General features: G+C 40.8%; 2 protein-coding genes across 2 annotated transcripts; one reads left to right on the forward strand and one right to left on the reverse strand.

The window, feature by feature from the left end:
- Nucleotides 1-4,113: 4,113 nt before the first annotated feature.
- IL12A (interleukin 12A) lies at nt 4,114-11,047 on the forward strand. The gene is made up of 6 exons (XM_074192720.1): nt 4,114-4,144; nt 5,452-5,597; nt 8,698-8,811; nt 8,911-8,952; nt 9,042-9,185; nt 10,892-11,047. Exons 1-6 carry the CDS (start codon nt 4,114-4,116, stop codon nt 11,045-11,047), a joined length of 633 nt encoding a protein of 210 aa, XP_074048821.1.
- Nucleotides 11,048-19,247: 8,200 nt separating this feature from the next.
- On the reverse strand, nt 19,248-81,364 carry LOC141490685 (uncharacterized). The gene is made up of 16 exons (XM_074190837.1): nt 81,291-81,364; nt 66,539-66,570; nt 63,695-63,751; nt 58,455-58,493; nt 50,373-50,420; nt 48,364-48,408; nt 48,232-48,278; nt 48,087-48,136; nt 45,806-46,023; nt 45,458-45,708; nt 39,907-40,041; nt 36,522-36,660; nt 31,636-31,689; nt 31,286-31,366; nt 24,300-24,566; nt 19,248-20,669 (listed from the first exon to the last, which is right to left on the reverse strand). The coding sequence occupies exons 1-16, from the start codon at nt 81,350-81,352 to the stop codon at nt 20,650-20,652; spliced, it is 1,545 nt and encodes a 514-aa protein (XP_074046938.1). The 5' UTR covers nt 81,353-81,364; the 3' UTR covers nt 19,248-20,649.
- Between the last annotated feature and the right edge of the window lie 62,815 nt (nt 81,365-144,179).

Genomic DNA, 144,179 nt, shown 5'->3' on the forward strand with positions numbered 1-144,179 from the left:
TAACAAGAAATAAAAAAAAAAAGAAAAATGACAAAAGATTAGCCAAACTAACCAATAAACAAGAATAAACTAACCTGTCTGACAGTGTGATCAGGTTTTTTCTCATCCTTTCATCCTCACTGGGGACGTGATAGGTCCATAATGCTGATTCAAAGCAATAATTATGCCCCATTCACCCTTCTATAGTCTGCTGAGTATCTGGCATGTTTTTTCACACATAGGAGACACTAAGTAAGTGTGAGTGTGTGTGTGTGTGTGTGTGTATTAAAATTTGATATGAACTTGATACAATTTGGTAAATTCTTTGTACCTTGAAGTGACATGGTGTCATGGATAAAGGGGTAACCATTAATCCATACTTGCTGTGTTACCTTATGTAAAGACTATAACCTCTCTGTTCTCTGGTATTCTAAATGCTTTGTTGCTTCAAGACTTTAAGTGGCAAAAAAAGGATGTCAATCTGCATTGGTAGAGGGATTTTCCTCATGTGGGAGTTTCCTATACCAATGAGATCTCCAATCCAGTCACTGTTGCACTACAATAACACAAAAACCCAAGATCATAGAAACTGTTCCAGGTGTCTTAGAACTCATCCCACCTTTTCTTTAACAGTTGAGAAGAAGGAGGTGTCTTGTTGTCACTATACCATTCTCGGTATTTGTCCAAAGAGCCTAAATGATTCCACCAGAGACCTTTCACTCTAAACCAACACCCCATCTTAGCCGTCTTTTGTTTTCTATAACCTGACCCCCAAACCCTAATCTCTCTCTCTCTCTCTCTCTCTCTCTCTCTCTATCTCTTTCTCTCAATCTCTCTCAATCTCTCTCTTTTTTGTCTCATTCTCTCTGTGTGTGTCTCTCTCTCTCTGCCTCTGTGATTTTCTCTCTTTCTACCTCTTCTCTCTCTGCTTCCTCTCTCCTTCCTTTTTCTCACTCTCTTTCTCTTCCTTTTCCTCTCTGCCCCCCCTTTCTCTCACTGTACCCACAAATGTATATTTGTTAATTTTTATATTTATCCTGTAGATTTTTATATGGACTTGTCCTACCCTCCATTAGACTGTAAACACTCAGAGAAGAGGGTAGGTTGCCTAGTATAGTGGAGATGCTCTTCCAGTCCTCCCTTTGCCACACGTTCCCTCTATGAGCACTGGGACTGGAGCTCCTGGAACAGTCACCTTGCTGTCCCTCAGACTCTACAGCTCACAAACTGGCATAATTACCCCAGTCAGGGTCTATCATCATGAGTCCTCCATGAGAGGTTCTCTCTGCCCAGTCAGTGTAAGCCCTCCACCTCCCAAAACAACTCAGCTTAGTGGGAAGTTATTCCCAGTAACAAATCTTGATTGGCCTTTTCCTAATTTCCACATACTAAGACTGGATCTGCCTTCTGGACTCGGAGTTAACAAATCAAAGCCCTTGTGCTCCTGTCAGAGAGATACACAAGTGGGCCGCCATGCCCAACTTTTAGTTGCTTTTCCTAGGACACAGCCCCTTAACCAACTATGCTGACCGTCTGCAAATACCTTGATATTCTCTTTATGCTTCAGCAACCAGAAGAAAGCGAGATACTATAGGTTTACTGTGACCAGGTCAGAGTGCTCAGGAACCATCACTTCCTTATTTCTGAAGGCCTAGCCTCTCCAACCACTCTCCAAGACCTTCAGTGGTGTTGGGAATTTCCTCATCTAGGACATCTTCAGACACTTGACACGTACTAGCTGTATGACCTTGGGCAAGTCATTCAACCCTGATTGTCTTCCATCCAGAGCCATCTCCAGTCTCCCTGATCCATCTATGGCTACCACACCAGATGACTCTAGAGGATGAAGAGAGGCTGGTGACTTTACACAGCCCCCCCACCCCCCCCCACTCAAATCCAATTTGCATGCTTATCATGGCATCAGCTCCCTGATATGTTCTTCAGAATGAAGGAGAAACACCATTATCATCCCAATGGATGAAATCCCAAAGATATCACAGTCCCAGGCCTTCCCTAACTCTGGCTGCTATTCATGCAGCCCCAGATGGCTTTATTTTGACACATCACATATCAATTTATTTTGACACACCCTTCCAGAGTTCAAATCTGGCCCCAGGGACTTCCTAGCTGAGTAATCCCAGGTAAATCACTTAACCTGTTTGCCTCAGTTTCCTCACCTGTCAAATGAGTCAGAGAAAGGAATGCAGGATCTTTGCTAAGAAAACCCCAAAGGAAGTCATGAAGAGTGAAGATTGAAAAACAAATTCACACCAATGAATCATATTGAGCTTAGTCTACGGACTCCCTATTGTTGATGCTGTATCAGACAAATTATTTTCAAAGCACGCCTCCCCTTCTCAGATTTATGTCATTGATTTTTTTCAGTAGGTATTAATGCCCATTGAAATGCCCAGTCCAAAGCTGAGGAGCTCTTTGGGACCTGTTTTACAGTACAAGCACGTTACAACTGGAAATCACAAATTCAGTCCCTAACCCTTCAATGACAACATAGGGATTTGACTGCCTCCCTCCCCCTTGTTCATAGTTAAGCCAGAAGATCAGTGATTTAGAACTGATACACTGGTTAAAAAAAAAATGTGTTAGTCCAATGTCTAAAATCTACTCTTTGTTTTGTTTTTAGGTTTTTGCAAGGCAAATGGGGTGAAGTGGCTTGCCCAAGGCCACACAGCTAGGTCATTATTAAGTGTCTGAGGCCGGATTTGAACCCAGGGACTCCTGACTCCAAGGCCGGTGCTCTATTCACTGCCACCTAGCTGCCCCTAAAATCTCCTCTTAACATTGTCATGGACTCCTCTTGGCATTTTGGGTCTGCCTCTCAGGGTTTCAAAGGTAACCAGTTACACTGAAATGCATATTTGATATTTGATATTTGATCAATGATGTTTGATTGAAAAAACAAGTTCATACGGGTCCCCATATTCCCAAGGTTGAAATAATTAAAGCAATGGGCACAATGGTGAGGGCTGTAGTTCATATGGTGGCCGCCTCCAAGATGGGGGGGGGGGGGGATAAGAACTAACAAGGAAAAATGAGAAGGTTACCTGATAATATGATAATAGGTGTAAAAGGAACAGTTTGACCATTTCGTACGCAATCATCTTTTTTTCTATTCTGTTATGAAAATGTGTATTTCTTAAATTCAAAGTAAAAGAATTTAATTTAAAATCAAAAAAGAAAATTCACTGACGTTCTCCCCCACATACACACACATACTGAAGGAGTTGATGAAATTCAGTTCGAGATTCACATGGGATCTTGGATTTAAAGCAGGAAAGGATCTCAGAGGGGACCAAATCCCTCAAACCTGAGGCTGAGAAAGGCTCATGTGCTGGTCTCCCCCAGAGTCCCACAGAGATAGGGAGAGATTTGGACGCCGTCTTCTCTTTAGAAGGAGCATCAAGTTGTACCTGCTAGTTTTGCAGCTTCCTGTACAATCCTCTTTTTCCTATTCTAAGTCAGGAAAATGCTTGTTTGGTTTATTAAATTCGGAATAAAAGAATTTCATTTAAAATTTTAAAAAAAGAGAAAGAAAGGTCATTGCCACACACCCCCCCCCCATTCGAGATTCGCATGGGATCTTGGATTTAAAGCAGGAAAGGATCTCAGAGGGGACCAAACCCCCGGAACTGGGGGGCTGATGGTCGCCCCAAAGTCCCACAGAGATAGGGAGAGCCTTGGCCGCAGGACTTCTGGCTCCACGAGGCGAAGCCCCACGGGCAGCCTCGCAAGCCGGGCTCCAGTCCGGCCTCAGTTTCCCCGGGGGCGTGCTTTCGGTTTTGCCCGGGGGCGGCGGTGGATCCCGGGGGGCCGGCCGGGGCGGGGCGGGGCGGGGAGCGGGCCGGCCCGGCCGGGGCTCGGTCTCGGGATGAGTGAGATGGGCGGCCCGGGAAGCTAATCCGAAAGAGAGCCGGGCTCCGGCGGGCTCCGCGTGAGACCGAGAGGCTGATGTAGAGAAAGGCCGGCTTGGGAGAGAAAGAAGCGGGGCGAGGGGGAGGGGGGAAGAAGAGTCCGCGGCCCCAGGGGCCCCCGGAAAGTCCCGCCTGTCGCTCGCTATAAGAGGCCGCCCCCCGGCCACCTTCCACCAGACTCCCACCTGCACCGCCGCCTCCCGGCATGGCCCCGAGACCGGACACCAGCCTCGGACGTGAGTAGCCGGCGCCCCTCCGCCTCCCCTGCAGCCCCCGCCCAGGGCTAGGCAAAGGGGGCAGGGAGGGCCGGCGAGGGGGGCTGGGGGTGCGCTCTGGGAGAAGAGGGGCGCCCCGAGTCGGAGTGGCACAATTTCACCCTCACGCGACCTGGGGGTCTCGTTGCCCGGTTTTCTCATCTGTTCATGGAAAGGGAGTGGACGAACAGGACAGTGGGAAATGCTGCCCAGGAGAGAGGCAGCCGGGGCCCGGTCCTTAACTCGGCCGGGTCTCTCAATGTCTCTGGGCCTCAGTTTATCCAAGGGCAAAAAGGGGGCGCTGGACTCAGTGAGGTCCTCTGTGACCTTAGGATCAGGGGAAGACCGCTAGAGCCGGGCTCTGAAGCTCTGAGTTCAAATTTCCGTTCTCCTCCCTGCTTGCACCGGTCTGGGCGATGACGCCGCTCTGCTCCTTTTCAGAATCGGGTTGGGTGGAAAGTGGATGCCCATGAGGAGCTTTTCCCAGGCCAGGACTGAGGGGCCCCCGGTGACTAGATGACAAGGTTTGGCCTTCATTTTCGAAGAAGACCACGACTTCAGGGAGGGGGTGCCATGGCAAGCATGGGCTTTGAGTTTTGAGTGCAGGGAGGCTGTGCTAAGTCCCCAGCCTCACTTTGTCCTCCACAGCCATCTGGGTCCGGACGACTGGAGATGGCCCTGGATGCCAGGCAGTCAGGGTTAAGTGACTTGCCTAAGGTCACACAGCTAGTCGAGTGTTTGAGGGCAGATTCGAACTCCCGTCCTCCTGATTCCAAGGCCAGCGTTCTACCCACTGGGCCACTTAGCTGCCCATGTGTGACTAGATAGGGACCTTGCAAATCACAATCCTTTGGGTGGAGAGCCCAAGGAAGAAGAAAGACAGAACAAGAATGAAGTGACCTCACTCCAACTCCTGACTTGCCCTATGGTATAATACCCACAGGGATGGTACCCTCTGCTTGCGGCAAAGAATCTTTCTTTTTTTGGAGAAAACAAATTTAAAGACTAAGTTAGGGCTTGGAAGACCAGGATCGGGCTAGGAGAGAGAATAGAAAGGAGGCGAGAAATAGAAGGGGTGGCATGCTGGGTGGGTTGGGAGAACTGGAGGCCATGGCAAAGGAGATGACAGGAGTCAGGACAGGGATCTTCCGGGAGAGGGGGAGCAGTAAGGAAGGCATGAGAGAAACTTGGATCTTGGAGAAGGAAAGAAGATACGCTGCAGGTCCAAATCCCTCGTGGCTCCTAGAGAAGAGCAAAGAACAGCTTAAGGGGAACCTCCTTTCTTCCAGATATCGTCTCCATTGCCATACTTCTTGGCCTCACCCAAGTCAACTGGACCAAGAGCCTTCCTGTGACCCAGCCTGAACCAAATATGCACCAGTGTCTCCAAGGTTCCAAGAATCTGTTGGAGGCTGTAAGAGACACTCTTCAAAAGGTAAAACAAAGATTCTTTTCCTCTGTAACATTTTAAAGACTTGTTCATTCTTTTGAATTGTCAATTGCTAAAGGGGACAAAGTAATTTTTAGGTTTTTTTTTCAATTAAAATATTTATTTTTCTATTCTTTCCTGCCCTCACTGGGAAAAAAGGAAAACGAAAACTTTATAAGTAATAGACATAGTTAAGCAAAATACACTCCCACATTGACCATGGCCAGAAACGTCTTGTTTTGTTCCATGAGTCTGTCATCTCTCTGTGAGAATGTGGACAGCTTGCTTCCTCTTTGGTCCTAGAGAATGATTTTAGAGAATCATGGTTGGTCTTGCCTCTGATCAGAGTTCTTAAGTCTTGCAAAGTTGTATTTCTTTTAAGTTGCATGTAGCTGTTAGCTGGCATTTCATACACACACACACACACACACACACACACACACACACACTTAAAAAATTCTTTATTTTTTCCAATTATGTGTAAAAATAGTTTTTTTTGCAACATTCATTTTTGTAAGATTTTGAGTTCCACATTTTTCTCCCTTGCTCTTCTCCCTGCCAGAGAGAAATCTGATATGTCATCCATATACACCTACGTTAAACCTATTTCCACATTAGTCATGTTATGAAAGAAAAATCATAATAAGGGGGGGAATATGAGAGGGAAAAACACATAAAAATTGAAAAAATTAAAAATCGCATACTTTGGTCTGTGTTCAGACTCCATAGTTTAAAAAAAATAATCAAGTGATCATCATTAAAGGAGGGATTAGTGAATAGCAATAATGGATTAATTGCTTGATTAAATTGGCCAATAGGGATGCAGCTCGGTGGTGCAGTGGATAGAGCACTGACCCGGGAGTCAGGAGAACCTGAGTTCAAATCCGACCTCAGATCCTTAATAAGTACCTAGCTGTGTGATCTTGGACAAGTCATTTTGCCTTGCAAAAACCAATAAATAAATAAACTGGCCAAGAGGAGGGTGATCCTGAATTTCTATTAGTATTAGAAAGAGTGACAGGGTGTTAGCAATGTCTTGTGGTCAGTGACAGCATGGATAGGTAATTCAGAGCAGAAATTCTATTTTGCCCAGTTAACTTTTACATGGTCCTTCCCCTGCTGGCTTAGATTACAGCCTTAAACTAGGAGATCTCGAAAATGAAGTCAGTTTTGTTTTCCTCAAGTTCAGATATATCTGAGAAGGATCAGGGCATAGTGAAATGAGGGTAAACCTAAAAGAAAGGAAGCCCAAGGCCCAAATCTTACAGCCTGGGGCAACTCTCTCAAGAGGGTCTTAGAGACTCTCCAACTTTCAATTTGCAGCCTCCAGCTCCAGAGGGAATTTCCATAAAATTAAATTCCAAACCCTACCTCTTCCCCCACCTAGCCACTCACAAACTTCTAACCTTATATTCTGCTATTGACAACAGCTGGATTTCTCATTCTAAAGTACAAAAACAAATATCTTTTGGGGAGATACTGTTTACCCAAGATGCAGAAGAGTTGACAAGTCCATATGTGTCACAAATATTTTATTAAAACTTTCCTTGTCGCTTATTACATAAATACATTTCCATTTCACTCCCATGCCCCTTTAAACCTAGGCTTTCTCCTTTAATATTTTCTTGTGCATCACCAAGAGAAGCTGTCACTGAATCTAATCTGGACTGAAAATAATAACAGATATTTCTTCAGCACTGATGCGCCAAGCACTTTATGATTATTATCTCATTTCATCCTCACAACAATTCTGAGAGGTAGATGCTATCATTATTCCTATTTTATTGATGGGGAAACTAAAGAAGCAGAGCCTAAGAGACCTTCCCAGGATCATACAGTTAGGAAGTATCTGAGGTTTATTTGAACAGAATGGGACGTTTCTGGATATGGTCCATGTGGGAGTGTATGTTGCTTAACTGTGCCTATTATTTATAAAGTTTTTAGTTTTCCTTTCTTCCCCAGGGAGGGCAGGAAAGAATAGAAAATAAGTGTATTTTAATTAAAAAAAAAAACAAAAAATTACTTTGTCCCCTTTAGCAAGTGACATAATCCAATGCTTTATCCACTGTGCCTACTAGTGATGCTAACCAAGCTGAGAAACGTCATTTAAGAAGAGAAAATATTCTGATGGAATATATTATATATGCTTTGGTTTTCTCAAATTCAGGACAAGCCATTTTGTTTCCAGTTGTGAGGAAAATATGTTCTATGTGAAAGAGTTGTTGGTTCACACCACATAACAGTAATTGAGTTGAAAAGGCCCTAGTGTTTAGTCTCAGGTTGGTCATAGTCTTCACCTTATCAAAATCACCGGAACAAAATGCCAGAGTGGCTCACGGCTACCTGTGTAGCAAGGAGCAACAAACAGTGTATCTTTGAAAAGGAAGAAGTTGCTATCTGCCTCTTGGGTGTAAAACCCCTAGACAGTGTGATTTTGTTTGTTTGTTTGTTTATGGCAAAGTAATGGAGTTAAATGAATTGCCCAAGGTCACACAGATAGGTAATTATTAAGGTCTGAGGCCTGTGCTCTACCCACTGCACCACCTAGCTGCCCCAACAATGTGATCTTTAAGGTTCTTCCCGACTCTAAATGTATGATTGTACTCCAATCCCATAAAGTTACAAATGAATTGCCAATATGCTTCATTGGAGGGAATTTCCATAGCTGAAGTTCCCTACACACATGAGATCATAGGTCACCACAACAACAAAAAAAGTTAAAACAACCTTCACGTTTCCTTCTCTGAAAATTACACTTGCAAAAAAAAAATTGCCTGGAGTGGGGAAAGTTATTTGCCACAGGCAAGGATCCCAGAAGGGTGGGTTCCAAAGTGTGGTTTGTTAAAATGATTTCTGTGTCTATATAATGGAAAATATGACACTGAAAGAACAGTATCCAAAATGGTAGGAGCAAAGGGAAGTAGATATGATTGAAATGGGCTATTTCCTATCTTCTTGTGGCTGAACACGATTTTGAGGATGGAAGTCAGGGCAGCCAGATCTACCCGAGCTGGCCCCCCCATGACCTAGTTCCCTGACAGGCCCATGAAATTCTCCGGATGGGTCCTTTGAGAGGTTGGTCTACCTGCTACCTTTATTTCTATAGGCAAGACAAAAACTTGAACTCTACTCTTGTTCCTCGGAAGAAGTGGATCATGAAGACATCACTGAAGCCAGAACCAGCACAGTGAGGGCCTGCTTACCTTCAGAATTAACCAAGGTAGAAATTTGTCTTCTGTTTTCTTCTTCAAAAGAGTTTCATTTCTTACCCAGTGGAGCAAAGTTTGATCTCTCTACCATCTGCCTTCTCTGATTCTAGAATGAAAGTTGCCTGGTTTCCCCAGAGACACTTTTCATTAAGGTAAAACAGGAAACTCTCCTCTGTTGTGACCTTTTTTTAAAGTTCTTGGTGAATTTCTATTTCCTTAAACCTTATGTTCTGTTCTACAGAAATTGTGCCTTAATAGCATCTATGAGGATCTGCAGACCTATAAGGCTGAGTTTAATATGATCAAGGAAACTCTTGCAAAGGACCCTACAAGGCAGATTTCTCTGAACCAAAACATGTTGACTGCTATTGATGAGATGATGCAGGTAAAAAAAATCGCATTGCTTTTTTATCTACTTATATTACATGTCAGTCATTCAAAAAAGCATTTATTAAGCATGAATAGAAATTAAATTAAACTACTATTTTCCAAGCATTGTGTTAAACTCTGGGTTTACAAAGAAAAGTAGAGTTCCTTGCTCTCCAGAAACTTACAGCTGACCAGAGAACAGGGATCCTTGATTTATCAGTATCCACAAGCATTTATTGAATGATACCTAGCTATTTCCAGAATAATAGCAGATAGGAAGAAAATACTTCAAATGTTCTATCTTCATAAAATTCAATCCACCCAATGATCTTGTTCAGTTCTGTCAGTTTCCTTAACAAACATCCAAGCAGTGGTTTGCCATTTCCTTCTCCAGCTCATTTTGCAGATGAGGAAATTGAGGCAAAGAGAGTTAAGTGACTAGTAAGTGTTGAAGGTCAGATTTGAATCCAGGAAGAGGAGTCTTCCTGACTCCAGAACCAGGACTATCCACTGCCCCACCTATCTTCACTGGAGGAAGTACAACTTGTAAACAGATAAGATATCAGTGTGGTACTAAGGAAAGTCTGTGGAGTCAGAGGACCTGGGTTAGAATCTGATCTCTGAAACAACCTGTGCAACCACAGGCAAGTCTTCTGGCCATGGGCAAGTCACTCAAACACAGACCCGACATTCATTGTCTTCTCTCTGAGGAGACAAAGACTTCAAAGCGCTTGCAGTCGACTAGGAGGGAATACAACTTGTATGCCAACTCTCCCATTCGCTAGGGTCATCACCTCTCAAATTACCTTCCAAGGAAATGAAAGTAGCCTAGTTATGGGCATAGGCTTTCTTCCCCTTGGAGTGAGAGCTTAAAGAAGGTTGCCTTTATCTGCATCATGGCATAGGGTGGACACCTCATACGTGCTTTTCACTTGACTCAGGAAAACACAAAGTGCATCTATGAAGCCATTGCAAGTGGGAGAAAGAGTTAACCCTGGGGAAGAGCTGATTGGAGAAACCTCAGTCATAGAAGGTTATTAAAATAGACAGTTTTGATCAGTTACAGAATTAGATTTCGGTTATAAAGTCAGCACAATGGGAATGTATATATATATATATAAATGTATTGAGAATATATATAATATAGTATACATAAAATATAATAATATATAATATAATATATAATATGATATAAAAATAATTGAGAATTGCAGCAGATGCCATCGTCATTGGATTGTTCCTTTGTATCATCTAACTTCCAAGTGATGGTTTGCAAATGTGTTTCTAGAGAGTTTTCAAAGTTCTCTGATGCTCCTTGTCCCTGGGTAATATCTTCTCTTCTGTCTGACCCTCTGGTTGGAAGTCTGTTAGGGGACCAAGCTTGGGATTTGGTAAATCAATGAGGAGGTAGCATGGTGTGGGGGAAAGGGCAATGACTTAGAAGTCAAGGGAGTTAGCTTGAATGCTTGGTTCTGCCTTGTCTTATTATAGATATGCCTTGAGCCAGTCAATTCCTTTTTCTTGAATATATATATATATATATATATATATATACATATATATGAAATGAAGAGAGTTGGACTCAATGGCCTCATAGATTGCCTCCAGCTCTCCATCTCTGAGAAGTTAGAGGACCTCAATTGAGCAGCAGCTTTTCCCATTTCTCCTGATGACTGTTTTCATTTTAGAACATTCTATGGCATTCTCTCCTTACTCTCCTAGGCCCTGAATTTCAACAGTGCAAACATGCCTCTGACCTCTTTATCCAAAGAACCTGACTTTTACAAGACCAAAGTCAAGCTTTGTATCCTCCTTCATGCTTTTAAAGTCCGGGCTGTGACCATCAATAGAATGATGAGCTACTTGGCTGCTTCCTAAAGCGTTCATCACTGAGTGGCTTCAGGTCTTTAGGATAAGAGCAAAGCATAGATTCTGAAGATCATCATCATCATGGAAATTTCGTGATCTATTGACCAAAAGCAATTTTTATTGGAAATGGATCTGGGGAACTAGGGAAGAGATAGGATTGGTTAGAACCTATTTCATCTTAAGCTATTCTATTTATATTGCCTTTGTTTACATTCTCCATAGCACAGTCCATAAAGGACAAGGTCCTTCTCAATATAAACCATTCATTTAATCAGTGTACTTCACTAAGTTTATAATGGATGGAATCATCTTGGCTTTTTTGACCAAAATTACCAATGACTATGAATGTTCTGACTAAATATCATCCTCTTTCTCTTACTTTTATAGAAAAAAGCAAGTATTTATAAGCTATTTCTGTATCTAAATGTTGTCTGAAATGTGGAACACTTGAATGTATTCAGAAATATTTATTCAGAAATATTTATTTATGCCTTTTTAATTTCTGTGGAAGTATGTTGAAAATAATTTATATTTATTTATATTTATTCATGTATTTATTATCAAATAAATCTGAGATACTTTCTTATGAATTTTGTTCTTATAAAGTTTTGATAATACTAAGACTACATGTCTCATGTTTTGAAGTCATAGAATATCATGGAAGGATATTTTCTTTTTGTGGGATTTGGGCTTGTGATTTTAAAGATGAGGAGACAATCTCCCTTTGTGAACATTCCCTCCATCTCTGCAGGTCAGGAATTCACCTATATCCATAGGCTTTGAAGGTTAACTGGGGCCACCTATAATGCCTTGAACACAGACCTTCCTCATTCCATTCTCTATGTCACCTCTCAGTTAGAATACTTTTTAATTCTTTTGGGGGGAACCAAACTTGTGATTTCATTGGTATAAGGAATTCCCTGGGAGGAAACTCCCTCCACCAATGCTAGTCAGTGCCTACTCTGCAACTCATCTAGCTTTCAAGAGTTGCCTGTTTGTAGTAGAGATGCAGTGATTTACAACCACCACAGTTGGTGTCAGAAGTGGGATTCTGGCTCTCTTTCCATGAGTCCATGCCGTCTCTCTCACTAGAAAGGTATTAGGATACCAAAAGAATATCAGCATGAAAAGTCATACTTTGCTTTGTTCTTGAGAGAAGTTTGGGTTAACTGGATGCTCGTCCTTTTCCGGGTGCTATTCAGTTTGCCTTCACCTTCCCATTCAGTGCTAGACTCATTGTCCATCTGCCAAACTAGACTAGAACCTCTATATGCAAGTGATAAAAGAGCAAATTTAAGTTAGAAAAACCTAAATAACCAGGGCTATCCAGAGTGCATCCTCCAGATAGGACTCATGGAGATGTAGGTTCCTAAGCACTGATGGTTTCCCATCCAAAGAGCTGTTCAAGCTGAATAGCTCAAGTTTAGAATGGCTTCTTGGGGCAGCTAGGTGGTGCAGTGGATAAAGCACTGGCCCTGGAGTCAGGAGTACCTGGGTTCAAATCCAGTCTCAGACACTTAATAATGACCTAGCTGTGTGGCCTTGGGCAAGCCACTTAACCCCATTTGCCTTGCAAAAACCTAAAAAAAGAAATAGAATGGCTTCTTAATTTAGATGTGGGTTGGACTAGATGTTGGCAAAGGCCACTTCCAAACCAAAGGTTCTTTTTGTATGGTCAGTGATCTTCCCTTTGCCCTGCCATTACCCATAAGTGCTCCACTTCCAAGTTCATGAACTCTGAAGTTACAATAAGAATCTGATCTGATATCATTCCATCTCTTCCTGGCCCATGAAACCTCAAACCTTTTTCTTCATTCTTACTGTGGCCTCTAATGCCATGATCCCACTCTGTTCTTTCCCAAGTTACCCCCATTGCATTAGCTACCCTCTGCTCCCTTCCTTGATCCCTTGATGAGTCAGTTAAAATGCTACGCTGTCCTCTTCTCTCTAGTCCCTTGCCCCTTGTTCTATCAAAGATCTTGCCTTGTTAAGCCTCAGCCTCGGGTGACTCCCACAGTCCCCTATTTTCATTCCTATAGGTGCTGCTGAATGAAACTGGAGAAAACCAAAGAAACTATCCCATCTAGGTTCAATATAAATTTGTTCCATAATCTCAACTGGGCCCTGATTGCTGCAAGACAGTCCATTTATACCTCCCTAATTAACTCACATTAGTTAATTAACTAGATAGAAGAGTGGATAGAGTTCCAAAAGTGGATAGAGTTAAGAAGACCTGAGTTCAAATGCATCCTCAGACACTTACTAGCTGTGTAACCCTGGGTGAGTCACTCAGCCTTGATTACTTCAATTTCCTGGTATGTAAAGAAAGGAAATGATAAAAGGAGAAGGAAATGGTAAATCATTTTCCAATATTGGATCACAAAGAGTGAATACAACTGAAAAGGGATATATATAAAAATAATTAACTCACTCTTCTACTACGTTTTCATCCCTCCTCAAAACTCTCATGATCCCCATCCTCTCAGATGAATAACTTCTCACAATTTCACTGAAAAAAAAGTTGCGACTATTCATCTAGTTTCTCTTCCCCTCCTTGCTCCTCCTCACAAATCACCTACATACCTTCTGCCTCTGTCTCCCCCTCCATCCCTATCTCACTCACATGTAGAATTGGTCCTTCTCCTTGCCAAAACCAACCTCTCTACCCAGAGAAGTGAGCCAATTCCAGTCTTTCTCTGGCAGATGGTCCCCTTATCATTACCACTCTTATCTTCATTCTTGCCATATCTACTGGCTGCTTCCCTACTTACTGCCTATATACATATTCATGTTTGCCTTGTCTTCAGAAAATCCTCACATGTTCTGTTCATCCTTAATGCTCTTTGAGATCACTACTTCCTTTTCCTAGTTCCTAACAACTTATCCCTTTAATAGAATATTCTGGGATTTTATCAGAAAGTCAAGGTTAAGGGGGTGGCTAGGTGGCGCAGTGGATAAAGCACCAGCCCTGGAGTCAGGAGTACCTGGGTTCAAATCCCATCTCAGACACTTAATAATTACCTAGCTGTGTGGCCTAGGGCAAGCCACTTAATCCCATTTGCCTTGCAAAAACCTAAAAAAAAAGTCAATGGTAAGTTCATTGACATATTTTTATGCTCCACTGTCATCTATTCTTAAATTTTAATTTTTTCTTAAATACAAATTTTTAAACATTTGATTCTTTAAATTTTGAATTCTAAATTCTCTCCCTCCCTTCTTCTCTTGAGATGGTAAGCAATTTTATACAGATTATAATGTCCAGTAATGCAAAATATTTCCCAAACCGTCAGTCATGCAGTATTTTCCCCATGAACTACTTGTTATGTGATTGACTTCTCCAGATCTCTCAGAGATGGCCAGCAGCATCATATTTACCACTTCTTCCAAACCCCAAAGTTGGAGTGCTTCTATGCCAGATGATCTGAACTCATCAAGAACAGCTAGATGTTCTTTTGGTATCCTCTCTATTTTGAGTAGCAACTCCCTATCAACCATTTTTGTTCTGTCCTTCCCAGCTCAAAGGTCACTTTTCTTGTCAGAGTAAAGAAGCAAAATACAAATTCACAACTATTCTGTCTCTGGTATTAATTATCATCCTGTCTATCCCAAGAAATATTGCTATCTTTTTGATTTAAAAAAAATTTCCCCAATTAGATTTTGCATAAAACCATCCTTTTGAGGGGTTCTTGATTTTTCTCACTACTCTTAGCTGTAACTCTCCTAAACGCAACTCTTACAGGATAGTAAAATGATCCTTTCTTCAGCCTTACTTGCCAAACGTTGCTTCCACTTTGTGTGTATGTCTTTAAAGAGAAAACAAAAGACGTTTGTTGGTATGTTCTATTTCTCCACATCAATGTGTTTAAACAATGACCAACATTCCCTCCTCACCAAGGAATTTTTCTTTGTATTTTCAGAATTTCATTGTTGAGAGCTTCCATCTCTCCTGAACTGGTTTCCACTCTAGAATTTTAGTACTTAAGATCCTACCTAGCTTTCCCCTGAACCCTCTGAAATCTGTTTTCTCAAAATCAAAGGGGCATGAGTGGATTTCCTATCATTCTCTATCACACTCTTTTCTTTTTTTATTCTTTTTTTGTACAAATAATGCTTTTTTTTATTCTCTATCACACTCTTAAAGGCTCCCTTCTCAAAATTCCCTCCTTTCCACGCCATCAGCCAGTTCCACCATGTTGGCTGGGAGTAGGTCAAGACCATTCCTCTTGTTGGCGTCTCCATCTTTCAAAGGAAGAAATTAGCATGGAAACACCCGAGCCTTTATTAGCTGCTCTGCAATGGGAAGACTGACCACAGTGGTCTGGATAACTGAAGTCCCTTAACACTCTATTTCCCAGTTTGGTGTTTGTCTCCCACACTCCTCATTCTTTCTCTATGTGCAAATGGTTTGCAAAAATTGCCAATGACAGTTACTCTGTTTTGTTTCTGCCTTCATGCTTTACTCCTAGATTTCGTCATAAGTAAATTTTATCTCTTCTCCCTCCCGGCCATATTGTATTTCTTCTGAATGAGTAACGTCCTTCCAGAGCCATGTCCCAGTCACAAGTCCATCAACACTACTGGTCTAGCTCTTCCATCATTACATAAGTTGGGGTTTAGGGTGTGGAACACTGATTGATGAGGAAACTGAAGTACAAAAAGAGAAAGTAATTTGTATGAAATTACCCAGCTATTAAATGGTACCCAAAAAATTTTTTAAATAAAACAAAAAAATAGTACCACTGAGAGTTGAATTCAGGTCCTATTTTTTCACATCCTGAGAATACACAAGGAGAAAGACGTCTAAGTTAATTACATAATATATTTCCAATGCTCACTTGGGCAAAGTGAACCAATGTTTGAAGGAAAAACTTCCCACATAGTTAAATATTTTAAAGAAAGTGATTCCTTAATGTTCTGAAGAAAAAGATTTCCCACTTGGAATTAAAATGGTTAAAATTTCAAAAGCATATGTTTGATTTCAAAGTAATTATTTAAGGGGTTTTTTTGGTTGAAGAAAAGATCCAGAATGCATGATCTTATTCTTTTGGTTAAATAAAAGAATATAAATATTATTTGGGTAACTGTTTTCCTTCAAATATAAGATGACACCACTACCCCTATCTCCCGTAATTAGAGATGATTCCTTTCCCGATAATTTGAATAAATTTTAGAACTGAAGGAAACTTAAAAGTTAAAATGCTTTTGTAAGTGAAGTTGTATAAGCAAAATAACTAGTTATTTTGAAGCAACAGGACAGAAGGAACTTGTTATGTTGGATCATAAAATCACAGATGTAGAGTTGGAAGAGACCGTAGCGGAAGCCTCGTCCAATCCCCTTATTTTACAGATGAGAAAACTAAGGCCCTTAATGGTAAAATGACTTACCCAAGATTGCATGGTTAGTAAAGGCCTGAGTCACATTTGAATCCAAGTCCCTTATCTCCAAAACCCATAATCTTTCCAGAATTAGACTTAGCCAATTTATAGGGATTGCTTCAGGGAAATACAGGTAACAAAATCACTTTCATCAAGCTAACACAGCATTAGAAGAGCATCTGAACCTAGGTCTTCTGACTGTAAAAATAATTCTCTTTCCACTTTGCCAACCCTGGAAGAAGTCACTTACATAATGACTTAAATTTCTTCAAGTCTTCAAAGACCTAGGATTCCATTGGTGTGTTCTCCAACCAATAGAGATGTCAATCCTTTCATGCCTCAGCTTAGTAGATCTTCAGACACTGATATCACTGAAAATGCCATTGCCCTTTGTCCAACTTCATAATGAACCTGTCTGACAAGAGGTCTGTCATAGGATGTCCAACTCAGTGATAAAGTATGACCAACAGACATTTCCCTCTCCCCTAGTCAAACTTCAACTACTGAGTCACATCCACTCTAGGAAGATTTTGGTCTAATTTAAGCTGATTTTATTTAGTTGAAATCCACCCTGCTTTAAGGACTATAAGATTATAGTAATTGGTAATGACAGACGTGTAAATTGGATGACTTTGGACAAGTCCCTTCCCATCCCTGTTCCTACAGATTATATAGCTATAAAATCAGAGGACTAGACTCAAGATCTTTTCACAGCTCTGACATCTTAAGTCATCCCAGAAATCCAACAGGATAAGTATTTAGTCCTACCAGAAGTGGGACCACTTCATATCTGGAGCTACTGCTTAAGGGATGGGAATGGGAGCCCTCCTTTGAATGGAATGCCTATGATTACATTAGTAAATCCCTCAATATCTCACCAGGACGAGCCCTGTTAGCAAATGGTTTGACATATTTAAAAGGGAATTTAGCCCCAAAGAGAGATTTCCATCTATGGTGAACATAAACTATACCAACTGTTGAAAACTGAGCTCTCCCTTGGGGACACTTCATTTTATTTTATTATGATTATTCTTTTAAATCAGCATACCCTGTGGTCTCCTAATGAGAAAATGGACTGAAAACTTACAACCTCATGAAAAAGTAAGGAGGAGGCATTTTTGTTTCCCATTGAAGACAACAAGCAAATTTACTGAGCACACTCCCTACTGCCACGGGGAGAGAGACCAATCAGCAAGACATACTTGGGAGGACTAGCTATCCATCAGCCTGTTTATAATTAGTAACACATGCTCTGTGCTAGGAGAATTTCTAGGTTGGACCTGCATTTTGGCTAGGTTAGAACTTTTGGAGGCCTGCTTACATTAATAACCTGAGCTGGAGAAAAATCATGCATTTTATCAAATAAATCCCAGGATATGAGAAGTAGAAATGACCTGGGAGGTTACCTAACACAAGGGATTCTGGCCTATTTGGTGGCCAATCTGGCAAAGCCTTTGGCATTCTCAAACTAACATTTTTAAATGCATATATTACCACATAAGAAACTAGTTATATTTATAGTTATCAAAATACATTTTTAAAAACATTCATGGACCCCAGATTAAGAAAGCCTAAATCTATACTAATTTACCACCTAAATCTTTACTAATTTATCACCCCCATTCATTTTTAGGTGGTTTTTTTTGCAAGGCAAAAGGGGTTAAGTGACTTGCCCAAGGCCACACAGCTAGGTAATTATTAAGTGTCTGAGGCCACATTTGAACTCAGGTCCTCTTGACTCCAGGGTCGGTGCTCTATCCACTGCGCCACCTAGCAGCCCCAACCCCCATTCATTTTACAAAAAAAAAAAAATCAGGACCAGAAAGGGAAGAAAAATGAATAAATTTTAAACAGTCATTCATTTCTGATTTTTATCTATAATTTTAGGGACTACAAAAAACTCATTCCCTATATCTTCTTATTTGATTCTCACAGATAATGGGGAAGTGGGATTACTAAGTATCAGTCCCATTTTACAGTAGAGAAAATATAATCACAGAATGGCAGACTTGGAAGAAGCATAGATTTTGGGGACCAGGTCATGCCAACCTGAGAATCAGTCCAACCTAATCACTTTTACCTTCTACATATGGTTTACTTCATCTGCAGACTTCCAGCAAAGGGGATTCCACTGCTTCCAAAGATAGCACATTCCACTTCTGAACAGTTCTAATTATTAAGAAAAAGTTCCTTCTATTAAGTCAATATCCTGCCATGCTCTTTGGCCATTATTCCTACTTCTGACCTCAGAGGCCAAGAAATTTACAATAAAGTTGGTCCTTGGTGTTTTGGGGTTTTTAATGATCATGTTTTTAAATGTTAATGAGAAAATATAAGAAGCAACATGATCTAGCAGACTGAGTCTCAAGACTGAGATGTAAGGGAGGGGCAGCTTAGGTGGCACAGTGGATAGAGCACCGGCCCTGGAGTCAGGAGTCCCTGAGTTCAAATCTGGTCTCAGACACTTAATAATTACCTATCAGTGTGGCCTTGGGCAAGCCCCTTAACCCCATTGCCTTGCAAAAAAAAAAAAACCTAAAAAAAAAGAGTGAGATGTGAGTTCAAACACTGTGAATACATGCATAACTTATCTCTTATTGCTATCTGTCTCAGGAATGGAGAAAGAGATAGCATTTGAAACTCAAAACAATTTTAACACGTAATTATAGAAAAAATTGTATCAAAATATTATATAAAACAAAAAAATGGCCCTGACACTTGTTGCCTATGTGCTCTTGGTTAAGTCATTCAACCTCATTATCCCCCAGCAATTCTTTAAGAAAAGATAGAGAATCAATTGAAGTAGTTTCCTCATCAAGGGGGTCCAAGAGCCAATGAAATCACAGATCTCAATAAGGCTTATTATCTGAGGGTCAGGAAAGTTAAGTGACTTTGTTCACTATCATTAAACTGTTCTCTCTGGACTCCAAATCTGTCTCCCTCTGAAGTGTACCTCATTAATAACAGGAGAAAAATACAAGAGAATAACACCAAAACACCAATGTCGCCCACCAGCATAAAAGTAGATGGAAAGAAGACAAAAACCTCTGTACCTAAGCAGATTTATTTTTTTCCCTCTCCATGCATTGACAAAAAATTTGGTGGAAATTACATTATTTCATTCTGCAAAGGGTCATTGAAATGAACATTTCTATTTAATATACTTGTAAAAAAATTCAAAATAAAAAATAAGCCCATTGATGTAGTTTAAAAAAATCTGCCCCCACCCCCACCTATATCACATATAAAAAAGAAACTCATAGAGATTCCATATGGATTCCTGAATATTAAAAATAATTTTGGCCCATGAGGAAGAATTGTTTTTTGAACAAACAAGAGTGTTAGCTTTCATATAGTGTATTATACCCATAATCCAAGGCTGTATTTCATTTCTGTTGAGGTCCTTTTGACACCGGTCTTCACTTTTCTCAGTTCTATACAGATCAAGGACCTCCTAATCATTCCTCATCTCATAACTGTTTTGAGTCTTTGTTCATCACTTGCATGGGCATGAAGGTAGAAAAGAATCCATTCTTTTCCATTCCCTCTGAGTCACTCAACAACTTAAAGATAGTGGTTGTCTGTCATCCAATCAAGCCCATGGCACAGGTGAAGACGGAAGTTCCATAGTAATATACACTTATCCAGGGATAGAAGGAATCCCAGGACAAATGAAAGACTGCACAGATGCTTATGTGCATGAGTATGGGTGCATCAGTCAGATTCAGTATCAAATAACAGAAGGAAGGTGCATCTGTTGTTGATGCCAATAGAAAAGTTAAGTGAGATTAACACAAAGAACAGGACACCCACTCTCAGTTTGATAGGCTTCAAATCCCTGACCAGGTATCTTGGTTCACAGTTTCCCTAAGAAAAGTGATCATGTTTTACCTGAAGCTAAAAGGTCAACATTGTCCAAGCACCATGGAAAAGGTAAGCAAATGCTACATTGATTTGGGGAAAGAAGGGTGCCAGAGGAAGAGAGGAAGAATATTTTTAATATTCCAGGCTCTTCCCTCCTTCCCTGCTCTCTTCAAGTTTTCTGTTCCAGCTTATCTTCCATTTTTTCCTCAGCTTTATTTGACCAGGAAACTGGGAATATCCATGAAACTCCATGACCGCTTCATCACTGGCTTCTGGTCTCAAAGTTGCATCAACTAATGGACACTTGGAATGGCCTGAACTCTTTAGAAAGCTTCCTGAGGTTTCCATTATGAAGGTGCTCTTCCAAGGCGTCACATCTGCTCCAAGAAACCTGCAAGAAAAGAAAGACATGTGCATGTCAATGCAAGGAAATATAGCTTTGCCAACTGATCGTGAGCTCTTTGAGGGCAGGGACTGTTTTTGTCTCTTCTGATATCCAAAGCACATAGTTGATTCTTAATAAATGTTGATTGACTGATCGACTGAAGAATTTGATAAAATACTAGAAAACTTTGTGAACATGTTTTTGTTGTTCCAACATTTCATACACGTCCAACTCTTGGAGTGGTTTGACAAAACTGGAGTGGTTTGTCATTTCCTTCTCCAGTTCATTTGACAGATGAGGAAACTGAGGCAAATGGGGTTAAGTGACTTGCCCAGGATACAGGATGAAATAAATAGAACAAGGTGAAAAATATGTGTTTGTATAAATATGTGAAAACAACAATATTATAAATGAAAAGAACAGCAATGGGAAATCAAATCCTAAGTGACTGTAAAGAGGCCAATCCGGGTCTCTTTCCCATGTCCTTCCCTCCTTCAACATGTCTCCTTTCTCTCTGCAGAGAGGTATGAGCATATGGGAATACCCCAGGACACACACCAGGAGAAATGGTCCCAGGATTGGCTCATTTTGCCCAGTGATTTTTTATTAGCTACAAGGGAAGGTTTGAGGCTACTGGGGATATATCTGGGAATGAATGTGACTGAAATGCCTGATCATCTGTGGGAGTTCACCATGAAGGACTTCCTCTATTAATGAGTACACAGCAGCCCCTTCTCTGCAATGGGAAGTTGTCTGTTATTTTCTGAGAAAGAAGAAGCTCACCAAGACAGTCCTCTATCTGGCTCTTCCCAGAATGTCCTCTTTTACCTTTTCAGTCATCTTGCAATCTCCTCCTCCTCCTCCACACTTTTAATAACCCATTGCTACCATTCTTCGCTAATAATACGATCCAAAGCTAACGCTTCATCTTCTATCTCCTATTTGCCCCTGCTGTTCCCAATTCTGAAAGGCTCTCCTTCCTGGTCTCTTTCTCTTGACATCTCTGGGTTCTTAGAAGACTCATTGTAAAGGCTTTTTCTCCAGGAAGCTTCCCTCCCTCCCTCCTCTAATATAACCTCCCATCAATTCTGTATCATTCTTTATTTACATATTTCTCCCATTAGCATGGAAGTTCCCTGAAGATAGAGATTGTTTTGGTGGTTTTTGCCTGTTTGCATATCTTCAGTATCTTCAGGCTAGGGCTAAGCCTTTAGATACTTGCTGATTGATTAATGGAGGTACCTTCTAAAGCAAGTTTGAGATGTGGATCCCTTGTAGTCAGTTCACTGAAGTATATGGACCTCTTCTAAAAATCATGCTTTTAAATGCATAAAATAAAATATGAAAGACTCTAAAGGAAAATGATTGCATTGAAATGCAATATTACCAAGATTTTTTTTAAAGTTCGTGGTGCCTCCCCAACCCCAAAAGCCTATTTGTAACCCAAGACAAGGATCAACCCATTGGTGTTCCAGACTAGTTACTAACTTGCAGAAGAGATAGCGCTAAGTCTCTCTATTAGAATATGACCTTTTGCTGAAGAACTCACAGGGAGAAAGAAAAAAAGAAAAAATGAGATACTATACATATCTGTACACACATACCTAATTCAGAATGGATGTTTTGGGAGGAAAAGAAAGGGAAATTATTTAAAATTTCAAATCCCAAACCCATCCCCTTGGGTTATGAAATTAGAACTATATGGTTCATCATTTTCTTATTTCATCCTTGGGCATCAAACATCAGAATAATCTGGTGGTGATGGAATTTGGGGAACACGGAACTTTATCCAACGCAACAAAGATGAAAGAAATTACAGAAGGAGCCACCTAGTGTCCACTACACAATCCTGAAACATGTTTTTTGGTTTCCTAATGTAACTCAAAAAATACTAAGCGAGGGGAGCAGTGCTTTTTGGTATAGCTGGATGTCACAAAGTAATAATCTAAACGTTTTATTCTGCGACTCAGGGAGAAGATGATGAATGCATAATGGGGAGACAACAATACAAGACCTTTTTTGTTATCCTGGACTATTTTGGCAGTCTGTCTGGGGAAACATGTGGACATTTTCTCAGATTAATATGCTTAAATATTTAAAACACAGAAAACCATGACACTGAATTAAAATGTTTACGTATGGTTACATGTGTACATGTGTGTCTATGTTCTCTTTTGTAAAGCCCTGGTGTCAAAACCCCTAATGAAGAAGTCTTGTTCAAGGGTCATAGGACTGACCCATACGTTCCTGCTGGCACCCTGCCTCATTATACTACTTTTCCCCCATTATCTCCTTTCTTTCTATGGTCATAAAATCATTGGGCAAAGAAAATACATTTACAAAACAAAAGTCATGCTTCCAAAGTTTTACAACTATCTACCCAGCAAATGAAACAGAAGAGTTCACTGACCATCTAGGCAACAGCTTCTATAGCAACAATTATCACATTATTTTTGTGTGTCTAGAATTGACAAAGAGATTATTTTTCAGGGACAAATATGATGAGGTATTCTGCTCTGGCTGTTAAAAAGCCTGTAGATTGATCTCCCTTATAAGCTGAAACGGAATCAGCAGGATCCATGACACCAACATTAGTTTTGAAATACTCTGTGTCATAACTTATTCTTCTCATTAATATTAATATAGTTCTACTCAATGTTATTAATATGGTTATTATCTTTATAGACAGAAAACATGAAAAGTATAAAGGATTTTATCAATAAATATTGACATTTATAGTTTGAAGTTTGTTATAGTAGTATTTAGTAGAATAAATGATGAGCGAATAGACAGAATATTTATTAAGCATTTACTTTTGGTCAGCTGTGATACATGCTGAGGTTACCAAAATAAGCAAAAAAGGCAATCTATAACCTCAAGGAGTTTTACATTCTAATGGGAGAAGACAACACTGAAAAAGATAAGGCTGGTAGAAAAGGCCTGAGTGTGAAGGGTATTCCCAAGAATGAAGTGAGAGCACAGTCTGGGAGCCTCATGAAATGATGGTCCAGACCAGGGACAATCAGCAGAGAGGACCACAGCCAGTGGGCAGTGAGGTAGAGAAATCCAGAAAGTGAGGAAAGTAGATATTTTTAATGAAAAGAAAGGGCGGGGCATGAGAATTTTTCTATGAAAAGGGGATTAGGATGGAACTTCATAAGGTTTAGAAACCAACTTTGTAATCTATAGACCAGGAGAATTAGTGTAAACAATACTAATATGGGTGTGTGTGTGTGTGTGTGTGTGTGTGTGTATAACCTGGGAATAAAGGACAATTGTACAGTGTTTAGTTGGATCAAAGTACAATGATGGGGAAGATTTGCCTTCCACGTCACTCTTTCCCCATCTCAGTTTCAATATATGGCAGATGAGTATAAGAAATTAAATGGGAATTTGGGGGGGAATTTTGAGGAAGCCACGGGTGATGCGTAAATTTAGAAACTCAGAAATGCATAAAATGTATGATATATAATATTGTTATATCTTATCTTTTTATACTATAATAATTCAGACTTCTCTGGTATAAAGGGAAGGCCAAAAAATTTTATGTGAATTTTCCAGATCCGAGGGGCACCGTGCCCCTCACCCTCACTATGATGCAGGAATAACTATAATTCCTGAATCTTTCTCACATACCTTTCAGGATCTCATGGACCTCCACAGAAGCATCACTTTCCAAGCAGTTGTACAGATTCTTGGCTGTCGCATTATTCCGTTCCCTCTCTTGCCATTTCTTCAGCATTCTGAACTTGCAAACTGTAATGTCTTCATACTTTTCCTGAATAGCATCAATGTCAGCAATTTCTAATCCCAAGTTGGCAATGCCAAGTTGGATCCACTCCTTCCCAAATTTCTTAGCCAGAGTCATCAATTGCTTATCTGATAACACCTCCTTGATGGGTTCTAAAAACAGAGGAGACTGTTAGCAACTGGTTCTGACTCCAGTTTGATCACTTATAACTATTTATGTAATGAACACAGACTCCCCCAAAAAGTCAATAAACATTTACTAAGTGCCTACTATGAGCCAGGCACTGTGCCAAGTGCTGAGGATAGAAGGAAAGTGAAAAGTCTGTCCTTGCCCTGCTTACCATCTAATCAAGGAGACAAAAACAAATGAATATAGACAAAGCAAGTTAATGTAAGATTAATAGCAACAATTAACAGAGGAAAACCCCTGGAATTGAGAGAAGTTGAAGAAGGCTGCAGAAGATGAAATTTTAATTGGAACTTAAAGGAAGCCAGGGAGGTTGGGGCAGAGCAGGGGAGGGGGAGAGTTCAGGGAATGCCTAGAACTGAAAGATGGAGCTCCTTGTTTGTGGAACAGAGTAGAAGTCAATCAGTGTCACTGGATTAAACAGCGTAGAGGGAAGAGCAAGTGATAAGACCCAGAAGGTCAAAGGAGGTTTGGAGGGGTGGCTAGGTGGCAAAGGGGTGGCTAGGTGGCATAGTGGATAAAGGACCAGCCCTGGAGTCAGGAGTACCTGGGTTCAAATCTGGTCTCAGACACTTAATAATGACCTAGCTGTGTGGCCTTGGGCAAGCCGCTTAACCCCGTTTGCTTTGCAAAAAAAAAAAACTAAACTAAAAAAAAAACAAAGGGGGCTTGGAATGTCAAGCAGAGCATCTTGGAGTTGATCCAACAGGCAACAGAGAGCCATTGGAGTTTATGAGTAGGTGAGGGAGTGATCACTTTAGTGACTGGATGGAGGATGGGCTGAAAGGGGGAAGAGACTGAAGCAGGCAGATCCCCCCCCCAGGAGTGGTTGCAATAGTCTAGGTAAGGAGAGTCTTTACCAGAGTGGGGGCAATATCAGAGGAGAGAAGGCGACATATTGGGGAGATGCTGCACAGGTGACAACCACCAGAGATGGTGCAGAAGTAAAATCAACAGACCTTGGCAACTGCTTGGAAATGAGGAGTCCAGGATGACTGGGAGCCTGAGGGACTGCAAAGATGAGACTGCCCTCTACAGTAAAAGGGAAGGTGGGGAGACAAGGAGGAAAGTTACTAAGTTCCCTTTGGACAGGCTGAGTTGAAGATGTCTACTGGACATCCAGTTTGAGACGTCTGAGGAGCAGCAGAGAGACTGGAATGGGAAAGGTGGACTTTAAAATCATCAGCACAGAGATGGTAATTACATCTATAGGTGTCAATGAGATCGTGAAGTAAAACAGTGTAGAAGGAGAAGAGAAGAAGGCTCAGGCCAGGGGCACCTGTCATAGAAGGCGTGATCTGGAGGAGCGTCTACCAAAGGGGGCAGATAAAGAAGGACAGGAAGGATTGGGGAAGGAGAAGGAGAAAGTGGAGGGGGAGGGGGGGATGTTCCATAAACGCAGAGAAAAGAAAGTATCCGGGGGGAAAAAAGGACTGACAGTGTCAAAGGCAGTCAAGAGGTCAAGGGGAAAGAGAATGGAGAAAAAGCAGCAGATCAGGGATGTACTGCAACACATTCTCATGACACTGTGCCTGTCCAGTAACATCATGATGAAAAAAGAACCCCAGATTCTCCAGGGATGATGACAGTCACTAAAATCATTCTTTCCATTTGGATTAGATTCCTTGATTTGAAAAAATAAGAGTGAGCTACAAAGAAAAGTCTTCTCTATGCCCTTTTCTCCCTAAGCAAGTCCAGCTTCCTCTTTCTAGGTACACCACTCTTCTACGGAGGCATTAGCCCCGCTGAGTCCTTGTCTCCCCCAGACCATTGGCAAAACGTATTTCCATAATAAAAGAAGATCTACCTTTGGAAGAAGGTGAGAATTCACAGGAAAATAATCATGGCATCCTTTATATTCCTAAAAATAGTATTACCACCTTAGAAGACTATAGAAATTTCCTAGAGATCTTGAAAGAATGATCAAATGAAATGAAACTCCAGAGACAGTACGTGCTAGTGAAAAGTATTCTAGAATCAGAGGACTTAGGTTCAAATGCTTCCTCTGATGATTACTGTCACTGGTAAAGTCATTTAACTCCCATGAATCTCAGTTTTCCCATTTGCAAAATGAGGGAATTGACCTGAATGGCCACCTGAAGCCTCTTCCAGTTTCAGATTTAGGATCCAATAAAATTGAGATACTATGGCATGGTGGTCTATACAGTGAGGAGGAGATTAGGGAAAATCATTCAGAGCAATAGCTCATTTTATATTGGTAAAACCCAATATAGTGCTTTACACGGATCACATGCTGTATTATCTATCTTACATTGTGCTGCACATCACACATGCAACACAGGAGTTCAATCTTGTATTATATGTATATCATATGTTACATGGGTATTATATCATACCTTTACCTTGCGTAATAAATACATATAATAGATATTCCATTTGATTATCATAATAACCCTGTGAAGTGGGTACTATTAGTATCATCCATTTTTTAAATTTTTTAAATTGTATTTTTTAAATTAATGAACAGTCTCAAGGAAGATGAATGACTTGTCCAAGGCCCAGAAATAGAAAGAAGCTAAGGTAGAATTTGAACTGGGTCTTCCCGGCTTTGGCAGCTAGGTGGCGCCTGGAGTCAAGAAGACCCCTCTGAGGTCAGATCTAGCCTAATTGTCTGACTCTGAGCAAGTCATTTAAAGCTATCTCCTTTTGCCTCAGTTTCCTCATCTGCAAAATCAGCTGGAGAAGGAAATGGCAAACCACCCCAGTTTCTCTGCCAAGAGACAAATGGGGTCATGAAGAGTTGGCTATGACTGAAAGGGCTGAACCACAAAAACACAACATGAGCAATTTCTTGGATACTCATGGAAACCACAAAGCAAGATGTGACCAAAATAAACTCACTCTACAAGTCCAGAGTAGGTCAGCCAGCCAACCAGCCTGCTGAGAAGTCACCCACTCCATCTAATTAGAGGGGCGCATTAACAGGCCTACACTGGAGTCCTAAAGCTCATTTTTTTAATATTTCAATAACTATAGTATCATTTTATAACTCTCCATATTTTATTCTACACATTACTCCAAGAAGGGACCCATAGCCTTGAGCGCTCTCTGCTGCCAAAGGGATCCACAACACCAAAAAGAATAAGACTTGATTTGGAGAGAGCCATCGTTCTATGAAGGAGGGAAACATCATCATTGCTGTCAGATACTCATTTTTTATTAATATTCCCAGAATTTACCCCAGTGCCCAGCAAAGAGTACCTACTAGGTGACTTAGTAGCCCAAGGATATTTGGAACGTCACCTTCCAAAACCTCGATTTGTAACCAGGGGATTCCTTGGGGGTGCAGCATAAAGAGAAACAAGACCAGATCCTCCCTGTCACTGATCTCTTGCAGAAAACTATCCCGATGGGAACTGAAGCTGGGAAGGAAAATGGGCATCTGCCTGCCCCCAAGCTGCCTCTTGGTCAAAGCTTTGAAAAGATGAGCTATAACAGATGACACAGTGCCCTCTAGCGGCTCCTTAATTCCCACCAAGAGAACTCATTTTCAATCTGGGACATTTTCAAGAATGATCAAAACAAACAAACAAAAAAGAATGTTCCAAGCAACATTAGTCCATAAGATCAAGGAGGTCCTCAAAGAAGGGGAATGAAAATCTGCCTCCTGTCTAAGCCTTTGCAGAAGTAAGGACTATTGCTGAGAACATCAGGGTGGGGTTGGGGGAAGATTTGGGATTTGGGAGTTTTTTCCTTTCCCTCTCCCTTTATAAGGGCTGGCTCTCTCGATTATAGGCTATAACAAATCAAAATCTATTAAAAAATTTGATTCTAATACTACTAGTGAAAAATCACTTTCACTTATATGTATACTATATATAATCTCTCTCTCTCTCTCTCTCTCTCTCTCTCTCTCTCTCTCTCTCTCTCCTTGCCCTCCAACATTAGTAGAAAGAGATTCATTCATTCTGTGACAGCTACCTCAATCACTAAAATCATAATTTTGTATATATATAGGGATATACCTGCACATAAATATACCTATCCCCAGACATAGACACCTGTGAACATATATACCTATCGAGAGTATGCCAAAACTGTTAATGCAATCTTAACCTTTAATTACTTAAAATTGCACTGAAGCTTTTTAGAACAATATCTGTATGTGTGTCTGTGTCTGTATGTAAGATCAGTGACTTTCCTATTGGAGGTCTCCCAGAAGAACCCTTTCTAACACTGTAGCTAATACTAACTCTATAGTTTTTAAAAGAGGATCACCAGCCAGTAAGTGATTTGCCCAGGGGCATCAGCCAATATATGGCAAAGATGGCATTTTAAGCCAATCTTTTATGATCTGAAGGCTTTCTCTACATGTACTGTGCCCCATGCTTCCTGGCCATGGAATCAGAGCCCAAATCTCTGATGTAAAGCTGGGAGCCCACCTAGCCCAAACCACCTCTCACTTTACAGATAACAATAATGAAGCCTGGAGAGGTCACCCTGAGGCACCAAAGCCGGAATTTGAACCCAGTTACACCCAACCAGGATTGTTCTCACTGAACCACAAAGCCCTGGGTTCAAGACCCAGATCCTCCACTTTTCATCTACGTGACCTTATGAAAGTCTCATCACCTCTATACATCAGTTTTCTGACCCTCTAAATGGGAAGAACATGAGCTGTTTCCTCCCCTGTTGAATGCCAGAGTTGGAATGGATAGGTTCCAGGCTCCCTTCTGGTTCTAAAACACTGATGTGCCAAACTGAGAAAGTAACTACAAAACTGAAAATAATTCACATATCTATACTAATAATTTTAAAACCTTATTTCATTATTAATATTAATTTAAATTAATAAAATAAAATGTTAATATTAAATATTATATTTATACCTATTGGGGGGTAATTTCTAACTTCCAAAATCCCCCAAAGGGGGGAGAGGAGGGAAAATGACTTTTGCTTGAGTGACGTTTTACCAATAAATTTAGATAGAAATTAGAAAGAAATTAACCAGGCTTTAGTTGCCTGGTTAACAATTGATTTTGTTAATCCATTTTTAGACTTTTTTGAGATACTTTAGGTATTAAGAACATTAATTCAAATAAACAGATATTCAGAAAGTTAGAGAAAAGTCCTCAGATGTATAAGTCAAGCGTTCTGAATTCACAGACACATTTTTTCAAAGGAGTAGACAATGGTTTCTTGAACTGTGCTGTGCTGTCCCAGAAAGGCAAGTCACCTGACTGATGAATTGTTTTGAAAATATTATTCATATTTTGATTAGTAAATAAAACCATCTTCCTCCTAAAAATTTATATAAGGATGCAAAGTTGGACAGAAGCTCCTTGAAGACAAGCATGAGTTCATTTTAAGCTTTCTAATTCCAGGGTCCAGATTAGGCTCTGCAAGAATGAGCATTTACACCTCAGATATCAGTAGTTGCTACTAATCAGGGCTTGATTTGGGTTTTTTATTGTCTATATTTAAGAAATTGTTAGAAAAACGTAAATGGAGGGGCAGCTAGGTGGCACAGTGAATAGAACACTGGCCCTGGAGTCAGGAGGACCTGAGTTCAAATCTGATCTCAGATACTTCATAATGACCTAGCTGTGTGGCCTTGGGCAAGCCACTTAACCCCATTTGCCTTGCAAAAATCAAAAAGAAAAAGAAAAAGGAAAGAAAAATGTAAATAATGCAGATAAACTTTTAAATAAGTTAAGTACATATTTGGAGGGATGGGGGAGAGCCAATGGTTAAATATTTCTCAGCACATCACTCCCTAGACCTGCATCTCATACATCTTGAATTATTTGTTAAAATGATAAAAAAAAAAAAAAAGTCCCTTTTACACAAGAGACTCAAGAGTCTACTCAGGAAAAGATGTATCTAAGGAACTATGACACATAAAAACATTTGGTCAGGTGCGCCACTAGGTGGCACCATAATACACAAAGTGCCAGACCTGGAGTCAGGAAGATTTAGCTTCCTGTGTTCAAATCTACCCTCAATTATTAGCTGTTACACCCTAGGCAAGTCACTTAACCCTGTGTACCTCAGTTTCCTCAACTATAAAATGAGCTAAAGAGAGAAATGGCAAACCACTCCCATGTCTTTGCCAAGAAAATCCCAAATGGGATCATGAAGCTTTTGACATGACTAAAAAATTACTGAACAAGAGAGATCCTAAGAAAAAAAGCTTGGGGACCTCAAAGTGGGGAGTTTGGAGTAGGTGGTGGGAGAGGGAGAGACATATACTGAGAGAGAGTAAGAAAAAGAAAAAGTAAGAGAGAGAGACAGAGAGAGAGACAGAGAGAGAGATACATACTTTGGAGATTGGGGAAGATTGGAGAATGAAAGGTTTCCTGAAACAGGTGCCATTTGAGATGGGCAGACACAGAAGCAGGAGAAGGGAGTGGTCAAGGGCCTCTCTTTGGCAAGAAGGCCAGGCTTGGGGATGCCAGGCAAACTGGGGCCATCTTGTGGAGGGCCTAGAATCACAAGTGAAGAGTTCAGACTTTCTTCAGAGCCAGGAAATAGGATGGCTGTGGGAGGCGCTGATGGGTTTTGTCCAGAGGGAGAACACAATCAGCTCAGTGTTTTAGGAAGGTTACTGAGGCAGAAGCAGGAAGGGCAGCCAGAGAGGGAGAGAGAAATGCCAGGCAGGGAGAAGGGTTAAATCACTGGTGTGAACACAATTAGTGAAACCAAACAAAAGTGTTTCCCATACCTGAAGGATCGACTTGCTTTATTCTTTTCGTGTAAATCTCCTTTTCAGGTAAACTGTCACTTATTTTCCTTCTTCTGTTAACTAAAGAAGGGAGAAAACAAATGACCTTAACTTCCTTGTTTTATCTTCAGCCCTTCCTTCCAAAATGCAAAACACTTTCTGTTTTAGTCCTGTAATTTGTTCCCCTCTCCCATCCCCTCCCAGCACCAACTCAATAGATCTTTCAAATGCCTTAAAATTAGGGCAGTAGATAAAAAAAAGTTGTGTAAGATGGCAGAATGGGTATAAATCTATGGATCTGGGTTTGTTTAGCATGCCATGCCCCATAAATGCCAATCCTGGTAACTTACGGTTTGTGCTGTTTTTCTGAATATTCTGGTTCTGATCATGTTGGATCCAGTCATCTGTTAAAACATTCAAAGATAAATATCTTTGGAAGGGAAATAAAAGGTATTTAGGAGAGGAGCTGGGGAAGTGGGGGAATGGAAGTAATTATATTCTCCCAAGAGAAGAAGAATCTGGGCTTGATTTGCTTGTACTGGTTTGTAGGCAGGATATCCAGGAAACCCACTACTAGCTTTCTATTAAGGGGTTTATCTCACCCACAGCTGGCCTTGGACTGATTCTCTACAGGAAGCAGCAAGCTATGACAGTGTTCTGTCCTTCCTCAGTGGCTATTGAATGAAACTGAGTTATTGTAAGCATCCTATTCATCCCTTGTGCCATTTTCCTCATCTAGTTCTCTATGGACTTCTCTTTGATTTTGGACCTGTCACCCTCAAATCTTTTTTTTTAATTTTATTTATTTAAGGCCATAGGGTTAAGTGACCTGCCCAAGGTCACATAGCTAAGCAATTATTAACTATGTGAGGCTGCATTTGAACTCAGGTCCTCCTGACTCCAGAGCTGGTACTCTATCCACTGTGCCAGCAAACTGCCCTTACCCACAAATCTTAGACCACACTTTCCAGCCTGGTCTCTGGAACTGATACTTCATGTAGTTCTTTTTTTTGTTTTTTGTTGTTGTTGCTTTGTTTTGTTTTTGCAAGGCAAATGGGGTTAAGTGGCTTGCCCAAGGCCACACAGCTAGGTCATTATGAAGTGTCTGAGGCCGGATTTGAACCCAGGTCCTCCTGACTCCAAGGCCGGTGCTCTATCCACTACGCCACCTAGCCGCCCCTTCATGTAGTTCTTAAACGGTGTGCTTTACTTGAAATAAGCTGCTCTTATTTTCCAGAAGCTTATCAATTGCTTCTCAGCAGTCAGTCACCCAGTACCCACTGGCACAATTCCCACTCCTAATCTGCTTCCCTGATGAGGCCCCTTCCTACAGGGCAAGGACACAATATGGTAGCTTAGTTCGGGATCTGGAACTAAGATGGGGAACAGCTTTTGGAACAACTCTTCTAAGACTGTTTTCCTTCCTCAAAACTTCCCTGAAAACCAACTCCCTTATTCCATGGAAAGCCATAATCCCAAAATCGTTTTTGCCTCTCAACATGGAACTGGACAGACAATTTGATTTCAATCCAAGCTTAAACTTATACCCTTTTCTCTGGGTCCATTGTTACCGATTGGCCACGCCCTTTGAACAGCTTGACTTTGGACAAAAAGAATGGGATGGCGACTGTTCTCACCATTAAGAAATTTTCTTCTCCGAGGTCCCTCTATGTCTATCTCCCCAAAACTTAAAAGCCTTTAGCGATTGAATGAGGAATGACATTTCATCATTCTTCCTCAGATAATTGGTGCTATTTTTCTACAGGTCCATGCATGTAATCTCCATAGGCATGACATTGCATGATAAATGGTCATGTATTCTATGACCTATTTACTCATGCAAACCCTAGGCTAACAGGAAAACAATACATTTCTCTGGTCTATTTAGGATTGGAAAGATCCACCTCTCAGACTGAGAAGGCCGTACTGAGGAATGGGCTTCTTCCTTCATTTCCAGTTTCAAGAATCCGGAGACAGGCTGGCGGCCCTTCCTCCTGACTTCACCTTCATCAAAGTCTCCGGAGGAAATAAAACTGAAGATCCGCAGCCATGCCCCGCCCCCCCATCCAGTTTCTCATCGATGTAAACAAACGACAACTGGGAAAGTGAAGGGCTGAGGAGCGTCCCGACAGTTAAAATAACCTTTTCTATAAGCAAAATAATGTAGGGGTGCGTTGGTCATCCGCAATATTCAAAAAGAAAGAAATCACACAAGGACTTAAAAGAAGATGTAGTGTCTCCCCATGTAAGTATTTGTGCAGATATGGGCATGGACATGTATATGGTGTCCATTATATGCACACACACACACACACACACACACACACACACACCACACTCTGTTCCAAAAGTCTTAGTTCCATTTTTTTTGAGGCTGGTAACAAACTTTATTGCTGACAAATACCTTTTCTAAATGGTACAATTCGGCTTACCATTTCAATTTATACAACTGGGAACAGAAAAAAGACCTCATTCAGATACTGAAATCCCTGAAATGCCTTGGAAAGACGAGAATTCAAAAGGCTGGACCATCAAGGAACAAGGTCTACTTGTCCGTCATTTCAAACAGAAATTTTCAGTAGAAGGGACTTGGCACTTTAATCCCTTTCCAGGATGACCAAAAGGATTCACGTAGGTATTGCCTATCTTCAAATTCAAGCACGGACAGCTAACATCTCTTCAAGGGATAGATTGGTGGGGAGGACTTAGGTCACCACATGAAGTGGAGGCAGCCCTATCACTGGCTATTTGGAAGCCAGGATCACGCAGTAGTAGCTATTTCCAGATACATCTTTTTTTCATCTCCAGATATTTTTGAGGAAGACACTCAGGACTGTCACTTCTCTTACTTAGTGCCATTTTTAAAAAAAGCAAACTGCACTAAGACTTTTGAAACTGCCTGGATATCATGTGTATAATTAGTCAAATGAGTTGTTTGCAAAAATAGAAGAGAATCCCTCATGACTAATATCACTAACCTATAGAATAGAAAAGCCCCAAATTATAAACTGACTGACTCTAGTGTCAGAGGACCTGACTCTGAATTCAATTTCTGAAACTACCTGTATGACCTCGGGCAAGTCTTCACTTCCCTTCGACTCAGCTTGGACTAATGATGAACTCCATGGCCTCTCTAGCTCTAAATTCTGATGAGATTTGACTCTATACTTGAGTCTGATGTTTGGAAAATAGACTTAAAATGACAATATTTCCAATGTGCTGCATGACCATACTAGTCTGTTTTTGTTGAGTTGTTTCAATCCTGTCCAATTCTTCAGGCTCCCATTTGGAGTGAACTTTTTTTTTACATTTTTGCAAGGCAAATGGGGTTAAGTGGTTTGCCCAAGGCCACACAGCTAGGTAATTATCAAGTGTCTGAGATGGGATTTGAACCCAGGTACTCCTGACTCCAGGGCCAGTGCTTTATCTACTAAGCCACTAAGCCACCCCTGGAGTGAGCTTTCTTGAAAACGATTCTGGAATGATTTGCCAGTTTCTTCTCCAGCTCATTTTTACAAATAAGAAATTGAGGCAAATAGGGTTAAGTGATTTGTTCAAGATCATACAAGTAATTTAAATAGTTGAAGCTGGTTTTGAAATCATATATATGAATCATCCTGATTCCAAGCCCAGTGCCCATATCCAATAGGCCACCCAGCTGCCTCCAAATATGCACATATATCCAATTATTTGCCTTCTGGAGGAGAAGATTGCGGGGAGAAGAACAGAACGTGGAATTCAAATTTTAAAAAATGTAAAAAATTGGGGCAGCTGGGTACCACAGTGGATAGAGCATCAGCCCTGGAGTCAGGAGGACCTGAGTTCAAACACATCTGACCTCAGACACTTAATACTCCTCTGTGTGACTTTGAGCAAGTCACACCCCATTTTACCCCATTGCCTTGCAAAAACAAAACAAAAAATGTTTAAAATTCTTGTTTACATATAATTGAAAGAAAAAACAATAGAAAACTCATATTTCCATATTGAAGACACAATTCCATGATCTTCAGAAAGGATCAGCTGTCAATACTTCCTATATGTGCTATCTACCAGTCCCTCTCCCACTCTGGTTGCTTGAAAATAGTAAGATGAAGCAAGTAAACTCACAATTCCAAAACTGACTCATATATAGGTAAAGTGGCTGCGGAAATGAATGCCTTGGTAGGAGGAAGAGCAACAGTGCCCACTTTAACTTCTTCAGGGCAAAGCAGCATGGCCTGCAAAGCCCAAGGATCTCTTGGACAATCTTCCCCTGAATGTCTATGTTTGGATTCTCCTGTGTGAAGTGTGTTCCTGGGAAAATCCAGGTCATGAGACTGTACTACAAGCTCCCCGAGATTTTAGGCACAGAGAACCAACAATCAAAGGGCTGACAACGATAGCTTAAGGGGGAGGGGGCCTGGGGGCTTCACTATAAAATTCATTTAAACAGATTAGGTGAGATCACTAAATATTCAGTGGATTAGCTCATCAAGTATGTCAATGAAAACAAAAGAAGCACAAATTCAGAGCCTCCTGCTTATAATTAAGGAGAGATTCCATATCATTGTAATCACTTGCTAGATGAATGAAGATGTGATGGCTGAGTAGTGTGGAAAACTAAGCTATTTGCTAGGGCAAGAAAAGCAGTGAGTTTGTTAACTCATCACTTAACGTTCTTTGTACCATAGAAGGATTTAATCCTGTACACACGGATTTGAGAAAAAAATTGGATGCTTTCTCAAAATTGCATTTATAGAGAATTATAAGGGACTTCAGGGATCGACAAATGCAATCTGTAGATGACCAAGAATCAGCTAGCCAACCTGACCAGTGCCCAATACCAGCAAGAAGTTCCTGACTTTCTCACAGTCCTTTTCTCAACAGATCGACTCATCTTCAAGGCAAACACCTATTTCTGGCCTCAGGGACTAAGCTCTTTGAACTGAGCCAAATTGAATGATCTGAATTCCAAATATTATAAGGAGAGATCAGTAAGAGGGACAGAGCCTGTAACTTCACTGGAATAAGGAATTCCCAGTTGAGGAAATTGCCTCTACCAGTGCAGGTCAGCAGATTTTCTACAACTTATAACTTTTGGAAGCCACTAGAACACTACGAACTTAAGTGACTTGCCCAGAATCACATGGCCAGTTTGTGTTAGGGAAGGCCAGGTCTTGAGCTCAGGTTAACACAAGCACTAATTCACTTGAGAATATGAAAGCAAACCTTATCCAACACCAGAAGCACTCACATTCTCGGAGCTTTGCTTTCCATACGATTTCCTCAGAATCCAGTTCAACCAAAGACAACTTAAACTCCAAAGGTTGTTCCAAAAAGACTTCTATGTAACTTTTCAGCTTTAGAAGGGAACCGTCAACAAATTCAATTTCCTTTAAGAGAAAAGAATTTTTTTTAAAAAAATCAAGTTATTCACAGTCAATGTCAAGAAAGAGAAATCGGTAAACCTGGAGCTACAAATACTTGTTGGGCAAGGTGAATTTTACCAAAGCTAATAAAAGATGCTTAAGATCAAAGCTGGAAGGGCTAATGGAAGAGAGACCCATGGGTAGAGCTAAGCATTGCTGCTTCCACCAGGAAAACAATTTGCCATCATGAGAGAAAATTGATTCAATTGTCATATTCCTTTTCAAATGTCACTTTCCCAATAGGGTTCTTCATTTTATATCATGGACCTCACTTTGGGAGTTTGGGAAACCCTAGGGATCTTTTATCAAAGTCATTTAAAATGCATAAAATAAAATATATGGGATTCCAAACAATAAACTTACAAGAGAACTAAAACCCACTGTGTGACATTGTTACTGAAATATATCTATATTTTTTCAAAGCTAGATCATAGATACCATATTAACAATTCCTGTGGCCTAAACTCAGGGTTACCATCATGGGGCCTCTTTAGAAGCTCAAATTTCCAAAGAGTTATGACTGTAGATCTCCAGGCCTCCAGTCAAAGAAACAAAAGGTTCCATTAGTGTAGACAAAAATATTCTGAGTAGCACTTTTTTGTTGAGTAAAACCCTGGAAACCAAGTAGGGGAACATGGAGTAGGGAATGGCCAAACTGTAGTGTAGTAATAAATGGAACAAAAAGCTCTTTAGGAAATAAAAAAAAACAAAACATTTTTTTAGATTTTTTTTGCAAGGCAAATGGGGTTAAGTGGCTTGCCCAAGGCCACAGAGCTAGGTCATTATTAAGTGTCTGAGGCCAGATTTGAAACTGGCTGACTCCAGGGCCGGTGCTCAATCCACTGCACCACCTAGCCACCCACAGGAAATAAAAAAAAATAAAAACACTTATAGAAATAAAGAAATCTGAGGATTGGAGAGGGAGGAAGGGAAAGAGAGAAGCAAACAACCTAAGAGAGCACTTCCCAAGTAATTCTTTGTCAAATGGCACAGTCAATAGAAGATACAAACTACTTTTTCTCCTTCCTTCCTCAGACCCTCCTGACTTTACCATAGAACCCACATTTAAAGCTACTTGTCATTTTGTAACTGGAGCAACTGAGGCTCAAAAAAGTTAAATGACTTACTGAAGGTTCTACGGATACTAAGCAGAAAGACAGAGTCCCAAACCCAGGTTCTCCTGATATCGGCAATGGAGGCACCACGCCATGGCCCCAATGTTTATTCATTTGAAGATAAGTCAATTTTTAAATGGTCAAAGGACATGCAAAGGCAATTTACAGATGAGGAGATCAAAGCAATCCATAGTCATATGAAAAAATGCTCTAAATAATTATTAGAGAAATGAAAATTAAAGCTTCTCTGAGGTACCAACTCACACCTCTCAGACTGGCCAATATGACCAGAAAGGATAATGATCATTGTTGGAAGGGTTGTGGGAAATCTGTTGGTGGAGCTGTGAATTCATCCAACCTTTCTGGAGAGAAATTTGGAACTACACCCAAAGGGCAACAAAATTGAGCATACCCTTTGACCCAGCAATACCACTACCGGGTCTATACCCTGAAGAGATCATGAAAAAGTGTAAAAACATCACTTGTACAAAAATATTTATAGCAGCCCTGTTTGTGGTGGCAAAGAATTGGAAATCAAGTAAATGTCCTTCAGTTGGGGAATGGCTTAGCAAACTGTGGTATATGTATGTCATGGAACACTAGTGTTCTATTAGAAACCAGAAGGGATGGGAATTCAGGGAAGCCTGGAGGGATTTGATTGAACTGATGCTGACCAAGATGAGCAGAACCAGAAGAACACTGTACACCCTAACAGCAATATGGGAGTGATGATCAACCTTGAACGATTTGCTCATTCCATCAGGGCAACAATCAGGAACAATTTTGGGCAGTCTGCAAAGGAGAATGCCATCTGTATCCAGATAAAGAGCAGTGGAGTTTGAACAAAGTTCAAGGACCATTCCCTTTAATTTAGGGAAAAAACAGATATCTTATTGCCGGATCTTGTTATTTCTTAGACTTTTTGTCTCTTCCTTAAGGATATGATTTCTCTCTCATCACACCCAATTTGGATCAATGTACAACATGGAAACAAAGTAAAGACTGACAGAGTGCTTTCAGTGGGGGGTGGGAGGAGGGAAGTAAGATTGGGGGAAATTGTAAAACTCAAATAATATCTTTAATAAAAATAAATTAAAAAAATAAAAAATAAAAGAAGATAAGTCAATTTTAAATGACCTTAATTAAATCAAATCCTAACAATATAGGGAAGGGAGAAGGGGAGGGGAGAGATACAAACTTGTAGGCTGATTTTTACAAAAGCCACAAAAAAGCAAATTAAATCTAAAATTCACTTTCTACATTTTAAACGTTACTTCAAAATAATTAGGGATAGTGATGGTGTTTGTCCTTCATTCTCAAAGAGACCATGATGTCAGGGAGGTGATGCCATGAGAAGCACATGAATTGGATTTGAGTGGGAGGGACTGTGCTAAGTCACCAGCCTCACTTTCTCCTCTGGAGCCAGTTGGTCCAGTGACCAGATAGGAATCAGGACGACTGGAGACTGGCACTGGATGTGAGGCAATCAGGGTTAAGTGACTTGCCCAAGATCACACAGCTAGTAAGTGTCAAGTACCTGAGGTTGGACTCCAGCTCCCACCCTTCTGACTGCAAGGCCAGTGCTCTACCCACTGCTCCATCTTGCTGTCCTAGTAGCAACAACAACAATAGGGCTTTACGAATTACTAAGTATGCAGTACACATGTTATCTCATTTGATCCTCAGAAAAATTCCAGGAGACGGGATCGATTACCCCATTTTACAGTTGAGAAAACTGAAGCAAACAGGCTAAGTAAGTACCTTGGTCAGAGTCATACTAACTAGTAAGTATCTAATACTAGATCTGAGGGGCAGCTAGGTGGCTCAGTGGAGCACTGGCCCTGGACTCAGGAGTACCTGGGTTCAAATCTGGCCTCAGACACTTAATAATGACCTAGCTGTGTGGTCTTGGGCAAGTCACTTAACCCCATTTGCCTTGCAAAAACCTAAAAAATAAAATAAAATAAAACTAGATTTGAACTGAGATCTTCCTGATTCTAAGAGTTGGCTATTTGCAAAGTCCAGTCATATATAGTTGTGACCTATCCAGATTGCTCATTTCAGATGCCTTATGGAACACAAAAGTACCACCAACCTCTGGGGTGATCTCAGCTTCTGGTTCACTGACCAGGCGATAGCGCTTTCCATTCTCCAACAGTTTCAGGCACCCGGGAGGCTTGTCAATCTTCATGAACTTCTTGGAAGAGTGTTTGACAGCTTTGGCGATATCCTAAAGGTGAAAACAGGAATTTAGCTGGAATTCAGAGACTGGAGTAAAGTCAAAGGGCTCGTATTCCCACCAGTCTGATTCTTGTCAGGAAATCAGAAAAAGAAGCAGGATCTCTCTGGGGATATCCTACCCAGATGAAGATCCTTGAACCCTCAAGCAGAGACACTAGTCACTGGTAGCTGTCCATGTGTGAGAAGGAAAGAATTCTGTTACCAAGATCTACAAAATGACATTTCTATAATGAGATAAAAGTTTTGGAGTGAAAACTCATCTTTAGTTTGCTCCAAGTATCTTTGGGAGAGCTCTGTAGCAGACAGGACAGGAGGGAAGGATCAGTCTTTTATCTCAAGATTTGTGCCCTCCATTCCCCTCACGGCTTAGATTTCTTTCCCTAGGTCTATGTATTTTGAAAGTTTTTGTTCCCTAGAGTATGGAGTGAATGAGCATTGGGTATGGTCATTCTGATTGATCTAGACCTGTGATTTAACCCTTCCCCTTCAATGCAAAGCAATACTTTCTTTGCAATTTATTATCTTAAGAGGTACTGCCTAGGGGGTGGCTAGGTGATACAGTGGATAGAGCACCGGCACTGGATGAGTTCAAATCTGGCCTCAGACACTTAACAATTACCTAGCTGTGTGGCCTTGGGCAAGTCACTTAACCCCATTGCCTTGCAAAAAACTAAAAAAAAAAAGAGGTACTGCTTAGAACCCTGATAGAATTGTGGGGCTTACTGGCCCAGGATCCAACAGGCAGGATGGATCAGAGGCAAGATTTCCATTCAGCCCTTGCAGACTGCCTGGCTACCTGTATCTCCAAAGTCATACTGCTCCTGGGTCTAATTAGTATTTATTTATTGCATTCTCTCAGGATAGCAGGTGCCAGACAAAATGTTTCTAGAGTCTGTCTCCTGTTATTTCAGGAATTGATCTCTCATTGTGTTTTCCAGTCATTCCTAACAGAAGGACCGAAGGGTTTCGGGATGGCCATTGTTGAGTACTTTTAGTCATGCCTGACTCTCCATGTTTTTCTCTGTGTTTTCTTGGTCAAGATACTATTTGTCATTTCCTTCTCCAGCTTACTTTATAGATGAGGAAACTGAGGAAAACAGAATTCAGTGACTAAGGTCACATTTGAACTCAGACCTTCCTGATTTCAGGGTGGAAACTCTATTCACTATGTCACCTACCTATGTATGTGGAGGTAGGGAAAATGGATAAGAGGATTATTCCAAGATTACAAATGAGGAAGTGGTTCAAGGTCACAGTGGGGCAGCTTTGGAGCCAGAGTTAGCGCCCAGCCACTTCCTGAGTGCAGAGGTTAGGGTTACCTCTCCTTCTTTGTCAAACAGGAAAAGTCACCCCAGGAAGAATAGGGCCCAAAACCCACAAAACCCAAAAATAACACTTCCTTCCTCAATGTATTTTCTTCCTTTGAAAAAACCAGGCCTTTCATAGGGCCTCTTCTCCTTACCTCAACTTCATCAAAACTTTCTTTGGTTGGTTTTAAAAAAACTCATTTCCTTTAGTTTCCTTGGTTAATAATTAGGAAAACATCTTCTTCATTCAAAAGTAACGAATTCAGACTTCTACCTGGGAAGGATCGCAGTATACAACTATATTATCAGAAAAGGAAGATTCCCTGAGTAAATCACTATGAAGATAATTAGGCAGAGTTTGCTAAGCTGCTTGAAAGGGGAAAGAAAAGTTTATTAACATCTCTAGCATGGTAATCCTTTATATGGTAATGGACAGCCCTAATGCCAAAGGGTGAGTTGGGTAGCCTAGCTTTTTTTACTAAGGATCTAGGCATTCTAAGGAAATTTAATATTAAGAGACGTAAAACAACAAAAAGGGGGGGCCTCCCTCCAGTTATATGTGTTCAGAAGGGGACATAAGGTATAAATAAGAGAGCCATAAAAGATAAGAGTAGGAGGGGGGTAATCTGAGAGGGCTATTACCTGGTCAGCAAAGAAACACTAGGGAGTGCTAAATCCAACTTGAAAATAATGAAACCATGCTCTTTCTTTGTTCTATTTTTCATAAATATATACTAAATCATTTTCGTTTAAAAACTGCTGTTGTTACCTTTTTGCATTCATATCACCTTAATTTTCAAATATATTCCTCCTCTTCCCTTCCTCACTTAACTGCTAATCTGCCTCGATTTCCTCAACTGTAAAAAAAATAGAGATAATAACAGCCCCCTTCCCCTAGGATTGTTGGAAAGATCAAACAAGATGGTATTTGTGAGGGGATCTGCAAACTTTCAAGCACAATATAAATGTCAGTTATTACCATTATCATTAGAATACAAAATCAAGAATATTAGAGTTGGCCATCAGTTGATGGCCAAGAGTTTGTCAGAACATGCAATGTCACATACACCCTTTCCAAAGGACAGAAGTTGTTCTCTTCTTCAGAGACAGCCTTATAGTTATATTACATGATACTCAAAGACACATTTTAAGAAAAAACTTCTCTAATTCAGATCTCTCATTAATCCAACGGAGTTCCCATTTCATTCAAACTACTGAGATTTTTAAAAGATTTTGTAGGATTTTTTAAATAAACAATCTCCTGACAAATTTTTTAAAATATTTTTAACTGCTGACTGGGTCAGAAAAGAGAAGCCTCCTTTGGAGCCCAAATCACCTGGTTTGGGGGAGAAAGATCGTTTGTATTTTGGGGCATTTTTTAGTCAAATCATTATTTCCTACTCTTACTTCAGATGTCACAAAAAGTAAGGTTGGCTTTCAATATTTAATTTAGAAATTAAAAAGACAAAAGTTGGGTGATGAACGAGGGCCTATGCCTCATGACCTGGCAGTGAATATTTAATAAATAGATATTGGCAAATCACTCACCAAACCAACAAAGATGGAGAGGGGCTGTGGAAAAGTAGGCAGTGGAGGGGACAAGAAATGAGTCACCATTTTGGAAAGCAATTTGGAATTATGCTTTTAAAAAAAGTCTCTAAAAATACAGACTTCTAGGAGCTTAAAGACAGAAGTATACATGTGTATCAAGAGGTTCCTGGCAACACTTTCTGTAGAGGCAAAAACTGGAAACAAAGTAGATGACCACTGATCGGAGACTAGCTACACCAAGGTTGACAAATGAATGTAACAGGATCTTCTGGTGCTATAAAAAAAATGACAAAGAGAAAAGGAAAGACTTAATGAACTGATACAAAGTGACCTAACAGAGAAAGGAAAATGATAATCATGATGATTATAACAATGTTAACAGAAAGAACAAGAACCACAAAAATACTGGAAAACTATAAAAAACAACCTTGGTCCCGAAGGGTGTATCTACCATCAGGTTTCTTTCAATAATGCTGATCAGTTTTGCTGAATTGCTTTTCCCCCTTCTTAACTTTTGTTGCTGTGAAAAGGAATGGTTCTCTGTGAATGATACAAGGGGAAACCTACATGATTCAAAGGCAAAAGACAGGAATAAAAATCTATTCCAAAAAAAAAGAAACAATAAATAAGAGGGATTCAGAGAAGCATAGGAAGATTAATATGAACTAAGGCAAAGTAAGATGAGCAGAATTAGGAAAAAATGTATGTGACTAGAATCATGTAAATGGAATGGATCAACCAAATGACACTGAATGTTTGAAATAAGAATGAGGAACTCAAGCCCTAAAGAACTGAGCAAACCCACCCCCCTCCCCTCCCCACTTTATAGAGATACATGAACAAATTTTGGGAAGACTCTCTCAAATATGATGCCATCGACAAGGAGTAGTCAATGTCACTCTCAAACCCAACTGAACTGAACTATTATTGATAAATTTTCTAAACTGTTTTCCCTATTTTCCCCATTTTTTAATCCTTGTTAGAAGGGATGGCCCTCTGAGTAGGAGAAAGGAAAAGAATATATTCAGCACTAAAACTACAGAAAAAAACTGTTCAACTAACCTGAGTAAAAGCCTGGCACAGCATTCCCACACAGGCAGCTTTCAATAAATACTGGCTACAGAGAGTGATTTACAAGACACTACAGCTCATATTTTCTGTTTCCATTCTTCCCATATATGCACCTACTATCTGAATAGCACCCAAGAATAATAGCCAAGTTGAGTCCAGGAAGAGGCACACCTTCCACTCTGCACTCCACAATCAGCAGCACCACAAAGAGCTTACTCATCCTGCTGAAGGGACAGAGAGAGGAGGGCCCACAGCTGCTATTTTTTTTATGTAAACCAATTTAGGGGATGTCTCCAATTTAATGTGAACTGAAGGGAGATGGACAGTATCACATTTAAGGCCCTTTTTGTCCTTCTATTACCCCTGTCACTGTCCAAAGACAGTGAAGAGACCATCTGTCCTCAGATTCTGGGATCCAACATTAAACAGATTAGAAGTCTGTCTCCCATCCCTGGAATACACCAGCCTTCACAGCCACTGACTGATTCCTTGTGAACCCAATATGACTGTCTTTTCTAATCTTTAAGTTAATATTAGTAACTATCTTTGATTTCTAAATACAAAAAAATGGCTTATCCTCAAAAGTCTGCCTGCCCCATCAAATTTCCCTTCACTATAATAATTGTTGTCTAGTCATTTTTTTTCAATATCTGAAATATCTGAAAACCCGCATTTGGGGGTTTTCTGGCAAAGATACTGGGGTGGTTTGCCATTTCTAGCTCATTTTATGATAAGGAATTGAGGTAAACAGAGTTAAGAGATTTGCCTGGGACTGCATTGCTAGTAAGAATCTGAAGCCAGACTTGAATTCAGGAAGATGAGTCTTTCTAATTCTCAGCCCCATACTATCCACTGCACCACTCAGTATAATAGCCAGCATTTATGAAAGATTTTAAGGTTTAAAAAGCACTCTACACATTAACTCATTTGATCTTCACCACAACTCTATGAAGCAGGTAAGATTATTATCCTTATTTTTATACACACACACACACACACACACACACACATGCATTCAATGTCTGGATGGCTCCTTGCTATTATTTTATCTAGTAGAAGTATTTTGGTTTAGGTTTGGTCTTTTCTGTCTCTCTCTGTCTCATGCTCTATCTCTTCTCTTTCTTTCCATCTTCCTCATTAACTCAATCTCAAAAAATTCCAACCTTGGATTTATACATAGTGTTCACTTGGCTCAAAACTCCTTTTCATAGGTTCATAAATGCCCAGACTCTGACTTCACAAAACTGGCTTAGGCTTGGGAAAAGGGGTATTTGCCTCCACCACTGAATTTTCCACATTCTTTTCCAAGTAAATTCTGGTTCCCCAAGGATGTAAGGACTCTGGACTTAGGCACGCTTCTCAGGTTTGGTAACAGGAGCCCCAATTCCATAAAACTGAACTTTACAGAAGCATCTAAAACCTGAAACAGGTTCATCAAGTAGTGCTGAATTTTGAAAAATCTTTAAATGGCCTTACCTTGATGAAGGAGTCGTTGTTTGTGGCAACATAAACATGAAAGGACAAGGATGGATGGTTGTCGATAACTTTGTATAAAATCACCGCCCCATGATGTTGCACAGTTTCCTGGGTTTGAATGACCGGCCCCACTGGAGAAAGGGAGCTCACATGCCATTTGACGTGAGAGGTAGAATGATCTACTGTGGACTCGAGAGTGGGACCAGATTTTGTGATATGGAACACTTTGAACATCATCAAGGATTCATGATCTACAATGATGTGCAAAAAAGACAATGATTAGGCTACTGGTCTACCTCAGAAAGTAACAGTCTTTAAACTGGCAGAGAAGGTCTAAGGAGCACTTACGGCCCAAGCAAAGGGAATGTGGAAACTGGATGGAGACCAAAATGGCTGGGTCACATTTCACGTCAAATAAAGGCCCGCCAACAATCCAGGGCTTAACCACCAAGTCAGCATATTTGCTCCAGGACAAAACAGAATATTTGATGTCAGTCTTCTTGTTGACTTCAAAAATCAGCCCTGTCCGGGCACACTGGTATGTTCCTTCACTGTCCACTTTCAACCTGCAAGTGACATTTTACATTAATAGTGAATTGAGTTTAAAACTGTTTTTCATGAGATGATGATTTAAAAGGTATTCAAGTTTTTAATTTACTTCAAAAAAAAGGGGGGCAGCTAGGTGCAGAGAGCACTGGCCCTGGAGTCCAGAGGGCCTGGGTTCAAATCCAATCTCAGACACTTCAAAATTATCTAGCTATGTGACCTTGGGCAAGTCATTTAATCTCATTGCCCTGCAAAAGGAAAAAGACTCAGAGAAAGAATGGTCTCATTTCACTTCCTCTCCCATTCCCCATTCCATAACCAATTCAGCATGCCTACTAGAGGCAACACAGAGAGCCAGTCTCAGTCAGAGAAACCTGGACTCTAGTCCTTCCCCTGAAGTCTGGTACCATGTGACCTTAGACCTAACCACTGAACAGCTCCAGTCAATGCTCCAAGATCACAAGTCCTCTAACGGGAGTTGATCTGCTCTGGTTAAGGGAGTTTCTTCACTGAGAATTCTTTACATTACTGAAACCATTGTCTACAACCCCCCGCCACAAAATGAGAAAGCATCTATTAAATACTGAAGATGTAGACAACACTAAAGAAAGACCCAAAAAATTAGTCATTGCTCTTGAGGAGCTCATGGCTAATTGGGGGAGACAACACACACACAAAGATACTGTAACCAAGAGAAATTGGAGCTAATCATACAAAAAGTGCCTACTAGATTCAACTACAAATTAGCACTTTGGAGAGATACTAAAATAAAGAAGTTTTGTTCCCTGCCTGCCTTCTAGTGCAGAAAAGATCATGGGGGGGGGGGGCTCTTATGTGGTCAGGATGGTAACTTCCCACTGGAGAAAGTCCTCCTACTATTCTTTGTCTCATGGAACCTTGTAACAGCCCAGTGAAGCCAATGGACCCCTTCTAAGAGTCATATTTCTAGGCCAATAAAATAAGAAACAGAGTCACGGAGGGAAATCATTGCATTGAAACAGTTCTTTTAATACACAGGTATGCAGAAACACATATTCATGCATGTACAAATAAACATAGCAAGCATGCACTGTGTACATGTGCATGGACAGGCATGTGCATGCACCCATCATGCACATATACACATGCAAACAGACATGCATGTGTACAAGCATGCATCCACAAAACATTGCAACCTTTGCATAAGCATGCACACACATGACCAAACACATATAAGAGAATGCATTGTGGGAGCACAAAGATACACACAGCTAAGCATGAAGCCCATGCATGTGCATATGCATAGGTACAAAGCACATACAAGAGACCATGTGTGCACCCAAAGAAGACATGCCTATCCCTGAACATCCACACATGGATGTTCACAAAGAGAGACACTCATGATCCCTGCACACCCATGCACAAATTTGAATATATATAAATTGTCATACAGACATACAAACATGGACTCTAAGTTAAGAACCAACCCCTACCCCAACCCTGCCCTCCTGATGCAGGGGAGCAGCTCTTCTACTCTTTCTGCTCTTCGAGGGGTTCCAGGGGCTCATGGACATGCCCAGGGTCACCCAGCCAGGATGGATCAGAGGCAGACAGAAGCTGCACCCAATCAGAGCCCAGAACTCAGGTCCAAACTCTCTATTTCCTGTGCTGCCCTACAACCTCACAAGCAAGCAAAGGAAAGATAGCGTCTGTTGAGTAATTAGCAATCAGACCAGACTCAAATCAGAATAGGATGAGATGAAGATAAAGCAGAGAAACAGCTGACCCTAAGGGTCAAGGGCCAGACCAGGGAGAAAAGCTTGCTGTAGGCTGTGGGGAATTGAGGAAGGTTGTGCTTGGGCCAGTCTTTGAAGGTAGGCTAAGATTTCCAAAAGCAGAGACTATGAGGGAGTGGGAGCAACGCTACCCTCCAGTAAGATTTGCCATCACATATGGGGGGGGGGGGGAGAGAAATCACATCACACCACAGCAAGACCTCCTAACAGTTTAAAAATGAGTTGTTGGAGATTCTCAGATTTTGGATAGGAATAAAAAGCATTAAGTCACATGAAGCCACCCTAATATTACTTTTAGGATCACTTACAAAAACTGTCCCCTGGAAAGCAGCCTGGGCATCACCTGCTCATTCTGCTTCTAAAGATAAGAAGATAAAACACACCAGGATCAAGATCTGGCTGAGGCTCTTTGTTTGAATAAAAAACAGCCCCTTTGATCATGGGTCCACTTACATTTTCAGTGATGCAGTGTTCACAGTGAGCGGGAGAGCAGCCCAACCCTAAATAACGGAGAGAAACATCTTGACTTTCTAGCAAAGTTACTGACATTCTATGAAATGATCTGTTGTTAAGTCAAGGTCATACCTGAGGGGAAAGGGGCCTGACAATGCTCCTTGGTCAGATCTTCCCCTGTAAACAAACATTCCAGGTCAATGTCAACTTCCCAATACTCAGAGTTCAAGGGCAAGTTTTTAAATGGACAGCTAATGGAGAAATAGGGGTCAGCATCAGTGAGGTTTCCAAGTCACTCCAAAGGACAGAAAACCATGTTGATGAACTCCATTCTGTACATCAGGCAACATGGTGGAATTTTGAGCCAGGAAGATCTGGGTTCAAACATGCCAACTATGTCACCTTGGAAATGTCATTTCAGTGTCCCAAGCCATCCCCTGAGGCTTTATTAGCCCCAATAGTGGGGAAGGAAGTTTCCATCCCTGGAATTCCTTAAAGAAATAAAATCATAGGACTGGGTTAAAAACACAAATCAAAATTCTACATCACAAGGATAAGGATGAACGTAAGTTAAGATCCAGTTTTCAAAAACATTTGCCTTTGTAATAATGCTTGATTTTTACAGCAGTTTCTAGATTATAGAACATTATAAAACTGTAGACTTAGAAGCATCTTTAAAATGATAGAGAATGGGGGCGGCTAGGTGGCATAGTGGATAAAGCACCGGCCCTGGAGTCAGGAGTACCTGGGTTCAAATCCAGTCTCAGACACTTAATAATGACCTAGCCGTGTGGCCTTGGGCAAGCCACTTAACCCCATTTGCCTTGCAAAAAAAAACCTAAAAAAAAGGATATAGAATGGGGCAGCTAGGTGGTGAAGTAGGTAGAGCACTGACCCTGAAGTCAGGAGGACCTGAGTTCAAATCCAGCCTCAAACATTCAAATCCAGCTTCAAACACCTAGCTGTGTGACCCTGGGCAAGTCACTTAACCCCACTGCCTTGCAAAAATGAAAAAAAAAAACGATATAGCACAATCCTATTGTACAGAGGAGAAACTAAGACCAAGACATGAAGTGACTATTCAAGGGTACACAAGTGACAAAGTCAGCATTTGAACTCAAGTTCAACCTGCATTGTCCCTATGTTCCCCTCACTGTCCCTAACTTCCCAGCTCTGATCCTGATTTTCCAGCCATTGCCCCCCATGCTGCAGTTGTCTCCCACCCTGGACCTTTCCTCAAGTTTCCTCAATACTTGAAACCCCTTCTCCCCAGACCAGCTCTCCACCCCTAAAGTCTTAGCGACCTGGGCGAGCCTTCTCTATTTGGGGGCCATCTGCCATGGGATGAGCTCTTCTAGGGGTCAGTCAGCCTTCCATCTGATTTTCTGGACCCTGACTCTCAGATGCACCCTCAAAGGAAGCTGAGCCCCAGGCCTTTTATAAGCTACTATGCAAACACACAGACTCCCCTTCAGAATATAAGCTCCCGGGGCAGCTAGGTGATGCAAAAGAGATGGCTAGGTGGCGCAGTAGATAGAGCACCAACCCTGGAGTCAGGAGGACTTGAGTTCAAATCTGGCCTCAGACACTTAATAATTACCTAGCTGTGTGACCTTGGGGTTACCATTGCCTTGCAAAAAAAATAAAATAAAATAAACCTAAAAAATAATCAATAAATAAAAAAGAATGTAAGCTCCCTGAGGGCAGGGACTATCATGATTTCTTTGGCTCCTCAATGCACAGGGCTTGGGACCCGTAAGGGCTTACTAAATACTCAACTGAGTGCAATGGGGACCCATTCTGCAACCCAGAAGCAGATCCTCATCTCACAAGCTATTTTTTTTAGTTTGGGGTATTTTTTGCAAGGCAATGGGGTTAAGTGACTTGCCCAAGGCCACACAGCTAGGTCATTATTAAGTGTCTGAAGCTGGATTTGAACTCATGTCCTCCTGACTCCAGGGCCAGTGCTCTATCCACTGCACCACCTAGCCACCCCTCACAGGCTATTTCTAGCAACATCACGACCTCCCTACTGCCTCATAGCCTTGTTCACGCTGATCTGAACAAACTCTTTCCCAGAAGCTTCTAAGGCAGAGAGTTCCTTGTGAGCAAAGAGGGAGAGACTCAGGGCTTTACTTTACCTTGGGTGAATGAAGATTCCTCAGCAGAAGACTCAGTCTGCTCCTCACCTGTGGAGACAAGAAGCAAGTCATCAAACCCTCCATCTCTCAATGACTAGGCCCAGCCTGTCCCACTGAGGCTGCAGTAATCCAAACCAGACATAGCAGCCCCCAGGGCTGGGTCAGGTTAGGAGATAAGGAAAAATGAATGGGAAAGGACAAGTGGCAGTCCTCTAAATGTCAAATTAAGCACTAATTTCTGAGGAGCTCACACTCTAAACTGGGAGAGAAGACCCATACAAGAGAGCTCTGGGTGAGATGAGCAGAACCAGAACACTGGACACCCTAACAGCAACATGGGGGTGATGATCAATCTTTTTTTTTTTGCAAGGCAATGGGGTTAAGTGGCTTGCCCAAGGCCACACAGCTAGGTCATTATTAAGTGTCTGAGACCGGATTTAAACTCAAGTCCTCCTGACTCCAGAGCTGGTGCTCTATCCACTGCGCCACCCAACCACCCTGGTGATGATCAATCTTAATGGACTTGCTCATTCCATCAGTGCAACAATCAGGCACATTTTTGGGGTTTCTGTGATAGAGAATACCATCTATGACCAGAGAAAGAATTGTGGAGTTTGAACAAAGACCAAGGACTATTACCTTTAAATTTTAAAAAATTTATCTTATGTAATTTTGCTATCTTTAATACTTTATTTTTATTCCTTAAGGATATGACTTCTCTCTCATTACATTCAAATTAGATCAATGTATATCATGGAAACAATATAAAGACTAACAGACTGCCTTCTCTGGAGGGAGGGAAGCAAGATTAGGGGAAAAATCCTAACATTCAAAATAAATAAATAATTGTTTTTATATATATGAATTTTAAAAAAGAGAGCTCTGGGGCAGGGCAGGGACAAGGGGCTGGTAGGTTACAGGGAGGAACTGCTAGGCAATGGCAACACCCCGGAGGTTTGGGGTAGTTCTGGCAGGGTGTTCTCCCACTTGTGTCACTGACTCCCCTGTGGCAATCTAGAGACTCTACAGACCCCTTTTCAGCTTTCATTCTTAATGTAAAGCTCAATTTCCCTTAGAGAGAAGTGGAAATAAAAGAAGGATTTTCTCCCCCAGACTCTCTGAAATCTATCCACAGACCTTTCCTGACCATGGCCCCCCAGGTCAAGAACTCCCAGTACAGAAGAGGCCAGGTGGCTAGTTAGGCCCAGAGGGGACCTGGGAACTCAGTGGCAAGGCAGAAGAACTGCCGTGGTGGTGCCTAGCTTATCTAGGCTAAACAGTATCAGGACCAAGTTCATTTTATAGCAAGGAATTATCTTGCTTCAGCGTTACCTCTTTCCCAATAGCTGTTGAGTCAACATTGGCTGGGTTCATGCCCATCTGTTTTACCTTAATATGACCTTAACTGTTTTCTGCTGTCCACTAGAGTTCTTGGGAACCTTGCCTGTCAGTTCTATTAGTCTCTGGAGCCCTATGTGATGATGGCTACTTCTTTTTTGTTATTTTTTTGCTGTTTGCAAGGCAATGGGGTTAAGTGACTTGCCCAAGGTCACACAGCTAGGTAATTAAGTGCCTGAAACCAGATTTGAACTCAGTTTCTCCTGACTCCAGGGCCAGTGCTCTATCCACTGTGCCACCTAACTGACCCATGATGGCTAAGGCAAAAGAAGGAACTCACTGGGTCATTTGGTCCTATACAACCAGCTTTTATAAAGACCTTCCTATGGGCCACATCAGACATTAAAAAAGAGAATGTGGTTTTGATAGTTATCAAGAGATCACTGATAACTTGGGAGAAGCTAGTTTCAACGAATGAGGTCAGAGGAGGTCAGAAGGCAGATTGCAAAGGACTGAACACAAGAGGAAGAGCATAGAGTCATTTTCTAGGATTTCAGCTGAGGAGAGCTATAGGAGTTTGGAGAAGTGATATAGTTTCAAGAAGACAGTTTTTAAGGATTACTATATGAATTATTTATATACTGTATTTATTTCAGCTGAAGAGAGATATACATGATAGATTGAGGGGATGGGAGAGTCTAGAGAAGGTAGTTTAAGGATTACTTTATGCATTATTTATATACTTCATTCATAGACAGCTAGGAGGTACAATTATTAGATCACTGGCATTTTAATTAGGAAGACTCATTTTCATGATAGTCTCAGACACCTACTAGCTATGTGATCCTGGAAAAGTCATTTAATCTTGCTTGCCTCAGTCTCCTCATCTGTAAAATGAGCTGAAGAAGGAAATGGCAAATACCTCCAGTGTCTTTGTCAAGAAAAACACAAAATGACTCAGTACCAATAACAGCATTTACACAAAAACTGTATTATAAGGAGGACAGAGTATAAGATGATCAATTTAAAATGAATTAGAGCTTGCAATCCAGTCTGAATGCTGCACCAGTCTCCTCCTTTTTGGTCCCTCGAATTTAAGCGACTCTGTGACTATTCAGAGAAAAGGAGAGTAGAGAATGGGAAGTTCTAATCTGTCAAAAGCTAACAAATATTGGAAAATACATCCATTTAGAGGATTCAAAAACCATGGTAAAAACCAAATTTTGAATTAATTGTGGATTTTATCTGTGCCACTTCTCCCACTCACTCCCACGTCTGAACTATCAGGTAGTTAACTACATGCAAAATAAATAAAAGATAAGTCAACCGTTCCCACTAAATGCTGGTCGCTGTGGCTAAGTAAATGGCACATTTGTAAGGAAGAATGACAATGACTATAACTCTATTCATACTTTTGAATTCACATCAGTTCAGTTCACCTAACCAACTCCAAAGCTTTTCCTTAGCACTGCTAGATGTCTGCTCACACCATTCCCCTCCTGACTTCCCAGTTCTTTCCCTAGCTTATTCCAAGTCTTTCCTGTTGCTCCCAAACCCACAATAATCTCCCTGTCCTATAGCCAATGTCCTTGTCTCTTGCTTTGCAAAGAAACAGAGAAGCACGGACATGAGGCTAGACGTAGGCCTTTGCCTATAAGGTCAGAGTTCAGTCTCCACATTTTACCTCAGGGGGACCTGAGTGTCCAAAGTCACAGATGGATTTGAACCCAGGTCCTCTACTTCCAGCCTCCACCTTCTTTCCAGTCCACTATCTGTCCCCAGGGAATGGGACAATGTTTTCCCTGAACAGGAACACTTTATTTCTGACTCACTATGGCTAAATCTAGGTTAAGGGTGTGTACTAGAGAAGAAAAGCATAGTTACCTGATCCATTATGCATTACAAAATCTTTTATTTACATTACCTCATTTGATCCAACTTTCAACTACAATGAAAGATAGTCAGAGCAAGTATCCCATTTTAAAGGTGGGGAAACTGAGGCTCTGGGAAGGAAAGACTTGCTCCAGGTTACACAGTTAGGATCACAGATTCAGAGCCAGAAGGGGCCTCTTGTTTTAAACCCAGGATCTGACCAATACTCTTTCCAGTGCACCTGTTGCCTCTCAAGATGGGCCATTGATAAGATATTCCTTCATCCTCTGGGCCTGATCCAAGGAGGTAGCATCATCATCAATATCATCAAACTAGAGATGGAAGAGAAAATTCACTCTGCCAATGCAGTTCACTTCCTTTCTCTGCACTGCACAAGCTCAAAAGAACTGCCCTTCATTAAATGATGTCCAGAATCCCCCCCCCCTTTCAATTTGTGTTAGGATTTGAATTCAGGTCTTTCTGACTCTAAAGTCAGTCTTCTAGTCACAATGCTATAGAATAGGCTGCTTTCTGATGGATTGGGTGACTTTAAAATATCTCCTTGTCATCCTCCATCTCCTCTTCTCTCCTTTCGCTTTCCCAAGGCAGATTCTGCTACCTGGGCTCTTAGCCATTCCTTCCCATGCCTCCACCAGATCCTTGCTATAAACAATCATTGCCTCTCTCCTGAATTCTATTTCCTCTTTCTACAAAAATATTCTACACTATCCAGGGAAAATACTTCAACAAAAACATTCTCAACTCTCTAGAGAAAGTATTCTTGACTAGTCCTACAGAAATATTCCCCGCTATCAGGCTCTACTACCCAGAGAAAATAGCCTCTACTATTCCTACAAAAATACCCCCTACTATCATTCTCCACCGTTTGCAGAAAATCTCCCCTCCACTCCATTACCTCCTCCCATCTCCTGTGAATAACAGAGCATTGGCGATTGTGCAGGAGATTCAATGGTCCTCTATGGACAAGACTACACAGGCAAGACAAAGAAGGAGACGGGAAACAACCGGGCTCGATCCTCAAGTCACGGGTCCTCTTTGGCCTGAGGAGGCAGCCAGATAGGGCAGTGGATAGAGGCCTGAGCAGGAAAAACAGACTTCAAATCTGACCTCAGACATTAACTGTGTCCCCCTAGGCAAATCCCTGTCCACCTCCTTAATTATATTAATTTCCTTAATTATAAAATGGAAATAATAATAGCATCTCCACCTCTAGATTGTTGTGAGGATCAAATGAGATATTTCTAAAGTACTTGGCCCACTTAAAAAGTGCTTCACAAATCATTATTCTCTTCACTTCCCCTGACTGGATGATAGGGCAGGAGACTGGCCTCAGACCTGTGATTGAGGGCATCCAGCAAGAAATGTCCCATCATGAGAACAAATATCTTTTGCCAGCTAACTGACCTAACAACTGTGAATGTCCCTATGAGGTCCTCATTCAGGCCAGAGCAGGAAATGAAAGGTTTTGGAAGACAGATCAAATATATTTGTTCTCAGTGTATGTTTCCTAAATGTTTATCATGGGCAAAGAGTTTTCCTGAGCTTCAGAAGGAGGTGGATACCCTGGCTCCATAGAGGCTGCTCTGTCATAAAGGGCAAAGAGCCATTTAACACCCAGAATGCCCCAGAGAGACGGAGCCAAGTGAGTCAGTAGGTCTGTGTTTTCTAAGATAACGGCCCTCATGAGGACATTTCCAATCACGGGAGCCAGACTTGGGCTGCTACAGTATTCAGTCCTCCTGCCTGGCCCCTTTGCCATTGCATGACAATTGTGACTAATTCTAATAGTAGCGCGGGCCCTGCTCTCCATCTTCTCTGGCCTCCCAAGAGGAGCAATCGTTCCTGTCCTGTGCTGCTAGCTTCAACCTCTCTTGCCCCGAGCTTCTAACTTCTATTGCTTTTCCTACACTAGCCGATCCCTGACTAGGTTCCTGATGACAAAAGACATTCAATCCAGTCCTATGCGGCCCAACCCAATCCAACAAGCATACATCACAAGTGCGCGGCCCCTAACTCATTGCATACCAGCGGCAGCTGTCTAGAGTGCTGGGTCTGGAGTCAGAAAGACCTAAGTCCACATCCAACTTCAAACACAAACTGCCATTTCTAAAGTCCTCAAAAGTTAGAAAAGACCTCGCATGGGCACATCTCAGGAAGTCCTGGGAGCTCGACTTTCCAATGCAGGTGCTGCTGGCCTCATTGTAGATGGGTCTGGAGGGTGAGGTTTGGCTTTTTGATTTCGCTAGCCTAGAGGACTCTCATCCTGGAAAATCACTCCCCTTATGCAGATCAGCCCCGGGTCAATCAATGTTAGAGTCACTGAGAGGTACGGTTTTCCTGGGATCACAAATCCTGTTAGAGGCAGGATATGAACCAAGGTCTTCACAACTCTATGTACTAAGCAAAGAATCAGGACATTGATACGTTGCCTCTATGACCATTTTACTGAAATTTATATTATACTTCCAAATTTGAAGAGCATGATATACACATAATCCCCTGTGGGATTCTTCCAAATCCTATGAGGTGGCTACCACAATTATGATGATGACTATTTTACAAATGATGACACTGAGACTCAGGGAGGCAAGGCAAGTTACCCATGGCATAACCATAATGCTGGCAAATATGGTGGATGAAACCTGGTTTTCTGCAATCCATTATTCTTGCCATTAGGTGGTGCAGTGGATAGAGCACCTGCCTTGGAGTCAGGCAGACTTGAGTTCAAATTCGATCTCAGACACTTATGACTTAGCTGTGTGATCTTGGGCAAATCACTTAACCCCATTGCCTTTCAAAAAAACAAAAAACACTATCACTATTACTCTAGTAAAGGAAGCCACTACTAGTGGTGCTAACACAATACATGTGTTCCAACCAATGAATAAGTATTTATTAAGCTCCTATTATGTGCCCACTGTTGTATTATGACTGGGATTACAAAAGAAGAAGCTTCTCAAGGAAGAGTTTGTTCCATCAGGGGAGCATAAACAAACAAATAAACAAATAAATAAATGAAGAAATGAATGAATGAATGAACTATGAATGAAGAGATAGCTAATTAAAGATGATTTTTTAAAATTTTTATTTATTTAATACAATAGGATTAAGTGACTTGGCCAAGGTCACACAGCTAGGCAATTATTAAGTGTTTGAGGTCAGATTTGAACTTCATTCCTCTTGACTTCAGGGCCAGTGTGTTATCCACTGCATCATCTAGCTGTTCCAAAGATGATATTTCAGAAAGCTGATTCTTTCTGAGTAAAGAAACTATCTAGATAGCTTCTTCTTATAACCTTATTTCTCCAGATACCAGAAAGGAACTAAAGACTGTAGCCCAGCTTGGTATTGGAAATAAAACTTATCTGGTCAAAACTAGAAGTTTCAAGGTTAGGGTTTCAACCCATAATACAAGTTTCATAACACACACACACACACACATGCACATAAATTATATACTAAAGAAATTTAATATAATTTGGAGTGGGGAAGCAGTGGCAACTGGGAGTCAAGGAAGGTATCATGGAGAAGGTAGCACCCAAGGAAATGGGGGAGGCTAGCAAGCTGAACTAAATTAGTAGATCAGTCCAGGCATGGGAGTCTGCCAATACAAACAGATGGAGGAAAGAAGGGAGCATCATATGACACACTGGAGAGGGCAGGAAGGGGATGATGTTTGACAATACTGAAATAGTTTTGGTTTGAAATGTCCAATGGAGGAGTCTGGTTGTTGTTGCTGTTGCTTCTTTTTAATTCTAGAAGTGGGAGCACATTGGAGTTTAATGAGGGACATGAGAACCTCCAAATATAGAAGTTTCAATTTTTAAAAATAATTTTCTCGTATCAAATAATTGAAATGCTCAAGTTAAGCTAGTACAGTAAAAGATGACCTAGAAAACCTTTAGCTTGAAGACTCTCAAGGTTTCTATTCATTTTTAACAGGAAAGAAAAAAACACAAAACAGTATATTCACTTGACTTTCCTATTTCCAGTTGTGATTTTTCTCTTCTACAAAAGGAAAACATCCTAAATTAGCTTCAGAATGACACCAAGCATGAAATCCAAACATGGGCTGCTATGAGCACAGGCCAATAAAAACAGGTTTACCTGTTCCCATAACAACCACTTCCTATCATTCTTCATCACATCATCCTGTTTTGTCACCTTCATTTGCCAATCACAAAGCTAGCTACTGAGTGAGCCTCTGGGGGGCCTTCCCCACACCAACCCTCCCTCCCAGTTGTCACAGTGCCTGGGCCACAAACTCTGGAATTGGTAAACCCCCTGGGCATGACTTTAGTTTAAAAGGAAATGGCATGTCCACTTAACAGAAAATAACAAAAAAGAATGGTGCCCACCAGACTGGTAAGAATTAACAGGCATAATCATCCCTGAGATTCCCACTCCCAAAGATCCCTGGATCTTGAACAATCTTCTGTCATTTAATTAAGTCATTTAACTGATTAAGAATTATTTATTGTTTAAAAAAAAAGGAGGTGAGGGCCAGCTAAGTGGCACAGTGGATAGAGCACCCGCCCTGGAGTCAGAAGTACCTGAGTTCAAATCCAGGCTCAGACACTTAATCATTACCTAGCTGTGTGGCCTTGGGCAAGCCACTTAACCCCACTGCCTTCCAAAAAAAAAATCTAAAAGAAAGGGAGGTGACTAGGTAGGACAGTAGATGGAACACCTCTCCTAGAGTCAGGAGAAGTTAAGTTCAAATCTGGCTTCAGACACTTGATACGTACTAGCTGTGTGACCCAAGGCAAGTCACTGAACCCAAATTGCCTCACAAAAAAAGAATAATTTTTTGTTGATAGGTTTTTCCCATAAATATCAGTTAAAACTCACCAGACTCTGTTTCAGAACTGCTGTCAGCACTGTCATCTCCTAAAAAAAAAATTACATGAATCAAACAATTCATACAAAACAAACATTTTCAAGAATATTTAAAAGCAACTTAAAAAATTAATTTTCTGTTTAGTCATGTTAGCTTGTTAACTCCTAATAAAGTCAGAAGCATGCCTTGTAAAAAAGAGAAGATTCACACCTCCCAATCCCACTACTCCTAACTAGCTTTATAAAAACCCCAGGGAGATCAAAAGGTTCCAAACACACCAAAATATTCATAGCAATACATTTTATGGTAGCAAAGAGCAAAAACAACTGGAAACAAAATGGATGTGCCCATAGCTTGGGGATTAGATAAACTGTGATATGTACATGTATTAGAATATTATTGCGCAATTCATCAAGAATAAATATGAAGAATTTGGAACTGAGACAGTTGGAAGAGAGTAAACGCAGGAGAAGAATAGGCACAGCTACAAAAACATACATGAAAACAACCCCAAAAAGCAAGTGAACTTTGACCAAAGGCAATGACAGACATTGTTATAAGACAAATGATGATGAAAACATTTTCTTCCTACTCTCAGTTGAGAAGGGGGATGAGTGACTACAGATATCAAATGGACCATATAGAGATAGTTTTGCTTAATCCTCTTTTTTGATTACAATGGAGGGTTGCTACAGAGGAGTACATTAAGAAATGGCTCTAATATAAATAAATAAACAAAATCGTAAAGAACTCTTACTTCTTGGCAAGCAAGGGGAGAGATACAACTTGGTTCTTTGGTCAAAATTTCAAATAATGGCTTTGTCTGAAATTGTGCTATCTTATCTTGTCCCTAATATAATTGAATTTCCTTTTTTACCCAGGCAAAAATAGAGAAAATATCTCCCATCCAAGACCATGCTCCAATTTTTTTTCCACTTTGGAGAAAAGTGGAGAGCCTGGAATTCTCCAATCTATTACTATTTCATATGCAGCTGGGGTAAATGACTCCCCTCCCACTTCTACTCCCCACCCCCCCACTCCCCATGCTGCCACAAGGTCTTTATCCTCTCATGTTTCCATGAGACCCTAAGCTTAAAACTTCCAGATCTGGCCAGAATACTTTAATTCTTATTCCAAGCTGTGCTACTGTCTTCAGCCCTTTTCTGATTTCTAGTGAAATAAAGTAACAGAAAGGAAAAGTTGTCTAGTCAGTTCTCTACCTAAGAAAGGTCAACTTCCAGAAAATAAAAGAGCCCACCCCCAGCTGCTACCTGTGTGACCTTAAGCAAGTCAAATCACCTAGCCTGGCCTCATTTACTTCATCTGAAAAATAGAAAGATTCCCAATGGAGAAGGGAGGGAACAGGGAGACAAGAGAGAAAAATATTTTTCTTTTTTAAAAGCCTATTTTCTCCATTAGATTGAAAGCTCCTTGAAGAGTGAAACTTTCTTTAGTCTCTTTTGTTTGTCTCAGCACTTAGCACAATGCTGGCATATTAGTAGGTGATTAATAAATGTTTACTGATTTATTAATTGAGATTGGAGTTGTATTGGTCAGACACCATTACATTTCTTTGAATCTATACCAAAGAGTTAAAAATGTTGTATGTAGTTAAGCTTTTCTGTCTTCTTTTGATTGTGTTGAAGGTGTCATTATGGAAGGGTTTTAGAACTAGGGCTCACTTACAAGGGGGCTCAGAGCTATTCTGATCAGATTAAATCCACACTAACCACACCCTTTAGAATAGTAGGTCAAGAGAGGCTACTCCAAAAGAGGCAGAGTTTAAGAATTTTAGAGTTTAGGTCTTCCTGCCAGTTCCCACGGGTGTTGGGACTTGGGCATAACTGCCATGGTAAACAAGGGACTTTCCAGGTCTGATGGCTTTGATAAATAGGATCAGGTCAGTGGCTAGTAGTGCCACCTGGTGGTATAACAGCACATGGGAAAGTTGCTGCTAAGAAGGAAGGGAAAAAAGCTGTCTAGGAAGGAGTCTCAGTATACAGCCAACCCATTCTCTCCCAACACCAAACACTGGCAGTTAGTTGGCACAGTGGATAGAGCACTGGATCTGAAGCCTGGAAGACTTGAGTTCAAATCTGTCCACTAGCTGTGTGACCCCAGACTAGTGATTTAAGCAGTTTGTATCAGTTTCCACAACTACCTCCCAGGGTTAATTATTGTGAGGATCAAATGAGAAGCTAATTATAAAGCATTTACCATAATGTGTTATTATTGTTACTGTTATTAAATACAATAGCTAAGTGACATAATTAGATATAAAAGTATCGAATCCTAGCACTTAATACTAAAAATTCTTTTTTCATATTTTATTCTAAACTTAGTAAGCATCAACAAAAGTATTCAAATAAACCAAAAAGAACCTCAATAAAACCCAAAACTCCCAAATTATTTAAAATGTGTTTAAAAATGAGTATACTAATTTTGAATGAATGAATAAAGCATATAATAACCACTTACTGTGTATAAAACACTGTGCTAAGTGCTGGAAATCAAATGCTACAAAAATAAAAATAATACCTGTTTTTGAGGAGTTTCCATTATAATGAAAAATAATTTATGGGGGTGGGGTAGGTAGAGCTGTCAATGGAGCACTGACTCTCAGGAGGACATGAGTTCAAATTAAATCTCAGACTAGCTGTGTGACCCAGGATCAGTCACTTAACCCTAAGTGTCTCAAAAAAAAATTGAACAGGTTTCAGCTGCAAATTAGTTAGAAATGTCCTTTGGGCTGTAGAAGGCAGTGGCAAAGTAGATGATCATGCTTCCTCTTTGATGTCATTATTTAAAACCACTATAATTTTAATAACATTTTCACATACCCTTCTAAGTTCTTGTTCATCTGCATAATTTTTCCCTTGAGTATTTTGTTTTGCTGTTACAGTATAGGAGAGAGAGAACTGACGTAATGAGCAAGAAGACCTGAATTCAAAGACCATGCTTGATAAATATTGGCAGAGAGATCCTGAGTATAGGAGGGAGTCCCCGCCATGTGAGCTGGGATGGTTCTTTTCCTCAAGATTTGATTGGTTTCCTGAGAACCAAAAATCACAAGGGATATATCCTTCTAATCCCAGATCATCAAATGACTGACAGCAAAGAGAAGGAAGAATGTTGAACTGAATCAAAATGATCTCCTCTCTAACTATCCCTCCCTGACTATGGCCAACTAAATCCCCTTTTGCTAACTGTCAGAGCTTTTACAAATTTTGCATGTCCTTCCAATATTAAATCTAAATTAGCAAAGAGCTGGAATCTGACTTTTCCTACAGTCACAAATATGAAACAGACTCTAGTGCTCTAGATAACTCTAGAAGTATTATGGAAAAGGTGCATTTCTATTGACCAAAGGAGCTTGCTCATCTGTGCCTTCCCTATGTCAGTGACATCACAGGTCCAGGTCCAATCACAATTACTTGTATTTACTGTATATATTGTGTTTCTGATTCAGCCCTCTCTAGTCAGCCTTACTGAATATCACATCACAGGATTTAAATCATTTAGGGATTATCTAGTTTAATCTTCCCATTTTTACAGATAGAGAAACTGAGGCCCAAAGAGAAAATTTTTTTTTCCTGAAATGACAAAAGTCATCACTGTCCAAGTCAGGAGCAAGAACCCGGAATTCAGATTTCAAATTCAGTATCCCTCTCACTTTTAATTTTAGTCTTCATCTTTGCCATATGTTAGGGGTGCAAAAGCAATGTATTATGTTTAATTGATTCATTCTTCCCTAGTCATTGAGCAGGTGCATTGTTTCCAGTTTCTTTGCCATACAAATAACACAGCTATAAATATTTTATTCAGCTCCATTTTTCCCCTTTAATAGCTAGCATTTTCACTTAGCCCAACTTAAATTCAGAGAATGCCCTTTAAAGGATATCTTTTAAGTATGGCAGGATGGAGAAAGTTTGCTACCTCAATAGTTAGCTCTTTTTTCACTAGGAGTTTGGACAAACTGTCCATCTGAAACAACAAACTACTGTGGAACATCACTTTGAGGGTAAAACAGCAGATGTGCCACCTAAAAAATAGGTGCAATGGCACTGACCTACAAAGACATTTGGTCATCGCAATCCCAACCTCCCTCCCACGATCAGATTGGGACACACCAAGGAAGACCTGGGATTTCCTCGTTGGGAAAATCTTGGGCAGATCAGGAGTCAATCATAACTTATTAGAAGGCCTAGAAGGCTGCCCAAGGCAATAGATATCCCAGGATCACTCAGCCAGTTTTATGAGTGGCATCTGAATCCAAATCTTCCAATTACAAGTCCAACATTCTTTCCCCTAGGACCATACTGCCTCAATAAAAGAGGCCAATAAAAGAAATTACAGTATCATCTTTTGCCATGATTATACAAAGCAAGATGACTCAGATTTTTTGCAAAGCAACATCCCATTGTTTAGATAATTCTATCTGGGGAAAGCTTTGGTTTTCCTTCATCAGTCACAAGTAGGAGCCTAGTGCTTCGTGGGTGGAAAAAAAGGTCAATCTGGAATTAAGGGCTATGTCATATATAAGCTTCTGAAAGCTTGGACAACACAGAATACAATTCAATTTAGGGAGCTGAATTCAATTCAGTGCCTCCTATGGGCACAAGGCTATGCAATAAGAAACAATTAAACAAAAACAGAGGATTCTTGCCTAAAGAAACTTCTGTTCCACAGCAGAGATACAACGTATGCACAGAAGAAAACATGAAGATAATACAACAATGGAATACAAAGTAATTGTGTAAGGAGGGCAAGAACAAAGGGGCAAAGTCAGAAGTAGCCTCCCAAGGGAGCCCTGAATGATGGCATAGATTCCAACCCCACAAGGAGGAATCTATAATTAATATAATATAATAATATAATCTAATATAATTAATATAAAAACAATTTAAAAGTAACAAAATGTTAGGGGGATTTTTTTAAAAGTCACAATTTGACCGAATAAGAGGTAGCCGGGTGACACAGTGAATAGAACACCGGCCCTGGAGTTAGGAGGGCCTTAGATACTTAATAATTACTTAGCTGTGTGACCCTGGGCAAGTCATTAACTCCATTGCCTTGCATAAACCAAAATACTTGCAACTTGACCTCACAATATAGAAGAAAACTGTAATGACAATATTCCCAGGGCAATCAGGTTAACTCTGCCCCTCACACTATCAAAATACAATCTGACCCTTTTTTTAACCTGCATTCCAGTAAACTTTGATATGAAACAGCCAAAGTCTCCTCCTACCTGACCCATTGCTTGGAGAAGTATCCTGAGAAGAAGTAGGACTCGCTGATAAACTTTCTATATTAAGGAAAGAAAGAAAATTCAAAATACAAGAATTAAAACAAAGCTAAGACAATAGTGCATAAGCCCCCCAAATAATGTCTATTTTAGCCCTATGTATATAAATAAGCAGGTCACCCTCCTAATCCCATCACTGACGCCAGCCTCCAACCCACAACATTGGCTATTTCATGTCAGAAAAATAAGGTCTGAGTCTCAGGCATATGACTTTAAATACCTTTGGCCTACATTCTAGCAGGGAAATTATTTTCGACAGAGTAAATCTTAAGAATTACCACAAAAAAAGAAAGAAAAGAATGATCACAAACACCAAAAAAGAAAATAATAAGCCGCCTACCACAGGGTGGGGCAGTGTTTGGCTTCGTTTCTTAGTCATCAGACGCTAAACAAAGGGAACTGTACTTTTTGCTTTCTGGGGTCAGCTCACACTCACTGGTATTGAGGAAGCAATAAAGGGCAACACCTGCTTTTCCACTTATTCTGGAATAGAGAAAGCAGACTAGAGATCTCCTAGCGCCAACAGTCTGGCAGTACCCAAAGGCAACAGCCAACGGAATCACAGGATCATCGCAGGACTGTTCTCTTTTACCTTAATTGACTAAATATGAGCTAATATTGAACTGAGTCTGTTTTCTCCTCCAGATAATGATCTCTAAGTTACCTGGCAAGATGGGTATTGTTTGGAAGTTAGAGAATAATATAAGATGAGGCTGGGAAAAAAGTGGGGCCAGTGTGTGAAGGGAAACAATCCTGGTCATACAAGGAGTTTAACCTTGAAACAATGGTTCAAAAAGGAGATGTCATGGGTTCCTTTTGTGTGTTTGGGGAAAAGATTACTATAAAAATAAGCATTTCAATAACAAAAATCCCCAAGGAACTCAACATGACCACGTAACCTGAATGACTTATAATGAAAATATACCTTAATAAATAAATATTGACAAATTTATTATGCTTTCCCCAACATTGTCCTTTTGCATTTGAATGCGAACATATAGAACTATGTACATACAATTGGCTGGTTTTTAATACAGAAAATCAAACTGTTCATGCTACTTTTCTGGAACTTCCTTACTTACTGCGCATTGTTTCAGCATCATTTCATTTGTCTTTCTATATTTCTGGCAGTCGTCATGCATTTCTCTTTTGAATGGGGGTAGTCATATCATATCCCACTAAACTGTTCAATGACAATTTTTTTGTTATTCCCCATCCTTTGGATATTAAGTTTATATCTATTTTTCTCTCTTTTCAAAGAAATTATGAAAAATTTTGCCTGGCTATTTTTTAAAATCTTACATGCTCAGAATATACTCTAATAAGATAATTTGGTCATGACTTACAGAAGATTTGTTTCATAACGCTTCTACTGTACAGTCAGATTGAGCCTCAAGAAAAATGTTCTTCTCCCAGGTGTTTTATATTATTATTATTCCCCTTTCCCTACAGTCTTACAAAAAAAGAGTTCTCATTTTTTTTTGCCAATTTGATGAGCAAAAGTTCTTAGTGGTTTACAAGAGTCAACTGTTAAGTTTTCAGTGTAAACATTTCTACCGTGGAAAATGACAAATGCTATAAATCAGGGAATGATTTATTATTGATTGTCTAGACTTTAAGACAGTGATGATGAAAATGTTGATGTAGAAACTTAAAACTGTGCTATACATATATGTGTGTGTGTGTGTGTGTGTGTGTGTGTGTATACATATATATAGCTTTTTTTAACCCACAGAGTCACTTGCTAAATTTTTTGCCATCATATCCCTGATACAAGATGTATATATTATTTTCTTTTAGGATCATCAATTTTGTTGTGGAAAAGACTCTAAAAGGTCACTTGGATAAACATCATTTTACATTTTATTCTTGCAGTCCAGAAGTTCTGAGCTCAAGTTTGGCATCAGAAACTGATCCTGATAAAGTAAATTAAACTATCTCAGTAACATGGGTCCTAATAAAAGCATATAAACCATTAATCTCTAGAATTATCATGAGGATATTTATAAAACATTCTGTGAAGCACTGTTCAATTGCTAGTTATTATGATTATTATTATTATCATTAATTTTACAGATGAGAAAACTAGTCAAGAGATGGGACTTGAAGGGGCAGCTAGGTGGCACAGTGGATAGAGCACCGACCTTGGAGTCAGGAGTCCCTGAGTTCAGATCCAGCCTCAGACACTTGATAATGACCTAGCTGTGTGGCCTTGGGCAAGCCACTTAACCCCATTGCCTTGCAAAAAACTTTAAAGAGAGAGAGAGAGAGAGATAGAGAGAGAGAGAGAGAGATGGGACTTGCCCAAGGTCATCACCCTATTAAGTGGCTGAGTGCAGTTTCTCTCCCTTCAAACAGCCCTCTTTATACTATACTAATGTCTCTCTTCTTTCTTTTATCTCCTTGATCATATCAGTTCTATTGTTTTACTAACCAGGTGGAAATTTAATTAGTGTTAAAAAAAACAAGCAGTTCTTGATATTACTTTCTATTTCCATTATTCTATATTTTCTGTAATGATTTTCTTTCCCATTTCTACCACCATTTTTAACATGCCCTTTTAAAAAAATCCCTTTGGTTTCTCGTTTCTTTTCCAACTTCTTTAGAGAGCCTTGGTTGATTTTGCATGTCTTTTTATCTGTATAACAAATCTGATCAAAGCAAGTTCATTTCTCATTTTCAAGTAACTGCAAGGCACAATGCAAATGCAGTACCTTTCAGTACCATTTCAGTTTTCAAATAAATAATCCATGTAAATAAATATACATGGATTTAGAATGATCATACCTTTATCTTGTGAAGAGAGAGTATCATAACCGCTAGAGTGGGGGGGGGGGAGAAAAAGACAAGACATTAAAATAAAATATTTTCAGGACAAGATGGTTATGTTAATTTTCAAGATGCCCATTTTAAAATGTTTTCCCAAAAAATCTATGTTGTTGAGTCATTTTTTCCAGAAGTCTGTGATCCATCCGAACCCCATTTGGGGTTTTTTTGGCAAAAATATGCAAGTGGTTTGTCATTTCCTCCTCCAGTTCATTTTACAGCTAAGGAAACTGAGGCAAATAGGATGAAGTGACTTGCCCAGGCTCACACAGCTAGAAGATGAGTTTTCCTGACTCCAGATCCAACACAGGTACCATGGTGCCACTTAGTGGCCCTTTCCCCAAAATACCAAAGATAAATTCCAAAAATGCTAAATACAACTATAGAGAATTATTCCATGTAACTAAGATATTTTCCTTTAGATAGTCCACAGAAATGGAGCGATGAATTGTTTAACAATAAATAAAATCCATATAATGACTCTATTATGGGACAGCTAGTGGAGCAGTGGATAGAGTACCAGCCCAGGAATCAAGAGGACCTGGGTTCAAATCCACCCACCTAGCTGGGTGACTTTGGGCAAGTCCCTTAACCCTGATTGTCTCACATCCAAGGTCATCTCCAGTAGTCCTGAGTCATATCTGGCCATTGGACCCAGATAGCTCCAGCAAAGAAAGTGAGGTTAGTGACTTAGTACAGCAGCCCCCCCACCCCAATCCACTTCATGTGCTTGTCTTGGCATCGTCTCTCATCTCTCTGATGTCATGGTCTTCTTCAAAAATGAAGAACAAACAACAAACAACAGTAACATTATAAAAGAGAAGGAGGGGGCGGCTAGGTGGCGCAGTGGATAAAGCACCAGCCCTGGAGTCAAGAGTACCTGGGTTCAAATCCCATCTGAGACACTTAATAATTGCCTAGCTGTGTGGCCTTGGGCAAGTCACTTAACCCCATTTCCCTTGCAAAAACCTAAAAAAGAGAGAGAGAGAGAGAGAAGGAGGCTGGAAATGGACACCCATTGTGGTGGATGTCACTTTATTGCTTTGGGCCTCAGTTTCCTCACCTGTAATTAAAAGGACTGGCCTAGACAATCTAGAAGATCTCCCAGAACTCCTAGGTCTGAGCCTCTCATAATCCCAAAGCTTCTGATGACTGGGGTTTGATGACTATGATTCCAAATCTTTTTTTTTATCCTTTTTCCTGGTCCCAATCTATTCATCTCAGACACAGAAGGAAGAGGATTCAATTTGGAATCAGTGAAAATCAGTGGTCCAAATGTCTCAACCTCTCTGTACCTCAGATACCTCCCTAGGGCATAAGGACCAAGTCATAGATGCAATCTTAGTTCGTAGAGGGTGTTATTAGCCTGAGGAATTGTTGATTTTGTATTATAAACAACCATTTCAGCAACAACATAAAAAATTCTTCAAACTCCTCAATGTGACCACATAATCTGAACTATTTCTAATATAAGCATACCACGATTAATTAATAACAATAACATAATCACTGTACATTTTTCTTCGTCTCTATCCTTTTACTTGTTTATGAAAATGATGATACCATTTCTTCCTCTTTTTTTATCTAAAAAAAATCACAGTGTGTTCAGGCTGCTCACCAAGTCCTTCCCTCACTGGACCTCATTCCAACATCATTCCTATGTATTTCCATATTTCCTAGTGGTCCCTGCATTTTTTCTCTTTCAGGACTGTAATCAGATCACATCCCATCAAAAGTTGTATCACCCTGTATAATCATTCCTCAATCTTGGGGCATCAAGTTTTGCCCAGTTATTTTTTTTAGTATAATAAAGAAGCAGTGGAAATGTTTATATAAACAGGTTTTCTTTTTTTAATCTTTTTTTGTTTGTTTATTCTCTCTACATATAACTATATATACGTGTGTGTGTATGTGTGTGTGTGCACGTGTATGTATTCATTCTGATCACTCAGTAAATTTGCTTTTCTTCCTAGGCTAGAGGAGACCTCAGAGATCATCTAGTTCAAGTCCTCGTTTTTCAAATGAGAAAATAGAGGGTATTCAGTAACTTGCCTAAGATCATATGGGATTTGAACTCAGGTTGTACCTATAGATTGAACCATATTTGTACCTACAGAGATAGTAAGGTTTTCTACCTTGTATTGATCCTTTGATTCTAGATAATCATGATAAAATTGACATTTAATATAGGGTTTTAAGGTTTGAAAAGTGCTTAGCACTTTTTTTTATTTTCACAAGTCACAGGAAGTGCTAGTATTATACCCATTTTGCAGATGAGAAAACTGAAGTTAACAGAGATTAAATGACTTGTCACACAGATGGAAGAATCTAAGGGCAGGATGTGAACTCAGATTTTCCTGACTCCCAATACAGTACATTATGCACTGAGTCACCCAGCTACCGATTTAGATCACTGTTCTGTTCTTGTTTATCTGCTTTTCTACCTGCTCTCACAGCTCTAAAATGCATCATCTCCCCAAGTCCTAAGAATCCCAACTGTATCTGGTACCACACAGTTTCACTTCCAGTCTTATCAGTCCACTCCCCCTGCTCTCTCTCTAGTGATCATCAGTGATCCAGGTCACCAGTGACCTTCTAGGTGCCAAATCCAATGGTCTTTCGCCCCTTTCTGGTCTCTCTGAAGCCTGTGACTGTAGCCAGCACCACCCCTTCTCCTTGATACTCTCTTCTCTCTAGGTTTTCAGGACATTCATCTCTTCTCCTTCTCCTCCTATCCATCTGAAGACTTCCTGGGTCTTCTCTGCTAGATCTTTATCCAAGTCAAGCCCACTAATCATGGACCAGCCCCAGGGCTCCGTCTCGGACTCTTCTCTTTCCTGTCTACTATCTCAGCTTTCAGCAGCTTCCGCAGATCCCATTATGATCCCCTTGCTAATCTCAAAATATTTATCTAAGTTGTCCAGTCCTAACCTCTGCACTGACCTTTATTCTCGCATTTCCAGCTACCTATTGGACATCTGATGACTCACAGACATCTCAAACTCAGCTTGCCCAAAGCTAAGGTCATTATCTTTCTTCCCAAACCCTTCCTCCTTCTAACTTCCCAATTAATGGTCTTTTGTTGTTATTCTATCTGGCTCTTCACAGCCCCGTCTATGGTTCCTCGGCAAAGATACTGGAGTGGTTTTCCATTTCCTTCTCCAGTTTGTTTTGCAGATAAGGAAAGTGAGAAAAACAAGGTTCCATGGCTAACGCATGTCTTGGGCCAGATTTGAACTTAGGTCTTCCTGCCTCCAGACCCAGTGCTCTATCCACTGTACTTGGAAGCTACCCACATTGAAGGCACCACTTTCTTCCCAGTCACCCAGGCTTGCAAGCTAGGTGTCATCTTCAACTTCTCACTTTCTCTCACCTCCCCCAAAAAAAGATCCAATCTGCTCCCCAAACCTGTAGATTTTAACTTAGCAGCATTTATCAAACACTGCCCTTCTTTCTTCTGTCACTTCCAACACCCTAGAGCAATCCCCTCATTACGTCATTCCTGGAATATTGCAATAGCCTGTTAACAGGTTGAAACATTTGCCACAAGTTTCTTCTCTCCCCTTTCCATCCCCTGGTCAGCAGTCAAAATGATCCTCCTAAAGGATAGATCCAACCACGCTGCCACCCCCTACTCACAGCAATGCTCTAGAGTTAGAAAGAAGCCTCTCCTGATTCCTCTTAATTCTAGTGTCTTGTTTGTGCATGGTTGTCTGCATGCTGTCTGTCCATTTAATTGTGATCTCCTTAAGAGTGGAAGCCCCTTTTATCTTTCTCTGTATCTTCAGTGCTGAGCATAGAGAAGGTGCTTAATAAATGTTTGCTGGCTGACATGAGACGAAAGCCAAAAAAATTCTCATCTAATACATGAAAGAGTAGGAGAGGAAGATACAATAAAGATGCTGGTGTTGACCAGAAGAGGTCACTGTGCTGCTCAAAGATAGTTGTCTGGTTGAATGATCCCTAAGGTATCCATCTACCAGTACCTATCAGTGTCAGGCTGTAGTTAACACATGAATAAATTAAAAATAATAAACAAAAGTATGAAAAAATGAATGTTCAGATTAGCAAGGAATAAGGAGGAAATTCTAGGGGGAGTCACATCTGACTCAGCTAAAGAGGAGGCAGATTGGGGTAATACCATCTGAGATGGATTATTTCTTCTTTCACACATCAGCCCTTTCAATATCAAACCCTTCCCCCCACACACAGGTCTCTTCTCCAGCCGAAATAATTCCAGATCTTTTGAGAAATCATCAAATGGCTGGAATTTAAAGCTCTTTATTATCCTAGTCTAAGATCTAATTCCAAAAGACCCTGCTTAGGGGCAATGTCTTTCTGCTTTGGAGGACTCCTTCACAGAAGTATCAAGATTCAAACACAGCTATTAGTCCAGTTTCGATGGAGCAAGAAGAATAAGAATGCGAAACAAGTGAGGAAGGCGGTTAGAAAGCAAACCGGAAAGGCCACTGAGGAGGAAATAAGACCATAACCACTGGTGAAAAGTGCTAACTATATGAGTTTGGCATACAATGCACATGCGTGAAATGAGGGCAGAGAGATGTGAGGAGAACAATGTATATGCTATCTTAAAGATCTTTGAAAGATCTAAAAACTATCATCATTTAGTCGATTAATCATGTCCAATTCTTTGTAACCCCCCCCCCCATTTAAAGTTTTCTTGGTAAAAATACTGAAGTGGTTTTTCATTTCCTTCTCCAGCTTATTTTACAGATGAGGAAAGTTTTGCAAACATGGTTATGTGAGTTGCCCAAGTCACATAGCTAGTAATTTTCTAAGACTGGATTTGAACTCAGGAAGATGAGTCTTCCAGATCCCAGAGCCCTATGCACTATGACACCACTTATCTGTCTTCAAAGAACTCCAACCAACACGATTCCCACAGGACCAGGGATGAAGCATTCTATTTCCTGACAAAGATGAGGACGAAATGATGGAGATCCTGTTCTTCCTTCTCAAAGAAGACCGTGACATCAGGGAGGGGATGCCATGACAAGCAAGTGAATCGGATCTGAGTGAGGAGATGTTATGCTAAGTTCCCATCCTTACTTTCTCCTCTGGAGCCATCTAGGCCCAGTGACCAGATATGGATCAGGATGACTGGAAATGGCCCTAGATGTGAGGCAATCAGGATTAAGTGACTTGCCCAGGATCACACATCAAGTATTAAATGTCAGAGGTCAAATTTGAACCCAGATCCTCCTGATTCCAGTGTTGGTGCTTTATCCTAACAAAGAGGCAATGGACTCAAGAGTACAGAATGAGACACTCAGATATGGACAGTATGGAAATGTATTTAAATTAACTATGCATACTTGTTACAAGTGTTCAGTTTTCTTCCTCTCCCTCAATTAGGGGGAGGGAAAGAAAAGGGAGAAAGATTTTTGTTAAAAATTAAATTTTAAAAATTTCAGTAGGTAACGGGGGAGAACACATCAAAGATTTTTGAATGAAGGAAATGACTGAACCTATATGTTAGAAAGATTACTTTGTCTTTGTGATGAAGGCCGAATTAGGGATGGGAGACAATAGAGACAGGCAAGGAGACTTTTAAGCAATTGTCCAAGAAAAAGGGAATTAAGGCCTAAGAGAGGGTGGGATGATAGATGAACAATGGAGGATATTACAAGTGAGATGATGTTCCTGTAGAATTGCCTCAGCAAATTATGACCAGAATTACAGAGTAGATGATGGCATCTTTCTGGGTGACTGGAAGGATAGTGGTTCCATTAAGAGAAACATGAAGGGGCAGCTAGGTGGTGCAGTGGATAGAGCACTGGCCCTGGAGTTAGGAGGCTCTAAATTCAAATCCGGCCTCAGACACTTAATAATTACCTAGCTGTGTGGCCTTGGGCAAGCCACTTAACCCTGTTTGCCTTGCAAAAACCTAAAAAAGAGAAAAAGAGAGAGACAGAGAGACAGAGAGAGAGAGAGAGAAATATAGAAGATCTAGAAGGGGAAGAGGTTTAGGAGATAACAAAGGCTTTTATTTTGAACACTATTTGAGGTGTTATTGGAATATTTCAGGTGGAGACATTGAGCGGCAGCTGGAGCCATGGGTCAGGTAATCAGAGGAGAAATTGGGCTGAGATATCCAAATCCAAGAATTATCCACAAGGAGATCACAAAAGAAGCTCTGAGACAGGGCCAAGTAATTATCCTCTGCTCTTCTGGGACTCCAGACAAGCTCACATTTCCTCTTCAATGCCTCTTTCCTTGCCCTGGCAGCTGACTCGCCCCCCCTTCCCTGTCATCATCTCCAAGAGATCACTGAGACTCCTTAGCTGATAGGCACAGAACACTCAATATTCTACAGATTTAAGGAACATCCACAACTGATTCATTTCTTGGATCTAGAGATTCCCAAGTTTAGAGTTACACTCAGTAGATTTCTATCAAAACTACACGTATTCTCATTTTCAGGTTGATTTTCTTATTCCACAACACTGAACTCCTATCTCAATCAAGGGGGTGGCAGACATAAAAGTCAAAGATGGAAAGAGCAATCAAATTGGCTTAGCCAACCAGCACTATCTTGACTTGCTGCTCCCTAACTCTTATGCAAGAAATGTAACTGAATGATTCTTTTGTTATAAAACTTGTTTTAAAATGAAGGAGCAGATAGTTCATACACAATCAGTCCAGAGCAGATCAGCTTAAAACTTGCTTCAGTACAAGATAGAGAAACAGAATGCCTCCCCCTGGTAGAGAAGCAGAATATTATCCACATATAGGGAACTGGTGGCATAAGTGAATGTTTTGCATGGAATTGTTTTTCTTCACATAATTTCAATCTGAAAGGAAATTCCTCAGAAATGAAGAGTGATAGAAAGACAAAAGCTTTTTTTAATTTGAAAAAGTTCCAAGAAAATCATAAACAAAATCCAACATACCCACATATTTCCTGAAACAGGTCTTGGACACAAGATACCCTTTTTTGCTTGGTACAAGAGTTTTAGCTTTCTGTTTCTTTCTCTGGGTTTTTTAGTGGAAGGGTGGAGGTGGAGAAGGTGGAATAGAAACAAGAGATGGCAAAAAAAAAGAATCATTTTTTTCTTAAAATGGTCAGGTAGAGAACAGATGGAAGCACAGACAAGCAGGATGGTTTCGAAAGCCACACAGATAAAGGCAAAGGATTGAGGATTTCGTATAGAATCATCTTTTGTATCCTGCTTTGCGTATGGAAAAAGCTCCTTTTTTAGAAATAGTCAGCTAGGTGGCGCAGTGGATAGAGCACCAGTCCTGGAGTCAGGAGGACCTGAGTTCAAATCCAGCCTCAGACACATAATAATGACCTAGCTGCGTGGCCTTGGGCGAGCCACTGAACCCTATTTGCTTTGCAAAAACTAAAAAAGCAAAACCAAAAACAAAAAAGAAATAAAGGGGTTATTGTTGTTGCTATTTTAATCTTCCCCTATGTCTAGAAAGCCAAAGTCACTCTTGTTGGGCTGTCTTCTCAGTTTCACATGCTGAGGCTGCAAAGCAAGACCAAGAACTACAAACTCTCTTTCCTCCCGGGATAGAACACTTTCACTTCAAAACTAGGAAACTCTCAGGGGCGGCTAGGTGGCACAGTAGATAGAGCCCCAGCCCTGGATTCAGAGGACCTGAGTTCAAAGTTGGCCTCAGACACTTAATAATGACCTAGCTAAAAAAAAAAAAAAAAAAGGGAAACTCTCAAGGAGACAGCAATGGTGAAATGAAGGCTGGACCTGAAGTCAAGAAGACCTGGGTTCAAATTCCATCTCATGTTATATGACCCTGAGCAAATCACTTAACCTCCTGTCTGGGTCTCAGTTTTCTCATCTGATAAATGAGGGCAGAAGACTCCATGAACTGTTAGATCCTTTCCAGCTTCAATTTCATTATTCTATCTTGCTTGTTTAATGCATTTATAATATACAGAAGATAAGACAGCAAGGGAGAAATAAAGTGGGGAGAAAAGGGGAACAGAATTGAGATTTTTTAACTCACCAGTAGCAACAGACCTAAGACTACACCAAAGTCACCTGACTTCCTGTCTAGTGTCTTTGGGGTTTTTTTTTTCTCCACTATACCAAACTGTTTTCTGGCCTCCACATATGCAGACTGAGTAATCTCTTTTTTTTACTGCCTGAAAATAATCAAAACTTAAAATGAGGAAGTAAGTAAAATCAACTGAAGCTGCTTCCTAATTGATGTTTATTTAGGGAACTGCCCTCCAATCAAAAGTCACTTTACAACTGGGGCCTTAGAGAAGTCATCATTCTCCAAGGGACCAGTGGATTAGGCTCATTTTAAAAGCCTCAGAATTCCAAAGTGGGTAAATTTGAAGGGTATTCAGTGGTCACCAAGTCCCAACCATAGCCCAAAATGAATGGCTACAATAATAGATAGGAGGAGCAGTTACTGAGTCTTTGTTTGAAGATCCCTGGCAACCCATTCTGCCTTTCCCACTCACTGCCTGGCAGATTGGGGTAAGTGATTGGAGAAAGACAGAAAGGGTGGTCCAGTAAAGCAGGAAACCCCTCATTCTGCTGCCAGAGCATCAATCCATGGTGGGCCACTCAAACTCTTTCCCTTTTAGGTAGTTAGTGCCTGATCTATCTCTTGTGCAACTTCTATCAGCTATGTTCTGGGGTCAATAGAATTAGACTAACCCTTTGTCCACATGACAGGCTTTCAGATACAACTAGTTTGTTGTTGCTGTTGCTGTTTTGCAAGGCTATGGAGTTGAAGTGACTTGTACAAGGTCATACACAACTTGGTAACTATTATCTGAGGCCACATTTGAACTCAAGTCCTCCTGTCTCCAGGGTTGGTGCCCTATTCGCTGTACCACCTAGCTGCCCCCCCCCATACAACTATCTTACTCTCTTGTCCCCCAACCAGTTTTCTCTTTTTCAAGCTAAACAATCTCAGTTCCTTCAAAAGACAGAACAGATGGATCTTCAAAGGATATAGACCCATGGACTTTCACTTTCTTTGGCTGGACATTCTCCAATTTATCAATATCTTTCTTAAGTCACGGTGGCCAATACTTCCATGCTTTGGGATTTACTCCCCAACTAGTTCCAAGGATGAGAGTGGAAAACAAAATGGACTTAAGAGTGAGCTGTGGGAGAGGGGAGGGAGGAGTGGAGAAAGGCAGAATGGCACAGAACAGGAGGAGGACTTGGATGGAAACCACAAGCAGAGAGGATGGCAAGTCAAAATCTGCCAGAATAAATTGCCTTGCCTCCATCCTCATGAATCATCATCCTTATCATTCATGACATCTATAAGGCTGCCCTTAATGTTTACAAAACAGTTCTGACACATAATCTTGGTTGATCCTTAAAGCAAACCTAGAAGTGGGGAACAGAAATATCATTTACCCTAATTTAAAGGTGAGAAAACTGAGCATCAGGAAGATTTAATGACCAGTCACCCAAAAAGGGAGGTTTTGAACCCAAGGCTTCCTGACTCCAATAGGAAGAAAAAGGAATAAGCATTTCTTATGTGCTAAGCAATAAACAATGTGTTTTTCTTTGTACATATATATGTGTATATATTTCATTTTGTCCTTACAACCCTGGCTAGACTCATTTTTACAGTGAAGAAACAGGCAGACAGCACTTCAGTGACTTGTGCCCAAGGTCACAAAGCTAAGGCAAGATCTTCCTGGCTTCAGGCCTCATCTTGCTCCAAGACAAGCATTGCAACCACTATCCCCAAGCTAGTTCTCAAGCCACCCCACCTGTGACTCATTTGGGAGGTGGGGGTAGGGATGCTACCCCCCCCCCCCAAATACACACACATAAGCAAGCTCTGGAGTGGGGGCAAGGGAAAAGTTCTGGTCTTGGATAAAGGAAGTCCTGTCTCCCTTCCCATTCCCCTTGTCATTGATAGGCCACCTGCCAGTAGTCAGACATCAGCAGAAAGAGGGCAAAAAGGGGGGGGGGGGGATTGAGGGAGGTGTGATCAGATCTTGGGGGTCTACAGCAACCAGAGAGAGGAAAAGAAAGGAGGCCCTGCCCCAGCAGCAGGGAATATAGGAAAATTAGAGGCTTCCTCTGCTTGTGCATAAAAATTGGCTCTAGGGGCAGCTAGGTGGTGCAGTAGGTAGAGCACCAGCCCTGGAGTCAGGAGGACCTGAGTTCAAATCTGATCTCAGACACTTCATAATGGCCTAGCTGTGAGACTTTGGGCAAGCCACTTACCCCTATTGCCTTAAATACACTTTTTTTTTAAATTGGCTCTGGTAAATATGTGCATCAAAGCATCCATTTCTCTCTCTCTCTCTCTCTCTCTCTCTCTCTTTCTCTCAACAATACAGATCTGGAAAAATGTGACTTTTCTTTTGGCCACCCTGTAGCATTACAGGGGAAAGAAAGTTTTGCCTTCCTAGACTCAAGTCCTTACTCTGACACATTCCATTGGGGACCTGCAGGAGTCAGCTCCCCTTATCTGAGGGTACGGGACTGGGTGACCTGTAAGGGTCCTAGCAGCTCAGGAGAAGGTTCTTGCTCTTGTTCATTCTTGATGAAGACCATTACAGCAGGAAAGTGATGCCATGACATGCAAATGAGTTGGATTTCAATGAGGGGAAGCTGTGCAAATTTGCCAGTCTCACTTTTGCTCCCTGAGCCTAATTAAAAGACCAGAGAAGGGGCGGCTAGGTGGCCCAGTGGATAAAGCACCGGCCTTGGAGTCAGCAGGACCTGGGTTCAAATCCGATCTCAGAATAATGACCTAGCTGTGTGGCCTTGAACAAGCCACTTAACTCCATTTGCCTTGCAAAAATCCTAAAAAAAAAAAAAAAAAGACCAGAGATCCTCTCCAGGAGTAAAGCTCTCAACAACCTTATCTTGGCAAAGGCACGAGGCTCCTTTGTTCTCTAATGACCAAATCTCAACTCAGTTTGCAAATAACCTTTTATCTATAGGTGGAATGAGTCAAGAGTCCAGAGGAAGAAGCTGGTCAGGGTTCTAAAGGCTGCCTTCAAAAGGCCTGTTTGAGTCCTCTCTATCAATGAATGTGCAGGATAAATGTTGGTAGGAGAGGAGGCAAAAGAATTCCGTACCATTCCATTTTTTTTTAGTTTTTGCAAGGCCATGGGGTTAAGTGACTTGCCCAAGGTCACACAGCTAGGTAATTAAGTGTCTGAGGTAGGATTTGAACTCAGGTCCTCCTGACTCTAGGACCGGTGCTCTATCCACTAGCCATCCCACCAATTTTTTTAAATGGGGGGGGGCAGTGAGGTGGCACAGTGGATAGGGTACCGGCCCTGGAGTCAGAAGTAGCTGAGTTCAAATCCGGCCTCAGACACTTAATAACTGCCTAACTGTAGTGACCTTGGGCAAGTCACTTAACCCCACTGCCTTCAAAAAAATTAAAAAATTAAAAATTAAAGAATTCAACCCCATTCAACAAGGATTTATTAAAAATCAGTCTTGAGAGGATGGGGTCGAAGAGTTGGAGAGTTCTGTCCACAAGACATAAATGTCAGGAAACCCTGGCAGTGAGAAACGCTGAGCTGTCCTGGAGGTGTGTGGAAGATGTAGACCGCAGGTGTGAAGACCTAGCTCTGCCAGGGACCAGCCTGGGTCTCTCTAGGATCTCGGGCCTAACTCCTTTGTCAGCTTTTTCCCTAGCTCTCACATTTTAATTCACTTCACTTTTGCTTCACTTCTCAGAAAGTCATTGACCTAGCTTCTCTAGCTATTCACATCTTCTCTATTAAAATGTAATCTCCTTGAGGGCAGAGACTCACTGCTGTCCCTTCCACTCTCAGAGTTGAGGTCCACTTCCAGACTGTCCAATAAACAGATTAGTAGCTATCCGATATAGAAAACTCTCTTTGCAAGGTTGCATGTAGCTTGCTCCTAGGAAGATGCCTCTAAGCCTTCAGCCCAGTCTCCTCCCCCAACAAGAGGATCCATTGAACAATCAGGGCAGCTGCTTTGGGTTTTCCCCTCTTTGGGGAGGAACTAACAAAAGAGAGAGAGAGCCAGGACTCCAATCAGAAGCCATCTGTGCAATGACCCAGGGAGGTTCTCAACCTTCACCCTCTCACCTAGCAAAGCTGCAAGGAAATTCCTAGTTTGGGGGGGGGGGGGCCAGGATATATAAGCCTCCAAGTCCAGATTCTTAGCTAGTGAAGAAGGAGATGAACTTCTCCAGAGATGCTACAGATTGAGGAGAGCCAAAAGAGGGCAGGTTCTTCTGCAGACATTAACTCAAATTATTCCAACAATCAATCAACCTGGATGAAATATTTCTTATATCTCATGGATAGCTCCAGGTGCTAGGAAAATGAAGGCATGAAGGAAACTAGCCCAGGCATTAAAAAAAGAGAAAACAGGGGCAGCTGGGTAGCACAATGGATAGAGCACCAGCCCTGGTGGAGTTCAAATCCAGCCTCAGACCCTTAATAATTCCCTAGCTGTGGGACCTTGGGCAAGTCACTTAACCCCATTGCCTTGCAAAAAAAGGGGGGGATAGCATGAATACATATTCCATTGAGAAGAGCATGGCTGTACTGGGAGTCAGGCTCACCTGGGCTCAAATCTCACCTGATTCCGTGTTTGGGAGACCGGTCTCTGCCTCATTTTCCTCAGCTGGTTTCCGCTGTTCCAACTCTAAATCTACCATTGGATGCCACTGATACATCCTAAATACACATCCTATACAAATCTACCATCTTACACACTCATATTCCATCGGGAAAGTCAACAAGTATAAAGGTAGCTTCAAATCTGACCTCAGACACGGTGTGACCTTGGACGAGTCCCTTAGGCCCTCCAAAAAAATGGTTACTCTCTTCCCAGTGTGCTAGCCCCAAGAAGGAGATACAACGTTTAGACAAAACCATGCGCCCTCAAGGAACCAGCTAGAAGGGCAGAGCGTCATCCAGAGTGCTGTCACACTAATGACAGACCAGGGGCCAAGACGTTTTGCAAATGATGAAGGTGTGAGACTGAAGACAGAAGTGGGATATGCACATGGGCATTAGAACAGGTCCTGCTACCTCAGTTTCCTAACCACCAAGTCCAATGGGCTTTTAAAAAAAACTTGATAGCTGTAGTTCAATGCAATAAGTTGTCTCTACAGTCCTATGCAATATAATTTAATTTAATCTTTATTAAATTAAGGTTATGCATTTGCAAATTTGATTCTGAGAAGGGATTCACAGGCTGGACCAAAATCTATTAAGGAATCCTCCTCTGAATGACACTGGGGGGACTGAGGGTTTTATTTCATTTCCCCATGCTTAGCATAGTGTGCTTGGGTTTTGGTGTGTTGGTTAGGTAATGGTAAGCTACTAAGTATCTGAGGCCACATTTGAACTCAGGTCCTCCGGATTCCAGGACCAGTGCTCGATCTCATCGCTGCCTAGTTGCCTTTTAGCACAGTTTTGCATACAATAGTCACTTAATAAATGCTTTTGGGGTGCTGATGGAGCTCTGCCTAATTTAAAAACAAAAACACTGCTGCACAATTACGTGCCAGGACTTGAAGTTCTTAAGAGGGAAGGAGCCAAAGATTGTAATGTAATTCCATAAGCATTTCTTAGGTGAAAGGGAAGCGGGGTCTAGATTCCAGAGGACCCGAGTTCGAATTCAGCCTCAGCCCCTAACTGTGTGAGCCTGGGCAAGGCTTAAGCCTGCTTATCTCAGTTCCCTCCTTTGTAAAATGAGCTCATGAAGGAAATGGCAAAACACTTCAGCATCTTGGGCAGGAAAACTTCCAGTGGGGACGGGTCTCGGGGAGCCAGACAGGATGCAATGAATGAACCAGGAACAAAGTGAGATGGGGGGGGGGGGGGCACGGACAAAAAGGTGAACAGCCCCCGCCCCCCAGGCGCGTGGGCCCAAGAGGACTTAGTGACCTCATGTCTGCGCTCTTTCCATGGAAGATGCTCCCCGTTCAGACAGCCTCCGGCCTGCAGCAAGTGGGAAACGGCTATCAGGTGAAGCCTGGCTGGCAGAGCCCAGCTCCAGCCTGGCCTCCTCGGGGGCCCGGGGCTCTTTCCCAGGGGCTCAGAGCGGCCCCGCTTAGCCCCAGGGGAAGGGGAGGGAGCCCCAGGCTGCGCAGTGTGTGCAGCCCGGCGCCCTGAAGGGATCAGTGCCATCCGCCACAGTGTGGGGGGGGGCCTGAGGGCTGCGAGGCGGGATGGGGGCCGCGCGGGGCGAGGCCGCGGCTCCTCAGTGGAAGGGGGGGGCCAGGCTGAAGCGGGGCGATGAGATGGGAGGGGGCAGAGGATGGGGGAGAGGGATGGAAGGAATGGGGGGGGGCGGTCCTGGGCCAGGCCGAAGGAGGAGGGGGCTAGCGCGGCGGCATGGAGGGGGCGCGGGCGGGCGAGTCCTGGCCCGGAAACCCCCCCTCGGGGGCCCCACCTGGGCCCAGGTCCAAGGCCCTTTCGTTCTCCCGCCCAGATCCCAGTTCGGAAGCGGCCAATGGCCCCGGAGGAGCCGCGGGCCCGGGGACACAGAGTGTGGGCGCCGGGCCAGGCCCCGCCCCGCGCCCCGCCTCCAAGCCCCAAGGGCAACCACAGAAGGCGCCCCCCCCCCGAGCGCCCTCCTGGCAGCGGGGGGAGCGGGGGGGGGGCCTGGCGCGCGCCCCCCGGGCCCCGGGCCCCGCGCCGGCCCGTCCTCCCCTCCCCCTCCCCGGCCGCCGGAAGGATGCCGCCAGCATCCCGGGCCCGCGGGGGCCGCGCCGCGCGCCTCACCTGCTCTCCTCCTCGGGCGCCGGGCGCTCGCTGGCCGGGCTGGCCGGGTCCGCCTCGCTCATGGTGCTGGGGGGCTGCGGCCGCGGCGGGGCGCGGGGCGGGGAGCCGAGGGCCGGGGGGCGGCGCGGGGGGCGGCCGAGCCCGGCGGGCGCGAGAGGGAAATGCGGCCGGGGCCCGGGGGAGGGAGTGCGGGGCGGGCGCGGAGGGGCGGGCCGGGGCGGGGCGGCCGCGGAGGGGGCGCCCGTGCAGCCAACCAGGGAGCACACACGCACAGGCACACACAGAGACACACACAGGCACACACACACACACACACACACACACACACACACACACACACACTCTCTCTCTCTCTCTCTCTCTCTCTCTCTCTCTCTCTCTCTCTCTCTCTCTCTCTCTCTCTCTCTCTCTCTCTCTCTCTCTCTCTCTCTCTCTCTCTCTCGCTCGCTCTCTCGCGCGCGCTCTCCCTCCCTTTGTTACCAAGGCTGCATGCCACGGGTTTTGCCACTCACTGCTTGTGTTCAAGGCTAAGGCGGGAGAAGCGTGTGTGAGTGACTCAGATTTACACGGGCCCCCCCGGGAGCAGATGCCCCTCAGGGGATGCTTGCAGGACAAAGCTCGCTCGCTCCCCCCCACCCCGTCTCGTCTGATAACCGTCTGTCTCTATCCCTGTTTCTGTCAATCTACCTCTCTGTCTCGTATGTCTCCCTGCAGTCTCTCTATCTCTGCCTCTGTCTCTCTTTGTCTTTCTGTCTGTGTCTGTCTCCTCTTTTTCTCTAATTCTGTCTCTCTGTGTGTATATGCCTGTCTTCCGGTTTGATGTCTTTCTGTGTCTTTTTCTCTAACTCTTCCTTTCTGTCTGTCTCTCTGTCTCTGTCTCTGTCTGTCTGTCTCTGTCTCTGTCTCTGTCTCTGTCTCTGTCTCTGTCTCTGTCTCTGTCTGTCTGTCTGTCTGCCTGTCTCTGTCTCTCCCGTCCCTAATCCACAAAGCAACAACAGTAGCAACCAGCAGAGGCTACAAAGTATCTTTCGAGAGGGCGGAGCTAACGACTTAGCAGCCGGAGCGCCCAGCCTGGTCTCCTCTTGCTGAGTTTAAATCTGACTTCAGACACTTTGTGACTTCCCACCACACCACCACCCCCGCCCCGGGAAAAGTCACTTCACCCTGTTTGCCTCGGTTTCCTCATCTGTTAAATGAGCTACGGAAGGACTTCCCAAACCACTCCAGTATCTCTGCCATTAAAACCCCAAATGGAGTAACAGAGAGACACACAAAACTGAAAATGACTGAAAAAAGACACTTTAAACTTATCTGGAAAATTCAGTATTGTCTATGAGTGCATTTTCCAATTGGCCTGAATTTGGGGGAATCATTAGTTTCCTCTATGAGTGCTAATAGGCTAAGGAGCTATTAGATATCTGCATCATACAGGGACCACTGGCTTGTAAACATAACATCTGGAAGTGGTGAGATCAGGTTATGTGGAAAAAAATCACTTCTGTGGAAGATTTCATAGGTATAAGTTAATTCCTCCCTTCCCTGTGCCTTTTTAATTGACAAAATGTTTCAGTATACAAAGAAATCACCTTTTCATTAAGTCTGCAGATAATTTTTTTTGGTCCAAGAATCTCTCCATTGTGTTAACTTTATATGCTAAATTCACATGTTCACGGTCTTAGCTGAAATAACTTATGGTTTTTTTTATTGTGGAAAGAGAAACAAGACAAAAAATTCTGGGCAGCCTGGGGGAAATCACCTCACTGCCCTGGACCTCGGTTTCTTCAACTGTAAAATAAGATGGAGGAGGAAATGTTTTCCAAAGTCTCTTCCAGCTCCTAAAATCCTTTCTTGGAAGTTATTTGAACTTGCTGATAAAATGCTATCCTTGTGCATAACACAAATCACATTAAAGTAGCTCGAGTGTTTCTTATATTGAAAAACTATTTGATAAATTTTTTATTACAAGGATTATCATCCCTAGGACCCAAGTAAGACCCTTGAGCTATTCAAATAAATAGAAAGAGGCCTCTGGTATTTTGGCTATGTATTTTCAGGAAGGCCAAGACACAAACAGCCCTGAACTGCCATAAATGCAAATATTGCAAATATTGCAATTACAGCATGGAATAAAAAATTAGCCTTATTTCAGGCAACAAACACTCTGAGAGCCAAAACCAGTCATTCAAACCTATAAATATTCATTTCTAAGGGTTGAAGGTCATCAGTTGAGATATAAGTCAAATCAAGTCAACATTTATGATTCCCTGTCTATGTGCTAAGCACTATGCCAGTACTATAAAATATTCTTCATTTTTTCCTAAATCAGTTTTTCCTAAACTTTCAAATTCTATGCATTCAAACATCCTCTGGTTGAGGGTGAGTACTCATCTTTTTTTTTAAGAAATCATATATTTATTAATGGTGCCTTAGTTGTTTCTTGAAATATCTCCTTCCAGGGTACCCATCAGCTGGGGAATGGTTGAACAAGCTATGGTATATGATTGTGATGGAATATTTTTGTGCTAGAAGAAAACAGGATGATTTCAGAAAAAAAAAAACCTGTAGAGATGTACATGAACTGATACAAAGTGAAGTGAGCAGAACCAGGACAATGTCGTACACAGTAAAAGCAATGTTGTTTGATAAAGAAGTGATCCAGGACAATCTCAAAGGACTAATGATGACTACCTTCAAAAAACGAATTGATATTTTTTAATACAGACTGACGCAAGCCATTTTCACTTTCATTTTTATGTCTCCAAGTCTTCTTATCCAAAATGAAAATATACAATATGGGAATGTTTTGCATAATTGCATGTAGAACCAGCTTACTATATCAGGGAAGGGGAAAGGATAGAATTTGGAACTCAAAACTTCGAATGAAAATGTTTTAAAAAGAAAAAAATTGTTCCCTCCCAGCTTCTCCATGTCAGTCCTCTCCCCAGCTAAGCAAGAACAAAACAAAACAAAACAGGAACCTCTGACTCTAAAACACTCCTAATTGGGCAGCTAGGTGGTACAGTGGATAGAGTATCAGGAAGTATAGGAAGACTGGCTATAATCAGGAAGACATCTTCCTGAGTTCAACTATGCCCTCAGACACTTGCTGTGTCCCCCTGGACAAGTCACTTAATTCTATTTGCCTCAGTGTTTTGCTTCATTTATAAAATGAGTTAGAGAAGGAAATGTCAAACCACTCCAGTATCTTAGCCAAGAAATCCTCAAAAGGGGTCAGGTAGAATAAGGCAGGACTGAACTACAAGAAGCCCTAATTATCCTCTTTCTGTTCTGGGAGATAAAGAATCCATTAAGCATTTTCTATGAACACAAACAGAAAAGAAAGATATTTCTTGCTTTCTGAAAACTCACATTCAAATGAAAGAGAAAACATCTAAGGAAAGTTTCAACTATAAGACAAATAAAAATATCCCATGATGTCACCATATAATGTCACTATAATTGCCATAATGCTTTATCACGTGCCCTTCTTGCCTCTTGTTTACCCATATAATTTTTATTTTGTCATTGTGGTGTGGTGGACAGAGAGCTAACTGGAAAGGAAGACGTAGCTTTAAGCCCTCCCCTGACAGATACTGGCAAAGTGATCCTGGGTGTAATAGGAGGAATGTTTTCCAGAGCCCTGTCCTGCCATGTGGGCTGGCTTCATTCTTTTCCCTCAAAAACATTGAATTCATCCTCAAGATGTGATTGGTCACCTGACTCCAACAATAATCCCCTCCCCCCCCAAAAAACAGTGCAAAGACCTTTTTCCTGAAGCTTGATTGTTATAGGTAATAAAGAGATTGGGGAAGCAGACCCAGTGGAATTAACCTGGTATTCTCCCTAGATAGCCTTCCTGTGCTATGGCCAATTAAGTCTCTGTTTGTTAATCTCAGATCTAAAAACTGTACTTTTTTCTCCCAAAAGCAAACCTCAACACTCAAAAGATTGGCTTGAGTCAGGTCTTTCCTACAGTACTAAACAAATCACTTTATATCTTAGTGTTCAAATTCTCTAAGGTGTTCTTATGACTTCTTCACTGGCCAAAGATGCTGTCTCACCTGGGCTTACCCTAAATCAATGAAATCACAGGTCTGATCTTTGTTATTTTAAATCACTGTAGCTACTGTATTTCTGATTCTGCCCTCTTTAATCTGCATTACTGAGGATCATTGGAATAATAACAGAATAACCTGGTTGGCAGTCTTTTTCAAAACTGAAGGACTACTGTTACTAGGAATCCCTAGACAATGGGGCAATCTATTCTTTATTGTTCAGCAGTTGTTCAGATTCCTTCTTGGGGTTTTCTTGGCAAAGATACTAGAGTGGTTTGCCATTTCCTTCTCCAGCTTATTTTATAGATGAGAAAACTAAAGCAAACTAAGACTTGCCCAGGGTCACACAGATAGTATATGAGGCCAGATTTGAACTCAAGAAGATGAGTCTTGGGGGCAGCTAGGTGGCGCAGTAGATAGAGCACCAGTCCTGGAGTCAGGAGCACCTGAGTTCAAATCCGGTCTCAGACATTTAATAATTACCTAGCTGTGTGGCCTTGGGAAAGGCACTTAACCCCATTTGCCTTGCAAAAACGTAAAAATAAAAAAATAAAAATAAAAAAGATGAGTCTTCCTATTTCTCAGTCAAGTGATCTGTCTACTACCCTTAGCTACCCAACTTGTGAAATAGTGCTAGCATTCTACAGATGAGGAAACTGAGGCTCAAGAAATTTAAATGACTTGCCCACTTAATTAGTGCATGTTTGAGGCAGGATTCAAAGACAGTCCTTCCTGATTCCACATCCAGTTAGCTATTCCTTACATCAGCCAGATGCCTCACTTCTTTCCCCATTCCAACCTCACATGACTCTGAAGAAGTCATAACCCGATTTGCCTCAGTTTTCTCATCTGTAATATGAACTGGAGAAGGAAATGGCAAACCACTTTAGTATCTCAGCCAATAAAACTTCAAATGGAGTCATGACATGTCAGACACAAAAAACAACTGAACAACAGCAAACTCTGAACCTTGGTCTCCTGGAATATTGGCCAGCATTTCCCTCCCACCAAAAAAAAAAAAACCCAAGATTCTCCACTGGAAAGCAGAAAACAGGTGTGCCGTTTTAGAATAATCAGTGCATTCCATGATACCTTTCTATGTTGAATTATATATGGTAATAGGGAAGTTTACTTCTTATGAATGGACTACATAAAGAACCCTCCCTTTTCTTTGTTTAGTTTTGTTTTGTTTTACAATGAGGGATTTTTATCACATCAATAATCATCCACTGATTTTTCTTTGTGAATGAAAAAGCACTATTTAAGTGTCAGTATTATTTTCTTAATAACAAAAAGGATAGTGCAGGTGAAAGCCCAGTGGCTGCAGAGTCAGGGCATTGAGACAGATCCCACCTCTGCCACTCCCTGTGTTACCTCACTTCTGAAGAGAATAAATGGACAAAGTGAAGTCTGAGATGGGTTCTAATTCAAAATCTGCAATTCCCTCATACAAAGATACAATAAAGAGCAGGAGTAAAAAACAAACAAACAAGGAGAGTAATAATGATCCCAGACGAAGAGTTAAAATAGATGCAATCAAAGGTGAAAAATAGAGAAACTATACTATGTATTAGCTATATTTTCAGTATTATTTTATACCATTTAAAATACCTAAATATATACCTGCCAAAACAGAGAAACTATTGGAACATAAACACAAAACACTTTTTTTGTTAGGTTTTTTGCAAGGCAATGGGGTTAGGTGGCTTGCCCAAAGCCACACAGCTAGGTCATTATTAAGTGTCGGAGGTTGGATTTGAACTCAGGTATCCTGACTCCAGGGCTGGTGCTCTATCCACTGAGCCACCTAGCCACCCCTACAAACCACTTTTTAAACAAAGAAACTCAGATCCAAATAACTGAAGTAATATTTATTGACCATGGATAGACAAAGTCAATATAATTTTTAAAATGATAATTTTGCCTAATTATTCAATGTCATCCCAATTAAGCTGCTAAAAAATTATTTTGCTGAGTTTGAAAAGATAACAAAGTTCAATTGGAAAAGCAAATGGGCACTTCAAAGAAACTAGGTTTAAAAAAAAAGATATAAATTCAGTAGTACCAGATCTAAACTACATTTATAAGGGAAAGCATTATTGAAATGTAAAAATGATCATTTCAATCATTTTAAATTAAGATATCCTTGTTTAAATAAAACCCTATATGACCAAAAATAAAAGGAATGCAGAAAATTGGGGAGGGGGAGGACTTCCATAGGTAATCCCTCAAATAGGATATGACTGGGTTGGAATATTGCTGTGGTGTAGGAAATGATCGGATGATTGATCTCGGAAAACGTGGAAAGGCTTATGACTTAAGGACTTATGAAGGGAAATGCTATCCACCTTCAGAAAAACAGAAGATAAGTGGAAATAAGCATTGTGTGGTCATATATGTGTGTATGTATATATGTGTATATGTGTATATGTAAAATGTACATGTACACATATATGCATGTTTATAAATATCTATGTGTATATATATATATATATGTGTGTGTGAATCTATATTCATGCTTAATTGTAGCCTGCTTTAGGATGGGGGAGGGGAAAATAAACAGTGCACATCAGAGAACAAAAGAAAATCTATAAGGAAGTAAAGAAAAGCTGAATGTATAGATTTATTATAGATTTTTCTTGAAATGGAAATTTATTGTTTTATATTGAATCCTCTCTTATGGTCTGCTGGGTAATGAACATTTTTTCTTTTCTCATTTTGTATTTAAGTTTAGAATACAAAAAAAATTACCAAAAAAATCTGTTATCCTATCCTTCCTCCTCTGTTTTCTGAAGCCCAACACAATTGGGCTTCAGCTGCCTTTTTAGCATCATCTCTCTGTTCCAGCCTAACTGGACATTTCAATTCCTGCAGCTATTGCTTTTCATGGGTAGCTCCTTGGATAGAGCCCCAGGCCTGGAGTCAGGAAGACCTGAGTTCAAATGCAGCCTCACATACTTACTAGCTCTTGTGTGACCTTCGACAAGTCACTTAATCTCTGACTGCCTCAGTTTCATTTTTTTGGCAGCTAGGTAATGCAGTGGTTAGAGCACTGGCCTTGGATTCAGGACAGGAGTTCAAATTTGACCTCAGACAGTGGAACTCTTAGTATCCGTGTGACCTTGGCAAGTCACTTAACACTGATTGCCTTACATCCAAGACCATCTCCAGTCATCTAGATTCCTATCTGGCCATTGGACCCAGATGACTCTGGAGAAGAAAATGGGCTGCTGACTTAGCATAGCCCCCCTCACTCCAATCCAGTTCACATGTTTGTCATGGCATCACCTCCCTGGTGTTGAAGTCTTCTTCAAAAATGAAGAAAAATCCTTTCTAGAATGCTTTCCCCTCCATTCAAAACTTTAATCAAAGGCCACTTCCTATGAAAAGCTTTTCTTGATTGCCTCAATTGCTACCACGTCCCCTCTCTCTCAAAAAATATTTTGTATTTAAGTAAAAAAAAGGAGAGAGACAGGAGACAAGAGTGACAGAGAGGCAAACCAAAGGATAGAGGCAGAGGCAGAGACACAGGCAGAAATAGAGAGGCTATTGATTTAACTGTGTACATGCTGTTTCCTCCTAAGAAAATGTCTGTATTTTAGCCTGATTCAGTCTTTGCTTCCCTCTGCCTCAGGGTTGAGGATATTTGTCTAAGTAGGTTCTCGATAATTATTTTCTGAATGACTGAGTGAATATTCCTTATCTTCTCCAACACAATCTGTTTGCTCCAAGGCTACTAAGTATCTCCTTTTCATTGCACCAGAAGTCCCTTAAAAGATAAAGCTTTTGATGGTTTTCTTTAAGATACATTGTCTCAGGGGCAGCTAGGTGGCACAGAGGATAGAGCACCAGCCCTGGAGTCAGGAGGAACTGAGTTCAAATTCGATCTCAGACACTTAATAATGACCTAGCCCTGTGGCCTTGGGCAAGCCATTTAACCCCATTTGCCTTGCAAAAGCCTAAAAAAAAAGATACATTTTCTCTCTATTGGGGTGGGGGAGGCTGGAATTAAGCCTGGTTGATTTAGGTTTTTTTAAAAAAGCAGAAAACTAATTTGTTAAAAGAAGTTAAAAGATCTATCTAGGGGTGGCTAGGTGGCCCAATGGATAGAGCATAGGCCCTGGAGTCAGGAGGATCTGAGTTCAAATTTGGCCTCAGATGCTTGATAATTACCTCGTAGTGTGGCCTTGGGCAAGTCACTTAACTCCATTGCCTAGCCAAAAACAAAAAAAAAAAAAAATCTATCTAGTCTTCTCCATTTTTTTTAGGTTTTTGCAAGGCAAATGAAGTTAAGTAACTTGCCCAAGGCCACACAGCTAGGTTATTATTAAGTGTCTGAGGCTGAATTTGAACCCAGGTCCTCCCAACTCCAGGGCTGGTGCTTTATCCACTGCACCACCTAGCCGCCCTTTCTCCTCCATTTTGAAAGTATAAGAACATTCTCTACTTTTCCATTGTCTAGATGAATCTTCTACGTTCTTGGTGGTCCTTCAAAAGCAAGTTTGCTCCTCCCTCTAAGAGACAGATAATACAGCCGAAACATGAAGCCGCTTTATGGAGTGTGGTCCGTGGGACTCTACCAGAGGGCAGAGAGGAAGAGGAAGGGATTGTTTTCTTCCTCTCACCCTCAGTCCCATTACCCCTGGGGTTTCATAGCAGAGCCTCAGACCCTTCCCTGAACAGGAGACTCTGCATTCTACAAAGAATAGAGAGAGACAATAAGAGGGAACAAACTACGTATATATAATCTATTAATGTGTATATGTAAGCTGTGAATTGATATAATACATTATGTAATAATCCTATAAATGTATAATATAGTCTTTGTTACACAATACTTACCTAATATATACATTTATTTTTGGTTGTTTTTATTCATGGTTGACTCTTTGTGACCCCATTTGGGATTTTCTTGGCAAAGATAGTGCAGTGGTTCACCACTTCCTTCTCCAGTTCATTTTACAGAGAAGGAAACTGAGGCAAATGATTCACTGTACTACCTAGCTGCCTTTTAAATAGACATAGAGAGAGATAATTTCCCAATTTGAAGAATCACAGAATCTGAGGGCTCCCTCCTCCCCTCAGTGGCAAATAGGTAGGTTATTACTGTACATACACATTTGTGTTAAACATGTTTACAGATTAGCCACTTTTGTTATGAAGAATTAGGATGAAGGGAAAGAAATACATAAGAGTTATTTTTTAAGTGAATATAGTGATCATCAGATTCTGAAAGGTTTTTTGTTTGGTCTGGTTTTTCTTCTTCTGAATGGGGATAGCATTGCCCATAGCCAGTCTAATAGGGTTGTCCCAGCTCTGTGAACTGCTGAGCAGAGCTACATCCATCGAGTTTTGGGAGGTTTTCTTGGCAAAGATACAGGAATGTTTTGCTGTTTCCTGATCCAACTCATTTTACAGATGAGGAAACTGAGGCAAATGGGGTAAGTGACTTGCCCAGGGTCACACAGCTAGGAAGTGTCTGAAGCTGGATTTGATCTCACAAAGTTGAGTCTTCCTGATGCTAGGTCTGGGGTCCTTTGCATTAGGACAACACCTGTCTGTTGTAACTCCTCAGAGAACTGACAACTGGATAAAAACTCATTGAAGATCCTGGCTGTAACGTAGCTGAGACTTGAAAGATTCTGCTGAACCATTTGGCCAGATGGTGGAGAGAAGAGAAAATGAATAACCACAGTTCTTACTGAGTTTGAGGGCAGGGTGTTTACATGCTACAGTCATTTTCCTGGAACAGTTAGCATCTCCAGTTGGAAGAGACTTGATCTCTTCTTAGGGCTATGAGATTTGACCTGGCTATCTGAATTCAACTCACCCAGTCCTAAAGATTTGAAGGCTTTAAGAAGGGACAGGCAAGGAACTGCCCATACATTGGAGGAGGAGCTTAAAAAGTTAGAAAGGGATCCATCATCCTGAGATCAGGGAGTCCTGAACTTTTGAAGTAATGTGGCCAATTGGGGGTGGGGGCTGGATATGGAGCCAGGAAGTCCCAAGTCTTCTGAAATTCTTGTGTAAGAGGTTGAGCCTCTGATATCATTGCACAGCAACTTCTGTTTGGCCATTTCTAATCTTAGAGAGATGTCTGAGGGCATTTAGAGGCTAAACTCTAAGGTCACACGGCCAGCCTCTGACATGCTGAAGCTAGTTGCCCATCCATTAGGCACCACTGTCTCCCACAATCTGTTTTACCCTGGGCAATACAACCTCCCTGAACCTCCAGCAACTCTTTAAAATTATAAATCAGAGTTCTGAGAAGTAAGGGTTACATTAACACTAGACACAGTGTATATGGAATTGGGTGTGGTGGATATGCATGGTGTTAATGATTTCTTCTTGGAACCTCTTCAATTAGAAAACCTTGATGATGCACCTGAAATGCTTTTATTCATACAGTCTATATAATGTATTAAACTTCATTTATCTTATATGTCATGGAATGGGGCAACCAAAAGACACAGTGGATGGGGTCTGGCCTAGGAATCAGGAAGATTCATCTTCCCAAATTCAAATCTGACCTCAAACACTTGAGCTGTATGTCCTTGGGCAAGTCACTTAACCCAGTTTGTCTCAGTTTTTTCATCTGCAAAATGAGAAAAGGACATGGCAAGTCACCCTAGTTTCTTTCCTAAGAAAATCACAAATGAGATCAGGAGGAATCGATTGAAATGACTGAACAACAGCAATATCATGGAATGTTAAAGCTGAAAGGCACTGAAGATGTGACAGTACGATATTCTCATTTTATGGATGAAGAAATTGAGGGCCAGAGGAAAGAAATATCACTTTCATCAAGGATCATTAATCATCAAAGATCTTTTTACTGGATGGCATTTTATCAGTGGATGACATTGGATATCATTTTATTGGATGGCAAAGGCAACATTTTCCCCCATAATCATATTTTAGGCAATTTGCTCAATGACCTATAAATAGCTAGTCAGAACTAGAACCCAAATCTCTTGGTGGCCAATCTTATTCTCTTTCCAAGGTCATACAGAATTAGCCATAAGAGCTGAATCTTTCCATTGTACCATATTGCTTTCAATCAAAAAGACGGCCCTTAGTTTTCTTCAGTGAAATATTTATTTTCTAAGATTCTGAATATTTCTTAACATTCCATTTAGGTGAGGAAGCAAATTCAGAGAAATGGCCAAAATCTGATCTAAGTCACCTTTAACCCAGTTGGTATTTTTGTTTTGCAAGGCAATGGGGTTAAGTGACTTGCCCAAGGCCACACAGCTAGATAATTATTAAGTGTCTGAGGCCAGATTTGAACTCGGGTACTCCTGACTCCAGGGCCAGTGCTCTATCCACTGCGCCACCTAGCCACCCCCCAGTTGGTGTTTTTTAATCACCCTAATTAATATTTTAGAAATTAAAAATCCATGTGGCAATATCACTAGATCTTAGCCTTCTGACAGTCCAGTTCATTCACACCGGAGTAAGAGGAAGTAACCAACAATGTTATGCTTGCTCTAACAGATTCTGACTGATGACACCCCCAGTTTGCAAAACTGACCAGGTTTGGGATGGGGGGTTGTTAACTTTACCAGTGATTTGTTTGGCTTGGTTTTTTTTAATTATTTAAGTAATAAGCTTTCACTCTGCATGGAAAATATGATTCTATTTCAAATCAGAGGATCTGGGTTATATACAACTGGCTATGCTACTTGCTACCTGCATGACCTTGAGCAAGTCACTTCATTTTTCTGTGCCTCAGTTTCCCCATTTGTAGATTGCAGGGATCAGACTGACCTCTAAGGTCCCTTCCAGCCATATAAGCCAATATTTGATTTAAAAGCAGCCTCTCAGAAATAAGTAAACTTTGAGTTAGTTTTCCCCATTCTGATACTAGTTACCCATTCCTTAGGATTCACTCACTCTCATTTTCTTTCTATTACCCTGGGGAAATCCTTTAACATCCTCAGCAATGAAAGCATAATATTATAACATTTATTTAAAATAATACCTAGCATCTATATAATGCTTTAAGATTTGCAAAGGATTTTATAAATATTGTCTCATTAGGGCAGCTAGGTTGCGTAGTGGATAGAGCACCGGCTTTGGAGTCAGGAGTACCTGGGTTCAAATCCGGTCTCAGACATTTAATAATTACCTGTGTGGTAATTAGCTGTGTGGCCTTGGGCAAGCCACTTAACCCCATTTGCCTTACAAAAACCTAAAAGTAACATATATATATATATATAGTCCCATTTGATCCTCATAGAAATCTTGGAAAATAGCTGTTATTATTATCCATTTAATAGATGCGGAAATTGAGGCAGATGGAGGTGAAGTGACTTGCTCAAAGTCACCTAGCTGTTAAGTTTTCGAGGCAGGCAGGAGCTCAGACCTTCATGACTCTAGTGTACAGTACTCTATCCATGGCACCACACTGCATCTCCACATGAAGATCACCACTAAAGTTATAATCATATGACTCATTAGGGTATGAGCATCGGTCCTGCTTCTGGAGGACTATGGCAGTGGAGCACAAGATTGGCCAGACCGTAAAATCTGGAAACACTTTGGGGATCTTTCTAATGACAGGCGCTGCATGGACCAGCCTAGCAAAGTTCAGTCTTGTAACCAGCAAGTTGGCTATTTTTTATTCACAGAAACTTATGAGCTCATCTACTGAAATCTGGAGGGTAACATCTGAATTAGTGGAGGCAGTAACCACATAAGGAGTCACAAGATTATTTAGAGTCCTGGCAAAGCAAATTACATCCTGTAAATTAGAAAAATTCCTAAAGGAGTGTGTGTTTGTGTTTGTGTGTGTGTGTGTGTGTGTGTGTGTGTGTGTGTGTGTGTATTTCTATGTGTATTGGTGAATCTCTTCTGTATCTATGTATTTCTATGTCTCTCAATATATGTGTATGTTTGTGTGTTGGGCAGGGCTGGGGTGAGGCGGGGACAACTGATGGTTGTTGAATGTTAATTAAGCCAAATTAAGACAAGTAAAATGACAAAGACTTCCAAGTTCTAAAAGAAATACCAAAAACTTTCACCCTCATTTCGTGTATAGAGGGCAAAAATCTTTGGGATTCCACAGTAGAAAGAAAAAATCTTTAGAACTCATCATCAAAATAATCTCTAGTTATTTAAAAAGGAGTCTGGGGCTCTTGTCCTTGTATTGGAAGAGATTAGTAACACAGAAAAGGAAAGTGAAAAGTAAGGGAAGCAGGAATCGCTGCCCGCCCAGGGGCCAGGTGGCACTAAAGACCAGAGGGTGAAGCCCAGTCTAGAAAGGAGCAGGGGAGAAAGCGGGGCTGATAAGAGCACCAATATCCTACTGGGGGCGTTGGGAGGGGCACATATGAAAGTGCTTGGCACACCTCATAAAGCTTTATAAAGGAAAAGAGTTGAAAGGTCTTGGCATGAGCAGCGGTGTGGGCTTGGTGGAATAGCAGAAGACTTGGGGATTGGGAAGCCCTGGGTTCAAATCCTTCATCAGGGATTGGATTCCTAAAGGTCCCATGTCAAGCTCCTCCCTGGGCTGCAGTTTTCTCATCTGTAAAAGAAGGGGGTGGGTATCCCATCCCTTCCACCCGTAAATCTAGCTCCTTACTGGGGGGATGGAGGGGAGGCTTGTTCTGCATGGCCCAAAAGAGGGGGTCTAGGAGCAATGAGTTGGAGTTGCAAAGAGGGAATTGAGGTTTGCCTTTCAATGAATCCTCAGTGCTAAGCACTTGGCAATTATCATCACATTTGACCTTCACCCAAACCTTGGAAGATAGAAGTATTATCAATGAGAAAAGCAGAAGTTAAGTGGCTTGCTCAGTGTTACCCAGCTAGTAAGTAGCTGAGGCAGGATTTGAACTCAGGTCTTCTGATTCCAGGCCCAGCACTCTATCACCTGCATCACCTAGCTCACTGGTTAATTAATATTGGGGGGGGGGACCTGCCTAGAAATCAGAATCTCAAGCCAGAATGGGCAGTCCCAGAGGGTAATGGATATTCCTTTGTGGTAGGTAGGCTTTCAAGCCTAGGCCAGACAGCCACTTGTCTGGGACATGATAATAGGGGTTTTTACCCAAGAAGAGGCTGGTCATGCACTGAGCTCCCTTCCAGTGCAAAAATTCTGTGGCACTGAGAGGAGTCGAGACCCAAATGTAGGATCTCTAGATCTCTGAGATATGAAAATGAAAATGAAAATGTCCTGGCAAAACTCAAAGGTCTGTGGTTTTATTAGTGAAGACAGTAGAACAGCAATTAGTAACTGTTCATTGACTAATAAGGGTGGTGACAGAGCATCATTGTACTCTGGTTTTCATTTACCTCTAACATAAAAAGAAGTGTTTGAATGAGATGCTTCCTGAGGTGCCTTCCATCTCTCTAGCCTAAGGTCACCTAACAAATAAAATCCAAGGTAAGTCAAGGGAGAAGCTTTGGCTTTTGCCATGATTAGGGCCAGCCTTACCCAAAGGCAGAGCAGGAGGACTCTTGGTGATGTCAGAGGAAATCAGATCTTTTCTGCCCCATCATTGCTTCTCTGAGCTGTTCCTGACCAACCTGGCTTGGTGGCCTTTTGTATACGCCTCTTGATTGGTTGGTAGTTGTCCTTTGTTCTCTTTTTTTTTTTTTAGGTTTTTGCAAGGCAGATGCGGTTAAGTGGCTTGCCCAAGGCCACACAGCTAGGCAGTTATTAAGTGTCTGAGGCCAGATTTGAACCCAGGTATACTGACTCCAGGGCAGGTGCTCTATCCACTGAGCCACCTAGATGCCCCTGTCCTTTGTTCTCAAAGAGGACCAAAACAACATCACTATGTTAGAGTCAATTTGCAGAGTGTGCAACTGGGGGTGATCAGAGCAAAATGGGCTCAGAATGTTCTACCACAGGTGGGGCATAAACAGTCCATGTGAACACCTGAGGTGGGTACTCTAAACTTACATTTCCTTTGAATTATTTCCATTCTGCCTTACTCCTAGGGCACAGCATCTTCTCTGAGGAGGTCACACCACACTGGGTGGTCATGTGCCAGTGTTTCCCATGTAGCATAAGGACCTTGAAAGTGTCCTTTGTATCACTTTTTCTGACCCCCCGTGTGGGTTCTCCATAAAATAGTCTTTTTGGCAAGTTCATATCTGACATTTGAACAAAGTGGCCACCCCTTTAGAGTTGTACTTTCTGCAGCAGAATGTGGATGCTTAGCCAGTTTAGCTTGAAAAAGAGCTTCATTATTTGGTGTCTTATCAGATGATCTTGAGGATCTTCCTAAGACCATTTAAATGGAAGTGACTCAGTTTCCTCGCATGGTGCTGGTAGACTGTCCAGGTTTCACAGGCATATGGCAATGAGGTCAGCATAACGGGTCTGTAGACCTGCAGTTTGGTAGTCAATCTAATATCTCTCCTCTCCCACGCTTTCTTTAGGAGCTTCTCTGAGTGAGCTCTGGCAATTTGTGTCAACTTCATTCTCAACGTATACCTCCCTGGAAAGTCCACTACCAAGGCCAGAGAACCTTTGCTTGGCTGAATCTCTCTCCTTTGGTTTTCTGGTCACTACTGGATGTGACTTGGCCACAGTCTCCATCACCAGTAGATTCTGACTTGGTTGAACTCTCCTGGACTGGAGGCTGAAATGTTCCTGCAGAAAGAACACAAACCTTTGACTTCCTTGAAGACACACACACACACACACACACACACACACACACACAAGTTTTCAATGACCCTTCCAGATACAGAGCTGTGTTCCTCCCCTAGAGACCTAAGCTCATCTGGTCTCAGATACTTCTAGCTGTGTGCCCCTGCCTGGACAAGTCACTTAACCCGATTTGCCTCATCTCTAGATTTAGAAAGGAAAAGGCAAATGAATTTAGTCTTTTTGCCAAGACCACCCCCAAAGAGTCAGATACAGCTGAATAAACAATAATAAAAAACTATGCTAAGATAATATAGCTAAGTGACAGAGTGCATAGAGCCCAGGAGCCAGTATGACCTACTTTCCAGTCCTGCTTCATGCATTTCCTATCTGGATGAGTTTGCTAAATCTCTTATCCTCATTATGCCTCAATGGGAATGATAAAAGTTCCTATCTTGCAGAACAGTCAAGTAAGTTAACATTTGGAAAGTGTTTAACAAACCTTAAATCGTCTATAAATGCTAGTTTTTATCATTAATTATTAGAAAGCAAAAATAGCTCCTGCCATCAAGGAGCTTAGATTCTAATGGAGGAGATAGCATATAAATTAGTATAGACAAGATGGACTTGGAGTCGAATGGGAGAGGTAGTCATAGGGATGACAAGGTCCAGGAAAGGAATCCTAGAGGAGACAGAGTCTTAAAGAAATCACAGTGAGGAGGGAGACTATTGTAAGTTGGGCAGCCAGCTGAGCCAAATTATATTAAGCCACAGAGATGGGTGATGGAGTCACATGTGGGAAGAATAACAAGTCAGTGTGGGGCGCAGAGAGTGGAGGGAACAGCAGGAACAAAAGCCTGGATGGATGAGAAGAACCAGACTAGCAAAGTCTTCAAATGCCAGATAGAGAATATTATATTTAATCCTAGAAGTAATAGGGAGCCATAGGAATGTAATGAGTGGGAGAACCAGAGCAAAATGATTGATCCGATCTACAATTTAGGAAAATCTTTTTTGGCAGCAGCTTGAAAGATGGACTGAAGGAGCAGAGAAATCTGAAGTAAGGGGTTCAAATAGGAGGCTGTTGTGAGAGTCTGGCCAGAGGCAGAAGACTTGAGGGTCTGGTGGTTAAGGCAAAAGAGAGGTGATTTCATTAGCAATGGAGATTCACTTTTTGAAATGTTTCTCAGAGGTGCTTATTTGCCTAATAATAATCAAGCTGCCCTGGGGTTCAGGTTTTTCCAGCTTTAAAACATTTAAGCCTCCCCTGTGAGCTCATGTAAAAGAATGGGTAGAAAACCTGAGGGATGGCCTGGAATGCCAGGAGACATGCTCATTGTCTCTTTTAACTGCTTCCCTGAAATTTCAGAAAATAGGACCCCTTGGAGAGGGCTTTCTGGCAGTGCCCTTACAAGCCCCAACTTGACCCCTCAAAATTGAAAAGAGTGGATACTTCCATTGCATTATTTCTCTAACCTGTTCTTTACAAGGAATAAATTGGGCCACTTAAAGTCAAATGCACTTTTCTTCTCTTTGTCTCAGTTATCTGCCCCTTGGGTCTGGTCAAAGTGACTACTCCAAGACCAAAAGGGTCTCGTACTTACAAAACTAACAATCCTGATAGGAAACAGTCCTGCCAACTTTCTACTCGCCATCTCTTTTTATCAATGATGGTTTTGAAATTGTCATCTTTGTATCTCTGAGGTAGGACCTGATGTCCTATGGTGGCATTCAAGAGAATGAAGTCTGGGAAAGCCAAGGGACCAGAAAAAAAGGGATCATTTTAGCCAGTATACTTATATATGTATGGATATATTTCTGTATGTATAAACATATGCTTGTATTGACATATATGATGTGTGTGTGTGTAAAGAACATTTGCATGTTATCATCCCCATTAGAATATTATGATCTCCTTTTGTTTTTTCTAGCCTTTCTTTAGGTCCCCAGTCCTTAGTAAAATACAAGCACATAGCAGGTTTTTAATACATGACTAGTGACTGACTGGAACACTTCAGGACGATTTTATTTTATTTTATTTCATTTAGGTTTTTGCAAGGCAAATGGGGTTAAGTGGCATGCCCAAGGCCACACAGCAAGGTAATTATTAAGTGTCTGAGACCGGATTTGAACTCAGGGACTCCAGGCGCTCTATCCACTGTGCCACCAAACTGCCCCTTCAGGACAATTTTAAAAGAGATTCATCGTCCTTTATGATTGGATCAGTCATATATACATATACATATATATATATATGAAAAGCAAAATAGATGAAAGATATAACTATCCAAATTATGATGCAGTTCAGTGACGAGGCCACTTGAGTTACAGCAGGACTTATTTCTTGGAACAGAGTTGAAGAGGGGCATGCACTGACCCAGAATTGAAATGGAAGAGAAGAAAAATAAATAGTAATAGTAATAGTAGAATAGTAAATAGAGAACTAGACTTGCAGCCAAAAGACCTGGGTTTGATTCCTACCTCATCTACTCAGGACATAGGTGATCATGGGGAAATCATTTAACTAGACAAAGTCTACTATCTACATCATGAGACTGTTGTAGAGAAAGTGCTTTTTAAGTCTAAAGTAGAAGAGAAATGTAAATTATTAGGAAGATTGGTTTGAATAATTTGGGGAACATGCAGAGTTTAGAATGATTTCATCCTAATCAAAGTTTCAATCTGAACACAAATATTCTCCCTTGAGACTACATTTTTGAGAATCGTAGAATATTGTGACCTCAGAAGAATCAAAATTTCGATGACTCTACAAGCAAGGCATATGCATACCACCCTAGATGTCAAAAAGAGTGTTTGCACATCACTCACGCTTACCTGGCTCCTATTCACATATCTTCCCTGGAATTACTAAGGATACTTAGATACCAGTTGTTAAATAAATGACTATTTTCCCATCATGATAATAAAGTCTTGTTTTAGAAGGTTCTTCAAAATGAATAAAAGTCAACGAGAATAAGAAACACTCATTACTCAGTGCCAGAAAGGTTCACCATGTTTGTGGTAGGAAGATAGGCCAGAATATGAAGGCAAACCTGAGACAGAGTAAAAGATCAATTACTCAGTTCCCAAAGGAACACAGGAGACTGAGTGACTGTTGTAGCAAAATATCAGTGGAATATATTGTGATTTCAATGTAAGTAATGTTTTAGCAAAGGTTCAAAACAGCTCTAGGGAATAGCCCTAAGTAAACCCTAATAACCCTAAAGCTTATTCCCCTATAATATAGATTGGCCAAGATTATATATAGGAGTATATAATGTTACACATTACTTCATAAACACACAGAAGTATCTATGTGTGGGTGAATATATATGTATGTAGCAAGTCTTATGTAAACATATTATATAGGTGTAATACATATAACATATAACAAGGAGAAAGCATACACATTAGGTGGGGAAGTGAAGAGAGCTCTGGTCCTGAAATAAGAAATATCTCAGTTCAAATCCAACCTCATACACTTACTAGCTGTGGGATTCTGGGCAAGTCATTTAACTTTCTACTTGCCTCCATTTCTTCATCTGTAATATGGGAATAATAATAGTTCTCCCTCTCAGGGTTGCTGTGAGGATCAAATGAAGCAACATTTAAAAAGCACCTTGCAAACCTTAAGAGTACCATATAAACCCTATTTTGTTATTGCTATCATAATTATTAGTTGGCATCTTAGCCTTTTTTGTTTTAGTCAGCCCTATGTGCTCCGGACCCTAAATAAAGCACAGAGGAAACTGAAAGGTCCTGTTGGTTCCTTGGTGCACATGACTTTCCTGTTGATCATGATTGAGGACTGCCCACTCACTAGGAGGTATATACACACATAGAAATAACCTATATGTAAAAAGCATGGGAATATGTGTGCATGCATGAACACACCTATTATTTGAGATTTACCTATGTATTATAATAAATCTATCATGTACACATATGCATGCATGCATGTATAGCACTTATAATAATGTTTCTTGTTAATAGATGTATTTATTATATACATATGCACATGAAGGTACAACACAGAGATTATTTATAGTACATATATTTATTGTAATAAATATATTCATTATGTTTGCATGCATATATATATACAAATATATCTATTTATCTGTGTATATTGTGTGAGACACACAAGAGAGAGAGAGAGAGACAGACAGATTCAAGCCTTGTTTCTGACATTTGCTGATTTATGATGTACAAGAAGTCATTGAACCCTTCCATGTCCCAACTAACTCTTCAAGACTGTAGATTGCAGCCTAATGCTGAACTGTATTACTAAAGGCAGTTTCCTTATCTGAAATTCACTTATACTAAAGAACTCAGAGCTAATGGGGAAAATAGATATAAATATATATACATATAAATATGAGTATTGTATTTTGAAATTTACAGAATAGTCACCCAACATTTGAAAAGCATCCATTACAAAAAACCAGTCCTTCCCCACAAGGAGTTTCCAGTCTGGTAGGGAAGCCTATAAATAACTATACAAGCAAGCTACAGAGAGTGGAAAAATTGAGGGTAATCAACACTAAAATGAAGGAGACTGAAAAAGACCTTTTGAAGAAGATAGATTTTTTGTTTTTGTTTTTTTAGATTTTGTTTCGCAAGGAAAATGGGGTTAAGTGGCTTGCCCAAGGCCACACAGCTAGGTAATTAGTAAGTATCTGAGACCGGATTTGAACCCAGGCACTCCTGACTCCAGAGCCAGTGCTTTATTCACTTCGCCACCTAGCCACCCCAGAAGATGGATTTTTGCTGAGGAACTGGGGAGGGAGGGAGATGGTAATAGGGAAGGAGAGCATTCCAGGTCTTGGGACCACCCAATGAAAATGCACAGAATTGGAGTTTTTTTGTGGATGGAACACATGAAAGATAGAGTGAAATTGGCAAAGAGGATTAAAAAATATGTCCAGGTTTAAGAAGACTATAAATGTGGGGAGTGGGAATAGGGAGAGTGGCTTTATATGAAGGGCTTGGTAAGCCAGAAAATGTTATATTTGATCTTGGAGGTAAAAGAGAACTGTTGGAAGCTGCTGAATAGTGGAGTGATGCAATCACACTGGAGCTTTTGGAAAATCAGTTTGACAGCTCAGCAGAGTGTAGTGGAGGGGAACCAAACAGCAAAACCTTACAGTAATCCAGGTGTGAGAAGGTAAGGGTGGCTACTACAGTGGTTCCAGTATCAGAAAAAAAGAGGAAGTATTTTTTAAGAAATGTTTGAAAGGTGAAATCAGCAGACCTTGGAAACAGGTGGATCATGGAAGAGATGAAGATGATACCTAAATTGTGATTTTGGGGACTGAAGATGTCCAGTGATGGTATCCCCAACAGAAAGAGGGAAATTCAAAAGATACATGCTCAAAGACATATATATATATATATATATATGGAGAGAGAAAGAGAGAGAGAGAGAGAGAGAGAGCCATAACAAAACTAAAAACCCAAAGGATTTCTTTTTGAAAAAGGACTTCTCTGCTTCATACCTCCATCCTTTGTCTCCTTTGTTATCTATCATTCCAGTCAATTGTCTGCCCTACCCAAGGTCTGCCCCAACTTTGGGCTTCTTTCCGTGAAAAGGCCCTTTTGAGTTCCAGGAACAGCTAGATGACACTGACCCTAAAGTCATAAGAACCTGAGTTCAAATGTGACCTCAGACACTTACTATAACTGCATGACCTTGGGCAAGTCACTTAACCCTGTTTTCCTCACATCCAGGGCTATCCTCAATCATCCTGATTCCTATCTGGCCACTGGACTCAGCTGACTCTGGAGGAGAAAGTGAGGCTGGTGACTTAGCACAGCTCCCCCTCACTCAAATCCAATCCATGTATTTGTCATGCCATCACCTCCCTGATGTCATTCAAGGTCTTTTTTGAGAACAAAGGATAAATGTCATGGTCATGAGTTCCATTCGATGTATGTGATAATAAAATTACTCCACAAAAATCTCTCTCCTCCCTCCTCCTTTTGAAATGCAAATAAACAGTAAACAATCTAGCCCTTAAAAAAAGAAAAAGAAAAGAAAAATGACTCCTCCTCTCTTTGTTTATAAGCCTAAAACTCAAATATAGGTCAAATTTTCCTTCAAGGCTCACCATGGAAGCAATCTCCCTGCCTCAGACCTTTTTTTTTGTTGTTGTTTTCACTCTCAGGAGGTTCAAATGAAATAAGGGATAAAAAAAAAATACTTTGCAATTCAAGTCCTATATAAATGTTAGTTAGAATAACGAACAACAGTGGCAGCAGCAGCAGTCATCCAGCTTCCAGTTTGGTGATGACTTAATGTCCTGAATTTTCTCCAATCTTCCTTCTGAGTTTATACAATGTCTTTAGAGCAATAAGGGGATGATCTGATGAATGTTGAACTACCAGCTTCTCTGGGAGGAAGTGTTTGTACACACACTTTTATGTTTGATATATGTTATTAAAGTCTAGACACTGAAAAGTCTAGCTAATGAACAAAATTTATCAAGCCAATTTCTGAGCTATAAATGCTCACACTGAAAGTTTAACAATCAGTGCTCCAGTTAGAACTGGTTCTATCACCCCCTGGCATCCTTATGCATGTACTTCATTCTCCTATAGACTGTAAGCTCCCTGGGGGAAACTGTGTCGCTTTTGACAGTGCCTAGTATGTGCTTTAGATGTATTGAATCTGGACCTGAGTCTATGTTGGCAGAAGAGATTTAAAAGATTATTTAATCTAACCTCATTACATATATATATATATCCTCTTATTGGAAGGTGGGTTGATGGAAAGTGAACTTTATTTCTCACCTGGGTGGATGAACTAAAGGAGGAGGAAAGGTGGGAGTTGCAAGGGTTCATGGATACAAGCCAGAGCCAATGGCCAGTCAATTTGAACTTCAAAAAGAATAAAACCATGAGTAGTGGGAACCTTGTCTGGTTCACCAATGCACTTAAATGTTGACCTGTTGTAGCATGTGTTGTAGCGTTCACTCTCCAGATCTCTCCATGATGGTACCTTGGCTCCATTTGAACATTTTCTCATTCCCAAACCTCTCCATCTGCCCCACCCCTCTTTGAGGGCAGGAACTCTCTTTTTTTTTTTTACTTTATTCATATCCCCAAGTTAACACAGCAATAAAATATTAATTACTTAATAGTAAATATTTAATAAATGCTTGCTGACTTGGTAATGTGACATTAGGACCAGGTGAATTTTTGTCCTCTCTACTTCCTCTTCCCTCTTCTTCACTGCCTGGCAAAGTGGCATTGCTTGGCTTGCTTATTTGTTGTAAGGACTCTTAGAATGGGCTTTATTTCAAGATCAAAATGTGCTGATTTTTATTGTATCCTTAGGGTTGGCTACCGAAGGGACCACACTATGGGGGGAGGGGAGAGACAAAGTGGAACTACAAAGGAAATATCTAAACAAAGAGTTCTAATCTCTCTCTCTCTCTCTGTGTCTCTCTGTGTCTTTCTGTGTCTCTGTCTTGATCTGTCTCTTTCTCTCTCTGTCTCTCACCCACCTCTCTCAGCTTTCTTCCCTTCATCTTTCTCTAACTCCTTCTCTTCCTTCCTGCCATATCTTTTATTGCCTCTCTCCCTTTCTCCTATTCTGCTGGCTCTCTCTGTCTCTGTCTCTGTCTGTCTCTCTCTCTTTCTCTGTCTCTCTCTCTCTCTCTCTGTTTCTCTCCCTCCTCCTCCTCCCTCTCTCTCCCTCTTTTCCTCCCTCCGCACAAAGAGAGGCTTCACACAGATGAGGGAACTGAGACCCAGGGAGATGAAGTGGCTTGTCTGGGCCACGATAGTCATTAACAGAGTTAGAATTCAAATTCTGGCCCTGTGCCTCCAAATTCCGGATTCTTTCCATTCTCCTATATTTCTTTAATGTGCTTAATGTTGAATTCAATGGAATTTTTCCAGGACTGGCCCTGCAGGCAAGCAAAGGGCCCTCTTCAGCTAAGCTACAAAATGTAGGCAAGTGGCCTGGCTTTTCAGTCTGGAAGGCAGAATAATAAGTCGCCAAAACCAACTGGGGCATGATTTAGCAAGATTGTAATCTGTTGAATTCATATTCGCTTTGGGGCTCAGAGGAGGAGCTTACATAAAGCATTCAACAGGCCTGTTGGGAAATGGCGAGTCCATGGCTTGTAAGCATTGCAAGTGAAGCTTTGGCCAAAGCAGGAAAGTGCTGCAGCTTAACACGATAAGGGAAATGCCTAGAGTTAATTGGGTCATCTTGAAGTATGTTTCTTGGTTATTTTTTATTTTGCTTTGCTTTGGGTTTTTTGTTATAGGATGGTTTTAATTGAGTTCACAGATCACATTTTAAGTCAGATGAGCTTTTGCAATCTGAGAAAGCAAGTACTTGCTCCTTTCACCTGGAAATTCCTTTCTACAAGAATCAGAGCAACCATTTCTCTTTTTTTATTTTTTAAAATTTTATTTATTAAGGTCCCACAGCTAGGCAATTATTAAGTGTCTGAGGTCAAATTTGAACTCAGATCCTCCTGACTCCAGGGCCGGTGCTCTATCCACAGCACCACCTAGCTGCCCCTAGAATAGCCATTTCTAAAAACCTTTAGGAGGGAATTCTTAACCTGGAGTTTCTAAACTTGGTCTTAAAAATAGTTTTGACAACCACATTTCCTTTATAATCCTACGCATTTTATTTTATATACTTAAAAGTATTTCTCTACTTTCTTATACTGCAAAAGGGATCCATGCTACATCTCATTAAGAAGGTTCATTAGGGCAGCTAGGTGTACAGTGGTTAGAGCACCGGCCCTGGAGTCAGGAGGACCTGAGTTCAAATCCAGTTTCAGAAACTAACCGTGTGACCTTAGATAAGTCACTTAACCCCATTGCAAAAATTAAAAAAAAAATCTGTTTAAGGTTCCCAGAACACTTTGTGATGGATTCTTACCATAGTCCTTTTTACAGATGGAAAAGGTAAAGGGTACAGTGGGTACAGCACCCACCCTGAAGTTAGAAAGACCTGAGTCAAATGTGACCTCAGAAACTTCCCAGCTGTGTTACCATGGACAAGTCACTTAACCCTGATTGCCTCACATCCAGGACTATCTCCAGTCATCCTGCATTCCAATCTGTCCACTGAACTCAGGTGCCTCTCAAGGAGAAAGTGAGGCTCACGACTTAGCACAGCCGCCCCTCATTCAAATCCGATTTACATGCTTGTCATGGCATCACCGCCCCGATGTCTTGGTCTTCTTCAAAAATGAAGGCCAAACAGCAGCTGCAACAGATGGAGAGACTGAGGCACAGAGACGTATGAATTGCCAGTGATTACAGAGCGAAGTGCCTGTCTGAGGGAGCTTCAAAACCAGCTCTTTGAGATTCAGTCTAGAACGATGGCCACCACATGAGATCCAAAGGAAATGGTGATTTTTTCCGGAGTTCAAATAAGCAACCAGCTGAATGAGAAGGAAACAAGACCCCAGAGCCCCGGGGGCTGACTCTCCAATGATTAATGCAAGTTTCGCTTTCCCCTCCAAAGGAAGTAGGCAATGAGCACAATAAGGACCACCAGAGGGCTGGGTCTGGAGCCCCCAGAAGGAGCAGCTGCACGGGCACAAGCAGAGGCAAGATGGGGCCCTGGCATGGAAGGGGGAGGAGGAAGCCAGCCAGGGCGGGAAAGCCAGTGGAGGCTTGTTTGCTTTAAGAGACAGCAGGGAAGAGAGCCAAGGTCTACTGGAGAAGCGCGGACACACACACACACACACACACACACACACACACACACACACACACACCCAACTTTAGGACACCTGCCAACTGGCAAGCCCACAGGAAGGAAAGCATGAGACACAGCCCAGGAGAGCCCCACAGGATGAACTTGACACTGACACCAGGGGCAGGGCTGGGCAGGGGGAGCCCCCAGCCTGGTGGTAGATGGAGAAACCTCACTTTCCCCTGGCTTTGGGGCTTAGTTAAATCTCTTAACCCTCAGTTTCCTAAAATGCTTAAGGGGAAATGGAGAGTCTTCAGGAATTCAGCCACTGGGGAAGAGATTAAAGATGAAGACATGAGAAAAATTGTAAAACTCAAAACCTTGCAAAAAAAGGTGTAGACATGAAAATTAAATATTCTCTACCCACACAGAGGCCCGGAAGACAGATAAACCAGTATCTCTCCCCACTTCTCACTTTGTCTTCTCACCTCTCTCCCTGTCTGTCAGTCTCTGTGCATGTGTGTCTGAATCTGTCTCTGTCATTCTCTTTTTCTGTCTCTGTCTCTCTGTGTCCGTGTTTATCTCTGTCTCTCTCTCCTGCCGTTATCCCTTCTCCCCCTCTCCCCCTCTCTCCCCCTCCCTCCCTTCCTTCTTCTCCTCTTTCTCACTGTCTCTCCCCCTCTCTGTGTCCTTCTCCCTCTCCTTCCCTCCTTCTGTCTCTGTGTGTTTGTCTCTCCCTCTTCCCTCTTCCCCACACATTCTGAATACGTCTCTTGTCTCTTCCCCCTCTCAGTTTTTCTTCCCTTTCTCTTTTTCTCCCCCCACTTCTCTCTCTCCACACACACACACACACACACACACACACACACACACATGCAGATATTTATCTCATCATTTCTTATATACATACATTTATACATACATATTGTCCATAGTAAGACAGCTAGGAAGTGTCTGAGGTCAGATTTGAACTCAGGTCTTTCTAACTTCAGGGTGGGCGCTGTACCCACTGCACCTGTTTACCTTCTCCATCTGTATCTATATATTTCTTTTTTCCCCTTCATTCAGTGATATTTATTTCTCCCTGCATAAGCATTTGTGGGCTCATTGCTGAGACCACCTAAAAATTAGCAAAATAACTACATTTTTTTAGTTGAATTAAGCCCTTTATTTAATGTTATGAAAAATATTTAGTCAAACAGACCAAAACCCATGTCATCATCAGACTCCTCGGATTCTTCTTTTTTTGCTTCCTCTTTCTTCTCCTCAGCTGGGGCAGCGGCACTGGCAGGGGCAGTAGCACTGGCAGGGGCAGCACCACCAGCTGCTGGGGTAGGTCCACCACCTCCTACATTGCAGATGAGACTTCTAATACTGACATTGGACAAAGCCTTTGCAAATAATCCAGGCCAGAATGGTTCAACATTCACACCTGCTGCTTTATTGAGGGCGTTCATTTTATATATACATATTTGATGTATAAAAGAATTACAAAGGAGGAACACTTAAAAGCAGAAGACTCAGGGAAGGTCCTTTTCTTTTAGACTATGAAGGGTGGTATTGGCTTCTGTTCATTGGAGGAATCTTTGAAAGACAAAGCCATTGAAAATGTTCCCAATGGGGTGGCTAGGTGGTGCAGTGGATAGAGCACCGGCCCTGGAGTCAGGAGGACCTGAGTTCAAATCCGACCTCAGACACTTAATAATTACCTAGCTGTGTGGCCTTGGGCAAGCCACTTAACCCCATTTGCCTTGCAAAAAAAAAACCTAAAGAAAGAAAAGGTTACTAAAAGTATCCCCATCTCTTTATAACTTCTCAGAGATTTCTGGGTGAGTTATGCCAAATTCCCAGGCCCCCATGGACCACAGAAATCTTGAGACAGCAAGTGGGGGATGGAGTTGTGGCTAAGAACAGGACACATGGTAGGCCAGTGATAAGGAAGGGACCAACTAGGGTGGAATCCTGATGGCCAATTCCCCCCCTCCCTGGGTCCGATATCTGGCTAAACCCCTGAGGCAGGTAGAGCAGCAGATGGAGATCCATCAGACATTCGTTCCCATTACCCCACTGAAGGAGTATTCCAGAATTTCCTCATCAAATGTATGTGGCAGGTATCTTACAAACTCTACCATCCACATTTTCTAAGGAAAGTCAGTGAAGAACAATGTGATAAATAATCGGAAGTACAGGGTGGGTTTTGAGTTGAACATAAGGGTTCTGAGGGGTAGAAGTAAGGAGGGAAAGCATTTCAGGTAGGAGAGATAATTTTTTTAAAAACATGGAGGTGGGGAGCAGCTAGGTGGTGCAGAGGATAGAGTACCAAACCTGAAGTCAGGAGGACCTGGGGTCAAATTCAACCTTAGACACTTAATAATTACCTACCTGTGTGACCTTGGGCAAGTCACTTAACCCCACTGCCTTGCCAAAAAAAAAAGGAAAGAACATAAAAAATGAAGGTGGGAAACGGCATCATGTATGGGAGGGGTGTAACAAATAGCATATTTGGATCAGCTGTAGAGTTGTGAAGGAAAATAAAAAAAGTGGAAAGAACTACACATGGTAGCAGACTTGGTATTTGATCCTAAAGGCAACTGAGATCTTTTTGAGCAAGGGAATGACACACATGGGCAGACATGTTATAAAAATCATCATTTGTCAGCTCTGTGGAGGATGGACTGGAGATAGAAGCTGGATGCTGGGAAGTCAATGGGGGGGGGCTATTGAAATAGTCTGAACAACCCTTTTGACCAGCAATACCACTACTAGGTATCCCAAAGAAATCATATAAAAGGGAAAAGAATGTACAAGAATATTGATAGCAGCTCTTTTTGTTGTGGCAAAGACTGGAAATTGAGGGGATGTCCATTTACTGGGGAGTGGCGGGGCATGATGTGGTGTATATATTGTTCTATAAGAAATGATGAGCTAACAAATTTGAGAAAAACCTGGAAGGGGTTACATGAAGTGAGCAGAACAATATTAACAGAAACATTGGGTGATGATCAGTTATGATAGGCTTAGCCCTTCTCAGCTCCATAGTGATCAAATATAATTCTAGAAGATTTGTGATGGAAATAACAAAGTAGTATGATAGAGATCAAAGCACACTATTTTCATTTTTAATTGTTTTTCCTTTCTCATGGGTTTCCCCCTTTTGTTGTGACTCTTCTTTCACAGTATGACTAATGTGGAAATAAGATTAACATGCTTGCTATCTTGAGGAGGGGGAGGGAATGGAAGAAGGGAAACAAATTTGGAACTCAAAATTTTAAAAAAATTAATATTGAAAACTATTGTATATATATATATAAAATTGAAAAATAACATGTTATTAACATAAAAGTCCATTAAAAGACACTGAAGGCTTGAATTAGGTTCGTGCCATTTGAATAAAGAGAAGGGCATAGATTCAAAATGATGAAAGACAAGATTTGGAAATTCATTGGTCAAGGAGAATAAATGAAAGTGAAAATTCAGGGAGGGCTCCCAGGTTGAAAACCCAGACAAAAACAGCAATGCCTTCAGTAGGGACTGGAATGTTAGGATGAGAGTAGGTGAAAGCGGAAAGAGTGCTGCTTGACATGTTGGGTTGGAGGTATCTTTGGGACCTCCAGATGGAAATATCCAGCTGTGGATGTGGGTCTGGAACTCAGGAGAGAGAGACTAGGGCGCGATCAATGGCTCTTGGAATCATCTGTAAAGAGAAGGAACTTTAATTCATAGGAGCTGATAAGATTCCAAGAATAGGACACTTACAGGAGTCTTCATCATATTTTTCTACCTACTTCATAGTGTAGAAATCACACTAAAACTATAGAAATGAGAATTATCATCAAAATGCCTAAAAGGTTTCATGTTCAATACAAAGCCAAGTAATACTAATAAAATCATCAGGAAGGCAGACAAAGAAGGGGGAAAATTACATGATGTAGTTGGTGCCAGGGTTTTGTTTGTCAAATAAATCTTTCATGTAAGAAAACAGAAAGCAGCTAAGTGATAAGAGTGGACTGAGGCAGATCCAGGTCAGACCTTTATCCATTGCACTACCTAGTGACCCTAAAATATACTACATTTTAAGTATATTTTCTTCTTTTTTTTTTTTTTGCAAGGCCCAAGGCCACATAGCTAGGTAATTATTAAGTGTCTGAGGTCAGATTTGAACACAGGTACTCCTGACTCCAAGGCCAGTGCTATATCCACTGCGCCACCTAGCTGCCCCCCTACCTAGCTGCCCCCTAAGTATATTTTCAAAAATCATTCCATGGGCCTAGAAATGAGGGTCCATGTGCTCAGAGCTCAGTGGGCTGAGCAATGAAATCAGGACATGGAATCAGGAAGACTCATCTTCCTGAGTTCAAATCTGACCCCAGACACTTACTAGCTCTGTGACCCTGGGCAAGTCACTTAAATCCTGTTTGCTTCAGTTTCCTCATCTGTCAACTGAACTGAGAAGGAGATGGCAAACCGCTCCAGTATCTTTGCCAAGAAAATCCTAAGCGGAGTCAGGAAAAGCTGGACAAGACTCAACAATATAAGGTTACGTTCTCAATAAATGTCTATTGCTTGGCTAAAATAGCTTAAAACCATGTTAATTATCAAAGGCTTTCAGCTCTAAACCAATTATTTAGATGCACAAGTCCCACAGACCAGTAATCCTTACCTCATTTCCCAACTGAGAGACAGAGAGAGAGAGAGAGAGAGAGAAGGAAAAGGAGACTCACCTTTGTCTGAATAAGTAGTAGAATGGCACTGCTTTAAAAATAGCCACAAAATCATGTGGTCTGGTTTTTTTAATATATTTAATATCATATATAAATAATGAATTCATGCCATAAATACATGATCAAAGACTTTCACATTGTATGTGTGAATCCTCCATGATAAAGAAATAGGTGTCCTGCTGGAATCCCTCAGGCCACCAGTGGTCCCTACATATCACATTTTGTCAGCCACTGCTCTCAGCTGGTGGGAATGGGGTATTTCCTCTGCAGATGAAGGGTTGGTGGTTAGAATTGATGGAGGTGGGATGTAGAAACCAAGGAAACAGATCACAGACTTTGGTAAAGCTGGGGGAGAGGAGAGTGTGCAGAGAAGCAGAAAGGGAAGCCCTGTATTTAGAATCAAAACACAGGTTCAAATCTATTCTTGGCCACTTACTCATCAGAGCAAGTAGATGCAATCATCTTGGTGGTTCCAGCTTGATATTTTTTTTAGGCTTTTGCAAGGCAAATAGAGGTAAGTGGCTTGCCCAAGGTCACACAACTAGGTAATTATTAAGTGTCTGAGATCGGATTTGAACCCAGGTTCTCCTGACTCCTGGGCCCGTGCTTTATCCACTGTGCACCTAGCCACCCCATCTTGATATTTTTATGGGAAAATCTCTAAAACTGCATTTTGATTTACTAAAAACATGAATAAATGGCAGGATTTTGTATTCTTAATTGCCTTATTTTTAAGATGGGGTATGCTATAGAAAATTCTCTACAGAAGTCTGCCTTTTTCTTTCTCATATTGTTACCAAGAATACTTTCACTACAGTGGTAAACCATTCTCATAAAGATTTTTATGGGAATAGGAAATGGACCTATCCTTCCATTGATTTAAAAAAACTCCCAGGGGCAGCCAGGTGGCACAGTGGATAGAGCACGGGCCCAGGAGTCAGGAGGACCAGAGTTCATATCCGGCCTCAGACAATTAATAATTACCTAGCTGTGTGACCTTGGGCAAGTCACTTAACCCCATTGCCTTAAATAAAAATAAAATTAAAAAAAAACTCCCAGCCCTCTATTAATGCAGCCTAGTCTCTACAACATAGAGTCTTAAAGTGTTACTGAAGGCATGAAAGGATTAAGTGACTTATCCAGAGTCATACTGCCAGTATGTGTCAGAGATAGGATTAGAATTTGGCTCAATCTGACTCTGAGACTAGTTCACAATCCTTTAAGTCAAGATTATTTCTGCAAGATTTCATATCGATAGGAAATTAGATATAGCTGGCTAGTAGCTATTATCATCTAGATAATGTTTTTGTATGATAATGCCATCTGTGAATTTTCTCCCTTTGGGGATATTTTCTCTTCTTCGGGATAGCTTTGAAATTGTTCTTGGAGGGCTTTCCAAATTGAGTCAGCTCTGGCATGGATTTCTGTTCCATGAAGTTGGGCAGGTACAATTATTCCTATTCTCCAGTCTCTTAAATAGCATTTCCACACTCTAATCCAGCCAGATTTCAAATATGGTGGTTCAACTGTCACAGACAACAAGAATGGCTCTCTTTTGAAATGCTGACAAATCTGACCATTGTTGGGGTCCTTTGTTGCCTTCCTTCCTGGTTAACTTAAAATTCTCTGGAGATAGATAATCTGACTTAGATGGATCTCACCCCAAGCTTTCTATGGACCCATTTTCCCTTCCCCCACTCTTGGTTGTCATGGGGGTATGAATGATAGGCTTGTAATATTCTATCATCCTTAAAATAATGTTTTAAAATGAGTTTGTGTTCCAAATGGAGAATGCCTGAGGCTTTTACGTGTCTCTACTTGGCAAGGAGAATAAATGTTTGCTGTCCAGTGCCTAATGCAGCTAATGACCTCTTTTGATCTCCCTATTGTGGTGACATTTAAATCAGTAAAAATTCCTTTTAAAATGATGATTACTGGAGAAAAGATAGTCTTTTGTCTATTTCCCACTTTACAGTCAATATTTTGTTTAAATAGATAAAATTGATTATAATGTAATAGTTGTAAACTATTTCATTCTTTAATTATTCATTTCTATAACTTGCAATATTAAATATATAATTATAACTTAATAGATTAAGTTATTAATTAAAATTCTAATCTTCTTTCTTCTCATGTGATATTGACCTTTCCTCTAATTGATGAACAAACTACATAGGATAGATGATCCAGTAATCATTTTTAACATAAGAAACCAATTATTTCCTGTCTGTTAATTTCTCTTTTTGGGGGGCTGGGGAGGGAAGTGTTTCTTTTTCTGTTTGCGGTTTTGGCTTTGGTTTGGTTTTGGTTTGCTTTGCTTTCCTTTCTGATGATCACATCTAGGCACCCTTTGACTCACCTGCTAAAGATGGTATGAACACGAGACTTCAGAGGCCTCTTCAGGCACTGGCTTCTTTCATTGCTCTATCATGGAGCACGTTTTCTAAAAGAGTTTTTTTACCATCCTTCCCTACCCTATGCCCTCTATCAATGAAGCCAACAAGTCCTGAAATTGCCTTTGGTAAATTCCTTGTAGAGTTTCCCTATTTTTTCATTCTCCACAATAATTATCATAGCATAATCTGCAGTTATCTAGATGGTAGCCTTTTTCTTAAATTCATCATAGGACCATAGAGCCAAAAGAAACTTCTGAAATCATCTAGAGTCTAATCTGAGTCAGCTGAGTGACTAAAGTGGATTGAGTCAGGAAGTCCTCTGCCTCTGCTACTAACTAGCCATGTGACCCTGAGTAAGTCACTTAATTTCTAGGTATTTCATGAGGGTAATAGTAGCATCTGGGTTATTTGGGGTCAAATGAGATAATATGTAAAACATGCCAAAAACCTTCAAGTGCCTCATAAATGCTAGCTATTATGATTATTTCGATAAGGAAATCATGTCTCAAAAAGGATAAACAACTTATCCAAGGTCCCACAAGTGACAGGACTAAGGACCAAACCCCAAGGCCTTTACTTGTAAATCTAGCCCTCTTTGCACCACTCAATCCTTCCCAGCTTGATAACACACTTGATGACCATAAGCATCATGACATGATGCTTCCTATAGCTTTCAATGAACATTGAAAGCCCTTTATTAGCCTTAGCTGCCCTAAGGAGAACTTCAGTCATTTTTTGCTGTAGGTGCCCTTTTCTTACATCTTCAGATTTCTTTTTAGTGAAAAGGTGAATATAGCTTTAGTTTCCATAGAAGTATGTCACTTTTTTGGTTATGGGGCAGATACCCCATTTGGAGCACCTACAGTTAAACTGGAATATTGAAACCTTCCTAGCCTAATAGAATACTACCATTATTTGCTTTTTTCCCATGACCATAACATCTTGAGAATCCAGAGCTACCTCTCCATCATGATGGCAGCAGTCAATTAACCCACAAACATTTATTACCAGTTGACTGACTATATATGCTAAGGCCAGTTAAGGCAAACAAAACAAAATAAAATCAAAAAATCATAACTGAATTTTGATAAGGGATAGAACTTTTGGGGGTGTATAAAGTGCAAGTTTTGTCTTCCTTCCCCCTCCCCACATATTAGAAGTGAGCAAAGTGATGCTCACATAGACCACAATTCCTCTACTATGTTGGAGTCTGGATTTGAAACCATATTTCTTGATTCCAAGCCTCGTTTATTATCTACATATCATGCTCCTTCCCTAGCACCTAGCACACTGTTCTATCCAGATGTTTGCTGTTGTACATTATAAAGTTTTATAAAGAAAATATGGATGATGGAGGATTGCCCAATCAACCCAGTTCCTATGACCCTGCATAGAGTAATACTGATCGGAAGACACCAGGAGCCTGCTTCTAGGAAAGTTTTGATGACCCATGGTGGAAGCACCTTGAAGAGACCTTGGAACAAGGGTAGGCATTGTGTGATTGCAGTTGAGAAACTGAAACTAGGGGTACCTTTAAAAGACCTGATCAGCTTTGACCTCTTCTCTCTCTGTTTTGATTCTTTTTCTCCTCATCTGACTCCTTCCAATAGGAAGACATTCAGTAAGAGGCAATGCGGTAAAAGGAGAGCCTTGGGCTCTTTGCTCATGAAGCTGACATGTGGCCTTTGTCTATTGTCTATCTCCCAGGTTGTTTTTTTCTCCATTGTGTTTTTGGCCTAGAAAGTTAGATCATAGGATTTTATGAGTTTCCTGGAGTTGGAGAATTCAGAAGTCTGGAGCTGAGTCCACACCAGATTTTACAACCAGACCAATCCTAATTGAGGTGCACCTTTAGAGTCACAGTGATGACACATTGGCATGGTGAATATGGTGGGAGCAATGTTATATGGAAGCTCTGCTAAGTCCAAACCCCAGAGAATTAGGTGGCATGGAAGAAGTGTGCTTCTAAGATGCTGGAGACAAATGTTTGTATTGATGTCTTGCTATTTTGGGGGAAGAAATATGCCTTTGTAAAAGCTGGTTGATGTTAATTGGTTAAATGTAACTGCTAGAACCAGAAGAACATTGTTCATTTTAACAGCAACATGGGGGTGATGATCAATCTTATTGGACTTGCTCATTCCATCAATGCAAAAATCAGGGACAATTTCAGAGCCCCTGCAATGGAGAATACCATCTGTACCCAGAGAAAGAGTTGTGGAGTTTAAACAAAGACCAAAGACTATTACCTTCAATTATTTTTTTATTAAAAAAGTGTCTTATGCACTACATAATGTTGCTATCTCTAATATTTTATTTTCTCCTCAAAGATATGATTTCTCTCCCAACACATTCAATTCCGATTAATGTATGGTATGGAAACTAGGTAAGATTATCAGACCACCTTTGGGGGTGGGGGGGAAGAAAGGGTAGAGGAAAGGTTGTAAAATTCAAAACCTTACAGAAAATGATGGGTAGAAACTACGACTGTATGGGGCAGCTAGGTAGTACAGTGGATAGAGCACCAGCCCTGGAGTCAGGAGGGCCTGAGTTCAAATCCAGCCTCAGACACTTCATAATGGCCTTGGGCAAGTCACTTAACCCAATTTGCCTTGCAAAAACCTAAGAAAAAGAAAAAAAAAGAAACTACTATTGTATATAATTGGAAAACAAATAAAATATTAATTAAAAAATAAATGTCCCTGCTAGTCATTCATTGGTAGCTAACAGTAGGATGGCGGCAAGGGGAAGAGAACACAATTGTTGGGGCTGAAGTTGATGGCTGTTGATGGCCATTGATGGCCGTAGAGGACAACCCTGACCCTTCAAGGGTATCCTAAGAACCCTGATGAGGTTATATAACCAGTCTGGTTCTGGGATAGCGAGCCTAGAGCAAAAAACAGACTATTACTGGCTACACCTGCAAGAATTTGCAATAGACAAAGTTTTTATTCTCTATACCTTGATTTCCTTTTCTTTATCCTATCCTGCATCATTGAATGTCATCCCTGACCCCAGAGGGGTAGATTCTTTATCTACTCCTGTAACTTCAAAGAAAATTGGATCTGGCCTCTCAGTACAAACAAATCTTTAGGTGTAACCATTCTCAGGAGAAATTATATTTTAAAGCAGATTCCTGTGGGCCTATTTAAAGGAAAGGAAGCCAAAGAAAGAAATTTCCAATGATGACTAAGTTACTCTGTAGTTTTGCCAAGCTTGGAGTTTCTAACCCTGAGCAGCTGGGAGATAAAATCCTCCATTTAAGAAAAGTAAAGTGAAAAAATAATTGAAGACATTTTGGTCAGCTGGGTTATCTTAACTGTCATTAAAATTTTCTTGGAAAAACTTTTTAAATGTACATCAGGAATAAGCAAATACAGTTCTTGAGGGGTTCTTTTCTTCAGTTAAGTTTTATACCTCTTTTAGCATTTGACCAGTTCTGATTTTTAAGGTGATTTTCTTCAGGTTTTTTTTGTCTTTTTTTTTACAAGCACTTGCCCCTTTATAATTTTCTTTTCCCATTTTCCCTCTATTACTCTTATTTTAATTTTTTTTTATTCTTTCTTTAGCTCTTACAGGAATTCTTCTTGGGGTTGTATTGAACCTGCATCATTGGGGGTTGGGGGCTTTGCTTGTAGTCTTCACTTTGCTATTTTATTTTGAGTTTATGTCTTAATATTCCTTATCATCAAAGTAGATTTTTTATCTTTTTTATGGTCAGTTCTTTGTGTTTTTGTTGGCTCATTTTTCCAGCCCATTTCTTGATTTTGAACTTTGTGTTAATATTGGACTCTACTTACCTTGGGAGGCTTTCTGGCATGGCTCTTTTCAGAGCTATTTGGATGGGAAGTATAAGATTTCAGTGCAACCAAAGTAGTGTAATCTGAGGACAGGTGTAGTCATTTCTCTTCTGGTTTGTGCTCTGGCCTTTATTCCCCAAGAGACTCTGCTACTCCCTTGAAGCCATAGGTACTAGTGTTCTTCTTTGCCCTGGAATGGTGACCCAGAAATGAATTTGGGTAATGAAGTTGCCAAGTTGTGCCCTCTCCTGCTCCCAGTGCAGTTGGAGGTCTCCTGGAATCTGACCAGTTGCCAATCCCCTCCATTTCTGGGTTGAGAGCTCTAGAAGCTGCTGCTGCTATTAGTGTCATAGCCATCACCATAGACTTCTACTGATCTGCTCTGTTGCCCTAGGCTGAAAAAAAAAATGTCTCACCAATGTCTCACTCATTTTTGCTAGTTCTGCTAATCCAAAATTAAATTTCAGCAATTATTTTTAAAGATATTTGGAAGGGAATACCAGCAGGATTCAACTGTAGTGTTTCCCTTATCCTGTTATCTTGGTTCCCCTCAATTCCAAAGGACTGATAAAAGGAGGGAGAAGTCATGGACTCAGGAGGCAGAATCAGACATTGAGTTTTTTTTTTTAATTTGGCCAGTATGAGAATTTGTTTCCTTGAATATGTATATTGGTTAAAAGGTTTGTTTATTCCACAACATCCCCCACCCCTAATTCAGGGAAAAGAGATGGGAGGGCTAGAAAATAGATGTGTGCATTGGAAAATTATATTAAGTTGGAATAAAAAGAAAAATAATGAAACACTACAAAATCCACAAAAAATCATCTCATCATTAAAGACTTTCCTTTGATCAAATAGGCTCTAATAAGACCACCTAGGGCATGTCTTTAGCAAGACATGTTTACTGTCTCTGGGGCCTCATAGATCAAAGGACTGCATGCTTTTCCCCCCCTTCCCCTAAAACTATGTCAGTTAATTAGAAATAATTCTGCTAGCTGCCGCAGATGAGGATGATGAAGAGCTGAGAGATAAACGGGGGAGAGAAACTGCTTGTATCCTAGATCTGGGGTTCTTCATCATTTTTGTGTCACATCCCCTTTAGCAGTCTGATAAAATTCATGAAAACTCATCTCAGAATAATGTTTTTAGTCTGTTCAATGAATAGAGCACTGAACTTGGGAGTGCTGAGATCAAATTGGGCCTCAGATACTAGCTGTGTGACTCTGATTAAGTCACTTAACCTCTATTTGCCTCAGTTTCCATATATGTAAATGGAGGTAACAGTGAATATAAAACATTCGTAAAGTTCTTTGCAAACCAGCTCTATTTCAGTTCACTCTAGTGGCTATGTAGTTTTTTCTATAATGCCCTAGGTCAAAAGGAATACTTAAGAGTTCTGTTTATTTCAGTAGTTAGGTCAATCATTTTTTTTTATTTTTATAGGTTTTTTAAAAAATACTTTTATTTATTTCAGCCAATAGGGTTAAGCGACTTGCCCAAGGCCACACAGCTAGACAATTATTAAGTGTCTGAGTTCAGATTTGAACTCAGGTCCCCCTTACTCCAGGGTTGGTATGCTATCCACTGTGCCACTTAGCCTCAGGTCAATAATTTTACTATCTGTGCCCCCACTAAATTCTCTGTGTTGTCCTTGGAGACATTGGTGTAAAATCTGGGAAATATAGTGCTACATAAATGGTGGCTGTATTATTATTAAACACATAAAGTAAACTGTATAGGATTATAAAGCAAAACAATTATATTGAAATAAATGAAATACTGTTATTCAAATATTAAGAAAACAAGGGATAAAGGTAAAGAAGTCATGTTCCTTGGGGCAGCTAGGTGGCGTAGTGGATAAAGCACTGGCCTTGGAGTCAGGAGTACCTGGATTCAAATCCAGTCTCAGACACTTAATAATGACCTAGCTGTGTGGCCTTGGGCAAGCCACTTAACCCCATTTGCCTTGCAAAAACCTAAAAAAAAAAAAAGTCATGTTCCATCTAGACTCGTGGGAGGCAATGACTGGTTATAGTTTTATATAAAAAATCATGAATTGGCTAATCATCAAATTAATTAACTAATCATTCAATTAAACATGAATTAATGAAATAGAGAATAAAATCTTTCTGTTTTTTCACCAATGTGAATTCATTTTTCAGTCATGTCCATTCTTATTGGATTTGAATTGGCAAAGTAAGGATGGGAAAGAGGAATAGCCATATATGCACATCCCAGTTTTCATCTCCACTCAAAGGTCTCAGTGGAGGCCAAGTGGGGAATAGTGGGCATGGTAGACTGCAAAGGAGCCAGTTGAAGGAGCTGAGGCTTGTTAGCCTGCAGAAGAGGAAACTTAACAGGGTGAAGGCTGGCTGGGTTCATGGACTGGGAGGGATGCCATATAGAAGAACAGAGATTTTCTTGACCCCAGAGGGTGGAATTAGCTAATGTAGAATTCCCATAAGCAACCATTTCCTAACAATTAGGGCTGACCCAAAATAGAATGAGCTATCTCTAGAAGTGGTAGGTTCTTCACCCACTGGAGGACTTCAAATAAAAACTAGATAAGCATTTGTTGGATAAATTTTGATGAGATTCTTGTTCAGATAAAGGTTGACCAAGAAAGCCTTTGACATTCCATCCAACTCAGAGATTTTTTTTTCCTTCACCAAGTTGCCCTGATTCATCTCTGAAGGATTTTCTCTTCCAAATCATAAAATCCTCTTTACCATGGAAACTCCCTCCAATCCTGGGCTGGCATTGGAAGGACCCTCTACCTCTCAGTTTCTCCCTCTGGTTGGCTGGTTGCTCCCAAGATTCCATTTTAAGGAGAATGCTCAGGTCAATGATGTCTGCATTCTTCTTGCCTATCTCTGAAGAGGACTTTCTCCTCTATGCCATAGAAACCTCTTCACCCTGGAATTACTTGACACATTAGAAGTATCTTCTGGGTCTCTCTCCAGGAACTTCCATTTTGAGGAAGAGACAGGGACCAAGTGATGCTCTCATTCCTCTATGACACATCTCTCCCAAGACTTTCTCCAGGGATGACCTTCATTTCTACCCCCAACACCTTTGATCTCCTTTTAATATACTGTTGTCTCTCATTAGAATGGAAGGTCCTTGAGGACATGAGCTGTTTTTCTTCCTTTTTGTTTTGGTTTTCCTTGAGTTTAGTGAAGCACAAGATCAACTTTTTTTTTTTTTTTAGGTTTTTGCTAGGCAATGGGGTTAAATGGCTTTCCCAAGATCACACAACTAGGCAATTATTAAGTGTCTGAGGCCCGATTTGAACTTAGGTCCTCCTGACTCCAGGGCCAGTGCTCTATCCACTGCACCACCTAGCCACCCAGATGGCCATTTATTGTTGAGGAAACTGAGGCATACAGCTATTGAAGTGATTTGTCTAGCGTCACACAAATAATGAGTGTCAGAGGCAGGATTGGAACTCAAGTCTTTCTGCCAGTGTTAACATTCTTCAGCTAGTTTTTGGAAACTTGTTTATATGGCAGATAAAGCTGAGAATTAACCTCTGCTAGCTGAACTTGAGGACCAGTTCAATTTAGATTAACCATATTCTTCATGCTGAATATGTTTTATGCTCAAATGTTTAATAGGAGTCTGCTGCTTGTCAGGGGTGGAGTGAGAGGAATGAATCCTCCCTAGGGGAGATCTAGAAATAAACCAGAGTCCAATGTTTCCAGAGAGTTCTGGGTGGGGGTAAGCATGTCATACTAAACGTTATTAAAGGGAAATTTCCAAATAGTGAACCCTCTATCTGCCAAGAGGAGAGGAGTCTAGCCTCACCTCCACTGGAAACATGGGTTACATAAATATAAAGATCATTTTATTCATAAAGAAACTGAGGCTTCCAGAAATTGTTTCTGACTCCCACAGCTATAACCAAGCCAACTTCAAGTCCATAATGCTTTTCTAAGCACTACACTCCCTCCCGTGTCTAAAATGGAGTCTTTGCAACTTCTCTGATGGACTTATAAAGTACACAAGCCATGCCAGAGACAGACTGGTGGTATCTGAACACAGACTAAAATAACTTATTTTCCCCTCTCACTTCATTTTTTCTTGAGATTTCTCTATCTTTGGGGGTAAGGGGATTATGTTTACTTTTACAACATGATTATTGCAGTAATGTGAAAATAAATAAATACATTTTAAAAGATTATAAAATTGAATAAATAAAATGGAGCCTATAAACTATTATGACCACTCAATGTGAAACAGGCATGATTTCTCCCTGGACATTATGTATACCCAGTTAGTGAATCATACCCACTGAATCTTTTCTTTACCAGTAGATTTGGGTTAGAAGGAAGCACAAAGAACGAAAGAATAAAATAACATGTTTAAAATATAGATTCCTTATGAAGTGTTTTTTGTTTAGCTTTTATTTTTTTTGCTGTGGGGTTTTTTGGGGGGCCAAAGAAAAGACTGAAATCAGTAGTGATTTGATAAATAAAAATTCCCTAAGGATCATTTCCTTTCCTCCACAATATGGCCATACTCTAAACAACCCATCTCCCTAGCCCTTTGGCTTCCTGTACTCCTAGGGTGTCATGAATTTTTGCTTGTTCATTTTCTGTTGGGGATGGGGGAGAGGATTGTTTTTTGTTTTTGCAAAGAAAACAGATTTTCTAGACAGGCAATTATGACTCATTACTGATTTAATATGATAAAGATTTATTACAGGATTTCGTTAAACCAAGCCACCTGTTTTACAGAAACCCAGGCCAATACTGTGTTTTGTGAACACTATGTTTTGTGACCTAGTGGCCTTGATTCTCCCATTCCCCCCCCCAGAGGACACGGGTAATATACTATTCCAAATAAAGAAAAGGAAATCCTCTTTGTTTCCCCTCCTGGATTCTCAGCCTTCTCACTTATACAAGTTGCAACCCCAAAACATTCATGACCCTAAATATCTTGGAAGGTGGGGACCAGTTTTTCTATCTTTTGAAAATCCCCCACAATGCCCTATAACACTATTATTCTCTAGGTACTCTTAACACTAGTTGACATTCTAGAAAACTACTTCCTTGGTAGCAGAGGATTAATTAATATATGAATTTAGTATTTAATAAACACTTATGAAGTGCCCATAGTACCTACTATGTGCATCCTTGGTTCTGAAAGAAGAATGAAGACAGAATCAATGATTTCAAGAATTCTCAATTTTACTACATTGATCTGTATTATGTCCCTAAAGTTAGATACATTGGCATAGTACACATGGCCTGGCTGGGTAACCCTTGGGAAGTAACTCAATCTTTCAACGTCTCCAGACAAAGTAATGAAACTAAAGTTCAGTGAAGGGTTTAACTTGTTTTGGTAAAGGAAATTTCCTTATGAGAGTGTTGCCTATGCTAATGAAATCATAAGTCCATTCTCTATAGCTAATGGTAAATTTCTTCAAAAGGAAAAACAAAAGGCACATATGGAAAAATAAGTGCTTACTGTAAAACTAAAGGCAACTAAGTGGCACAGTGGAGAGGGTGAGGAGCCTGGAGACTTGAGTTCAAGTCCAGTCTCAGACACATTAACTGTATGACACTGGGCAAATCACTTAACAACTTCCTCAGTTTCTTAATACTGTAAAAGGGGGATAACAATGACATCTATCTCCCATAATCTTTATAATCTCCAGGACCAAAGCATGGGGTTTCCCTGATAATCTAGTAATCCTGAGTACTTTTTCTTTTGAGAGAAAATCTCGATCAATAGCTTTGTCATCAGAAAGTAAGCTGCTCCCATTAACCTTAACTTCCCTTAGGATCTCTTGTTTGGATTGCTTTAGATATGAAAGAAATCATTTGCGGAAATGAGTTTTTCACTTGAGAGCAAAGGAAGAGTTTCCATTTGTCCGCAAGTCCCAAATTTATATTGGGAGAAATCTACCAATCTTGTGAGCTGATCTGGCACTGGACTTTCCCCTCTGGTGAGGGAAGTTTCATTTCCTTTTCCCTTTTCTTTTATTGTTCTTCCTGTTTTTACTTGTTTAATTTTAACCTGAGGCATCCTTAAGGAAGAGAGAGTGCCAGAGTTCTCTTCACTTTCCCTTGCTAAGCACCCAGAAATCTTCATAGACCTTCCTTTGCCTTTGGGACTAGTTCTGAGGTAGAATTCTTTCTGGCTGTCTCTTCTCTCCAAGGTAGTGGAGTGTTGCCTCTGGGATCACAAGATGACACCATGAAAAGTACTGTGTCTCCCTTAGACTCATCCTTCCAGGGAAAATCTAAGTGAGTCTGAAGTTCAAGTTGGGTTTTTTTTAGTTTTTTTGCAAGGCAATGCAAGTTTTTTTTTTTAGTTTTTTTGCAAGGCAATGGGGTTAAGTGGCTTGCCCAAGGCCACACAGCTAGGTTATTATTAAGTGTCTGAGGTCACATTTGAACTCAGGTCCTCCTGACTCCAGGGCCAGTGCTCTATCCACTGCACCACCTAGCCACCCCTGAAGTTCAAGGTTTAGGACTCTTCCAAGAAGAGGATAAAAGTAACTCCAGATCCTAACCCCCTGGGGGGGTCTTTTGACTTTCCATACCAGAGCATAGATTGAGAAGTAATGTCAGAGACCCTTGCGAACATTGGGCAATATTCCAAAGCTATAGATAATGGAAACAAACAAAAGAGAATATGGTTTAACCCCAACTGATTGTATAGACAAAATAATAGAACAAGTTGGGTTTGGGGGTTTTCTTTTCAGCTCAGTCTAAAAACTACGCTCCCTTTTCCATTCCTTGATAAACTGGTTCAACTCTCCAGTATCCTCTTCTCTCTAATTCCTTGCCCTCTTTTTTACTATCAATTATTTTTCCCTGTTTAGCCTCTAAAATCCGACTTTCTACAAGAAGCCTTTTCTGATCCCCTTTAATTCTAGAGTCTTCCTTCTGTGGTTTATCTTGAATTTATGTCTTATTTGTATGTAACTGCTTGTTGTCTTCCTCATTAAACTGTGAGCTCCTCGAGGGCAGGGACTCACTTTTTCCTTTCTTTAATTCCCCAGAGTTTAGCACAGTGCTAGGAGTAGTAGGCCCTTAATAACTGCTTGCTGCTGTTTTCTTAGAGAAAAAAAGGACAATCCACATCTAACATCCTATTGAAAAGTAAAGCTCATGGTTTACTCAGACTGTCATGGTTTGTCCCTCTCAAAGAAGATGATATGGAGAGATGATGCCATGATGTGGATGACCTGGTTGTTAGTGAGGGGGATACTGTGCAGCGTCATTAGCCTCACTTTCTCCTACAGAGCTATCTGGGCCTGGCCAGATATGGATCAGGACAACGGGAGATGGCCCTGGATGCACTGGAAGATCTTTGGAAATATACTCAGGCTGTGGAAAAGAGTTTACTTTGTTTATCCAGCTCTAAATTTCATTTCCTGTGGAACATTGAGGGTGGGGAGGGAAAGGATATAAACCATAGAGGGGTGGTTCTATTTCTGTGGGATAGAGAGATTGCCCAGAATGACTGAGGGTTGCCCTGATAATAGCCCCAAGTTCAAATCCCTTCTGTGGGGAGAGAATGAAGAGTAATTCAAATGTTTTCTTTTTCTATGTTCATGGATTTATTATGAGAGAACTATCTCATTTCTGAGTTCATTTGGTTGGAAACTGCTGCTGAAACTTATCTACCAAAATATGGAAATTAGAGAAATATTAATCTATGCTTAAGATACAGATTCAGATCTCAGACCAAAAAACATAAGAAAAAAGAAAACTGACTTAACATTAGGTTCTAATAGGTCTCATAAACAAAATTTTTACAGAATGACACGGATCATTGTTTTATGTAATGCATTCTTGCACATTTCTCTTAGGTCACAAAAATTAAAGAAAAGACAAATGCTTTCTTTGATGTGCCAAAATATTTTGGAGATACCCTGTTTTCCAGAGCCAAGGTTCAGCAAGCAGGCTGTGCCTTGAGATTGGTTGGCACAATAATAATCCTTTTCACTCTGGAATGATAACACCCTCTGGTAAAGTGTATTTCTTGGGCCAGGAATAGGTGTTCACTGAGAAATTTAGCTCCTCCTATTTTCCAGGACTATCTATCACTTGTTCACAATCCTTGTTTCTTGCCACTGACAGGTACTGTACTCCTGTTCCCCTCATAGAGGTTTGGTTCTGTACCTTGAAGGATACTCTGAGCCTTGAGACAATGACTGTTTCCATGGGATCCAAGAGTGCTTGTATTGTACCAAGATAGGCCACCCATGAGAACTGTCTCAAGAACTAAGAATGTCTGTGTTATGGGCCAATCCCTTTCATGTATATGTGATCCCCAGTTTTAGTAGAATTAAACCCTCATTCTTAGGAGGGGAGCTTCCACCTATAGGCATCATTTTCCTCACTTTTCTTTGTGTCCTGACACACCTCTTTCTAGCCTGCCCTGGCTCTGGTCTGATTGAGAGATGGTATAAAAACAAGCCTAGTAGAGAAAGTCATAATGTTATACAATCCCTAAGGACACAAACCCAGTTAAATAAACTCTACAGGTAACCTTAGTCAAGATTACATCATCCTGGGGAGGTTCACCATGAGAGAGAGAGAGAGAGAGAGAGAGAGAGAGAGAGAGAGAGAGAGAGATGGGATTTACATAACATCAAGGAATGAAGACCAGTTGAGATTCTTCCTCTAGCTTCTTGTCTAAGGAATTCTCCAGGCCCCACTGGGTCAGCTCACAGTCAACCCAACAACTTCTCAATTAAGTAGAAATGGCCCTGATCTTACCTTACTATTATCACTCCATGGGTCAGATTATTTTTAATCTGTGAGGTTAATATTAACCAAGGAAAGGCTTCAAGTTAAGCAAAATCTGCAGGAGGAACAGCCCTGAGCACCCAACATAAAAATTAATAAAAAAGAAATCAGAAATGAACAATATTATCATAAGTTCCTTCTAGTTTTTAGCATCTTGGGCTTTTTCTATAGGAGACCCATCTTGTACACTGAGTGCCCATACAAGAGTAGGGGACTCTTGTTACTCATATTTGGGAAAACCTACACATCAGCTACAACTAAGGTTTATTTTGGAGATTTTTCTGGATTGATTCTAGATCTGGGCAAAGGACCAAAGGGAAAAACTGACACTGTTGGGGTCAACCCCAGTGTCTACGGACTTGACTCTTGTGTGGGACAAATGCCACTTAAATAAATTTCAGAGATCTCTCAAGGTATGAAGAGAAGGCTTTATTCATTTCTTGAGAATCGGGCCACAATCAATTAGAGAGAGAGAGATTGAGGCAAAAGCAAAAGGCCCAAGAATCACATTTATCCTAACTCGATTCCCCACCCCCAAGTGACCCACCCTCATTAATGAGGAATGTGGTTTTACAATCTAAACACGAAAACTACCCTAGGGAAAGGGGCATAGAATTCAAACAAAGCAAACTAATCTAGGGAAGAGAACATAAAATTCAAACTGAAACCAGATTCTCTTTAGTCCCAGGAACTGAATGATTCTCCAGACATCAACAGATAAGATGAAGTCAGTTGACTCTTCAACACTATCCCAGAAGGGGGCAGCTAGGTGGCACAGTGGATAGAGTACTGGCCTTGGAGTCAGGAGTACCTGAGTTCAAATCCGGTCTCAGACACTTAATAATGACCTAGCTGTGTGGTCTTGGGCAAGACACTTAACCCCACTGCCTTGCAAAAACTAAAAAAAAAAAAAAAATTACCTAGCTGTGCAGCCTTGGCAACCCCATTTGCCTTGCAAAAACCTAAAAAAACCCCAAACAAACAAACAAACAAAAAAACCAAATCCAGTCTCAGACACTTAATAATTACCTAGCTGTGTGGCCTTGGGCAAGCCACTTAACCCCATTTGCCTTGCAAAAAAAAACCCCAACAATATCCCAGAAGTTTGCTTTGTCAAGTGAGGAGGGGCACATAGTTAACCAAATTCAATCTATAATATTTTACTGAAGAAATCTCAAAACTTTATCCCACACACTCTGATTGTTTTCCAAGTAACCCCATGGAAATTAGGGGCCCTGGAAGTTTCTTATCGGCTCCTGGCAAGCTCTTGTCTTCAAATGTCCTCCTAAGTTCCCAATGTATAGGCTGCTGAATGTGACAAATAAAGACTATCCTTTGTTAAGTCCATCCTCCTTCTGTTTCCCTTTGCTTTCAAAGCCCCTTAGCCTGACCCTGACCTGTCCTCCCATGGGCCTCTTTAGACTTTGTTTTCAGACTGATTTTGTCCCTGTGTCATGACTGGGCATTGACTCTCACCTCTGATCCTTCAGATCTATTTAGACATATCCTGGATGTAAAAATTTAGGACTACCAGAACCTCTCAGCAGATAATTCTAGAGTATTCCTTCCTCTGTTGAATCCAGGAACCCATTAAACCACAGCATGAGACCAGTTCTGACCTGGATCCCACTGTCTGGTGAGGGGCGTGGACCAAGCAACATCTTTGTAGGACTTTAAGGTTTACAAATTGCTTTCAGTACCACAAATATTTATTAGGCACCTAGTCTGTTGGTACAAGGACAAAAGGAAGATAGTTTTGCCCTTGAAAATCTAGGGGTGGTGGTGAGGGAGAGCTTACAATATATACATAGGTAAACATATACCCTGAATAAAACATACCAAATAATGTGGAGTAGAGAAAATAAAGTCTAAGGAATCAAGAGTCAAAGAAGGAAGGAAGGAAAGGAAGGAAAATGCATGTTCAATGTCAGGCATTTTTATCACATTTGATCCTTCAAGCAGACCTGGGAGCTGCTTCTATTATTTCCATTTTTAAAATGAAAAAAACAAACTGAGGCAAACAGAAATTAAGTGACTTGCCCAGGAATATAAAACTAGAACATGTCGGAGACCAAATTTGAAATCAGAGCTTCCTGACTCCAGGTCTGGCTATTTGTCATCCACTGAGTTACTGAGCACGGAAGACGATTTCTACACATGATGGAGGTCAGATCCTTAATGTTGCATGGCCAGTTTGGCTGAAATGCAGCGTGTAGGGGGGAGCCCAATGTGAGCCCAGTCTGGGAAGCCTGCTTAGAGCCAGGTGGTGAAGGAGCTGGCATTGTATCAGAGAGGTGACTCCTCTAGGTGACTCCTACCTTATGTTCTTTTTTTTAGGTTTTTGCAAGGAAAATGCGGTTAAGTGGCTTGCCCAAGGCCACACAGCTAGGTAATTAGTAAGTATCTGAGGCCGGATTTGAACCCAGGTCCTCCTGACTCAGGGGCCGGCGCTCTATCCACTGTGCCACCTAGCTGTCCCTACCTTATGTTCTTAAACTGATCTCATTGATCCACTCCTCCAGATTAATAGATCCACACTCCTAAAGCTGGAGCTCAAGTGCCTTAGCTATAGTCTAGAGGGAAGTCAGCTGAGACAATTAACTCAAGGAAAATGCATTTATTAAAGTGATAAGAACAGTGATTTGGGCAGCTAGGAGGGGAAGCTAAGGATAGAGCATTGGGCCTAGAGTCAAGTTCAAATCCAGTTCAAACTCGTACTAGCTTTGGGACCCTGAGCAAGTCACTTGACCTTTTTTGTCTCAGTTTGCTCATCTGTAAAATGAACTGGAGAAGGAAAATGGCAAAACAACTCTAGTATCTTTGCCAAATAGTTCCAAATAGGGGCAGGAAGAGTTGGACATGACTGCAAAACCACTGAATAAATAGTAACTAGAAAATTTGCCCTCCATAAACCTGAGGTTTCTTTTCCCAGAAAAACAGTCAATGTTAGTGGGAAAAATGGATACCCCAGTGTATACTAATAGAGAAACATATGCCTGAGAAACATGTAAGACCAAAGATCCCATGTCTTAGAGGGCCCTGATGCTCCTTCCTTTGTGTAAGTTCCTTAGGCCATTTGTTTTGGGCATAGCATCTCTGCCAAACTCATCACTTTTCAAGGTCCCTGGGTCAACTCTTTGCTGGTCATAGTCTCTCTTTTTTTTAAAGGTTTTTGCAAGGCAAATGGGCTTAAGTGTCTTGCCCAAGGCTACACAGCTAGGTCATTACTAAGTGTCTGAGACCAGATTTGAACCCAGGTACTCCCGACTCCAGAGCTGGTGCTCTATCCACTGCACCACCTAGCTGCCCTATAGTTTCTTTTAGTTTGGCTAATACCTCTACTTTAGCAACTCAAGGTCAGGGGGATGGGGAGAGAAGCTAATCTCCTCCTTCTACCCTTAGCACCGAAGATTGCATTTCCCCTCTTCTCTGTAGTGGACTTCCTCCTAGACTTCCAGAGCTCACACTCAGAACTAGCACCTGCCTCAACTGATTCCCCAGAAAAAAAAAAGTATTTTCTTTTTTTTTTAGTTGTTTTTTTTTGCAAGGCAAATGGGGTTAAAGTGGCTTGCCCAAGGCCACACAGCTAGGTAATTATTAAGTGTCCAAGGCTGGGTTTGAACTCAGGTCCTCCTGACTCCAGGGCTGGTGCTTTATCCACTGCACCACCTAGCTGCCCCCAAAAATGTATTTTCTTGATTTATATAAAGGCCACTAAGAGTTTGACTGACCTGATGAAAAAACTTCTTCATTTTTCCTAATGAAGATACAAAATATAAGCACTTCTTTACACTTAAATCCTTCACTCCTTGCCTCTAACCTGTCCACAATTTCAGGCAGTGAGTGGTAAAATCAAGTGTTGGGGTAGGGAGCTAATTGGGGAATCCCTTATTAATTCATCCCCTTCCTCCACTAAACAGCATCACATTTGGTCCCTAGAACAGTTATGTGACACAATACCCCATTTCACTAATGAGGAGAAAGAGAGGGAAGGTTTTGAACCCAGTAACTCCCAAATCCATTTCTCTTTTTCTTACACACATTTAAGCTCTAATTATGCTCCAGGGCAGTCCAATAATACAGCCACAGATTTTAATAAGATACAAAATATGTCTCCGAATGGGCAATATACCAGCAGTTCACATATAGAAGAGAGAAGCATCTAAAACCTCTACTTCTGCATCCTCTCAGATGGGTAGTGTGCCAGACACTGCCACAGTGAGTCCAATTGCAGGGGTCAAAGCCTGTGGTTTGTTTTCTAATCATGAATTTCCTGGACCATGAATATCTAGAGGGTTGGGGGGGCAAGTAAGGGGAAGAAGTGGCCTAGAGTAAAGAAATCCCAAGAAACAAAGAAGGCTGAAACTTGGGTTACTTAGCGGATGTTCATCTGAATCTGTCCTATCACCTGAACGTGACCTTTGCCATTAGCTCTCGAGAGTGGAGGGTTTTCATTGGATGGTGCCAACATAACTCTCAAGCCTAAAGAGCACAGCCCATGCACAACTCATCGAGCGTGTTTGCATAGATACCTCAGGTAATCTAGACAAGAGACACAAATGACTCACTCCAACCTTTGCTTGATTTCCTCATCAGAATTTGATCTGGAACATTTTCCAATCCTTTCACTATCTTGGATCCCTCATACTCAGTTTTATCAACATTGCTTCTGCTCATGCAGAACTGTGATGAATAACCCTGAGAGCTGTTCATCCATAACTATTTGGAATATAGTCAGCCAATTTTCAGAACAATTTAGCCACCCGACACCGTGCCCACCTTAGGCTTATTGATGTTACCCTACTGACCTTCTCTTAAATCCTGGCTAGGTTTTTTCATCATTTGGGTTCGATTTTCCTCCCCAACATAGCACCAATCTACACTCTCCAAATATCTCTACTACTACACTCTCCAAATTTCTAATATTATTCTTTGCTTTAGAGCCTGTAATCCTGTTCAGAACTAACACATGATATCTTGACCACTCTGATTTTGAGTGATTCTCTTGCCCTTTGTTATGTTTGACACTCAAGCCTCTTGTGATAGCATAGAAAACCTCCTAAGCAGGAAAATGGCCATTTCCAACTGCGGGGATGCTTTTCAGGATATTTTCTTCCTCTGTTACTGCCTCCCACTATCCCTGGGTTCTTTTCTTCAGTGATGTCTCCCAGACAGAATCGCTATGCTCCCTCCCCAGGGCTGCTGAGTTTTTTGTTTCCCCCAAACAGAACGAACATAGAATTAGAACATCTGCTTGAGTGATGTTAACATTACAAGCTTGTAGACCATCTAGTTTAACCACCTCATTTTGTAAATAAGGAATGTGAGCCCCAGAGAGATGAAGATTGAACAAAGTCACACCGCTAGCTAAGGAGCAGAAACGGACTTTGAACTCAGGTCTTCTGATTTCACTCATTAAGTGACAGAATTAATAGAGGTCTTCTGAGTCCGAATTCAAGGAAAGCCTTACCCACAAGCAATGGAGTCACTTCTTTTTTCTTTTTTTTTTTTAGGTTTTTGCAAGGCAAATGGGGTGAAGTGGCTTGCCCAAGGTCACGCAGCTAGGTAATTATTGTCTGAGGTCGAATTTGAAATCAGGTCCTCCTGACTCCAAGGCCAGTGCTCTATCCACTGTGCCACCTAGCCGCCCCTGTGTTCTATGGAACAATTTAAGGAAAGTCAAGAAGATTCCCCATCTAAAAAATATTTCCCCTACCTAGGCACCAAGCCATGAAAAGTCTCATGATTTTGGGTTAAGGAGTTTGTTTTTCAAAAATGTCAGTAATAATAATAACTAATAATAAAACTAGCATTTAACTAGCACCTCAAATTTTGTAAAGCACTAAACTCATTTAACCCTCACTACAACTCAGTGGGGTAGGTGCTTTTATTATCCCTACTATATAGGTGAAGAAACTGAGGCAGACAGAAATTTACCCAAGGATACTTGGCTATCTGCTTAAGTAAATATCAGAATTCAAACTCATGCCTTCCTCACTCCCAGTTCTGAGCTCTACCCACTAGACAGACATTTAATTTGAAAGGTACTTGGGGCAGCTAGGTGGCACAGTGGACAGAACACCGGCTCTGGAGTCAGAAGGACGTGAGTTCAAATCTGACCTCAGACACTTGGCAATTACCTAGCTGCGTGACCTTGGGCAAGTCACTTAACCCCATTGCCTTAAATAAAAATAAATAAATAAATAATCTTTTGGTTCACTAGCTTCTCACACCATAGAGTATATTAGTCCCCAATACCAGGTTCTGGATCTTGAGAAGGAAAGTGCAGGACTTTGCTTCAGGAAGACCTGGATTCAAATCCCAACTAAAATACTTAATAACATAGATTTTATCTCTAAACTTCAGCCTCAGATTGCTTAGCTATAAAATGGCAATATGCTATGAGGATTGAGTGAGATCAAGTATGAGGAAGGTTTTGCAAACCTTGAATCGTGAGATAGGTTTATTATTGAGAAAGGTACAGGGGCATATTGGACATAGAGAGCAAACACATACAAGCTGTGTGACCCTGGGCAAGTCACTTAACCTCTCTGTGCACAAAGCAAGTTCACTAAGATTTTAAATCATAGAAAGGTGCCGATTTGCTTTGGTGGAGGGAAGTTTCCTCCTCTGGGACTTATATCAATGAAATCACAGTCATTACTACTAAAAATTGTAAAAACAACTGGTTATGAATGAGGTGACTCCTTCAGGAGAGCACAGAAACTTCTAAAGTTTTGAAAGTCTGGTGCTCAAAGATGTAGGCAGATCACAGAGAAATGTCTGGGAGCAAAAAATAAAGATAAAGGTTAAGGAAGGAATAGAGTGAAATTTAGTGACCTCTGCTGGGAGACAGAGGAAACTGCATAGCACCCATAGCACCCAAGTTGCAATAGGCTAGTTAAGTCCATTGGAAAGAGCTCCAGAAAGCACCCCCCCCCAAAAAAAACCACTTAACTGGGAACCACAGACAGGAAATGTTTATATATGGAAACACAAGAAACTTTGGGAGAAGGCTGTTCATTGAGTAGATTCTAATCCCTACCCCCAAGAGTTTTGTTCATTTTTCTATGTTTATATAATAAAATTTGTCTGCTCTCATGAGCTCAAATTTCCTTATTTTTGGAAGACTTTGAGCCCTGTACCTGCATAGGGAGCAATAGAACTACGGAAGTCATACAGAGATTTTTCTGATGTTTCTGGAGAGTAATCATATAAGAGGTTAGATGATACAGTAGATAGTGTTCTGATCTTAGAATCAGGAGAAAGTTGGGGTTAAATTCTGTCTCTGCTACTGTTAGCTGTGTCATCAAAAGCAAGTTAGAAACCTCTATGAAGGGGCGGCTAGGTGGCACAGTAGATAAAGCACTGGCCCTGGAGTCAGGAGTACCTGGGTTCAAATCCGGTCTCAGACACCTAGCTGTGTGGCCTTGGGCAAGCCACTTAACCCCATTTACCTTGCAAAAACCTAAAAAACAAAACAAAACAAAAAAAGAAATTTCTCTGAAGAGAGACTCTGTTTTCGCATCTGTAAAATGAGACAGTGGGACTAGATAGTCTCAAAAGTCCCTTTCAACTCTAAATCTATGTTCCTATGACCATAAAATGTAAGAGAGTCAAGGTATACCTAGCCCTTCTTGTCAGGCAATTTGATACATAAGGGCTACACATGCATTAAATAAGATTAATATTGTGGCTTACAATGATTTATCTTGAGCTTATTTATTATGTAGAATTGATCAGCTATCATAATGAGCCCAATTGTTCTCTCCTTGAAAAAGTCTCTTGAATAGCAACATTTGCCCATTGATGGTGTATGGTTGGGGGCCATGGAGCAACAGCATCCTAGAAGAATCAAAATGGCAATGCTTTGGGGGTGACTAGGTGGTGCACTGGGTAGAGTCCAGGCCCTGGAATCAAGAGGACCAACGTTCAAATTTGATCTCAGACACTTAATAATAATTGCCTAGCGGTGTAACCTTGGGCAAGTCATTTAAACCCATTGCTTTAAATAAATAAAATTTTTTAAAATAGCGTACTTCATAGGAAAATGAAAAGTCATAAAGAAGATATGTGGCCAAGAGCAACATGGCACCAGAATGACTCCCCACATGGGAGAAGTAGGTGTAAAAGACCTGATCTTTGGTCTGTATGTCTAGATAATGAAATCTTGGCCATCATTATGAAAGCCATAGATCTGAGGAATAGAGAGGTGATTTTCCTGTTATATTGATGATGATTCTCCATTCTCAAAGAAGACCATGACATGCATGGGAATTGGATTTAAGCAAAGGAGTTCTATGCTGAGTCCCCAGTGTCATTTTCTTCTCTGGAGTTCAGTGGTCAGATAGGGATCAAGATGACAGACCTTGGATTCCAGGTAATCAGGTTAAAGTGACTTGCCCAAGGTGAAACAGCCAATAAGTGACAAATGCTGAGGCTGGATTTGCATTCAGGTTCTCCTGATTTGAGGGCTAGTGTTCTTTCCAATGCATGCTCTAGCTGTTGCATACTACTTAGGCCAAAGAGTATTGGTTTCAAGTTTGTGTGCCACAGTCTAGGAAGGGTGATGATCTATTGAAGCTATCTAAACAGGACAGACAGGTGGCTGAAAGGTGTCTGCAGCACAGAAGGACTTGGGATATTTAGCCTGGAGGAAAAAAAAGGCCAAAGGGAAAATATCACTTCTGTTCAAGCACTAGTTTTTTTCTGGTTTGGCTCCAAAGATTGGAAGTAGAAGCAGCAACACATGAAAGTTACAAAGAGGGCAACTGAGGCTTGATACCAAGGAAAGGCAGTCACAGAGGAATGGGCTCTATCTGGAGCTGATGGGCTCACCTTGACTGGAGATATATGAGTAGAGGTTGCATGACTATTTGTCATAGTTGTAGCAAAAGGAGTATTTTTAGGGGTTTTTTTTGCAAGGCAATTGGGTTAAATGGCTTGCCCAAGGCTATGCAGCTAGGTAATGATTAAGAGTTTGAGGTCACATTTGAACTCAGGTCTTCCTGACTCCAGGGCTGGTGCTCTATCCACTGCAGCACCTAGCTGCCCCACAAAAGGAGTTCTTGATCAGGAAAAGGCTAGAAAAGATGTCATCTCCATTCCTGGTCAAAGAATTTTAGAATTCTGCAGTATATTGATATTCTTAGATCCTCCATGGCCGATTTCAGAAAAAAAAAAAGCAAGAATAATAATTCTTCAGGATCAACAGCTATCAGAGTACTGAGATCTGAGTAGGTGGTATACCTACAATGATAAAAATCTGAGTCCTTCAAAACAAAGATCAAGTTTGTTTCTAGAAAAATCTATTAGACTACACAGGCTCTCATTTGTGTGAGCATATACGAGTGTGTTTGTATTTTTGCTGGAGAAATGGCAAGTGGTCCATTTCTCATCTGCTCTACCTGAAAATAAATTTAAATCCTGTAGGCAACTGTTGTAATATTCAAGCATTGGTTTGGAGGTCCCTCAAGTTTTTCTACGATTCTTTTTTGGAGATTTTCTGTTATTAAACTGCTTTTTGGCCTCATTCCAGTGAGGAAACAAAAGGAAACAAAACAGTTTGGAAGCAAGATTTAGCAAACCATTCTGGTGAAAGGTTTTATGGGGAAAGAAGAATCAACTACTGATAAAAAAGGAAGTGACAGCCAAATCTTGCCATCTCTTTTACATGCAAACTAGAATTCTTTGAGAACCTTGAGTTCCAGATAAGAGGACTGTGGGCACATAGTGAGTCTGTGGACTTGGTCATGCATAGCACTTTTCAGTGGTGTTCCAGAGTTGTGGAACTGAGGAATAGTGCCATAGGGATTTCTGGTTTCTGTTATTCCTGTCAGCCAAACATATATCAAGGTAGTGAGGTGTTTCAGTGGATAAAGTGCCAAGTCTGGAATCAGGAAGACTCATCCTGAGTTCAAATTCAGTCTTGGACACTTACTAGCTGTATGACCCTGGGCAAGTCATTTAACCCTGTTTGCCTCAGTTTCCTCATCTGTAAAATGACTTGGACATGGAAGTGGCAAATACTATTATTCTATTACTGCTGCTGTTACTGCTATGGCTGCTACAACTATTACTGCTGCTGCTGCTGCTACTTCTATTCAATACTGCTGGGACTGCTGCTACTGCCACGACTGCTGCCACGGCTCCTGCTGCTATGACTATTCTACAACTACTACTGCTGGACTACGACTACTCTACCACTATTGTTGTTGATGCTACTACTTCTACAGGTGTGGCTGCTCTGCTACTGCTGCTGCTGCTCCTTCTAGCCTTCTACTATTACTGCTGTGCTGCTACTACTCTCCTCCTATTGTTGCTGCTGCTTCTGCTGCTGCTACCATTACTACTCTGCTACTGCTGCTGCTGCTCCTTCTAGCCTTCTACTATTACTGCTGTGCTGCTACTACTCTCCTATTGTTGCTGCTGCTTCTGCTGCTGCTACTACTATTACTACTGTATTACTAGTTACTGTTGCTATGACTATTTTACTACTGCTGCTGCTACTATTACTATTACTTCTATCTAATATTTGTATAATATTTACTATGTGCCAATTATTGTACTTTAAAATATATATATATTTTACATACACTTTGTACTTTACAAATACATACATATATATATGTATATATATCTCATTTTGGACTCACATCAACCCTGGAAGTAAGTGCTATTATTAACCCATTTTTACAAATGAGAGGATATTCTCTTCTGTCATTAGATTGTAAGTTCTTTGAAGGCAAGAACTCTCTTTTTTTCCTTTTTTCTTAAATATGTATCCCTAATACTGAGCTCTGAGTCTGGCACAAAATAGGTGCTTAATAAATGTTTATCATAAAATCATGGTATATTCATGTAATGTAAGTATATGGAATATAGTTCCAAATTGCTCCATGAGAAATTACAAAAGAATAGATTCAGAGAAATCTGAGACTTGTATATACTGATGCAAAATGAAGTAAATGAAGTAAAAATAGCTTGTATAATAACTTTATATATATAAATGTATAACTTATATAATGATTATAACACTGTAAAGGAAAACAACCTTGAAAACCTCAAAGCTCTTATCAAGGCAATGAACAATCATGACTAGAGAAGACCAATGGTGGATTACACTTTCCCTTCTCTTGACAGAAGGATGATGAACTGGAGGCAAAGACGGAGCAATACATTGCTAGATATAACCAATGTGTGGGTCTGTTTTGCTTGCCTCTACTTATTCGTTACCAGAGGGAAAGAGCATCATGGGGCAAGGGGACTTCCATTTCCTCTGCTCTCTCCCCTACCAGAATGTAAAATTCTTGAAGCTACAAAATATCTCTCTTTTATCTTCCTATCCCCAGGATTTACTAGTGTCTGGTACAAATAAAACCTTTATAAATACATTTTCATTTGTTCATTTCTTCATTCATTCTCGACCGGAATAAGTTCCAGCATCCAACTTTCCTATCCAATGAGGATAGAGATGAACAAGCAACAGAAATACATAACAAGACAAGAAAGAGAAGTGACAATGTTGAGAAAAGAAGGAAGGGAGCAATGAAGGAAAAAGAAAAGAAAGGAAAGGAAAGAAACTTATAAAAGACAGAGATGAGGGAAGAAGATAAAAAAAGAGACACAGGCTAACAAGAGAGTATTAGAATGTATATTATGTGCTTTTTAAAACTTTAACAGAGATTCAAGGTTTCTTACATAATCTGTAAGATTTTGTACATGGAAATGTTGCTGATGTTCATTATGTCCATAATAAAAATAAATTCTTGACAGTGAGTTTAGATTTTGAAGTTTTAGCAGAAAAGAAAGATGTGGAACAGACCATGGAGCTAAGTGTGTGGACTCAGGATTAAGGTCTCCATAGAAGAAGTCATTCCATTCCTAAGTGGTTTCAGGGGCTACACCAGAGGAGACTTCTAGTGGTATCCTGTCATAGCCTGTCCACCCAACAGATTCACATCTGTAGTAACTAGAAAAAATAAATGCAGAAACAAGAAAGAGCATTTCCAAACAAGGCTGGAAGATTGAATAATAAAGGGATCGTCAAAGGAATTCCATTGGATTGCATAATTTCATGGAGATTTGATTTCAATTGAAAACCATGACTATTAATGTTCAAAGTAAGATTTCTCTCCAAGTTGATAACAAACCCCAGTTAACCTTGCAGATTTCCAGCTTCCTAAATTTCTGATGTTTTTATGTTTTATAAGGGCTCCTAGAATGCTGGAAACGATCTTCAGTTGGAATTCGGGTAAATTTCAGAGAGGCAGATTTAGGTTTGATATAAGGAACAGCTTTTGAGAAATTTGAGCTGCGTTTCCTTTGGAGATCATGAGCTCTTGGATCACTTGCAATCTTCAGGCTGAAGCTGGGTAGCCACTTGCCAAGGATTCTGTACATGGGATACTCTACCCTAGGGTACATTGTCCTAGATAATAACTGAGATCCCTTCTATCTCTCAGAATCAGTGAGTCCAACCCCGTTCTCCTTGGCTTCCCCTTTGCAAACCCAAACCTTTTCTTTGTTGAGAGCTCCCTCCATGTAGCCAACCCCAGGCCATGATCATCAGTGTAATACAATACAAAATATCCTTGGTTCAAATGCTGCTTCTGCTACTTACCAGCTGTATGAGTTTGGGCAAGTTGCCTGATTTCTCTGTCTCAGACACTATTAAATCCTGGGGACAGAAAGACAAAAGATAGATAGTCTGTAGCTTCAAGAATTTTACATTCTGATAGGGGAGATTCCTCAGCTTTAAAATAAGAGGATTGGATTAGATGGTCTCTAATCTCCTTACCAGTTCTCAGTCTTGGATACTCTGAGAATAGCACGTTGGCCTATACTATACTATGTCATAATTTGTACTAGGGCAATTATTCCCTTATTACAGAATTTTCCTGCCACACCCACTTACCAACCCACCACGTCCCTAGACTCCCAACCACTTGCTCTGGGAATAATAATCAAATCAATATTACCATTGTTTCTGGAATGGTACAAAAATATTTATAGCAGCTCTTTTTTTATGGTGGCGAAGAATTAGACATTGAAGTGATACCATCAATCGGGGAATGACTGAACAAATTGTGGTATATGAATGTGATAGATTACTATTGTTCTGTAAGAGATTGCGGGTGGGCAGACTTGGGTTGCATCTCTCTATTAGAATTACTGCCTTTCCTTTGTCTTTCTAACTCCAGGATTTAAAACAATGTCTAGCACATAGTAATTACTTAATAAATGATTTTTCATTCATTCCTGATGGGAAGAAACTCCAGCATCCATCTTCCTATGCAATGAGGATAGAGATTTTCAAATAACCTAATGGAAAAAAAAAACATAGTAGAATTAGAAAAGCTTAAAACTCACTTGGCAATTTTTTTTAAAGCAACTCTTTTCTGAGCTAGAAATATAAGAATGCAAACTGTTGGGCTTAATTTACTTGGGGAAATGGAGCAAATTTAGAGTACTTGAAGTAGTAGACTTTAGTGGGCTATTTCTACAAAGAAATTGAGTTTCCTTCATTGACATGATAAATTAACTCTGCCCTTTAATGGGTTTCATATTCAATTAGTCAATGATTGAAAGGGACTGTCTAACAGAAAAATAAATTCTAAATAACAGGATTAACTTAATTTCCTTTGGTCTACTTCTATTTTTTTCTCCTAGTAGAATGTTAGCAAAAGTTCTAACATTTCCCTTCACCATAACATGTTTTTTTCTGTTTTCTCTGCCCAAATAACAATATTGCAGCCAAACAAAATGTGATCCTCTCATCTCCACTCAGGCAAGACCTAATTGTAAATAAAGAAGTCTGGTTTATGATTAATCTTTGAAGGCAAAGGCAGATCCTTTTTTGCATGTTATTAAGGGGCTGGGGTTGAGTGAGGTAATTTTGCTCTGGTTAATATTCAAAGATCCTGTAACTTCTTCCACTCTTCTTTTTTTAAAAATATTATTTTATTTCTTCACAATTTCATGTAAAAACACCTTTTAACACTCATTTAAAAAATTTAGTTCCAAGTTCTCTTTTCCCTCCTCCTTTCCTGAGATAGGTTATACATTTGCAATCATGCAAAACTCATTTCCATATTAGTCATGTTGTAAAAGAAAACACAAACCAAAAATAAAAACCCCAAACCCCATAAACACAATAAAATTAAAAATACCGTGCTTCCATCTGCATTTTGATTCCATGAATTTTTTTCTTTGGAGGTGACTTGAATTTTCCATCATGAGTCTTTTGGAATTGTCCTTGACCCCTGGACTGCCAATAAAAAGCTAAGACTATCATAAACGTTCATCACAATATTAATGTGTAGAATGTTCTCTTGGTTCTGCTCACTTCACTCAACATTAGTTCATGCCTTTCCAGACTTTTCTGAAGTCTGTCCGTCCCCAATTTCTTACAGAACAATAGTAATCCACCACATTCATATACCATAATTTATTCAGCCATTTCCCAAGTGATAGGTATCACCTTATTGTCTAATTCTTTGCCACAACACAAATTGCTGCTATAAATATTTTTGTACATATAAGTCCCTTTCCCTCCTTTTCTCCCCTTTGGGGTACAGATATAGTATTCTTTCCATCTTTTCATCTCACCAGGTATTTCTCAATCCAGTGACACCTTCCTCCCAGCTGTTCCAAGAACAAAAAACTTCATCTCTCAGCTTTGTAATTTTCTCTAAATTTTTAATGAATGCTCCTCCAAAACTGAAGCAACTCTGCCTTCTGCTACTGAACTCCCCATTTAAATCCCATCTTTTACAGGAAGCCTTCCCCAACCCCTCTTAATTCTAGTATCTTCACTCTATTAATTATTTCCTATTCATCTGGCAAATAGCTTGTGTGTATATATTTATGTATATGCTGGATTATAAACTCCTGGAAGGCAGGGTTTGTCTTTTGTCTCCTTTTGTATCTGTAGGATTTAGTGCATAGACACTTAAATATTTATTTGTTGATTGATTGACTCATCAATGGGAACGATCAGGAGTGACTGATAATAGGCCCCCAGAACATGCTGGGCCTAGGCACTCCCAATTGGGGGTACTCCCCCAGTGGGGCTCTCATCCTGGGAAAGACTGGAATAACCAAAAGTTTAATTCATCATCTGAATAGGAGCTTAATAGGTGAGCTCCAAAGGCTTGAATTTCTTATTATGGTGGGTTGTTTTTAATTCTTTGTTCCACCCTTCAGAAAGCACAATGGTATATTATGGTGGGGGAAGTGTCAGATTCCCTGAAAAGCCTCACTCTGAGATTGCCTGGTTTTGTATACATGCTTAGCTACATACATACATACCTACATACATGCACATATTCTTTTCTATTAAAATATAAGGTCTTTGAAAGTTGGGACTTTTTTGCCTTTGTATCTCCAGTGCTTAGCCAAGAACCTGACATAGGTATATTCATATCTAGGATCCAGGAGCCCTGAATTTGATTCTGGCTTCAACACTGATTAATCCCTCCTCATTCTCTATGTGCCAGCGGCCTTGCCATCCAAGAGATGCTTCTACCTTGCAGTTCTATCTCCCAATTGGTGAGTCCCTGACTTGGATGGTGATTTCATGAGATGCCCAAACCATGCTCATTTTATTCCCTTTCCAAGTCCTCTTTATGTCGTGTCCTTCCATCAGAATGTAAATTACTTGAAGGTTGTTTGTATTTATACATCTGTTTCTTAGTTCAGTGGATGACATATTGTAAATTTTTAATGAACGTTCCATCCATCCTATCTATCTGCCTGACTCCATCCGTCCATCCATCCATCCATCCATCCATCCATCCATCCATCCATCCATCCATCCATCCATCATCTATCTCTCTATCTGCCTATGTATTTAGCCCAATTGTCCATCTATCTGCCTGTTTGCCTATCTAAATATTTATTCATCGATCCATCTATCTTTCTTTTTGCCTATCTATCTATCTATCTATCTATCTATCTATCTACCATCCATCCATCTGTCTGACTACCTAAATAACTATCTATTCATTGGTCTATATATTTATTGATCTATCTGGGTGTTTGTCTTTCTAAATACTTATTCATCTATCCATCTATTTTTCTTTTTTGCCTATTTGTCTGCTCTATCTATCTATCTATCTATCTATCTATCTATGGGCAAGACACTCATCACATTGGTAAAATAGGAATACCTATACCTCCTACTTAACAGGCTTATTGTGAGGAAAGACTGTGACCCTTAAAAAGCTTTAGAAATGGGAAATATAATACTTCTTCCAGTCAATTACACTGCAAAGCTTCAATAAATTTCTTCCATCCAGACACACCAATCATGTTTGTTTAATGAAGGAAAGGTTGTGGGATTTAAATAATTCAGTTCATAGGGTACATTGTAAAAAAAAATCATCTCATCCTGGCCCAGTTTAATAGGATGTTGATGTCATGAGACCTTATTCTCAGGACAGTCTATCCATGACTCTGATCTACACCCTTAAACTAAAGCTTTTAATTGACTTCTTTCAGACCAGTTTGAAAATTCCATTTCAACCATGAAATGAAGATATTGATGAAAGTTATCATTTTTTTCAAATGAAGTTATTTGAAATGTCTGACTTATGATCTGTCTCTCCAGGATTCTCTGTTCAAATTCCAGAATTAAAGATGAAGCAAATTATAATTGCAGAATCTGATAGGAGGGACTTCAAAGACATCTATGCCAACTCATACCTGAGCAGGGATCTCCTCTACAAGATGCCCTACATTTGATTCAAAACTTTCAGTGACCAAACTCATCACCCCAAAAGACAGCTCAGGTCATTTCTGGACAGTTCTCATTGTTAGTTCTATCAAGTCAAAATATACCTTTTCCTCATTTCTTCTGTGGGTTCATTGGAGAAGGGAAAACTTTCATAGGCTATCTCTCATATAGGAAGTGATGGGATTGAAATAATATTGTGATCTAGGAAATGATGAGTTGGTTGATGTAGAAAAACATGAAAACAGATTTATGAAGGAAGATGCTATCAACAGATAAACATAAAGAGAAATGGTACATTACCACATAAGAGTGCATATGTTTATATATGTGTATTTTATAGATATGTCAAATATCTAGGCAACTAGGTGGTACAGTGAATAGAGCAGCAACACTGGAGTCAGGAGGACTTGAATTCAAATCTGACCTCAGACACTTGATACTTACTAGCTGTGTGATCTTAGACAAGTCTCTTAACCCTGATTGTTTTGCATCCAGAGCCATTTCCAGTCATCCTGATTCATATCTGGCCACTAGATTCAGGTGAGTCTGGAGGAGAAAGTGAGACTGATGACTTGGCACAACACCTCTTACTCAAATCCAGTCATATGCCTGTCATGGCATCACCTCCCTGATGTCATGGTTTTCTTTCAGAAGGAAAGATAAACATCATCATCATCATATATATGTGTACTGTGGGGGGGGTGCATTACTGCTTAATCATAGCCTTCTTTGGAGGGGGAGAGGAAAAATAAAATAAAATCTCACAGCATATGTAACCCTGAGCAAGCCACTTAACTCTGATTGCTTTCAATAAAAAAGTGTATTTGTTTTTAAAAAAAATGCTTTTGTGTTCAACGTGTGTGACCCTAGGCAAGTCACTTAACCCTGATTGCCTCACAATAAAAAATAAAACATATATATTAAAAATAAAACTAAGAAGTGCACAACAGAGAACAAAAGAAAACCTAGCAAAGGAAAGAAAAAAGACAGCTTTGAAAATAACATGTAGGGGTAGCTAGGTGGCACAGTGGATAGAGTACTGGCCCTGGAGTCAGGAGGACCTGAGTTCAAATGTGATCTGTCACTTAATAATTATTTAGTTGTGTGACCTTGGGCAAGTCAATTAGCCCCAC

The sequence above is a fragment of the Macrotis lagotis genome, chromosome 6 (genome assembly GCF_037893015.1).
Source record: "Macrotis lagotis isolate mMagLag1 chromosome 6, bilby.v1.9.chrom.fasta, whole genome shotgun sequence".
Taxonomy (NCBI): Eukaryota; Metazoa; Chordata; class Mammalia; order Peramelemorphia; family Peramelidae; genus Macrotis; species Macrotis lagotis.

What these genes read in the sequence shown, in the direction of transcription:
- LOC141490685 (XM_074190837.1), bottom strand. Translation starts at nt 81,352, where the DNA reads ATGAGCGAGGCGGACCCGGCCAGCCCGGCCAGCGAGCGCCCGGCGCCC. An exon ending in CTTTCCAGGGGACAGTTTTT is followed by an intron (nt 46,024 to 48,086) that starts GTAAGTGATCCT and finishes TGTCACTTGCAG; the next exon opens with GTTGAAAGTGGACAGTGAAG. An exon ending in TCAGAAAAACAGCACAAACC is followed by an intron (nt 31,367 to 31,635) that starts GTAAGTTACCAG and finishes TCCCTTCTTTAG; the next exon opens with TTAACAGAAGAAGGAAAATA.
- IL12A (XM_074192720.1), top strand. Translation starts at nt 4,114, where the DNA reads ATGGCCCCGAGACCGGACACCAGCCTCGGAC. An exon ending in TAAGAGACACTCTTCAAAAG is followed by an intron (nt 5,598 to 8,697) that starts GTAAAACAAAGA and finishes TTATTTCTATAG; the next exon opens with GCAAGACAAAAACTTGAACT. An exon ending in TACCTTCAGAATTAACCAAG is followed by an intron (nt 8,812 to 8,910) that starts GTAGAAATTTGT and finishes CTCTGATTCTAG; the next exon opens with AATGAAAGTTGCCTGGTTTC.